General features: G+C 43.5%; 2 protein-coding genes and 1 long non-coding RNA gene across 7 annotated transcripts; all 3 read right to left on the bottom strand.

Annotated features, from left to right (window-relative positions):
- Nucleotides 1-8053: 8053 nt before the first annotated feature.
- On the bottom strand, nucleotides 8054-12384 carry LOC106508033 (uncharacterized). 4 transcript variants are annotated; one of them, XR_014823945.1, is made up of 4 exons: nucleotides 12305-12384; nucleotides 11787-11947; nucleotides 11373-11532; nucleotides 8054-10379 (listed from the first exon to the last, which is right to left on the bottom strand). It is a non-coding gene; the product is annotated as an uncharacterized LOC106508033 (long non-coding RNA). The 4 variants fall into 4 exon arrangements; XR_014823946.1 differs by lacking the exon at nucleotides 11373-11532; XR_014823947.1 differs by lacking the exon at nucleotides 11787-11947.
- Nucleotides 12385-46890: 34506 nt separating this feature from the next.
- MRPS6 (mitochondrial ribosomal protein S6) lies at nucleotides 46891-115000 on the bottom strand. Its single transcript, NM_001435374.1, is given in 3 exon segments — nucleotides 46891-47453; nucleotides 64112-64251; nucleotides 114842-115000. Coding segments are annotated over 3 exon segments (375 nt in total). The 5' UTR covers nucleotides 114887-115000; the 3' UTR covers nucleotides 46891-47263.
- Nucleotides 80321-115000, bottom strand: SLC5A3 (solute carrier family 5 member 3). 2 transcript variants are annotated; one of them, XM_005657149.4, is made up of 2 exons: nucleotides 114842-115000; nucleotides 80321-91965 (listed from the first exon to the last, which is right to left on the bottom strand). In XM_005657149.4, the coding sequence occupies exon 2, from the start codon at nucleotides 91623-91625 to the stop codon at nucleotides 89469-89471; it is 2157 nt and encodes a 718-aa protein (XP_005657206.1). In that variant the 5' UTR covers nucleotides 91626-91965; nucleotides 114842-115000; the 3' UTR covers nucleotides 80321-89468. The 2 variants fall into 2 exon arrangements, with proteins under 2 accessions (XP_005657206.1, XP_084845887.1); XM_084989761.1 differs by lacking the exon at nucleotides 114842-115000 and adding an exon at nucleotides 92104-97572.
- Nucleotides 115001-144179: the final 29179 nt, after the last annotated feature.

The following is a 144179-nucleotide window of genomic DNA, read 5'->3' as shown; positions in this document are numbered from 1 at the left end:
GCAACACTGCTTGCTCTCCATCTGCAAGGTCAATGTGAAGGAATAGATGTCTTTGCTTGGCTTCTTCTCTCAAAGCAAACGTTTCAATCACCTCCATTTCTCCCTTGATTCAGAGTACACTGTCCAGCATGTCTGAGTCACTCTAAAAACAAGCCTATGTGTGGGTATGATGGAAATTAAGCCATTTCCATGAGAAATGGTGTTTCTTATTCAACCCTCCTTACAAGAGCTTACTAAACAGGCAGAGAAAAGAGCAGTGGTTTTCAAAGTATGAAATACCACCCATTATGAAGCTGGTGGCAGTCAAACTTTGGGCTTCGGGCAGAACTAGAGAGTTTGAAGCTCATTTTTGAAATGGAAAATGCTCTTTTCTCCTTTGCTGCTCAAAGCAACCAGTTCATGATATGAAGCCCAAACCAGACCTTTTGAAAATGATATTGTTCTAGGACCAAGGGGTTGCAAGAGACAGAGAAGGTTTTCAATCAAAGGATAAGAGTGTTTTTCTGTCCTCTTGGCCAAACTGAATCCCATCCCTTTATCCGGTCTTTGGACCCCTTTTATGCATTCTCTGACCCCGGGGGCAGACTTGCTAGAGGACATTAATTAAATCCTAAGCACGCTGCTCACATGCACAAGGTCCCTCCTGCTGTCCCATCTTTGCAGTAGGAGTCCCCGCTCTTCCTTCCCAGGCATCCTTCTCTGTCACCAGCCTCTCCTGAAGAACCAGGTTGGCATGTGAGGGGGTGGCAGGAGGGTATGCCATTCTCCCATCCATTTTCTCCCTCTTTTTTTTTTTTAATATCATTGGAGTATAGTTGACTTAGCAATGTTGTGTTAGTTTCAAGTGTACAGTGAAGTGAATCAGTTATACATATGCACACCTCCATTCTTTCTCAGATTCTTTTCCCATATAGGCTATTACAGACTGCTGAGTAGAATTTCACCCCCAACTCCACCCCCCATCCATTTTCTGCAGAGATATCAACACAAACAGGTCTGGGGTGGGAGGCAGGAGAAAGAGGGAGAGTCCAAGGATTATGCAGGGATCTCGTGGCTGCTGAAGCCCAGAACAGAATTCCCCTCTTGCTACTTAGAAACAGCAGTAGAAGGTCACGGCCACCACCTCCTGAACTTCTGACCACTGGATAAGAGCAGGTGAGGACGTGTAAACATCCCTTCGCCAATCTTGCCTTCACTTTCCATCAATAGTCAGGGTACCTCTTCAGAGTTTAACAGCTCAACTGCCAGTGTGGACATCGTAAAGGCAAGAGAGGTTCAGGGAAGAACACGGTTCTTTCTTAACCCTGGGGCAGGTGTGGTTTTATAAAACAGAACACCTGGAGAGAGAACAGACTGAGTGCTTACAAAGTGCCAACCGTATCAGGACTACTGATACACCGAGTGGCCCCAGAGCTTACATCCACTCACACAATGAGATTTGCCCTCACTTACACAGAAATTCTGCTACTCAGATATCCACGGCCCGCTCTGGACTCTGTTTTTCTTTTTCTTTCTATGGGTGCACCTGCGGCATAGGGGTCCAATCAGAGCTATAGATCTGGCCTACACCACAGCCACAGCAACACGGGATCCAAGCCGCATCTGAGACCTACACCACAGCTCATGGCAACATCAGATCCTTAACCCACTGAGTGAGGCCAGGGATCCAACCTGCATCCTCATGGACACTCTGTTGGGTTCTTGACCCAGTTTTGGACCCACTGAGCCACAATGGGAAGTCCAAGGACTCGATTTTTTGGAGGGCAATTTTATTCTCAAGCATCCTTCCCCTGTATTCACTGTGTCCAGGTGGGAAGTCGGGAGGTTTGATTCCTTCCCTGTTGTGCTGTTTTCTGCAGCTAGAATTCACAACATGGAATTTGAAGAACAGACAGGTAGCACTGGCGCCTCCATAAACCCCGTTCTCAGAGGCAGATCTTTCTGCCTAAAGGAGGACATGCTATCACAGGTTTGGCGATGAATAACTCTGAGGATGACCCGGCATGGCCACCTGTGGCTGCTCTGTGGATGCCAGAGGGAAGGAGCCCTGAAAAAGCCTGAGTGGACCCAGATTCTGATCTGTGCCAAAGCGCATGTGAAGTGTGGCGTGTACGTGAGTGTGTATGTGTGCAGGTGTCTGTGCTCCTGCATGCGCTCATGTTCATTTTCCAGGTGATGGTACCTGACCCATCTTCCTCATAGGGCTGCCTGGTAGATCAAACAGGAAATGAGTAGATGAGGGTTCTCCAGGAAAATAGAACCAGTAGGATAGAGAGATGGAAATGGAGAGAAAGACACACAGACACACATACACACACAGAGAAAGAGAGAGGGAGAAGATATTATAAGGAATTGGCTCCTGGAGTTCTCATTGTGGCTCAGTGAGTTAAGAACCTGACTAGTATCCACGAGGACACAGGTTCAATCCCTGGCCTCGCTCAGTGGGTCAAGGACCTGGTGTTGCTACAAGCCACAGGGTAGGTTGCAGATTCGGTTCAGATCCAGCATTGCTGTGGCTGTGGCTGTGGTGTAGGCCGGCAGCTGTAGATCCAATTTGACCCCTACCTCGGGAAATTCCATATACCATGGGCGTGGCCCTGAGAAGGAAATAAATAAATATGAAATCAGTTCCTGTGATTATATAGCAGTTGACTAATCCCAGGACCTGCAGGGTGAGTTGTCAGGCTGGAAACCCAAGAGTGCCAACGGTGTAGTTCTAGTGCAAGGCCAAAGGCGTAAGAACCAGGAGTACCAATGGTGAAGTTCCAGCCTGAAGACCAGTAGGATCAAGACCCAGGAAGAGTTGATGTTGCAGTTCAAGACCAAAGGCAGGAAAGAGCTGATGTCCCAGCTCAAGCAGTCAGGCAGGAGGAGGTCTCTCTCACTCAGGGGAGGATCAGGCTCTTTGTTCTATTCAGGCCTTCAACTGATTGGACAAGGCCCACCCACATTAGGGAGGGCAATCTGCTTACTTAGTCCACCAATGTTTTTTTCTTATTATACCTGCACAGCAGCATGTGGAATTGGAGCTACAGCTGCCGGCCTACACCACAAGCACAGCAACACCAGATCCAAGCCGTGTCTGCAACCTACACCACAGCTCACGGCAACACCAGATCCTTAAACCACTGAGCAAGGCCAGGAATCAAACCCTCATTCTCAAGGATACTAGTCATTACCACTGAGCCGCAACAGGCACTCCCTCGATCCACCAATTTAAATGTTGATCTCATACAAAAACACCCTCTCAGAAACACTCAGAATAATGTTTGCCCAAGCATCTGGGCACCCCTTGGGCCTTGAATCAAGTTGACCTATAAAGTGAACCATCACCATGGACTAAAAGAACAGCATCAAGTACCAAAAGAACACCCATTTCTAGAGCCTAACAGCCCAAGGTCAAGCTCAAGCTTTCTTACTCGCTTGGTTGTATAATTTGTGGGTTACCCTCTCTGGAGCTGCCTTCAACTGCCTCTCTGGTAAGATGTGGATAATGAAAGAATCAGCATCTGTACGTCCATGACACAGAGTAGGCTTGAAGCATTGGTTGTCTTGGATGCAAAAAAAGTATTTTTTTAAGGTTCCATTTGTCTTTTGCATGTCATGCACATTATTATTTTAGGCAAAAGAGACTGCTGGACATAGAACATATAGGAGGAAAAAGGGAGGCATTACTATCAAGAAAGAAAAATAACAGACCACAGGGGTGACGCAGACCTTGTCTGCATATTTTTCACTGTTAAATTAGTAGACTGGGATCTGGGGGTTTGGGGGAGACATCAGGTCTACCAGACTGGAGGGCTCCTCTCCTCGAAGAGAAACTGCTCCTTGATCTTCCCAGGAGGTTTGTGGGCCCATATTTACCTTGGAACCTCACGGCAGGGTGGCTATGGTCTTTGAGCAGTATGTACATGTTTTATATTATATTCATGAATATTAGATGATAGTGAAACCTAATACATTTGGGACCTGATACCATCATCCTCCATAAAAGCTAAATATTTTCCCATTAGAAAATCAAGTGGGAAAACTACTCTCACAGTTGGTTTGGATTTTAAAGACACAGGAATGGCTGCAAAGATGGCCTATTTGTCCAGATAAGACCAGAGCCAACCTAACACCTCATTGCAGGATGGGTCCCCCTGCCAAAGTCCTATTGAACATGTGGGTGGTGTTAATAGCACCCTTCTGGCAGCTAAGATGGACCAAGAGAATGGCCTAATGGTTAGAGAAAACCTAGATGGTACAGCAAAAAAAAAAAAAAAAAAAAAAAAGGCAGTGGCTGGACTGGCCAGATGAGACTGCTGGGGGCCAGCAGGACGGCTCACACAGAGTGTGAGATATTTGGGGTTTGGCAAACCCTAAGAAGCTGGCTGCCAAGCTCCACTGCCCCTTGTCCCCCTAGTGTATTTCAAAGGAAATTAAATCCACATGTTTCTGATTTGCTGACACTTAAAGCTCATCCAAAGGTGGTTTTGCAAGAGTGGTTTGGACCCGAGAAGCCTAGAGAAACTTTAATTATCATTGCTTTTTTCATTTTGAAATGCAGACCTGTATGCTTACATAATAAATGCCAGGCCTACAAAATCCGAGCCCAGTTCTGCTTTACCAAAACTTTTTGTCCTGGGCCCACCAGAAACAATCAGTGGACTCAACTAGAGAAGACAAACAGTGACTTGAATACCCGATCTAGACATCCACCTGGAAAATGGCACTCTCCACGGCCCCTTTGGATTGGGCTGCAACAGAACTGCCAAAGCTAACGTTCAAAAATATGTGCACAGTGTGGCTTGCGCCTCTAGATTCCATTGTTTCCTTAGACTCTGACCAAGGAGACGAAATGCTCAATTCAAGGTGGTGTCCACATAGGTCCTGGGAGCCCGGGTCCAAGAATGTGAGGCATGAGGCCTCAAGGACAAGAGGCCATCACAAAGGTGTACTGTGGAATGTCCTGGAATGTCCTGAAATGTCCTGCCACGTCCCTGGATGAAAACTAGACAAGCAGGAACCCCAATTCTGCTGCAGGGCAACAGAATCACATTATAGAGTCAGAAAGAATTAGCGCTCTGGACATGACCTGTCCCCTCTAAAAGTCCAGTCACCTGGAACTAGTGGCCAGAGAGATCGGGGACCAAGAGGGCCCCCTCTTCTCAACCAGGGATTAACATTTTCCGCTTCTCCCATCCCTGCCTCTGGCCACCGCAAAGAGACTTTCCAGAAGGTTCGTCTCAGAGACGGCCCCCTTCACTGCTCTGAGTTGTCCTGACAGAGGTGGTGGCTTTGTTCTCTCTGGTTCCCACCTCCTTCCCCAGCCCGGGGCCATCAACTGCTCGGGTGGCAGTTTACCCTTTGGTCTCTGCCACTGCAACTCCCCAGCCCCCAGCTCTGGGGTCTGGGGCAGGTAAGTGTGCCTTAAATCTGTGACGGGTGAGGTGGGGCAGGCTGAGAGGAAAAACTGGAAGCAACTTAGCCCTCCCCTCACTGCCCCACCTCCCCACCCCCACCCCCACCCCGACCTCGACCTCGACCCCGACCCCCCTCCCTCTGCTCCTGCTAATCGGATTTCTCTGAGCATGCGCAGTACACTTCTCACCGGCTCTTGCCCTAGAACCTTCACGTATGCTCCCCTCATCCCTATATTGCTTTTAGCAGGTGACCCTTACTTCTCAGGTCAGCTTAGATGTCCCTTCCTCGGCCCAGCTTGGGGGACCTCCCTCCTGGATGGCCTTCCTCCCTCCTGTGCACAGTTGATACCTATTCATAGCTCACTAATTAAGCCTGAGGTCATCTGCGCTGCCTCCCTCCCGTCTGACTGCCTGCATGGTGGTCGAGAGCCGAGTCTGTCCCCCCCACCCTGTCCCCAGCGCCTGGCCCTGAGAGGTCGGTGCTGGTTCACTGACCAACTTCCCAGTCTACAGCCTTTGCCCCCAAGACTTCTGTAAACTGTCTGCACTAAGACCCATTTGAGGCTTTTCCAACACTTTTTCTCCCCTAGGGCTGCACCCAGAGCATATGGAAGTTCCCAGGCTAGGGGTTCAGTTGGAGCTACAGCTGCTGGCCTACACCATCACCACAGCAACATGGCATCTCAGCCGAGTCTGCAACCTACACCACAGCTCACGGCAACGCCAGATCCTTAACCCACTGAGCAAGGCCAGGGATTGAACCCATGTCCTCATGGATACTACTCGAGTTTGTCAGCGCTGAACCACAATAGGAACTCCCAGGCTTTCAGACAGTTTTGAAACCAGTCCCCACTTAGTTTGCAAGAGCTGCCACAACAAAATGCCGCAAGTGGATGGCTTAAAACAGCACAAATGTATTGGCTCACAGTTCTAAAGGTCAGAAGTCCAAGATCAAGGTGTCCACAGCGTTGGTTCCCTCTGAGAACTTGAGGAAGGGTCTGCTCCAGGCCTCTCCCTCAGCTTCTGGTGGTTTGCTGCTTGTCCCTGGCTCCCCTTGCTGGTAGATCACCCCAATCGCTGCCTCTATTGCCACATGGTGTCCTTTCCATGTGCATGTCTGTCTCTGTGTCCACCCCCCGCCTTTGCTTTTTAGGGCTGCCCATGCAGCATATGGAAGTTCCCAGACTAGGGGTCGAATCAGAGCTGCAGCTACAGGCCTGCGCCACAGCCACAGCAACGCAGGATCTGAGCCGCATCTGCAACCTACAAAAGTTTGTGGCAACACTAGATCCTTAACCCGCTGAGCAAGGCCAGGGTCGAACCCAAAACCTCACGGGCGCTATGTCAAGTTCTTAACTTGCTGAGCCAAAACAGGAACTCCCAAATTTCCCCTTTTTATAAGGACACCAGTCATATTGGATGAGGGGCCGCCTGGATGACTCCTCTTAAGCTGACCATCTACAAAGACCCTAAATTTTGGGGGTTTTTTTGTTCTTTTTTTAGGGCTGCGCCTGAAGCATATGGAAGCTCCCAGGCTAGGGATCAAATCAGAGCTACAGCTGCCGGCCTACACAACAGCTCATGGCAATGCTGGATCCTTAACCCACTGAGCAAGGCCAGGGATCGAACCTCATGGATACTAGTCAGGTTCATTACCACTGTGCCATCACAGGAACTCCAAAGACCCTAACTTCTAGATAGGTCACTTTCACAGGTACAAAGTTTAGCACTTCAGCACCTTTTGGGGGAACGCAATTCGACCTATAACACCACCATTCTGATAGAGGGGGAAAAGGGGGCAGCTGAAAACTGACACTGAAATGCAATAATTATTTAATTTACAGTCTAAACAGGAGTGTTTCTGAGAATGACAGGGGGCACGATGAATAATTTTGCAGAGACAACAGGCATAACCCAGGGCTGTCCCAGGAGTGCAGTCTGGGACACAGGACCACCGTCTGTGGTGAAGTTCATTGCCCAACACTTCCCATGCAAGGATGCGTCGTACCTTCACTTCAAATCCCTCTTTGTTTGTGTTCCCAGTGAGTCCAGTCTATTTTATACACAGACGAGGCGATACTGAGGGATTAGCTGTATTCCGGCTGTAGTTAATTCACTGTTTCCAGTTCCCAACTGCAAGACCAATCTCAGCAATTAATTTGGCCAGATCAAATCAGGCCCTCTTACACCTGTTCCCCTGTTTAATTAGGCTCTAATCTTCTGGGGGTTGGGGGGGAACTGGAGGCACCAGGGACCATTACCTAAGCCTGAGATAAGGAGGGTGGCGTCAGACACCCCGCCATCACCCTAATGTGCCACCCCTGAAACAACTCCAGCCCTTCAGTCTAGAAATTCACCTTGACAACTGTAATTCCCCCCAGTCATGCTGGGGGAATGATCCTTCTTTTTTTTTTTTTTGTTACAGACTTCCTTTCATCTCCTCCCAAGGGAAGGAAATATTCCCAGTGGTGCGTCTCTCTGAGGTAATTGTTGGACAGGAGTCAGCCAGTTAAAGCTGCCCATCTAATTAACAGAGTCTGTTGTGATTTATCAGGATAATGAGGTGGGGAACAAAGACATCGGTTTTTTTTTTCTTCCCTTCCTGAGATTTTGGCCTCTTTTTCTTCCTTTTGGAAGATGACCCAACGTTAATGAGAAACGAGTCATTTATTGTTGGGGTGCAAATAGAGAGATAAATGACATCGGTAATTAGGTCTCAATCCCTCTTTGGTATACAGAGCCATTTGTCAGGCAATATTATTCAATTAATTAATTCCATTAGGGCTACCACATTTCCCCAAATCCAGCCATGCAACCGTCAGCGAGGATCATTTTTATGGTACAAAAATAAAATCCTGAATAAATGCAGGGTGAACCCCTGAAGAAAGTATTTTAGCCACCAGAGGAAAGCAAGCTAGAAGCATTTGACTGGAAAACAAGTAACATGCTCACAGCCACGTACTTCTTCCCATCACAGATCGAACAACCATTCTGGGTATTTCCAAGTTCAAATGCCTAGAAGGAAAAGGGAGGACGCTGGATTGGTCCAGCTCATCTTCTTATGCCATATCAGTGGTCATTGTCAAGGCCTCTGGTCAGCTGCCCATCTGTGGCCAGAGAGGAGCAAGATGACATGAAAGGTGACTGTTGAGGGCCAATTCTCAGGACAATACGAGGGGCAGGAACGCTTCCAGAACAGCAGCTCCCGAGCGATGTGGTCGGCTTTTTTGTCTGCTTTCTTTCCTCTCTTTTGTCAGCGAAGAATGCTGACCCTCTCTTGGCCCAGCCATCTCTCACCGCTCACAACTCAAGTGAGTCCTGTCTCTGCTGATGCTCGTGTTCATGAAAAGCAAACCCACATTCTCTTTTAGTCCCTTACTCTTTCCATGCTCCTTTTCAACTCTTGCCAACTTGCCTCAGCATTCTTTACCTCCCTCCTAGTGAGAAATCTGACTTCAGAAGAAGATAAAGTAACAGGCCAGAACCACATTCAAGACAAATCTAACTAGAGAACTTAGTACCATGACATTCTAAAGGGAAAGGCCAGCCACTCCGTCATAATCTTGACAAATCCCCATTTACCTTTTCACCACCTCCAAATCAACCTTTCCTTCCACCACAGTACTGGCATAAATAAAATACTATTCCTGTGTTTTATTTATTGCTTTATTTTGTTCTGATTGGTTTCTAATACTACAGGAGCATCATGATCTGCTCCATTTCATTGTGACACAGCAATATTTTGGCTGGATTCAGGATTAACTATGATGCTATGGGAACCTAACCACCACTCCCAGGAAAATAGCTCACATTCCAAACAGCTGACTTCCAAAGTCCAGCAAATAGCTCTCTGTAATCCAGGTAGCTACCTACACAGTTCTAGCCCTTTATTTACCTCTTGGCTATCAAGAGGTAAAGAAAGACATCTTTTGTTTCTGAGCCCATTCTCTGGGCAGCGTATGGAATCAACGGTGAAGCCCACCTAAGCTTGAAAGCCAGGATGAGAGGGAAGAGACCCAGGGAAGTGGTTTGCAAACTTAAGCCAGCTTCAGAATCACCTGGAAGGCTCATCAGAACAGACTGCTGAAGATCTGGGGTGGAACCCAAGAATTGGCTTTCTTAACCTCCCTCCTGTGGAAATCTGCCTTCAGCAAAAGGTCGTCTCATCCACATTCTGAGAACCACTGGACTAGATCATACAGATGTACTCTCTACAGGTACAGAAAGATACAGGGAGGTAACTAGATTTTTCAGAATCCTGAGCATGCAGCCAACAACCGGGCTGATGGAAAGGCCACACTGGCTCACAATGGATCATGACAGAAGCAAAGAGGCGCTCCCTGCCCCCATCTTCCCCACCTTTACTTGTCGCCAGAGACCACATCTAGAGTGAGAGCAACAACTTCCTTGGAATAGGCCAGCATCATTTGCAGTTTTATAATTAGATCTAGAAAGAGGGCCAAAGTCTCCTGCGATTGGGATTCCTGAATGTTTGTCCACACGCTCTTTTGTTCTCTGCTTCTTCTCCGTGTCACATGTACTTTTACAGATGTTCAAAAGGCTTGACCAGGCTGGGGGAGCTTCTCCTCCTGTTCTTCGTGGAAGACTCAGATACTTGTTAGCGTATACTTGAACTTGTGAGAGCTGGATGGGGGCCTGTCCATTCTATTCTGTATGCTCTGATTCCAATGAGCCTCTGGTCTGGTGTTTCCCCAAGTTCTCTTTGAAGCCCATTCACAGACAGACAATTCGCCTTCATTCTAGTGTATCATCGTGCTGTCCTGCCCCAAGTTCCTTGCAGAAAGCAGAGCCTGTGACAAGGGTTTTGGAAAGGAAGATTATTTTGGAGAGTGCATCCAGAGGACAGGAGTCAAGGGCAGGAGGGAGCAAAGTGGGGAAGCAGGAAGAAAAGGTGGTCACGTGATCCATCATGTCTCCATTGAGGGCCCCCTAAGAGGCTGTGTAATTTTCAGTCTGCGGGAAGAAAAAGGGAAGCATTAACCTAGAGACTCCCATTTCCTTTTGGAGCGTTGCCTCATGAAGCGTTGATTCCCACACAACTTCCACACATGGCACACACATGTACTCCAAGATACCGTCCCAGAGAAGCCCCAGGGCTGACAGGGAGACACAGGGTGCAGCTGAAACACGGCCCGTCTGGTTACACCTGCGCAAAGCCGGTTGCCCAGCAATGACTGGCATCAAAGGTGGGCCAGAAGGTGAGAGAAATGCACAGATGTCCAAGATGGGGTATTACAAAAAAAGAAAAAGCTGAGAGTAAAAAAAAAAGATGTGTACGTTTTATCCCCACACACACTATAAATCTTGTGCTTAGTATAATCTTTAATATCCAACATATGCAAACATTTAATTAAATGTGAGGATTAACATCAAATTTTGGGAGGGCATATCTAAAACCCATAAACTTTATAACGTGCCTACAGGCCCTAGTTCGAGCAACTTCTACCATTTCTGGGCCCGGTGTCACCAGGAAATGTCCTAGTGACACAAAAATTTTGTGAAAATGATTTCAAGGCCACTGGATACAGAGAGGAAGTCAATGAAAGAGCTATTCTGTGTTAGCTGTTTGGCACTCACATTGAAATACAGGTTTTGAGCATCAACAATTGCTTTCATGACCTCGTGTCTGCAATTCTTACATTTTGTGCTTAAAAATCAACTAGCTGCTATTTGTAACCACTTCTGTACAATGGTTTGTTTTTAATTAGATGAAAACCAAATTTAGACATAATGTCACTGTCTTTTCTTTCTGTGACACTAAGTTTCTGAGGTCCAGGGGCCTCTTCAGAGGGACAGATTTTGATGAGAAAAAGACCATCCTCAGATAAAGTGAACAATATCGTCAGGCAATTTACTGAATTGTTAACATGAATTTCAGCATCTGGGTTGCTAAGGCTTCCAATCTTTAACAAATGATCCATTCAGAATATGATCCAAAGAACATACGGCGAAGAATAAAGGCCATTTGAAACCATCCATCAGTCACAAGCACAGAGGGTTCGGCTCCCTGTTAAGTGGGCAGAGGCCAGCTCCGGAGCATGCTCAGTTGAGCCGCCCTCCCTGCCAGGCGCATGCGTACATCATGTCCACGCAGGGGCTCTGGAATCTGAGATTAAAAAAATGCAAGTATTTAAATAACTTTCTAAAAACTTTCTGTCATTGAGATTTTCAAAAATATACGTCTTAAAAGGATGGGCCCTCAAATACTTCACCCGGCTTAATTATGGCCAATCTTAAATACGTGTGCTTTTTACAAATAATTTAAACAGGCATCATTTTCACTTCTGAAGACAGGAAACCCAGGACGAATGTCATGACCCCCTGAGGGTTTGTGACCTAAGGGTTCTTTGGTTCACTGACCTTGTTGAATCCCCTCTTTATGCAAGGGAATGCTCGGCCTCTCCCATTCTCTCTGGCTATCTCTCATGCTTGCAAGCCAATTAAGTAGACTCTATGATTTCAGCAATGGTGACATATAATCCCAGTGTTAAAGGATGGAATTTTCCAATGCAAGAAGCAGCCTAAAATGAACAGGGAAAACACTGCCATGAGCGAAGGCTTCTCAACACAGTATCTCCAACTGTGCTGCAAAGCAAGCAAAGCAACCCAGCGTTTGGATGAAAAGTGGGAAAAAAAAAAAAAAATCTGACAATGGAGTGATTGTTCTCTGTCCACAAGCAACCCTACTATGTCGAAGCCCTTCATGAGCTGTGCTGGCAACAGGCAGACATCGGCGCTTAGGTCCTCCTCAAGTGGCCGGCCACCCCAAAGGCAGAGGGGAAGGGACCCCTTGCTTCCTGGAGACCAAGATCCCCCAGCAGGATTGCCCCAGAGACCTTTCCTCGCCAAAGAGGGGGATGAGCAGGGCAGCCACTCACCTGTCTCATTTGTTCAAAGAATCCAAAGCCAGCAACATGGATCCGCTTCTTGCTTTTTGTCCAACCACTTGCCTACTACTAGAAAAACAACTGAGCTCTGCCAAGAATCTGCAATCTTCTGAATCTCAAAATAATGACTAGCCTATCCAGTGTTTCCATCCAAGGAATTGTTGGTTCTTATACAAGAAAACCCTTTGGGGTGAGAGTCAGGAGTCCAAGAAAGGCATGTGGTTATTTTTTGCTACACTTTGGAGAGAAAGGGAAATCTATTTTTGACATGGGCTATTCAGCTTTCAAATAACATTAACCCCCATGGAACATACTTAATTTAAAAGTCGATTCCAAATTTTACTTAACTTCAAGGCTTTTTGGTTTCCTTCTCATCTGTTGTTTCAAGCACACATAGACTATCACTCTTACATTGTCTCTCCTTGGCATTTATGAGCAAAAGTGTTAGAATAGGTTAAGGCATTAACGCCCCCATTTCCATCTCACTACTTTCATTTCCCCTAAAATGTGCCTTTTTTCACTTTTTAAAGTTTTATTGAGGCACAGTTGATTTGCAATGTTGTGCTCATTTCTGCTGTACAACCACGTGATTCAGTTATACATGTACACATATCCCTTCTTTTTCAGATTCTTTTTCCATATAGGTGATCACAGAATATTGGGTAGAGATCCCTGTGCTCTACAGCAGGTCCCCACTGGCCAGTCATTCCGTATACCTCAGTCACAACGTGCATCTTTTTAAAAAATAATAATAAGCAGGTGGTCCCAAGTGGAGCGTCTGATTGCTTCATTCAAATGACAATGCTTCGAGGTATGACGGGGAGATGAGATGCAAAGGGGTGAGGAGGGAGGGAAGGACTCAGAAGGTAGTTCTGGAATATTCCAGCAGAAGTGTGAGTCATTACCTGTCAACCCTGAACTGAAGGCAGAGATCAAACACGGAGTTCACTGAGGGCCTGTGAAAACTAATAAGGATTGTGATTCTGCTGACAATCTCATGACCCCATTTGCATACAGACACCAAAATGACTCCTCCACGTGGGGGCCCTTGCTGGAAAGCAAAGCAAGATTATATTTTTTATTGTTTTGTGTGGGAGTGGGGGGGGGGTTGGCCGTACCCACGGCAGGTGGAAGTTCCCAGGCCAGGGAGCAAACCCACCCAACAGCAGAGACCTGAGCCAATATAGTGGCAACGCGAGATCCTTAACCCACTGTGCGACCTGTGTTTCATTGTTTTAAAGAGAGAGAGAGAGAAAAAAAAAAAAGAGTCATTTCCAACAGTCCTAAAAGCATTTGCAATCCAGAATTCAGCTAGTCTTTTAGCTGAAAAACAGAATGCTACACCAAAGTGATTCTGAACGTGAAAGAATGAAGTTGTTTTTGCCCTTAGCTTGTTTCAAGGCAAAGGAAGTTACTCTTCCTCAGAGATGTTGGTTTGTATCATTTACACAAAGTAAAAGAAAATTACAAAATGAAACAGCCTTCCCTGTCCTTCTCGTTTCTGCTTTACCCACCTTCTCTGAACCTCTGGCGATTTTGCTGGATGCTCTCTCATCTTCCTTTGGCCATTGGTGGACCAGCCTTCTCAGCCCTGGCAGCTACCGAATGACTGAATGCATTTAGTAATCATAAGATTTAAGTCAGATCTATCAAATGAACCTCTTTTGATGAGAATAGGAGAGATGGGAATGAGAGAAAATGAAAGTCATGGTTGTAGGTTTAGTATCAAACCTCATTAGACTTGGGAATGGTCAAACAAATATTAAACAAAAAGGAAACAGAGTTAGAACCCCTATCGGGTGACCATGGTGGCCCGTGTGCCTGGGACTCCCTGTTCCAGGACTGAAATTCCCACATCCCAGGGGATCCCTCAGTCCTCAGTAAACCTTGAGAAAGCAGATCACCTGGCAGGCTATCAATGACTCTGAGGCCAAAATCCAAATGTTGACTTAGTTGGAACTCAGCAAGATCTGAGAGAGCACATCACAAACACACAATACACCCCACCCCCACTCCACTGTGAGTCTCCTTCTCAACTCCCTGTTTATTTCCTTTGTTGCCCTTTAAATGTGTGATTTTGTTTCCTGTTTGTTCATTTGCTATCCGTTCTCCCTACTCAGTGTGAGCTCCACGTGGCCAAGGAGTCACTGTAGCCCTAGAACATTCCCTGGCAAACAGGGGGCCGTTCAAGAAACATGTCTTAGGTGCAGAACTCTCCCAAATGGCAGAGTCTGACAGGACTGGTGTGGTCTACTCATTCTAAGATACACAGTTTTGCAAAATGTAGCATCTCTAATCTGGATGCATCTCCAGATCATGGTGCCTTTCAAAAGCCCTCAGCCAAGTGGCGGGTATGACGTGGCAGCCACGGCCTTTGCTCGTGCATCCACTTTGTTGTCGCTGTGGTCACACTGTCCTCGCTCCAGCTGAGGTATGTGCATCTGCTAGTTTCACCTGTGTGCTTAGCTGCCACTTAGAACATCCTCCCAAAAATTTCACTATGATTCAGCATTGAAATGACAAGCCATTTTGTACTCAGAAAGGGGCAAAAGCCAAGCAGTAGGATGTAAATGTGATTATTAGTGAAGAGTATTTGTCACAGAGGAATGATCGTAAGTCCACGTTCTCCTGCAAAGGAACAACCGAGTGCCTTAGAAACCTCAGGAAGGTGGAGTTCCCGTTGTGGTGCAGAGGAAAGGTATCCGACTAGGAACCATGAGGTTGCAGATTTGATCCCTGGCCTCACTCAGTGGGTTAAGGATCTGGCATTGCCGTGAGCTGTGGTGTAGGTTGCAGACGCAGCTGAGATCCCGAGTTGCTGTGGCTGTGGTATAAGCCCGCAGCTGTGGCTCTGAGTCGACCCCTTGCCTGGGAACCTCCATATGCCATGGGTGCAGCCCTAAAAAGAAAAAAAAAAGAAAACTTCAGGTTGGAAAATACGAAGTCAGGCAAGCTGTGTCACTTTCTATTACCAAAATGTTTGTTTCATTGCCAAATCCCTCAGAAGAGATGAAGATTAATTTCAAAGGAATCTGATGTGATTGATTCATATGTTGCTCAGGACTGTTGTTAAAGGCAACTGTCACAGTCTATTGGAAGCGTTTTTCCTTTCTTATTGGTGCATAAAGTCATGATTGTAATCAAGGGCATCTTAGTCTTGACTTGATGAAATAAGGTATTAGCCTTTCCCAGTCTTTTATTCAGGTCTATGGAGATTATTGGCACATGACAGGGTCAGTGAGGTGTAGCAAGGCATCCAGTGTGTGCAATTTTTCCAGAACCTTTTGGTGACTGGTTCTCCCCCAGCCCCTGCTACTGGCTGAGCATGAGAAGAGCTCTGCAGTTCCAATACCAATTCTAGTTTTCAGGTCTCCATAAATTTCCCACCAGTGCCCCCATGCAAAGTACCATGTTGTGCTGGCTTGGTTCTGCCCCTCGCTCTTTCTTTGAGGTTATTTAAACAGGTTTTAGTTTTCTATTTTAATCTACCTATTGCATTTTGACTGTATATCTCTTTGTGTAATTTTTGAGTTGTTCTAGGGATTAGCATACACATGCTTAACTTCTCACAGTCTGTAGAATCAATATTTACTACTTCAAGGGATTATTACCAGTATGTAGGTACTATTACCCTCCCTCCTTTATATTGCAATTGCTGTATCTGTTACATCAACATAACACTGAAAATCCTAATAGACAAGGTTAAAATTTTTGTTTCTAATCATCAAACACATTTAAAGAACTCAGGTGGAGGATGGTTGATTACATTTGCCAGGTAGTTAGCATCTTTGTTGTTCTTCCTTCATAATTTTTTTCCTTCTTGGGGCCACACCTGCAGCATATGAACGTTTCCAGGTTAGGGGTTGAATGGGAGCTGCAGCTGCCGGGCCTATGCCACAGCCACACAATGCCAGATCTGAGTAGCAGCTGCAACCTACACCACAGCTCTCAGCAAGGCCGGAGCCTTAACTCACTGAGCAAAGCTGGGGATTGAACCCACATCCTCGTGGATGCTACTTGGGATCTTAACTGGATGAGCATAACGGAAACTCCTTCCTTCATTTGTGATGTTCCCGCTTTCCTTCTGGTGTCATTTCCTTATCATTTCTCATCCCTAAGCAAGCGCTGGTGACAATGGTGTTTCTTATTTGATGGTAACTCCTGTGCTGATAATTTTTAAGTTCACTTAAGAATGTCTTTATTTCCTCTTCATTTTGAAAGAATATTTCTACTGGCTATAGAATAGTAGGTTGACAGTTCTTTTAAAATATTCTTTTAAAATGTTCTTTCCTTCTGGAGAAATCGTGGCTATGTGAATCATGGTCTCCTATAAGGAAAGTGTTATTTTTCTCTGGCTGATTCAAATGTTTTGTTTTCTCTTTAGTTTTTGGCAATTTGATAATGATGTCTCTGAGCATGGATTTCTTTGAGTTTATCTTATTTGGGATTTCTTAGACTTCTCGAGTCTGTAAGTTTATGCTTTTCTACAAATTGGGCACGTTTTCAGCTATTGTTTCTTCATACTTTTTCTATGCACCGCATCTTTTCTTTCTAGGGCTTCTATGACAAGACTGTTGGAATATTGGATAATGTCTCATCAGTTGATCAAATTCCATTCTTTTCTACTTTTAATCTTTTTTCTCTGTATTGTTCGGGTTTTATAGTTTCTATTGCTCTGCACTGAAGTTCACTGACTTTTTCCTCTGTCATCTCCATTCTGCTCTTGAGCCCCATCCAGAGAGGTTTTTATATTGGTTATAGTATTTTTCCTTTCCAAAGTTCCTTTTTCTTCTTATTTATATCTTTTATTTCTTTTCTGAGACTTTTAACCTTTTTATTCATTTTAAAGCTGTTTGCTCTTACATGTTGGAGTATTTTTATAATAGCTGCCTTAAATTCTGTGTCATCTAAACATTGGCTTCTATTGGCTGTCTTTCCCTATATAAATTGAGGTTTTCCCACTTGTTCATCTGTGCTGATAATTTTTTTTGTCTTTTTACAGCTGCACCTGTAGCATATGGAAGTTCCTGGGCTAGGGATCAAATCAGAGCTGCAGCTTCAGGCCTACACCACAGCCACAGCAACACCAGATCTGAGCCACATCTATGACTGCCACAGCAGCTTATGGCAACACCAGATCCTTAACCCAAGGATCTGGTGTTGGAGTGAGGCCAAGGATCAAACCCACATCCTCATGGACATTATGTTGGGTTCTTAATCTGCTGAGCCATGATGGTAACTCCTGTACTGATTATTTTTAATTGTCTCCTAGATATTTTGATGATTATGTTACAAGACTCTAGATTTTGTCTAAATCCTATGGATAATTTTTTTAAGAGCTGCACCCATGGCATAAGGAAATTCCCAGGCTAGGGGTCAAACTGGAGTTGCAGCTGCTGGCCTATGCCATAGCCACATGGGATCTGAGCCACATCTGCAACCTACACCACAACTCACAGAAACTCTGGATCCTTTAGCCATGGAGCGAGGCCAGGGAGCAAATCCACGACAAAATCATAGATACTAGTCAAGTTCATTACCACTGAGCCACAGTGGGAATTCCCCTATGGAGAATGTTAGTTTAAAAAAATCAGAATCTACCAGGTTGAGTTCCAACCAATCTTCCATGGGTTGTGGTTCTAATATAAGTCCTATTTTCCAAGATTTTGGATCTGTCCTTGTATACACTATCCAATAGCCAGTCTGAAACCTGGGCAATGGTCTATTTTTTAGTTCAGTTCTCAAAATTTTATAGTATGCTATTTGAGGTCAGGTCTATTCTTGTGCATCTCAGGGGTGGGCCTAGAAGTTCACAAACAACTTTGTGGGGTTGCTTTCCCCAGCTCTTCCTTCTCTCTGGTACTTTCCAGTTCCCAGGGGCCCTACTTTTTGGTCCCCTGGCCAAAAAACTGGGGCTTTACTTAGCCTGCTCGTCTATGCATTTCCCACAACTGCATCTGTGTCCATGGACAAGGAATGGGAGGACAGAGAGAAAAAAAAAAAATTGTTGGGAGTTTGGCCTACCCTCTTGAGACCACAGCTCCTCTGATCAGAGGGAAGAGTCTCCTCCCTCAGTTTCTCCGTCTTAGGATGCTGTGATCACTCATGCCCGTGACACCACAGGATGGCTTGGGGTCTGGGGCACAAGGGAATGGAGAAAAGGAAAATAAAACCAGGGATTTCTCCACCACTTCTAAATTTTAGGAGACTTCCTTCCTGCTCCCAAGGACAGGACCAGAGTGCAGCTCTCCCTATGGGCACCAATGCCCATTTCTGGGTTTAGGGCTGTGCCAAATCTACAACAGGGGGTTCCAGAGGGGGGGAAAATGGCAATTCACCACGAGTTCAGGGATACTTTAGATTCTGTCTTCTTCACTAGTCTGTCTGTCAATCACCATTTGCTTTCCAGACAGGGTAGAATGTACTCACTCCCTCTTGCTCTGAAACAGAACCCAGTGTGTTTTATCTCATGAACTTAAAAGCATAATTTTGAGCTAAAATCCATAGGCCACATTAGCTTCCAAAGAGCTGCATGCCCCAGAAAGGGTCTTTGGTCGAGAGAGTCAGCCATATTAACAACCACTTGCAAAGCAGCATTACACATCTTCAGGAGGAGAGCTGGAATCTTTAGGAGCCCTTGAAGAGCACCTAGGCTAGTTTCGGATCAGAAAAGTCTTCCCAGTGAGCAAGGAAGGAAGGGTGTTCTTGGCAGATGGAAAGTCATGCTCAGGGGCCAAAAATGGAGCAGAGCATGGAAAATGTGGGTCATAGAGAGCAGCTGAGCATGGCTAGGGTGTGAACTTCTCTTGGCTCCTGGAACCCTGTGCAGAAGAGAGTTACATTGTTTCATTGGTAGACTGTTAACTTGTGTGAAATTCTAAGTCCATTGGAATCTGTCACCCTGATGATCTCCATGGCAGAATCCAACTCCAGGTCTCCATTTCAGTTCTACACATAGACTCTGCTATGGAGGCATTTAACATTTCAATAAGGAATCCATTCATTTTGTATGCTTGGCAACAAACTCAGTTGTGGATACATAAACCATTGGGTAGCTATTTTAAATTGCTCTTTCAGAGATCAAAAATTCAGGGAGAAGACTGAAAGCAAAATACAAAAATTAAGAATGCAAAAGAAGACAATGCCTAAAGCAAAAAAATTTAAGCTCCATCTTTCTATTATTATAGACTAGAAGAACAATCACAAATAACTGACACCATCAGTATAGTACAATTCTCTGTGCTTTTGGAAAAATTCAAATTAGTCAGAGCTTGGGGTAGAGCATGATGAAACAGAGAATGGGTGCTAATAAATAAAAAAGGAACCAAATTCCCAAGGCAGGTAAATCCAGCATGCAATAACACAGATTGAAATCTTCGTAGACAAATATGGGCCTGTTGTGAGAAATTTAGTGGCTTGCCACAGAGACTTGGGCTGCATCTGACCTCTGGCATAGAGCTCATTTCATTACCAGGTAGCAGAAGGATATTTGAGGAGAGAGGGGAAGGACCATATATTCACACCACTATATACAGGGTTTTGTTTTGTTTTGTTTAACACGAAATATAACTGGCTAAGGATAAAATAGACAATAAAGAAAAAATTCATTTGATTTAGGAAAGCATTTGCCATCCCATGCATCACAACCGCTTGAAAATCAAAACAGGGAAAGAGAACAAATCGGAGACTTTCATTTAGGCACGCAGCAAACCTTTCCAGGTTTTCGCTAAGCTCCAGGGCTGTATTAAAGATTGAATTGTGTCCCCCAAACTCATATGTTGTAGCCTTAACGTCCAGTACCCCAGACTGTCACTGTATTTGGAGACATGGCCTTTAAAGAAGTAAATAGGTTAAATGAGGTCATTAGGGTGGGCCCTAATCCAATCTGACTGGTTGCTTAAAAGAAGAGGAAATGTGGACACACAAAGAAACACCAGGTGCAGATACACACTGAGAAAAGACCATGTGAGAACACAGCAAAAACGTGCTGTCTGCCAGCCAAGGAGAGAGGCCTCAAAAGAAAGCAACCCTGCCAACACCTTGATCTTGGACTTCTGGCCTCCAGAACTATGAGAAATACATTTCTGTTATTTAAGCCACCCAGTTAGTGGTACTTTGTCATAGCAGCTCGAGCTAACTAATGCAGGTGGGAGATGAATGGAGATCATAGGCCCGGGAGGAAGCTGACTCAAGGACAAAGGGTAACAATATCCAGAACACATGATAGGGTGATGAGCAAGCCTGTGGGCCCATAAACAGAGGACGAAGACATGTTTACAGAAAATAACCAGGAGAATCAAAGGATCAACTCAACTTCAAAACTGTCAACACCGCTACTTCCTCTAGAAACTGGATTCATCCTGGGTTTGGTCAGACTAAAATGCCATCTGAATCTGAAGATGCTCACTTGCCCACATGGTGTCCCCATCAAGGGGTTTGGGGGTCCTCTTGCCTTCAGGGTGTGAACCATCCCCAAGAAATTAGTGTTAAAAGTGCTAACAGTTTATATCCATCCTTCAGCCTTGAACTTTCTCATGATGGTGCCAGTAAACAAACTGATCTGAATGATCAGTGATCTGATGGACCCCAGAACACAGGGCAAAAGCTCAATACATTAAAAGCATGAATAAATATGAGAGCTAGGGAGTAACATATTCAAGAATATTGCATACTGAGAGATAGTGGCTATTGAATATTAAATATTGGGAGTTCTAGAAAAAGAGAGAAAAACAATATGGAGAGGCAAGTTTGAAAAACAAATAGAAGAAAAAGAAACTCTAAGTACCAAGGGGGAGAAATAATAATAATTTGAAAAGAAAAAAAAAAATCACACCTGGACAAAATCTGGTGAATTCCCAAACTTCAGCTACTAGAGAACAAAAACAAATTATTTACACAAGGAAGTAAATTTGGCACCAGATTCCTCACTAAAAATAGCTGGAACCCTGGAGCAGTGCAACTAGGCTTAAGGCTTTGAGAGATAAGGATCTGATCCAAGATTCTGCTGCCTGGCCACCATTATGCATATGGGAGGTCAGGGAAAGACTTTGACACTCTGTCAGGACTTCACTGAATATACTATCCATGGTCCATTCTTTTTTTTTTTTTTTCCATCCCCACCCTCGACCCCTGGGACAATGCTGGATACTTAACCCACTGCACCAAGCCAGGGATGGAACCAGTACCTCCACAGGGAACGTTGGATCATTAACCCACTGTGCCACCGTGGGAACTCCCCCATATCCATTTTTAAGAAAAGACGAGGAGTGCTCCGGACTAGGAAAAATCAAATCATAACCAAGGTACAAGGGTGGACGTCCAATTACCAGTGAAGAGGAGGACAAGATGGGTAGGAAGAATTAAAACACAAAAAGCCACAAAACCTTGACGAATGCAGGAAAACTAAGGAAGGTAAAAAATAAGACACGAGAAGAAACTTTAATAAATAGTTTTTTAAAAAGATAAGATGAAAAAGTAAGACCAAAAATATTCGACATCTTAATGAATGTGACTAGATTAAATTCCTCCACTGGAAAATATTTTGAAATAGAGCTTTAAAGCACTGTTTGTATATGCTATTTACAAGTAACAGCCAAACAAAATCACAAAGAAAGCTTGAAAGGAAAGAGATGGGAAAACATACCAGGCAAGAGTTTCAATGAAAGAATGGAGGCAGCACGAAGATCAGATGCAGTGGCGTTTAATAGGAATAGATTTTTTTTTTTTTTTTTTTTGGTCTTTTTGCTATTTCCTGGGCAGCTCCCTCGGCATAAGGAGGTTCCCAGGCTAGGGGTCTAATCGGAGCTGTAGCCACCGGCCTACGCTGGAGCCACAGCCACACAGGATCCGAGCCACATCTGCAACCTACACCACAGCTCACAGCAACGTCGGATCCTTAACCCACTGAGCAAGGCCAGGGATCTAACCTGCAACCTCATGGTTCCTAGTCAGATTCGTTAACCACTGCGCCACGACGGGAACTCCTAGATTTATTTATTTATTTTTTTGATCAAGAGCTTTAACTAGGACAAAAAAGGAGTATCTTATAATGATAATAGGCACAACTCCAGATAGAAAGAGTCGTGAACCAGCATATATTCCTTATGGCATTGTTTCTAAATATATGGAACAAAACTTTCCAAAATAAAAGAAACAGATGGATCCACAGTCACTAGGACACTTCACCAGCTCTCTTGGAAATGACCAGTTCAAGCTGTCCAAGAAGAAGTAAAAAATCTGGAGACCCTGCATAACCAATGTCATACTCTGTGTAGTCCTTCGGACTACATTTAGAAAGTAGATCCTCTTCAAGCACTTATAAGTGATTCTGTAAAAACAGACTGATGAGTGTCTTAGTTCAGGCTGCTGTAACAGAATACCACACCCTGGGTAGCTTAAACAACAAGCATTCATTTTTCACAGCTGAAGAGGCTGAAGTCCAAGAGCAGAGCGCCAGATGGTCAGGTTCTTGGTGAGGGCTGTCTTGTCTCCTGGGGTGGCGGGGGGGATGGAGAGAGACGGGGAGAAAGACAGAGTCGGGGGAGAGAGGGAGAGAGAGAGAGAAAAGGGGAGGGAAGGGGGAGAGAGTGAGGTAGGGAGTTGGTTCTTTTGTCTATCTCTCTCTCTTTTTTTTTTTTTTGGTATTTTTAGGGCCACACTTGTGACATATAGAATTTCCCAGGCTAGGGGTTGAGCCAGAGCTGCAGCTGCCGGCCACAGCCACAGCCACAGCCACACCGCAGCTCACTGGCAACACCAGATCCTTAACCCCTGGGAGGAGACTAAGGATCAAACTCACGTCTTCATGGATCCTAGTCACGTTCCTTACTGCTGAGCCACAACGGGAACTCCTCTTTTGTCTCTTCTGAGGGCACTAACCCTCTTCATGGGGGGCTCCATCCTCAAGACCTAAGCTCCTCCCAAAGGCCCCACCTGCTCAGACCATCACGATGGGGTTAGGGCTTCAACATATGAACTTTGGGGAGACAAATACACTCAGTCCCTAACAACGAGGCCACAGAGGAAAAGATGAAAATAAACATAGACATTCTGCTCAGTGTGGAAGACTGAGCTGATGAGAAAGGATGTCCGGCTCCACATGAATGGAAAAAACGACAACGGAATTTTGTAACGTAGCTGAACTCAAAACCACAAGGAGAGTCCAGGGAAAAAAAGGGGGTGACATAAAGCAGGGAGCAGTAGCTAAAGTATTGAAAACAGCCCAAGGCCTTCCAGAATCAAACACAGGTCTGGACTGCTGGGCTGGGAGTTGGGGTCCAGACTGGAAAAGGAACCCAGGCTGCTAGGTCAAGAGAGGCGAGGAGATGGAGGAGCCACCAGCATGAGACCAGGAGTTACCAAGAGTAACTCTGTTTCCAGAAACCAAACTAGAACTCTCTGCATGTAGCCTCAGAGCCAGGAAACTTGGATAGACCCAGACCAAGGCACGGATGGGAAAAGAATGATCCATGAGTGATTGGAATAAATGAATGAATGAATACTTTAAAAAGTTTCCTCCTGTCAGAATTCCCATCGCGGTGCAGTGGTTAACAAATCCGACTAGGAACCATCACGAGGTTGCAGGTTCGATCCCTGGCCTTGCTCAGTGGGTTAAGGATCCGGCGTTGCCATGAGCTGTGGTGTAGGTTGCAGACGGGGCTCAGATCCCACATTGCTGTGGCTCTGGCATAGGCCAGCAGCTGTAGCTCCAATCTGAACCCTCACCTGGGAACCTCCATATGCCGCAGGTGCGGCCATAGAAACAACAAAAAGACAAAAAAGAACAAGTTTCCTCCTGTCGAACAGATTTGTGGTTGCCAAGGGAGAGTGGGAAGGGGAGGGAGTGGGGTGGATTGGGAGCTTGGGGTTAATAGGTGCAAACTATAGCCTTTGGAATGGCTGTGTAGCACTGGGAACTATATCTAGTCACTTATGATGGCGCATGATAATGTGAGAAAAAAGAATGTATACATGTATGTGTAACTGGGTCACCCTACTGTACAGGAGGAAAAAAAATGTATTGGGGAAATAACAATTAAAAAAAAAAGTTTCCTCCTGTCCATGATTTCAGACATACTTCCACGTTCATTATTGGGGTGCAGGTGAAAACTACTTCTTGATGACTGAGTCTTTTACCTAATTACCGTCTGGAGCTGTACCCATCAGAATTACAGAACAGCACATTGGTCTCTGTGCCCTGCTTCTTCACCCAAATAAATACTTGTTGGAAAACATGGCACCACACTGTAACTGGTTCTTCTCACCATTACTCCTACCCTGCTCTGCCAGCCTGAGGTCAAGTGCATCCTGCAGGAGATGGCACACTTCTGAAAATGCCACCACTGATGCCAGTTCTGTGGCAGGCATCACACATTTCAGAAACTGTAAGGGCTGGGAGACAGACAATCTGGAGACTGCAGAAAGTTTCTTTGAACTTCCATTTCCTCGTCTGAAAAATGGGGAATGATAATAGCTATTTTTGAAGGTTATCATGAGAATCAAATGAGATATGTGGAATAGTAACTCTAATAAATAAAGGAGTACTATTACTGCTGTTGTTGTTATTATTAGGTGTTTAGTTCCCTTGAAGTATAAAAATTGCCCCCAATGATTTATTTTTACTTTTGGTTTACATATCTTGCTAAAATTCTTTTTTTTTTTTTTTTTTTACTGCCCAATATTATTCCATTGTATGGATAGATCACATGTTATTTGTTCATTCCTCAGCTGATGGACATTTGGGTTGTTTCTAATTTTTGGCTATTATGAATCATGCTGGTATGAACTTTTGTGTACAAGTGCCTGTATGGACATAAGTTTTTCAGTTTCCTGGATAGATGCCTATGGATAGCATGGCTGAGTTATATGGTGACTCTACTTCTGACTTTTTAGGAATGGCCAGACTGTCTTCCAAAGCAGCTGCACCATTTTACATTCTCCCCAGCAGTGTACAGGGTTCTGGTTTCTTCATATCAGTTGGATGCTTTTTTTTTTTTTTTTTTTTTTGTCTTTTTAGGGCCACACCCGTGGTATATGGATGTTCCCAGGTTAGGGGTCCAATTGGAGCTGAAGCTGCTGGCTTAAGCCACAGCCACAGCAACATGGGGTCCGAGCCAAGTCTGCAACCTACACCACAGCTCAGAGTAACACCAGATCCTTAACCCACTGAGCGAGGCCAGGGATTGAACCCATGTCCTCATGGATACTAGTCGGGTTCATTAACCGCTGAGCCATGATGGGAACTTCCAGCCAGATACTTTTTAAAGTAATCAAGGAGCAACTGAACTCATGGAATACTCAGCACCCTCACCTTTTTCCTGGAGAGCATCACGAGTTGGTAAAGATCTGCTTCCCTTTTATTTGTACCATTTGCCATGAAGACAGTAAAGTGCCATCAAAGTCTTTCTCCTCAACTTCGGGCATTTCCGGCAAGGCAAGCTCCCTCCCCTGTGATTCCCCCTTCTCTCCTAGAAACGAAGACAAGAGGCAGAAACATCTTGTTAAAGTGCCTGTTTAGTCCCACATAGTAGAAGACATGGTAAGAAAATGGTAGAAAGAGTAAGAAATGTGGATTCAAACCTAAGGTTTAGGAGTTCCCATCCTGGCTCAGCAGTAATGAACTCCACTAGGAACCATGAGGATGCGGGTTCAATCCCTGGCCTCACTCAGTGGGTTAAGGATCTGGCGTTGCTCTGAGCCGTGGTGTAGGTTGCAGACGTGGCTCGGATTCTGAGTTGCTGTGGCTCTGGCGTAGGCTGGCAGCTGCAGCTCCAATCCAAATCCTAGCCTGAGAACTTCCATATGCTGTGGTGCAGCCTTAAAAAGACAAAACAAACAAATAAACAACAAGAAAAAAAAAAAACCTAAGATTTAGAACATGTAACAAGGCTTCACGTGACATACAACCAGATGTTTGCAAGTACTTGTGCAGTGAAGGAACCTCCTTGGTTCTAAGGAGAGAGGGCTTTCTTATCCTCCTTCCAGGTCTAAGAAAGCAAAGACCAGGGTGATGGAGAAGTAAGCTGAAGAGCCAAGGTGGCTATAACCAAAGGGTGGTAACAGGACACCTCTTTAAGTAATACCTTCAGCCAGTTTGAATAGAAAGAAAAGCAAAAGGAAGCCTAGCCCCAGTGTCTGCTCAGGAGCCCAAACCTTCCTACTCTTTGGCATACTGCCTCCTTGGGTCATCGCCCATGGACGAAATGGACTTTGGGTGTGATGCATGGGGTTGACCATACTTTGAATCTTATGTCCACCTGGGTTGAACTGAAAGGGTTCATACAGAGAATTTTTTGAGTGTAAAATATAATTCGTGGGTCACAGGCAAAAAAAAAACCCCATCATGGTACAGAATGACTAATTGCATGCTACACTTTTTTTCCACAATCAACTACAAGAGGAAACACACACACACATACAATGGAGTATTCTTTGATGACTTTTTTCCCCCATGCCATTCAAAATACAAGGTGATGGAGGGAAAAAATGGACATATGTCATAATGGAAAAAATACTTCCTCTACAAATAAGCTTTATTTTTCCATCCAAAAAAGAAAACAGGGAGCTGGGGAATGTGTGTCTCTTTCCTTTCAAAGCCAATCCGTCATCAAAAGCAAACAGGTTCAAAAGCGCCACAGAGATAAAACTGGAATTTGCAGGGGAAGAGAGACGCCCATGGCGTGAAGCAGCCCCCACACAATGAGCGCACAGAAGGATGGTGTCTGTTTTATTCGAGAGATGCCCATGAGGGGCTCAGACCCTATGAGTGGGGATCCCAAGAACTGCACAGTTGGGATGTGGCATCTGAGGCTGGGCAGGGGCCAGATTTGCAGCCCCGGGGTGCAAGGGAGGGAACGGACCTTGGTAATGTGCAGACTGCCATCCCAGAGTGAAATCTAGCCCAGGTGCTGTGTGTGTTGCCTTCTAAGGCTGGAAAGGATGGGCCAGCACCTCCTCAGCTTTCCCCATCCCTGGACCCTTGTGAGAGGCGGAGGCTGTTTTCTGAGAAAGGCCTAGAATGAGATATCCACACTATACCACGTGATATCTGAGGTTTACCTGGGTCTCTGTGCCTTGGGGCAGGGCAGGCAGCCACCTCACTCAAACACTCTGCCTGGTTGTCACCCACATATTTTTCCTTTTGGCCATGCCCATGGCATGTGGAAGTTCCCAGGCCAGGAATGGAACCTGCACCACAGCAGCGACCCGAGCTACGGCAGTGACCATGCTAGCTCCTTAACCTACTAGGCCACCAGGGAACTCCTTGCCCACACACTTTTTATGATGGTTGGGCCTCTCATGGCCAACTTCCTCCACACCTGCCTCTCACCAGGACTGTTGGGTATGGCCAGAAATGTTGGCTTCTCTGGTCTCCAGCTCTCTCCTAGATCCTGGATCCCCCACAGCTCTGCAGCATTCCCGCCTCCATCCCTAGCCCCCATCCTGTTTCAAGGGGACTTCTTTGCCATCCTCAGCCCTCCCGAGTCCCTCCACCTTCTGGCCACAGCTGAGGCCTGGCTCTCCTCCACACCGCATCCACCTCCCTCCACCATCACAGAGCTGGTGCTCCTGTTGCCACCGCCAGGGGCTGTCACCATCGGGGGAGGAGGTCAACATCCCCACAGGTGATTCCTTGGGCTCCTGGCCACCCATTGCCTTAACTCCTCTGCTCCAGTGAGCTTCAGCCCCGACTTCAGCCAGCATCTCCCACCATCACCCCAAATCCCTCTGCCTCTGAAATCTTATTCTCCCGTTTGATGTTTGCATCCATCAGGGTTCTCGTTTGAGAATCCTAACAGTTCCATCACTCTGCTCCTTTTCATTCTGGCAGCTCTGGCTTCATCCACACCCAATCTTGTAGACCTCGCTCTCAGCTAGCTGCCAAGGTTGAAAACACCCAATTACCTCTTGCTCAGCAAGGGGACAGCTAATCAGGGATGACATGAGAACTGTCGAGTCCTTCTCCCAAGAATGACCCGTATAAACATCTATGCAGGTGGAAATCAATGCCATGCTCTTAAAGTTATTGTCCTCATGTTCCCTCTCTCCTCCTTCCTCTCCAAGTATTAATTTCCAAAAAGTTAAGCCCATGATGCCCATACAGACATAAAATAAACATGGGTCCAGGATTTATTTAATTCACAAAAGGGAGCAAATCAGTAGGATGGGAAAGGCAGTTCAAAGAGTGTTTTTAGGATTTACTGGCATGGAAAAACAAAACAGAATGTTGGAATGACGGCCGGATCATTTATCAAATACAAATCTGGTTAATGCCCTACATGGCAATAACACCAAAACCTTTGTGGGTATTTTTCCTAAGGGATAGGAATTGAGACATTAACATATAACTTTACTATGTCTGCGCTTATCAACTAGAAAATAGTCGAGTCATTGTGGCCTTGGAGAACAGACTTGTGGTTGCCAAGAGGGAGGGGGAGGGAGTGGAGGGGACGGGGAGTTTGGGGTTAGTGGATGCAATCTGCAGCCTTTGGAATGGATTAGCAATGGGATCCTGCTGTGTAGCACTGGAAACTATGTCTGGTCCCTTGTGATGGAGCATGAGCATGTGAGAAAAAAGAATGTCTACATGTATGTGTGACTGGGTCACCTCTCTATGCAGCAGAAAAACGGAGAGAACACTGTAAATCAGCGATAATGGAAAAATAAAAATCATTATTAAAAAAAGAAAATAGTCAAGTCAAACACAGATAATAATTTTGGAGAATTTTTCTTAACGATCCCTAAAAGAAGTGCTAAGCCATTTATCTCAAGACCTCCACATGCATTCCTTCTTGAACTTCAGAAAAAAAAAAAAAAAACTATAAGCACATCACTCACACTCTTTTGGGCTCTTGTGACCAAAGAATGATTGTCGCCTGGTAGAATTTTAGACAGCATGACTCGGCGGGAGGAACAGTTTTTTGGCAGCCCTTTCACCACACAGATGGCCACCAGCTCTCCCAAGACCAGTCCTGGCCAGGAACACAGACACTTCCAGTTCCAGGATAGGTTATTCAGGAATGGATTCAGAGAGATTACACCTTCATCGAGGCATCATAGGATGGAACTTCAAGGAACCTTCTGGAATGTCTCCCTGCATCTTCCAGGACAGATGGTGTCTCCTATATTTAGTCCTCCCAGGACTGAGCGAGCCTGCCATGAGCCATGCCAGGCTCTCAACAGCCTCCCTGGCAGGGATCTCTTCTTCAAACTCTCTCTTCATCAATGGAGGGCTATTTCTTCTGTTCTCTGTGAAAATTGATTCACAACCGATCAGTGTCTTCAACTAAAACCTCTTTATTGGAGTTCCCATTGCAGCTCAGCGGAAATGAACCCAACTAGTATCCATGAGGATTTGGGTTCGAGCCATGGCCCCACTCAGTGGGTTAAGGATCCAGTGCCATGAGCTCTGGTGTAGGTCACAGATGTGGCTCCGCTCCTGTGTTGCTGTGGCTGTGGTGTAGGCTGGCAGCTATAGCTCCAGTTAGACCCCTAGCCTGGGAACCTTCATATGCCTCGGGTGTGGCCCTAAAAAGACCACTTTTAAGCCATCATTTCTTTTAGGCTCAATAATCCAAACTGTTACCATCTTCTTACTTTGATAATTAGTTGTGCGAGGACATCACAAACCAGCGCTGCTATCCTCCATAGTAGCCATACGAGCTCTCTCCAAATCACACGTGTGCAGAGCAGGAAAGCTGCCATGATGACCTGGTAGGTTGTTTTTCAAGCTGTTTTGCTTGCTCACTCTTTCTTCATTGTTATTAGAAATATTTCTAATATGTCTTTAGCACATAACTATTGTTGTTGTTTTTTAAATCAGCGACTATAGTTAACAAAAAGAAGAAAATAAAAAATACCCAGCATTACACTACTCAGAGACAACTACTGTTGGTATGCTGAAACTCAGCATTCTGGTCTTTTATGCTGATTTTCTTCTTCTTCTTCTTCTTCTTTTAAAAGAAGAGATCAGCCTGACAACACCAAGAGTAACTGGAAACAATGGACTCTTGACTGATAGTGATGTGTCAGTGCAGGTTCATCAATTGTTACCAAGTGTACCACGCTGGTGGGGATGCTGACAATGAGGGTGTCTACGCAAGTGATGGAAAACTCTCTGTATCTTCCTCATAATTTTGCTTTGAACCTAAAACTTCTCTAAAAACACAGAGTCTTTTAAAAAAAAAAAGTGGTAAAGATAATGAGAACCTACTGTATAGCACAGGAAAACCTACTCAATAGTTTCTAATAATAGGGGAGGAAAGAATGGATATATTTATATACATACACTTTGCTCTATGCCTGAAACTAATACAACATTGTAAGTCAACTATACGCCAATAAAATTCAATCAAAAAAAGAGAGAGAGAGAGAGAGAGAAGAGATCAGACTGTACAGCACTACTCTTAAGCTACTTTTTCATCCAGTAATAGCCGGGGTCCCACACTCTCCACCTGCTCAGGGCCAACTCGCTCTTTCTAGGCCATTGGGTCACAGCCATTAGGCCACCATCATTGCCACCACCCAGTGAAACACCAAAGCAGCTCCTAGTCTAAGGATCGGTCCTAGCAGGAGTTCAGATTGGCTTAGGAGACAAACTGAAATGAATCTGCCAATATCGACTTATTTAACCTGAAGAGAAACCAGCCCTGTAAATGGGAGAAAAACACCTGCAAGCATTTTAAAGAAGTGGCCACAGAAGACTTGGGCTGAGATAGTTATTCAAACCCAAACCTCTCCTTTGTTCCACCTTCCGAGTCACCAGGAGCGTTACACCAGGAGCATTTTCCAGGGTGCTTTGGGTCCCAGTGGGGTCGATCGGGCTGCCAGGTAAGGGCTCTAACGTGGGGTGGGCTGTCGTCCTAGGCTAGGGTGCTGAATGCCTACCCAGTCCTTCCTTGTGGATGACCTCACGCTAATTGGTTTTCTTCCAAACTGGTGCCAATCTAATGATGTTTCTGTGCTCAAAATTATACCAAGACACTGCTTTTCTTAGTATATCCAGGAGCTCTCATTGACATTAGAGTGACCCATCTATGATATATATTTTTACTGTCTTTGTAAGGCTGGTTCTCTTTGTTGGTGCAAATCTGTTTTATTTTCATCATAAATATATGTGTCTAAGATACCATTAGCCATTGTTTGAATTTCATTTCACTCCCATGGATAGGTCATAAATAAGTTCTCATGCTGTTCCACGCTGCTTTTAACGGTGGCACAGTACGTTCACACACAATTTATTTCAAGAGCCTCCTACTATTGAACATTTAGGTGATTTTCAACTGTTTGATTCCTTTTTTTAAATTATTTATTTATTTATTTTCCTTTTTAGGGCCACACCCATGGCATATGGAAGCTCCCAGGCTAGGGGCAGAGTTGGAGCTACAGCTGATGGTCTACACCACAGCCACAGCAATGATGGATCCAAGCCACATCTGCAAACTACACCACAGCTCACCACAGTGCCAGATCCCCAACCCACTGAGCGAGGCCAGGGATCGAACCTGCATCCTCATGGATACCAGTCAGATGTGTTTCCACTGCACCACAAAGGGAACTCCCTCCACTTTTTGACTGTATTAAAGAATACTTTGGTGACCATCCTTGCACCTTAACTCTGCGTGCCAAGTGTGATTCCAGATAAATGCCCACAGTGGAATTGCTGGGCCACAGGTCATGCATTGTCTTCTGGTGGCTTTTGCTACCCACTGCCAAGTCACTCTTGGTAGTTTGCGATTTTACATCAACAGGTGTTTTGCTGTCCTCCTCCTTACTCATCTTCATCCAGTTTTTGACTAATCTATTCTCCCCCTGGGACATAAGGAAGATAGGGCTGTTGAAACTGGCTTTCTTGGGATGGGAGGTTTCAAAGCCCAGGACATTAACTTTAGATCTAGCATGTTCTCTTGGAAAATTCCTCTTCATTCATCCAACTGCAATGTGCCAGGCACCACTCCAGGCACCATTCATGCATCCATGAGCCAGTCAGATAAATCCATACCCCAGCAGAGCTTAAGTACACCTGGGGGGAGACAGTACAGATATAATAAAACATGTATCAGATGGCAGAATACATGCAGCGGTGGGAAAAGTGGGGGTATGGGCAGCATTTCAAAGCAGGGTGATCAGAAAAGGCCCCACTGGGAAGGTGATCTTTTTTTTTTTTTTTAGGGCAGCACCTGTGACATATGGAAGTTCCCAGGCTAGGGGTAAAATCAGAGCTACAGCTGCCAGTCTACACCACAACCACAGCAGTGCCAGATCCTCAACTTGCTGAGCAAGGCCAGGGATTGAACCCACATCCTCAGGGATATTAGTGGGTTCTTAACCCACGGAACCACAATGGGAACTCAGGGAAGGTGATTCTTGACTAAAGCCTGGAGGAGAGGTGGTGCTATGCTCCAGTTAGGACTGCACATTCAGTGCACAGGAGCTGTGTGGCCTTGAGAGAGTTGCTTAACTCCTCTGGACCTGGGTATCCTCCACCGTGAAATGAGGGCCATGAGCAGCCATGGCATAGGGATGTTAAAAGAACAAAAAAAGAAATAATAACCAAGTTAATGCTCTATGATGCTCAGAACTGAGCCGGATGTATAACTAATGTTATATGCGTGAGGAAAGGCTCAGGTAGGCACAGGGCACTGTGGGAACCCAGGGCATGGGAGCAGGTGTAGCTAAAGCAGAGTGGGGGAGGTGGGGAGATTCGGAGGGAGGTAACTGGATCACCCATTTTATAGGCCGTCAGAAGGATGGACTGGGAGTTTGGGATTAGGAGATGCAAACCATTACATTTAGAATGGATCATTGAGAATGGATAAGCAATGAGGTCCTATTGTGCAGCTCAGGGAACTCTATCCAGTCTCTTGGGATGGAACATGATGGAAGGTAGTATGAGAAAAAGAATGCACATATACATATGACTGGGTCACTTTGCTGTACAGCAGACATTGACACAACCCTGTAAATCGCCTATACTTTAATTTTTTTTAAAAAAAATTTAAAAGTGAAATAGGATATTGGCCTTTACTTTGGTAAAATAGGAGGCCTGGAGGGTTAAGCAGAAGAGTCATGTGCTCAGGGTTGAAGTCAGAGCAGGAGGTACCCCGAGAGGTGCAGTGGGTTGAATCTCTCCAAATTCCAGTCCACCTGCAACCTCAGAATGGGCCTCATTTGGACATCCTCTCCTCAGATGTCATTAGTCAAGGATCTTGTGTTGCGGGCACCCTGGAGTGAAGGTAGGCACTAAATCAAAACCTAACACCTGGAGTTCCCACTGTGGCACAGCAGAAACGAATCCGACTAGTATCCCTGAAGATGCAGGTTCAATCCCTGGCCTCACTAAGTGGGTCAGGGATCTGGCATAGGCCAGCGGCAGTAGCTCCGATTTGACCCCTAGCCTGGGAACTTCTGTATGCTGTGGGTGAGGCCCTAAAAAGTAAAACAAAACAAAAACTGATGCCATAAGTGGGGAGGAGACAGACACATTTGGGAAGGAGGCAGCTACAGGAAGACAGAGGCAGAGACTGCACTGACGTGGCTTCAGCCAAGGAACACTGGGAGCTGCTCGAAGCAGAAGAGTGGAGGAGTCCCCTTCTAGAGCCTTCAGAGGGAGTGGCAGCCCCACTGGCCCCTCGATCTCAGACGTCCAGCCTCCAGACTTCGATAGAACAGATTTCTGTAGTTTTAAGTCACCCAGTCTGTGGCACTCGGTTACAGGAAATGGATATAGGAGGTGCTTGTTGAGGTCTAAGAGGGACATAGACCCTGAAGGTGGCCGTGGAGGTGAGAAGGGGTTGGACTCAGAATCCGTCCTGAAGGTGAGAAAGAGGACTCGCAGTGGGGGCTGGATGGAGGAAGTGGACGAAAGCAAGGTGTCCAGGGTGATTCCAAGTTACATAGGTGAATGTATACTTAAAACCAGAAGAGTGGATGAGATCCAGCCGGGAGAATGAGGGGGTGGTGCGGACATTAGAAGAGGTCTGGGCAGAGCCTGGAGTAGCCCAACGCTCGAGTCAAGGAAGAGAGGAGAAACCAGTAAAGAGACCGGAGGAACCCAGAGTCAGGAGCAGAGTCTGTGATGCCCTGGAAACCAAAAGAGGAAGGCATTTCATCGGAGGGTGTGACAGCTGTGTCAGTACCTCTGATGGGAGAGTGAAGTGACAGCAGGGAGCAGCGAGTGGGGTGGGGACAAAAGCGGGTTCAAGGGGCAGGGGATGCACTTCAATACAAAACGCTGGGCTTGTTTTCCTTCCTTTCACCATTATCTTCATTAAAGAGACTGAGAAGAAAGGACGAGTGTGGATAACTCTTTTGAGAAGTTCTTTCAGGGAATGAACAGCATGTTTTTGCTGATGAGGATGATCAGAAGATGGGGTCTTTGATGATGCCGTGCGTGCGTGGGGGGTGATGTCCCAGCAGGTGGGAGGAGACAGAATCCTGGGCACAGGGGAGACACGAGCCCTCTGTAGCATCACAGGCAGTCCGCCCAGGATGGGGGTGGGAGGATCTGCTTACAGATGTGAGGAGGACAGTAGGTGTGGTTTGAGATTTGCAGAGCCTTTTCTTCTGATTGCCTTAATTGTTTCAGTAAAACAGGAAGTGAGATCAGCCGCTAAAGGTGAAGCGGGGGCCAAAAGATACTGGAAGTGTGACAAGGGAAGGATGGAAATATTTACCTGGGAGGCTGGAGAAAATGAACTAGGGAAGTGGTGCTGTGCCAGGGTGCCAACGGCCCATGGGAGGTCTCTCAGAGACCTGCCAGCTGAGATAGATGGGGTTTTTGCAGCCACGTTCAGTCGCACAGCACGGAATGGGTGAAGCATCCGACCGTAATCAGCAAGAGAGGACCTAGAGGGTTGAGGCATGACCATAGTGATGGAATTTAAGCTGTATTAAAGAGGAAGGTGATGGTGTGAGGGAGAGGAGACACAAAGGCAAGATGGTAAGTCCCGGGGTGGGGGGGTTGACAGAATGAACTGCGGGAGCTTGGGTACAAGAGGGAAGTGAACTGGAAAAGTGAGGGTGGATGCTTGAAACTGAGGATGTTGCCACGGGCAATGACAAAGTCTAAGGTACAAGCAGGGAGCAGGTGACAGGGTGGATGGCACAGCCTTTGGAGGAAAGCAGATCAGGTCCCAGAGAGGCCAGGGTGCTGAAGAGGATCAGCTATGATGGATGCTGGCATCACCCAGAATCCCATGAGATTGGGCGGAAAGAGTAACAGTGAGCCTGGAAGTCATCAAGGAATGAGAGGATGTGGCTTGAGGTCCTTAGAAGATATTCAAGTCTAGGGTTTAGGACAGGGAGGACAATGGTCTGGATGGGGCAGAGGGCCAAGCAGGATGGCTGCTCTGCCTCTAGGCCTAGTGGGAAAGGGGTGATGGGGGAGAAAAGAGCTGCAACCGAGAGGGCTTCAGGGGCCATCCCTGTTTCAGTTGGGGACACAAGAGGAAGGATTGTTTGGGGAAACAGATTGGGGAAATGAGATCTCACTGATGACCATGAATTCCACGGGCCCAGAGACCAGGTCTTGAGAGTGGACAGGGGGATGGGGTGAAAGTTGGTATGTTCTCAACTGATGAAGATGGGGTCACCAAGGGCGAAGGATGATCTCAAAATCCTGGCCTTCTCATAGCAATTCTCATAAACCAGAATAAAGGGCAGTGTAGTATTAGTCCCAAATTCTCAGAGCAGCCAGCAGAGCCAGGATGGGGGTGGGGGGTAAGGGGAGGCAAGAGTGAAAAGGGGTGTTGCCAGAAGCCTGTAGAATCTGGAGCCCCCTCATCACTCTCCTGAAGGAGGCAGGGTGAAGCCAGGGTGGGGTCTTAGGCCTTCTTTGAACAGCACTTGTACAGAAAGCACTGCCTTTGTTTTCTTAGGTTAAAAAAATGACAAACACTCCTGGAAGGAAATTAGCAAACTCTATGAAAAGGCAATTAACAGAGGAAACACAGAATAGGCATCACCATAAAAGTAAGCTCATGCTTGTCAACAATAGGGGAAAATGTAAGTTTAAAAAAGAGACAACTCTTGACACTTGATTGGCAAAGTTTTTTTTGTGTGTTAAAATGTGATTAATACCATGTATTGGGCAGTGTTTTGACCACAGGAACTCTCAAATATGGCTGTTGAGTGTATAAATGGGTTCCCTGACTTTGCAGAGAAATTTATCAAATTTATTCACTGATAAAGATGAAAATGAAATTAGCCAATGAGCCAGTAATTCAATGTCTAGTGAAACACTCACACATATGCCCCAGGAGATACCTGCCAGCAAGTTCACTACTGCTTTGCTTGAAACACTATAAACTTAGACGTGCCCACTAAGAGGCAAATGGCCAAAGTGTCTTGTAGCCACACATGGCATTTTATAGGACAGCAAAGATCAATGAACTAGATCTACATGACAGATCTCAAAATGATATGTTTTTTAAATTTTTTTTAAAGTATAGTTGATTGACAATGTTGTGTCAAATCAAGATGATATGTTGAATTTAAAAAAGCACATTTCTGATGCCTCCATATCCAGTTCCCTAAAAATTCACAAAGCAGCAGTATAAATTATGACCACACATAAATGCAGTCAAACATAAAGATGGAGAGAAATGACACAAACTGACTTGAAAATGATGGCTACCTCTTGGGAAGGAAGAAATACATGAAAACAGCTACAAAAAAAGGGGGGGGGACTTCAACCATATTTAACACTTCGTTTTTTAAAAAGACCTGAAAGAAATGACCCCCAAATATAATATTTATAGTGTATCAATCCATGTGCAAGTTTTAAGAAAGAAAGTGAAATAGGACCAGTGCTCTAGCACGAGGACAATCCGTGTTACAGCAACACATTTCACCGGAACAGATTCAACCCAGAACCACTTCGTCATGAGGAGGGGTGAGGGAATACTGAGCAAACAGAAACTTCTGCCACACAACGCTTAATCACAGTAGGTAACTTATTCCGCATTATTATATTTAGATCTGGTCAGAGATTTATGGAAGAGGAACAAGCTTTCAAAACACTGGTCATAACTGCTAACTTTATCAAATCAGCACCTTTAAAATTCCTGGTGATTTTGCTTTGTGGACAATTTTTGCTGTTGTTTGAAAGGGAATTAAAACACATGTGATTTTGCAGAGTGTCATGAAAGCCCCCGAGATACACAGGGTCCCGAGAAGGGGGTTGCTCTGCTGCTTTATCTAATTATCTCTTTCCACAGCCTTAACTAAACCCCACTGAGTTGCCTGCTCCCAAGGCTGGGAGACAAATGGACACTGTGTCCAGGATCTTTCTGGCCACATCACCAAACCCTTCTGCCAAGGTTCCTTCTAAGTGTTCCTTTCAGAGAGAAGGCCCCTGGCTCTTGCAGACAAATGGCTCTCGAGTGGACAAGAGCTGACAGAGAATGAGAGGGTGATGAGAAGAGGAGGCGGGACAATGGAATAAACCGGACAAGCAGAGTGAGAACAATGGTAGGGTGAAAATCTCTTTTGTTGCAGATAGAAGTTGGAGAATGATTAAAAGATGTCCAACAGGGGCTCAGCAGAAAAACAAAGTGCACGAGCCCGGGGTTCCCATCGTGGCTCAGTGGTTGAAGAATCCGACCAGGAACCATGAGGTTGTGGGTTCAATCCCTGGCCTTGCTCAGTGGGTTAAGGATCCAGCATTGCCGTGAGTTGTGGTGTAGGTTGCAGACGCAGCTTGGATCCCGCGTTGCTGTGGCTTTGGTGTAGGCCGGTGGCTACAGCTCCGATGGGACCCCTGGCCCGGGAACCTCCATATGCCACAGGTGCAGCACCAGAAAAAGACAAAAAAGACAAAAACAAAAACAAGGAGCACAAGCCCGAGTCAAATGCAGTCACTTCTCATCATGTGGGATTGTTCTGTCATATAAAGTTGCGGTGGCCACTGACTTTGAGAATGCTAAGCCACTGCTCCTAGGGGAAACAATAGGGTTAGGTTCCTGTGAGCCTCATGTATGACAAATCATCACACAGAAGCGTGCTTTTGTGTGATTCTTTTTAAAGACACCCTATTTAGTATGTACTGTGGATGCACTGCCAGTGAACAAGGCTAACAGCACCGTACTTTGCGCCCCAATAAAGCTAACCTAACACATGTATTTTCTCAGTAAGGGACATCCCAGCTTTTTTGTGCTTAGGGACATGATAGCATTTCAGCATTACACAGGGGATTGGGGAGGCGCATTTTAAGCAGCAAAATCACCACCAAAAAGCACACAAATGCAAAAAAATATGACACTAAAAGTTGACTGAAGAAAAGACACTTGTTTAGAATACAAGTGAAATGAAAAGTTGCCTTGTCCCTCCTTGGCTGGGAACAGACTCATCGTGTTAGGTAGGAACAGAACAGGGACTCTGACCTGGGTGATTTAAAACAGGTCATTCATCGTTACCAAAAACAGGAGGGTTGTGATCAAACAATGAAGACACATGCAGGTACCAGAGGCACGCTCTTCAGAGCATCTCCCTAGAACCTTTTTCCCATGCGAATAAGGCGGCCTCGCCCAGAACCAATCAGAGGATCCTAACTCGCCCCTTAAACACTCATGGCGCAGATGGGGTTGGGACAGGAAATTAGTGGGTGGTGGGGCAAGAGAGTAGGGATCCACAAACAGGCCCATGATATAGGAATATAATGAGAGACCCAGTTGCAGTCAGAACCAGTCCCTACCCGAGGCGGCCTGCTCCCTCTGAAGGCGTAAATAAACCTTGCTGTATACTGCCACCCCACACCTGACTGCGACTTCTGAGGCAATCAACCAGAATGGCTCATTAAGAGTCCAGGTCTGGAGTTCCCATCCTGGCTCAGTGGTTAACAAACCCCACTAGTGTCCATGAGGACATGAGGACTCAGATTGGATCCCTGGCCTTGGCCCAGTGGGTTAAGGATCGGGCGTTGCTGTGAGCTGTGGTATAGGTCACAGACATGGCTCAGAACCCAGTTTGCTGTGGCTGTGGTTTAGGCTGGCAGCTGCAGCTCAGATTCGACCCCTAGCCTGGGAACCTCCATCAGCAGTGGGTATGGGCCTTTTAAAAAAAAAAAAAAAAAAAAAAAAAGAGTCCAGGTCTGAACTGTCCCACTGCGGTGTCAGAAGTTCCCTTCGACCCAGAACTGCTCCCATCCTGAGCTGATCACTCCTGCCTGGAGAGAATGTCTGGCTCCATCCCTCGTGGTAAGACCACTAGGTCTACTCCAGCGCTGCTGCAGCATCTCCTGGCTGGAATGACCTCTCGCCAGACTGCCTACCTCCATCTTTGCATGATGAAGCCCCCTGGCTCTATCCCAATGTCGCTGGTTACCACACTTCTTGGCCTGCACCTCCAACTCTTTATGTGTAGGCAGGCAAGAACGGATGGAGAGAGAGCGCAGAGCAGACGAACCTGACAATGGGAGACTCAAATTTTTGCCACTCTGTGAATGGCTACAAAGATGCTGTACTGATTTAGGGCTGACAAATAAATTTTTGCAAGCAGGCAAATTCACAAAAGCAGAATCTTCAAATAATAAGAATTGGCTGTACCCATTAACAGTACTAGTTCATCTCTGTCCAAAAAGCAACATCTCATCTTCCACAAAGAGGCGCTTATATTTGGGGAATCCGTATGGACCCACAGTGCTACATCCAAGCCCCATCGTTTAGCTCAATACGAGTTTACGGCAGCAGTGCAGTCTCCCACTTACTTGGGATGGAGCGATCAAGGGCCCACTTGGCACAGTCCTGGCTTCTAGCATTATCCACTGAACAACGTGCCCTTGTCTTTTTCACTCCCAATGCCACCATCTCAGGGCAAATCTCTGGGAATTAAAACAAATTCACATTTCCTTCCCCAGAGGAGGCACAGCTTTGCCCCCAGGGTTCTGGAGAAAAGGTTCAGGTGCAATATGCAGGCTACAATGTTGCACCCTTGCAGTATTCAAAGGTCTTTGGAGAGAGGTCTGGCTTCTGGGGTATGACTTTTGCTCATCTCACCATGGGTCCAGGGGACCCCAGAGTGTGCAAGGTTATCTAGGTGTTGCTGCTGTTATTATAAACTTAGGGGCTGATCTGGGGGGCGGGGTCCTGATGCAGCTCCCCCAAACCCAGATCTGACCAGCACTCAGGGACTTCCTGGTCACCACACCATTTTCCTCCTGTGAATGAAGAGAAGGTCTCGTGCCTCTGTTTGGGTCTAAGGCCATGTCCCTTAAAGCTTCCTTCTCAAAGCAAAGGATGGCAATTCAAGGCCAGCAAATGGCCACACTGGCCTCTGGGGCTCCCTTGGCTGTTTTCTTGTGATCACGTACAGTGCCTATTCTGTTTAGCATTGGCGAGGGCCCCTCAGAACCCCCTCACAGGCGATGGAAATAACAGCTACTCTTACCAGAGGATGAAGAGTACGCAAAGCAGCAGCCTCTGAGAAATTCTTTCAACCCTTCCCTGTCTCCCAATCTGCCAACTCCCAGGTTCCCCAATCACTGACTCAATAACCTCCTCCGCAAACCAGGCAGTGGGACTCAGTCCAGGGCCTTAGAGACATACTTGGAAGGGCTCTTCAAGACCAGCTCACTCCCTGGAGCTGAGAGAAGGTAAGAAACTGTCCGGTAATCACACGGCCCATCAAGGAGGTAGATCTCTAACCCAAAGTTCTATGTTCATCCCACTATGTTTTTGTTTTTCTTGTTCTTTTAGGGCCGTCCCAGACTAGGGGTCAAATCAGAACTGTAGCTGTCAGCCTATACCACAGTCCCAGCAATGCCTGATCTGAGCCACATCTTCAACCTGCATCGCAGCTCATGGCAACACCGGATCCTTAACCCACTGAGCAAGGCCAGGGATCGAACCTAAGACCTCATGGATACTCACTGGGTTCACTACTGCTGAGTCAACAAGGGAACCTCCCCACCCCTTTTTTCCCCAAGGTGATCAAGAATCTGACAAATTGCCCTGGAAACGTCCACCATCAGCACCACACTGGCCTATTTCCAGGTGCAGAAGTCAGGGCAGGGATGGCAAGTGGCCTTCCAGGTGGCTCCCAGGTGCAGTCATCTCTTGCTGAGCCACCCCCACCCCCCGAATGCCAATGGCTACAGGCCAGACCACAAGAAGAGAATGGTGTGTACTTTTCAAATGCCTCCCCAGAGCATGCCAGAGCACGCCCAGGTCAGCTAGGCAAGCACCACACTGTCCAGGCCACTCTGTCTACTGCGGGTGGACTTCTGAAAACCTTGCCTCAGCCCTCTTTGTCCTTCTCCAGGATGAATTCAAATAACCATTTCTTTCTCATTGACATGGGGACAGCATGGATGGGTTGGCCAATTAGGAGGCACATTTTATTTATTAATTTATTATTTTATTTATTTATTTATTATTTATTTATATTTTTAGGGTCGCACCCATGGCATATGGAAGTTCCCAGGCTAGGGGTCAAGTCAGAGCTACAGCTGCTGGCCTACGCCAGAGGCACAGCAACATGGGATCCGAGCCGTGTCTGCAACCTACACCACAGCTCACAGCAACGCCGGATCCTTAACCCGCTGAGTGAGGCTAAGGGTCAAACCTGAGTCCTCACGGATCCTGGTGGGGTTTGTTACTGCTGAGCCACGACAGGAACTCCAGGAGGCACATTTTAGAATAAGTTTAATATGCACAGTTCTCATTCCCAACTCTTCAAAATGGTCCCTTTGGTTCAAGAAACCCTTAGCAGCCACGAGATGTCTCTTCACCAGTAGGTGGCAACTTGGATGCTCGCCAGGTTCCCTGGCTCTCCGGCCCGCTAGGCCCTTTGCTACCGTCAGACCACACTACCCGGTACGTTCCCAGAACACTTTGGCCACCTCCCATCTCCCACCACCCCAGGCTCCACGCTAATTGCTCCCATGCCAGTTTCAACTCCATCTCTGCTGGAAAATCTACCCCCCCCCAGCCCCCACTCCCTTCGTTCCAAGGGCTGATGGGTCCGGTCCTCTGTTCGCAGAGCACTTGGTCTGAATCTCAGTGACTGTCGTTATTACGGCCTGTTTTCAAACAGCGGACTCGTTCCATCTCCCCCTTTGGGGAGAGCACTGCGCTCAGGGGCACAGCCCACTCGTCTTCATATCCTGCCCAGGCCAGCACCTGCCATGCGTGTGCCCTATAAACACACCCCTGGGGTAATGCGGAGAGAGAAAAGCTGTGGGAAATTACGGCACAGTTTGGAAAAACATGACAAAAGGAGGCCTGGTCTCCAGGGCACACTATCGTTTCTTTCGCTATTCTCAGGACTTCCCTTCAAAGACGGAGACTAAACACTCCCAAGGAGTCGCTGGGCCACCCTCTCCCCTCTACAGCGATGACGCCTAGAGCCTTGGTCCAGGTGCCTGACAGGAAGGGCCCAGGGGAACAGGTCACTCGGACCATGACCGGCAGACGGGAAGCCTCCACCTCTAGGATGCAGGGAGCTACAAGTGGACTTTCTCTATTTTTTTGCTTTTTTGGACCACACCCACGGCATATGGCAGATCCCGGGCTAGGGGCTGAATAGGAGCTACACCACAGTCACGGCAACACTGGATCCTTAACCCACCAAACAAGGCCAGGGATCGAACCTGCATCCTCGTGGATCCTAGCTGGGTTCGTTAACCACTGAGCCATGAAGAGAACTCCCCGAAAGTGGACTTTCAAATCCCCAATCCCAACCCTTCACCTTGTAGCCTTGGAGTCACTTATTTTGTTAGCACTTGAGTGCATCTGGGAAATGGGTCTAAGAGTACCTCACGAGGTTGTGAGGAGTAACGCCCACACTGAACTTTTGCTGAAGGCGTGTGTCATACCCCTCTCAGTGTGTCCAGGAAGACAACTACTCTTGCAGACTCAACTGGAAGCACGGAAGTGACGGGCACGCTTTCAACAATCCTTTACATTTGAGTCAACACTTCACCTCAATCAGCACCAACGCGGTCTTTCAGCAAAGGTCTAAAGGCTCAGTTGGGCTTGGTGGTCCTCCCTCGGGGACATTCCATGGCACAGGACTTCATCGTTGCCATTCAGCTGCTTGCCGAACGCTTCCATGACTTTATTTACTTTTTTACTTAACTACGGCTGCACCCGTGGCATATGCAGGTTCCTGGGCCAGGGATTCAATCTGAGCCACAGCTGTGGCAACACCAGATCCTTGAATCCACTGCAGCACCAGACTGGGCCTCGAACCTGTGCCTTCACAGCCACCCCAAGCCGCTGCAATTGGGTTCTTAACCCACCGCATCCCAGCAGGAACTCCTCAACTAAATGTCTCCAGGAAGTAGCTCCCAAAGTACACCTGGGACTGGCTTCCTGGCCCACAGCCTCCATCTCATTCTCCACCTTCCTAAGCCCACCTCATGCCAAAAAAAAAGAAAAGAAAAGAAAAAAAAAAAAAAAAAAAAGGAGGACTTCTAGAAGCTCAAATCCTGTTCAGAGTGGCCCACCAGGGAAACAAATTCAAGGACGATGCCTCCACGGGGACTGCTCCAGAGTTGCTGCTTCACCCTAGACCAGGCCTCGTGTGCGTCTGGGTCTCATTTGACTTCAGCAGACTCCTACCCCTTCATGTTTGTCCTCAGGGGTTTCTGGTGAGTCTCCAGATCTGGCCCTGATTGCTTGTCATGCCCTCCATCCTCTGGTCCCCAGCTCAGGCACTCGAGGTGTCTGCACGCGCTGTGCCCTCTGCCGACATCATCACATCACGTGACGGGCTCTGTGTCCCTTGGGTCTCGGCTTCCCCGTCCCTCCCGACCACATCCTCTGCTCTTTCCCTCTGCAGCGCTCTCCCCCGACCCTGGCAGCACCGCCCCCTCTGCTTTCCCAGCTATCAGCCCACCAGGACCGTCTCTGTCCACTGCTCAACTCCCAGGGCGTGGCTCAGAGACGTCCATTGAAGGAGTGGTCCCCCCGCGCCTGTGACCAGCACTGACTCGGGCAAGAGGACCCAACACCCTCAGCTCTGATGGCCAATACGCAGCCTGGGGATGCCCTGCTCACACACCAGAGATCTGACAGCCTGCCACAGGGCAAGGGCCCCTCCTATGAATCAGCACCTCAGGAGAAAGGGACAGTGGCTTCATTTTGGCGCTTCCGTGGAACTGGCACACTGCACAGCTGTCCTACTTAAACAGCCTCCTTCCCAACACTCTCTAAACTGTGCCACACACGCGATGACCTGGAATGCCCAACCGTGTCGAGTGAAGTCACAGGGACCAGCAAGTGCAGGAAAAGAAGGGCTGGCACCACACTCAGGCCATGAGGACAGCTGTGACCACCTGAGTGGCTGTGACTCAGCCCAGATGCCCAGGTGCCTTGTGTAACCAGAGAGGACAAAGACAACCTCGACACTACCTGATGGAAGAGACCATGTGGCCTCACGGTCCCCAGTTCAGGATCCCAGCTGTCACTTGGTAGTTGTGGGTCAAGATCCAATCTCTTAAGCATCTGTTTCCTCACCTGCAAAACAGAGCTAACCACACTCCCTTGCAGAGAAAGGACGAGATGAGGTAACGGACTAACGTGCGCAGCACGGGATGCAGCACGCAGATGCTTAAAGGAAACTGGAAAAGCCCTCGGAGAGCACCTGAGTGAGAGCACGCTGAGATGCAAACCATCTGGTCAAGAGTTTTGTGCTCCCTTGAGCCCTGGCCGAGAGCCTGCGCTTTCAGGAAATTCCTAATGAAATAGGAAGCAGCATATTTTCCCAGATAATCTCCATTTTATCCCTTTTATTTCCAGTGTACAGTTCTTAATGACCGTCTTTACTGAACTGAGGCTCTTCAAACAGACTTTTTATAGCATTTCGCCTCTGGAGAAAGCTGAACCTGGACGCTATCCGGGCTCCTAAGAATAAGCCAAGTGAGGAAAGTGATCGCCCAGGGCAGAGATGGACAGCATCGCAGAAGAATGCCCTGGACTGGTTAGGAACTGGGCCCCTCCTGGCTCCTGGGGCAGCTCTCCTGTTCTCTGTCCGTGCTTCAGTCTCACCACTGTGAACAAGGGGCAGAAGCCAGCTCCCCAGGCCCGGCTCGTACTTCGACATGATCTGACTGTATACATTAGTGTAACCGGAGATCCGCCTTAATAACTGGCACTTCCCCCACCACTGAAGTGTAGAGGCTTTGTCGCTGGGGTTGCTGACAGGCCCCCAGTACCGGGCCCTGCTCTGGGAAGAGGGAAAGGCTGGTCAATTTCTTCCAGTTCACCATCTCAGAGGAGACTGGGGAGGAGATGCCAGTGACTGCTCCAGGAAAAAGCCTCATCCCTCACCCACCCCAGATGCCACCCTGCTACCCCAGCCCCTGAGTCCTCAGCTTCCCAGGCCCGAGGCAGAGATCACCCACGGAACTTCTTCAAGGAGAAGTCCAAGACTGCGGTGTAAATCCAGGCTCCCACAACAGAGTATCTGGAACGGACAAAAATGACATTTCACTTGGTTTCTAGATCAGTGTTCTGCTGGGTTGAGGGGATAAGGGTTTGGGGCAAATCAGAGCACGCTCGCTGGGCTCTCCTCTGGAAAACCTGATGCTCTTCAAACTCGCCTTGCTGCCAGTGTAGGCAGCTGAAAGGCTGGGATGCCAGATGCTGACTTCATCTTCTCAGCCCTGCTGTCTCTGCCCTGGTACCGCTGACTCCTTTAAAGTTAGTTATACTACGGTCACCACCTAAAATACAGGACACCCAAGTAAATCTGAACGTCAAATAAACAAGGCACCAGTTTTTTGCTAGAGTGTATCCCATGTAATATTTGGATCACACTTGTGTGAAAAACTGACTCATTACTTATCTGAAATTCAAATTTAATTGGCCGTCCTGCATTTTTATTTGCTAAATATGATAACCCTAATTATATCCATTTCGAGCAAACACTAGTTGCTGCTTAATCTCAAAGTGTAACAGTATCGCAAACCAAACTTCCTCCTGTCGAAACGAAAACCTCTCAAAACTTGTCTTTTTATTTCTAGGACACTTAAAAAAAAAAAAAAAAAAGATCTATGAGGACCAAATGAAAAAACAACAGGAAAAAAGGCAGATGTCTCTACTTACAGGTTCTCCTAAATTAGGAGCTCAGGCGCAGCAGCCAGCTTGCTGCTCAGGCGTCCCCAACAGCAAGTGCCTTCGGACTCATCAGGGTCCCGGGGAGGAAGGAGGAGGAGGAGGTGCAGATATCAAGTGTGGCCACTTCCCCAAAGATGTGTGCCAGGCCTGAGGGCCAGGCAGGAGGTGGGTGCTAACGGCAGAGGAACCACAGGAAGCGGGGCTGGACCAGCCGCTACGGAACACACACCTCTGCCCAGAGCAGCACCCACCCAGACATGTTAATCGTGAGATGCAGGAAAGTGACTGCCCAGGAGACAAGGGACAGACGCCTCCCACCCACCCTCACCCTGGCTGCTCTGCGTCTTGAACTTGGGCTGGTGACCGGGTAACCCCTCCCTCACACTGCCAGCATCCTGGGTGGACTGGAGCTGTGAGGCTTTGGACCGTGCACGGTGCTGGGAGACCTTAAGAGGCAAAACACCTCCCCAAGTTTTTTATAATCACGCTTTCACTTTGATCCAAAGTTACTCATATAAAGCAATGGTCTTAAAGTTTTATTTTACAGGGTGGTACACTGTCTGAATGACGCGCATGCGACCCAAGGCAGTCTTTATATGCTTCACTCTTCCAAAGGGCGTTAGTGTTGTTGCAGGGCAACAAGTCCCAATAAATTACATTCATGAGACGAAATCAAGGAGACGTGCTGGTACCACACACGATGACAAAGTGGCTCTAAGCAAGCCACTCCCCCACTTCTCACAGCAAAGAGGATCGAGAGCTAAAAATACCTTAGAAAAATCAAACGGCACTGACTGCACCTTGTTATATAAAGGTCAAGCTTGTAAATTATTAATCCATGGTACCCGCAAGGGAGAGATTTAAATGGAAGGCTAAAATCTGGTGAATCTTCTCACTTTCTCTTCTTGGTGGAATACAGCTTTTCTTCGAGGGGGACCGGGACGATCCCTTCACACTCTTTCACTTCCTGGGTCAAAGGATGTTTTACGATATTCGGTCTAATCACATCAATGTCTCGAGACAAATGCTCCATCATGCTTTCAACAGTTGTTGCTGGTGCATAAAAATCCACCAAGAAATACCTGCAATAAAATAAAAATTAGTGAATATCATGGGTTTTTTGTGTCTTGTCTTTTTAAGAGCTGTGCCCAAGGCATATAAAATTCCCAGGCTAGGGGTTGAACTGGCGCCGCAGCCGCTGGCCTACACCATAGCCACAGCAATGCCAGATCTGAGCTGAGTCTGTGACCTGCACCACAGCTCACAGCAATGCCAGATCCTTAACTCATTGAGCAAGGGCAGAGATTGAACCTGTGTCCTCATGGATACTAGTCAGATTCGTTTTCGCTGAACCATGACAGGAACCCCATTTGCGCGTATTCTTAAAAACAGCAATTCCGCTATTTTGGTCAATGTTTTCATTTTAATCTTCCCCATGTAAAGACCTCAACTACCCCCCTCCCCGACACATACACATCTTTGTTGAAAGAGGAACTGCCAGCTGACAGCTAAACTGAAGTGCAATAGATGCCCAACCCCCTTGTCCTGCGAACTTTCCCGTTAACATTTGCTGAGTTTTTCCAAACTGTTAGCTGCTGCTTTTTGTATGTGAAAACCTCTATTGGTCTTCTGATTTTCCAAAAGGTTTTTTTATAAGTGACTTAATGCACCTAAAAGAGACAGTAAGAACCATCAGCCACTCCGAACAAATAAGGGACAAGTTAAGAAAAGCCTGGGGCTTGGCCAAGACTATTCCTATTCCGCACGTTCAGTAACTGACAAGGAGCTTGAATCTTGGGTGAGAGGAAGAATTTAATGCTCATCGGCTCAGACCAGACCACCGCAGACAGGACAGGCATCTCCTACCGCTCACCGGTCTTAAAAGATGAATAACTTCGCCAGTAGTTGCCCGTATGATGATACAAAGGAGGATGTGTCTCTATCCCCTGCCCAACCCACCCCTCGGTTCTAAAAGTTTAAGCCCTTCCTTGTTCGGTTTGGTTAGGACCACAGTGTTGGTTAAAGGACAGTTTTCTGTGCAATGTTTTAAAATTCTCGAATGTTCCAGCTGGTTAAGATGACCTTTGCCATCTCCTACTTTGTTCCAGCCACACTCTTCCCATTCTATGGTCTTTGCACTCATGCCTCTGCTGGAAATGGGCTTCACCCAAGTTCCACATAGGTCACCCCTCACTTCCAGCACGTCTCTGTCCAAAAGTCACCTGGTCAGAGAGGCCCCCACCCGCTCAGCCTCATTGCTCTTACTGCCCTTACCTAATGCTTTATTTTTTTTTCCTAGAGCAGTTTAACACCACTGACACAGTATGTATTTGTTTACAGTCTGTCTCACTCCACTAAAACATAATTGCCCGAGGAAGAGGACTTCAGTGCTGTATCCCTAGCACCCTGAGCAGTAGCTACATCAGGTCCACAGTGAATACCTGACAGTGGCGTATCAGCATGAAAGGTGGAATTCTCATAGAAAGCAGCAAAGGCCAAAATGAAAACGGACAATTTCACGAAGGAAGACAGCGATTAAAGCAAGTATGGCATTTTCTCTAATTCTACACAAAGGCAGAGGTTTAAACCTCATGAGAAAACGTCTCAGCTTCCCAAGTGACCATTCACAAAGCCTAGTGGGAAAGTTACAGAAGCAGAAATAATTAAAAGCAAAAGGACAGAAAAATATGTATCATGCAAAAACACTAATCAAAAGGAAGCTCAAATGGCTACAGTAATATCAGACAAAGCAGACTTCTGAGCAAAGAAAATTATCAGGGGGAATAAAAAGAGACAATACATAATGATGGGTTCACCAGGAAGACACAACAATCCCAAATGCGTACGGACAGATAACAAGAGTTTGCACATACATGAAGTAAAAAGTAACAGACTGAAAAGATAAATAGACAAGTCCTCAACTACCGCTGGAAACTCTGAACATCCCTCTCAGTAATCCATTAGACTGAGTACACAGAAGGTCAGCCAGGATATGAAAAAGCGGACACCACCCTCAACCAACTGCCACCCGACATTTATAGACCCTCCACCCAACAACAGCCGGATATACATTTGTTCTCAAGGCACAAAGACATTTACCAAGGCTGAACATATTATGGGCCATAAAAGGTATCTCAATAAATCTAAAGAGATTTGTGGCATACACAAAAATCTTGGGAAAATCCTCAGTAAGTCAATGAAGAAATTGAAAGGGAAGAAATCAAAATACTTTGAATTGAATGAAAATGCAAACACATCAAAATTTGGAGAATGTCATTAAAACAGTACTTAGCAGTAAATTTACAGTACTGATCATCTATGTATGAAAAGAAGGCCTCAGCTCAATGATTTCAGCTTCCACATTAAGAAACCAGAAAAAGAAGAGCAAATTAAAGGCAAAGTAAGACTAAAAAAAAAAAAAAAGAAGAAAAAAAGAAAAGAATAGAAAAAAGGGGAAAATAATAAAAAATCAGATAAACAATAGAAAACATCAATGAAACCAAATACTAGTTTCACCGAGAAGAGCAATAAAACTGATAACTAGGATTTCTTTTGTAGCACAGTGGGTAAAGGATCCAGCTTTGTCACTGCAGCGGCTTCCAAGCAACAAAGTGATATAACTAAAATCAGACTAATCAATAGAAAGAGATAAGACTCAAACTACCAATATGTAGGAATGAGGGCAAACTCTAAAGGTTACAGACAAAAGGCTGGTAAGGCAGTATCAAAACTTTTTTGCAATAAATTTGACAACCTAGTTGAAACTCCTTAAAAAATACAAATGATCAAAACTCACTCAAGAAGACATAGATGACCTGCATAGCCCTATATTTACTGAAGAAATTAAATCTGTGGTTAAAACCTTCCCATAAAAAGGACTACAGGCCCAAGTGGCTTCACTGGTGACCTCTACCTAACGTTTAAGAAAAAAATTACCATTTCTGATACAAACTGGTCCAGAAAATAGGAAAACACTTTTAAACTGTCCTAAGAGGTCAGCATTTCCCTACTACCAAGACCAAAGACGCTACAAGAAAAGAAGAAAACAAAACACAGATCGACATCTCTGTCGAAATGAAAAAATTCCAAGCAAAATTTTAGCAAACTATAATATATATAAAAAAGGACCAATCCTGACCAAGTAGGATTTAGTCCAAGAATGCAAGATTGATTTAACATTTAAAAATCACATTAACAAACCAATTCCAAAAGATGCTAAAAGAAGCATTTAGCAAAGCTCTTTATCTATTCCTGATAAAAAAAAAACAAAAAAAAACCTCGCAGCAAATTAGGGAAAGAAAGACTCTTCCTCAATCTTATAAGGAACATCTTTGAAAAACCTACAACTAACATCATACTAAATGGTCAAAGTATGCATGTGTTCTCCCCAAGAGTGGTAACAAACAAGAATGTCTACCTACACCACTTCTATGAAGTATTTCACTGAAGTGTCTTGCCAGTGCAATAAGGTATGAAAAAAAGAAATAAAAGGCATCCAGATTAATAAGGAAAAAAGTAAAACTGTCTTTATTTTCACAGTCATGATTATGTACACAGAAAAATCTGACCTAGGTTATAAAAAAGATACCAGAGGAGTTCCTGTCATGGCTCAGTGGTAACGAACCCAACTAGTATACATGAGGATACAGGTTCGATCCCTGGCCTCACTCAGTGGGTTAAGGATCTGGCACTGATGTGGGCTGTGCTACAGGTCACAGACGCGGCTTGGATCCCATGTTGCTGTGGCTATGGCATAGGCTGGCAGCTGTAGCTCTGAATTCAATCCCTAGCCTGGGAACTTCCATATGCTGTGGGTATGGCCCTAGAAAAAACAACAACAACAAAAAAAACCAGAGCTCTAAGTGTAGGATTAGCAAGGTTGCAAGATACAAGATCAATAAACAAAAACCAACTGTATTTCTATAAACTAGCAACAATTAATCAGATCTTGAAATTAAATATGACATATTTAGGGATAACTTTGACAAAAGATGTGCAAGACTTGACATTAGAACTGCAAAAGACTGCTCAAAGAAGTTAAAGAAAACCTACATAAATGAAGATGTAAACCCCGTTCATGGGTTGAAAGATTCAATATATTTAGACATCAATTCTTCCCAACCGATCCATAGATTCAAAAGAATCCCAAAATCCCAAGAGAATTCTTTGTTAGAAACTGGCAACTGATTCTTAAGTCCATAAATTCAAAGGACCAAGAACAGCTAAAACAACTTTGATCAAGAATAAAAGTTGACCCTCGCACCTATTGCCAATTAATCTACAAAGGAGGCAAGAAAATACAATGAAGACAGCCCCTTCAGTGAGTGGTACTGGGAAAACTGGACAGCAACATGTAAAAGAATAAAATCAGAGGAGTTCCCATCGTGGCTCAGTGGTTAACAAATCCGACTAGGAACCATGAGGTTTCGGGTTCAAAGCCTGGCCTTGCTCAGAGTGGGTTGACGATCCGGCGTTGCCGTGAGCTGTGGTGTAGGTCGCAGACGCACCTCGGATCCCACGTTGCTGTGGCTCTGGCGTAGGCCAGTGGCTACAGCTTCAATTCAACCTCTAGCCTGGGAGCCTCCATATGCCGAGGGAGAGGCCCTAGAAAAGGCAAAAAGACAAAAAAAAAAAAAAAAAAAAAAAAAAAAAGAATTAAAGAATTAAATTAGAACACACTCTCACACCATGCACAAAAAGAAACTCGAAATGCATTAAAGACCTAAATGTAAGGCCAAAGACTATAAAATTCTTAGAGAAAAATATAGGCAGGATACTCTTTGACATAAATCACAACATCTTTTTGGATCCACCTCCCAGAGTAATGAAAACAGAAGCAAAAATAAACAAATGGGCCCTAATCAAACTTAAAAGCTTTTGCACAGCAAGGAAACCATTAAAAAAACGGAAGGACAACCTACAGAATAGGAGAAAATCTTTGCAAACGTAGAGACCAACAAGGGATTAATCTCCCAAATATACAAACATCTCATACAGCTTTATATCAAAAAAGCAAACACTACAATCAAAAAATGGTCAGAAGATTTAAACAGACATGTCTCCAATGAAGACATACAGATGGTCAGAAAACACATGAAAAGATACTTAACATCCTTAATTATTAGAGAAATGCAAATCAAAACTACAAAGAGTTATCACCTCACACCAGTCAGAATGGCCACCATCAAAAAATCTACAAACAATACATTCTGGAGAGGGTGTGGTGAAAAGGGAACCTTCCTGCACTGCTGGTGGGAATGTAGGTTGGTGCAACTACTATGGAGAGCAGTGTGGAGATTCCTTGAAAAACTAAATCTAGAACTATGATGTGATCCAGCAATCCCACTCCTGAGTATATAACCAGAGAAAACCACTAATTTGAAGGGATCCATGCACCCCAAAGTTCACTGCAGCATTATCTACAAGAGCCCAGACATGGAAGCAACCTAAACACCCATCAACAGAGGAGTGGGTAAAGATGTGGTACATGTGTACAACGGAACGTTGCTCAGCCAAAAAATGGGAAGGAATGAAATGGTGCCATTTGCAGCAACATGGATGGACCTAGAGATTATCACACTAAGTGAAGTCAGACAGAGAAAGACAAATATCATATAAGATCACTAATATGTGCAACTTAACAAAAACTGATACAAAAGAACTTATTCGCAAAACAGAAACAGACTCAAAGATTTTGAAACCAAATGTATGGTGATCAAAGGGAAAGCACCGAGGGGAGGGCCGGACCGGGAGTTGGGACTGGCACGTACACAATACTATACACGAAGTGGATCAGCTACAAGGACCCCCCCGAAGAGCTCGGGGAAATCTACTCAATCGTCTGTGAAGGCCTGTTTGGGGAAAGAATCTGAAAAAGAACGGATGTAGATGCAGACGCGCCTTACGACTGGGTCACTTTGCGATACACCTGAAACTAACGCAACACTGTCAGTCACCTCTATACTCCAACGAAATTTATTTAAAAAAAAAAAAGAATAAAGTTGAAGGACTAACATCACATGATTTCAAGACTTATTACAAAGCTGTGGTAATCAAGACAATATGGTATTTGTATAAAGGTATACAACGGATCAGGAGAACAGAGTTCAGAAACAGATCCATACACATGCAAAACTGACTTGAATAAGGGTGGAAAGGCAATTCGGTAAAGACATATCTGTAGGCCAAAACAATGAGCTTTAATCCATATTTGTACCATATACAAAAATTAACTAGCATAAAACATAAAGCTATAAAACTAGAAGAGAACACAGGAGACCTTGGGTTAAGCAAAGATTCCTTAGGCATGACACCAAAAGCACAACCCATAAAAGAAAAATTTGATAACTGAGATGACGTCAAAATTTAAAACTGCTCTTTGAAAGATTTTGCATAATAAAAGGACAAAACATGCACAGGGACTTGCAAATCTCATATTTGACAAAGAACTTACTTCTAGACTATAAAAAAACTCTCAACATTTTGTTAAAGAAACAATTTTTAAAAATGGGCATAAAATTTGAAAAGGCATTTCATGGAAGATATGTAATGGTGAAGAAGCATGTGAAAAGATGCTCACTACCACTAGTCCTTCGAGAAACGTGGTTAAAACCACAAAGAGTTCCCTACTAGGATGGCTAAAACATGACCATGCCCAGTGTCTGCAAGGATGTAGAGGAACTGACACTTTCATACACCGCTAGTGGGAATGCAAAATGACACAACCAACGTTGGAAATGGTTTGGCATTCTCTTAAAATGTTAAACATACAACTGCCATTATGATCAAGCCATTCCATCCCTAGATGTACCCAAGAAAACTAAAGTGTATGTCCATAAAACAACATGTACACTGAATTTCCTAAGAACCCCAAACTGGAAAAGACACAGATATCCATTCAAATGAAAACTGATAAGCAACCTGTGGTACATCCATAAAATGGCCTCCTATTCAGCAATAAAACAGAGTAAACAATTAATACTTACTACCGATGAATCTCATGATAATTTTGCTGGGTGGAAGAGTTTAAAAGATGAGCATATACTGTCCGATTCTACCTAAACACAACTGTAGAAAACATAAGCTACTCTATAGTGACAGACATTGGTGGTTACTAGGGATGGCAGATCAGAAGTTAAGGATCACGAGAAGCAAGAGGAAACAGCAGAGGCGAGACCAATTTGTCATCTTGACTGTAATGATTTCATGGGTTTACACATACATGCAGTTTACCGTGCGTCACTTGTATCTCCATAAAGCGCTGGATTTAAAGTGGTATGGAAGGAGCTAAATGGGCAGGGCTTGGTCAGTGACTTGATAGAAGGTGTCAGTGGTGAGGGAGCAGTTACAGCTGGTGAGGACTCCCAGGGCTTTTCAAGAAATGAAATAAAAACAATGCCAGTTCCTCTGCAACCCAGCAAACCTCCTGAGGCACTGACTCGCATGTGTGCTCACTGATGAGACCACCACTGGGCCTTCTCTGAAAATTACACACCAACCAGGCCAAATTTTCCAAGTTTAATTCTACTGGTTTATTTCTACTTCACCCAACTTAAGAAGAACTGCTCATGTGTTCAACAGCTAATTACTGATTACTAACCTTGAGTGAGGCTCTGAATTAGAGCCTAAAACGTGAGTGTACTCGGCCTCAATCACCTTTTCCTTGCCAACCCCCAGCCCTTCTTCACCCACCCCTGTAACCCCTCAACAATCATGGCTGCCTGGTGAGCAGGGCTGGGAACTCTCATGCCACACGGCTGCCAGCACCTCTCTTCCCTTTTTATCCATTTGTTCTTTCACCCAGTATTCACCAAAATGTCTTGCCTAGCTACCATGGACAAGTTATGACCTCGCCCACTCTGTCTGTCCACATCCTACCATACTAAATTCCAGAGCAGGTGGTTTTTCTTTAAATACACAAACGTCCTCCCTGAGCTCCTTCCTCTGCCCTTGCCTTGTGTCTAGTTTCCCTACAAGCCCTCCTCTTCTGCTTTACTCCACCTAAAGCCCCGATGCCTGAGGCAGTGCACTGTGAAGTGCCATCCATTACATAGGGAAAGCTGGAGGGAAGGGCTTAGTAAGGGCCTGACATGCCCTGGACACAGAGCAACCCACGCAGTCACCACCGTCAGCCCTGCCAGGGCGCCAAGCCCCTTCCCTCCACAAAGTGCACAGGTGTCTCCTGCTCTAGTGAGTTCAGCCTGCCCTTCCTTATGGTCAAGTATTCAAGGTATTCAAATACCATTTCTGGGTTCAGCAAGCATTGTTTTCTGCCATTTTCCATTCTACTAGACCACATTTTTGTGGGCCGGCCTCCAAGTCTGGGTTTCTAAGAGTGTTTACAGCAGCCAACAACCAAGTCGGCTGCCCACACGTCAGCTCTCGTGCAGTCCTCCTGGGCGCTACTCTCCATACGCTGGCGCTCACCAAAAATGCTGAGAAAGAACCCAAATCTTCTGGATACTGTTTTGTGATGGGGGTAAACAGGACCTCCAAGGCTGGAAACTAGAGGCCACATACACCAGACACCCCTTATTTCAGAAATGAAAAGCGAAGTGTCTGAGATAGAATGTTCTTTTAAACAGCTCCAGAGGGAAAGGAGGAGGATGTGGAAGTGGCAACTCAGGAAATGGAAGAAGAGGAAGTGGGGCTGGGAGCTGCTTTGGGTCCAGCAGCCCTCTTCCCAGTGCAACTACCACTCCATGAGCTGTCAATCAAGGCGGCTTCCCTACACAGCCCCTCCTTTGAATTTCATAATGATTAAGCCATTAGTTCAAGGTCAGTCAGCTACTAAGTGGCCACAGCCAGACTTCTAACAAGAGTATGTCTTTGATTCCAGGACAGAAGTAGCCACAAGGAGCTTTGGGATCAATGGGGGACAGAATCAGAGACTACACATGCTGAGGAAGACCAGGAAGATGAGGCCGCCCAGCCCTTTCACGCTGCTTTCACTGTTCTGCACTGGGTCACAAAGTCAGAGGCAGGCTCCAAACCCCACCGTTCCCACTTTGTCAGCTACACTTCTAGCTACCGAGCAGCCAGAATTCTGGAGGTTTCTCAAGGATGAGAGAAGCCCTGGTAACCCTAAGCCTGGCTTCAGGAGGCTGTCATGACCCAAACCCCTCTAGCCTTTACCGTCTTTCACCTACTCTGCCTTCTGTCTACCAGCCATGCCAAGCATCCAACAACCAAACCCAAACAAGAGCCTGGCCAAATGCAAATGGGTTTGTGCCCACAACCACAGCTGTGATGATCATTTCATGCTTATCACCTGCTGATCTATGCCTGGGGCGCACGTGGGCAGAGACTGCTTCTACTCCCATGCTCCTTATCACACCATGGAAATTTCCACAAAAAGGAAACCTCACCAAAACAGAGAAGGGGAGGAGTGGCTCAGAGATGGGCAGGTCTTACTGTATTCAACACCCTGGGTTGGAAGCTGAGCTTCCTACCTCTGCACCCTCTCTCCCAGGGAACCAAGCTGTCTCTCCCCAGCTGTCTTCTCTGGAGGGAACCAAGCCGGGGTCCAGGACAATCTCTGTCTGCCTTAGGGGCCCAAGTACGTGGACAGCAGACCTTCAGGGCCTTCCCGCACAGGAATGCCCTGACCAATTCTTGGCTGCTGCCAGTATATATTCTTTTCCTCACCTATTTTTTTTTTTTTTTTTTTTTGCTTTTTAGGGCCACACCCGTGGCATATGGAGGTTCCCAGGCTAGGGGTGGAAACAGAGCTGTAGCTACCAGCCTACACCACAGCCACATCTGCGACCTACACTACAGCTCACGGCAATGCCGGATCCTTAACCCGCTGAGCGAGGCCAGGGATTGATCCTGCAACCTCACGGTTCTTAGTCGGATTCGTTTCCACTGCACCATGACGGGAACTCCTTTTCTCACCTACTTAACCTGGTGCAAACTTAACCAGTCAATGAACATCTACTGTGGGTAAATCTCAAAAGGAGGCTAAAAAGATGAGGTTCTCGTGGCCATCTCGATCCCCTGGAACACTGAGTGCAGCTGGAGAGCGATGCCACAAGGGCTGCTGTGCTGGCAGAAACCCAGGCTTCTACAACCACGCACGGCTCCCAGTCATGCAGTCATGGACACCGACTCCTAGCTGCTGGGCTTTTCCAACCACAGGTGATCTGAAGAATGACAGGCAAACTATTTCCCATGAAGGAGTGAGGCCTAGGAACAGCCTAGTTACTGAGCTGCAGGTCTGGGCAGCTTCTGCAAGGACCCCTTTCCCAGGACAGCACAAGTCCATGGGGGTTAGGTGACAAAACAACCCTGGAACTCCCAATATCCCACTGAAGGCTGCCATGGAAAAGCCATTCTAAAATTCAGACAAACTGCTGTGCAAAGTAAGGGGGCAAAAGAGGGGCTCAGTGTCACCAGAGAGGCCTGCCCTATCTTCCTGCCGGCCCGAGAGAGGGGACGAGCAAGAGGATTCAAGAAGCGCCCCCAGGTATCAATGTCTGCTTCTCCCCCGAACCCGCCAGGCAGAATGGAGGCACAGGACCGAAGTCAGGACACACCAGACTCCTCATCCCCATCCTCACGATGAGCTCCTCACTCAAGGTGGAAGAGCTTCGAGTCACGACTACCACTGCAACTGCCTAGACGTGCCCCATAGCTGACATTCCCATAAGAAAAAAAAAAAAAAAAATCAAGTCCTCCAAATCGCTCGTTTCCCATTCTTCACTTTCACTCTGATCAATGACTAAATCAATCAACGGACCAATCATTTTGGAAAAAATCAGTTTACCAATCTGAAATCTAGGTATACTAGACATTCTCGGCATCCCCCAACCATGTGTTCAGTGGCACCAGTGAAATGGTTCTGCACCCCAGGGAGCCAAGGATGCTGTAAACATTGCCCTGGTCTTTGGCACAAAACCCAGTGGTGTGGACATTTCAAGGCATGTTTTCCCACATGTGGTTCTAATTATGGAATCACTTCATTCACAGGGGAGACACCCCCTTCACCCACGCACCTCTTTTCTATAGAAAAGCACTCGGGTTTTAGGCAGCCTCAACTCTGCCCAAGTAGAAGTAAGGAGGTGACTGATACCAGCCAGGCAAGGAAAGAAAGGACAAAAAAACCACAAAGGTTCAGTACACTAACACGTTTCTCATTAGAGTCTTGTGTTTCAAACTGGAGGAAGGGGGCGCCATCTCGTAGGCAGAACGGCCCAAGGGGTCTTGAAGGTGATAATGAACCCTCCTTTGTATGTCTGAAGATACTCAAGACAAAACTCTGTGACTGAAACCCCACAGAGATTTGAGAAAACCCACAGAAAGGGCTTCCCCCGGCCAGGCCAGGCCCAGTGTCACCGGGAACACTCCATCCCCAGCACGGCTGCAAAAGAGAGGCAGCCGTCCCCAACGCCCTTTCTGCTCCCCTCTGCAGGGAACAAGCCCCCGAACCACTCAGTCATCTGCTGACACCAGGCTAGGCAGCGGCCGGCCCCCACCCCACCCGCAGCGGTTACCAACGCGTCTGCCTGCAGTGCTCCTAAAGGCGAAGGTTGTGTTTGTTTTTTATTTCACTTTTGTCTTTACCCTGGATTTACAAGTCTTCCATAGCAAGTGCTCGCTTGAATCTGAGTTATAGTCTTTGTCTGTCTCTCGCGCAGCCACACACTCTCTCACAGCCTCCCCTTCCCCCTAGCAGACGAGTGGAAATTTCCACCGAAGCGCTCAGTGGCTCACAGTGAGTGGGGTGGGGGAGGGGGAGGAGAGGGATTTGCAGCCATGAAGCATCTTCAAGCCTTTTTGAAGATAGAAAACAGATTCGTTTGAATGCTGGTTCCTAGACTGCATTGGTTAAACCCTGCTGGATTCAGGCTTCACCGAGGCAATGAATTACTCTCCTTAAAACCAAGACACCCTCTGGATGGAAAAGCCCCATTTCTTTTTATATCTGTTGGGTCTCATACATTTTAAAAACCACTAAACCTGCTGCAGAATCCTTACAAATCTTGGGACACGGCCAGTAAAAAGAAACCTCCAAGGCCGCAGCAGCCCTGCCTTGAAACCCTGCCGTGAGGCACCTACACACAAGAATGGGGTCAGGATGCTGGCCTGGACTTAATGTTGGCAGGAAAGCACAAGAACATGGAAATGTTAGCTAACGGGAAAACTACAGAGGAGAATCAATCTCCTCTACAGAAGGTGCCAGTGCGCTTGGAGTAAGCTGCAGACACATTTGGGGAGAGAGTCAGTAAAATTCCAGTGATTCACCAACGAGCCGGTTATTTTTATCATTCTGCTTACCCGTAAATAGAAGAGAATCTTATATGTAGGCCAGTAGATCTTCGCTATAAGCACCTATTCACATTTTAAGGCAGATGAGAATAGAGAAAGAAGGGACAAAACAGGCAAGAAAAACCTCCCTCACTACTCAAGAGTTCTTAGACCCAAACGCATCTCGAGTCAGCTCAGGCGCACTGCAGTCGGATCAGCTGTGGTAAAAACTGTCAACGCCAATGTGGGGCATCCTTTTACAAGGACGCACAAGCCCAGCACTGCAATATGGACCATGGTTTCTTCTAAGCACATCACCCTGAGTCTCAGTCCAGCCCCATCTAGTGGAAAAAGAGCCTTAAACCAGTCTGTGCAGTCCTGCAGGAAGATGCCGAGGCCGTGCCGGCAGAGGGTGACCGATTCTGGGATTCAGTAAAACGCCTGCCCCTCCCGAGCAAGGGTCTAATATAATAGAGCACTTACACCCACGGCTCCCTTCTGGGTACATGACACTGTCCTCTTTCAGACCCCGAGGAATATTGTGAGGATTTCCCACAAGCCCGGTCTTGCCTTTCCCACAGAGGTGATGAGGGGACAAAGGTGAGCATGTGAAGCACAAAAGAAAGATCATCTGAGGGGCCCCCAAGAGACCAAGGCACATCCAGAGTTGAGAATGAATCCCAGACCTTGTATGACCTCCCACACCCCTGCTCCAGTGGTTTCCACACACTGCCTGGTGAAACAGGTGGTGCGTGAGGCCTGAAGCCTCACCTGGAAAGCTGGTCCAGAAGAGCCGAACTTCCCAGCCATCTCAGCTTGACCCAAAGAGCAGCAGAGGCATCTGGTCAACCCCTCCCTGCTCCTAAATTCACATCACCAGGGGCACAACTGACACTGAGGAACTGACTTCCCCAGAAAAAAGAGCCTTAAGAAATTACAGGTGTCTGAGACACCGTCCCTCTTTCTGATACATAAAGATGACACAGCCCAGGCGCCACTCTGCTGTCAAGAGGAACGGAGAGCAGCATGCTTAAAAGCAAGTTTTAAGATGGGACTTGGTTGTGCACAAACGACTCGCCCAATTCTACTGACCCTCAGAGATTAGGAGTTGTAAGTAACTTTCTTAAAACTTACCTGGGATCGGCCTAGGATCTTAACCAACAAGTTGTTCCAATGGGAAGATAGGTTCCCAGTTATAAACAATAAACTTATAAATTCCTGGAATGTAACCTGTTTCCAAAGTCAGGACTAAGTATTTGGAACACAATGATTGTATTTTTTGGCATAAGCTGGTAATGGACTTGATATAATAATAAATATCAGGCATCACATTCAAAGTACCACCTCCTCCTTTTGGAAAATTTCCCAAATAACCCTCAAGTTGCAGTACAGCACCTCTCCTGCCCAAGCACTTTTTACCCTCATTCTTCTTTCAGGCCTACTTGGCACGTGTGCACTGGGGGTGTGGATCTGGAGGATGGGAGGCCATCACTCAACACGATGAGGTAACTGCAATAAAGATGCTAGGGCCTGGTTGTCAGCCTGGGCCGGATGAACCCTTCTGTGCTGGGCTCCAGCCCTTGCAGCCCCTTGGCCGGTGCCCAGGTTAGATATGCTTGGCAAGTCCCCAGTTCAGGCGAAAACTCCTTGGGATCAGGAACCACAATCACAAGAACCATCCTGGAACCTAGGACTAGCACCATGATATACCACTTCTTCCCTCAGGACGTGAGAGCAACCAACACTGAAGACCAGCAGCCTAATGCACCCTGGATTCTGGAGGGCATCTGGGGCTCACTCATTAGCCAGCTCAGACACGGCTCTCATGTACTCATCTCAGGATTCAAATCAGTGTCCCACCAAAATCAGATATGGGTCATGGCCTCCAGGGCTGCTTGAAGAGTCAAAATCTTCTGACTGCTAATAAATGCATAACAAGTCCATTCTGTTTCTTCTCAACCACTTCATAAAAGTGAGCCTTCCCAGCACCCAACACACCCTGGCACATGCTCTGCCTAATACGTTTGTAACGCCTTCAGGAGCTATGTCAGAGCACAGAAAGCACTCGCCAAGTGAACAAAAGGCCCAGTACAAATGTCACTGGGGTTAGTGACTGTGGGAGGGCTGGCTGCAGCCAAGAGAGTGGCAGAGTAAGCTTAAGGTCCACACTGCAGATATGACACGCCACTCAATTCGTCATCTCCAACCCAGCTCACTCCAATAACCCCTCACCTCCTCACTTACCAAAAACACTGTGAAGACTACCAGTGAGTATTACACAAACAAAAGTAACACACTCAAATAAGATCGACAAATGAAGGCATCTTATGGCAGGGCTGCTCACCATCTACATGCTGAGGTGTGTCGTGAATCTCCAGAAGGATTAGATCATGAGAGGCTTCCCACATCTACCTGATCACACCCTCCCCCACCTTTCTGGTGGAGGCTGTCTGTATTACCCACGTTTCAGAGACCACACTTTGCAAAACACTACCTCAAACAAATAAATACCAGACACTGATTTATCCCTGGAAAAGCAAAGCTTAAAACATGAACCTCCCAGGTTGGGGCTGGGCTCCACCTTCCTGCATCAGTGTATAATACACACAGCACAATACACTGTAAGAATATTGCTTTTCCTTTGCTGAGGAGTCTGAAAGTAAACAAACGAACCAAAAAAAAAAAAAAAAAAAAGAACCCCAGAAGTAAAATCCTTAACTGGAAACAGACTAAGTGACTGCAACACAGCCTTTGGTGGGGCACGTGCACCTGGTCAGGAATCTGGAAGGTAGGGCTGGTGCTGTCAGCAGTTCTGGCCTTCTTCCAGGTGAGCTCCTCTGATCTGAGGTTATACTGCCCATAAAGGAGAAAGAGCAAGCACTGCGCTACGCAGCCCTGCACACAGAGGCCCCCAAAACTAGATGAGCCAATGCATCAGTTCTTAAAGTGTGGTCCCCAGCCAGCAGCAGCAGCAGCAGCACCACTGCCCACGCACTGTGAGAAGGGCAGATTCTAGAATGCTGGTCACACCAGCCCTCCACAAGGTCAAACCCTGTACTAGGCAAAGGGGACAGAAGAGAGCACTCCCACTGTACACCCCTGAAAGCACACAAGGAGGAAACCGACTTCTTTTCCTGTCCAGTGTCTTCCGTCCCCGAACCTGGCTCATCATCCTTAGCCAAATTTTACATGCTCCTTGTTAAAAACAAAAAGGCAAAAGGTCCACAGCCTTGCTGTTAAAACCAAGTCCCTTTGTGGTTCAGTTTTCTAAAAAATGCTATACACCCAATCTCCATTGCTCACTGCTGTTGTGATTGTGGAGAGGAACGAGCCACTGTGCATTTCATGTTGCCTAGCAACGCCTCAGGCACGCTCTTCCGAGGTGTTCTCGAGAAGCTGAACGCTGGGGCACAAAACAAGGTGAAGCAATCACAAGATGAAATGTGCGGTCTGTGCCCCACCTCAGCACAAGGTTCACAGGCAGTAAGAAAGCCCGGTGTGGCCCTGACTTCACTCGGGTCCATCATATGCATCAAACCTGCACAAGACCGCACTCCCCACATCCTTAAAAGCAGCATCATACCACGCCCAGCACGGGCCACAGAGCAGAGATAATCTCGTTTGAACCCTGTGACAACATGGATGGGAGAACGACCATTGGAGTTCAGGATCCAAGTAAGCCAGGATCAGAGAAGCGAAGCGACTTGGTCGAGGCCACACAGCTGGGAGCACCAGCGGCAGAATCAAGCCTTCTAGTCCTAGACGCTTCCCACTACGTTAAAAACTGATCCCCATCTTATCACCTACTTCTAGGAAACCCAACAATATAAAAATTATTTCTCCAAATCAGAAACCACGGGTATGGAAAAAAGATACCACTATAGAGCTTAGAGAAGCCTCAAACCAACCCAACGTACAAACCGGCCTCAAAGCATGTCTCAAAGAGATTTATTATTATTAAATCAAATCCTTGACATATGTTTGAGGAACTTGCTCTACACTACGTGAGAAAAAAAGAAAAACAAAACCATTACAAAAAATTGTGATGAAAATTGGCTGGAATAGGTCAAGCCGTTTTTGGCTCTGGTCACGCACATTAGTAAGAAGTATATCTTGCTATTATTAAGACCTACATACTTAGAAAGGATGCACAGAGTGGGTGGACAACACACTGCTCACTGAGGTGTGTGACAAGGCAAAAGTTAAAGAAATGCCAGGGCACAGCAGGGCTTAAGGTGACAAGAAGAGTTTCCCACAGTCAAAAGCTTATTAGGTGTTCCTGCTGGCGTGACCTGTTTCTGGACTCTGGTGAAAGTTTATTATGGGTCAGCATTAAACGAACCCTACCTGCAACACAGCCCTGCTGGGGTATGTACCTGGACACCACCTGGCAGAAGGGGGGCCTGACTGTGAAAGTATAATCACTTCCGAGGTGAACTGGACAGGGTTCCCCATCAAAGGCACTGGTCAGGGGGCGCACGAAGAGACTTACCCGCCCCTGGAGTGCCGCTGATTGTGGGCGGAGATCTTGTAGGGAAGCATGCGCTCGCCCAGGTTCTCCAAGTTCCTCACTACAGCCCCTCGGTCCATCAGGGCTTCCAGCGTACGCTTCAAAGCAGCAGCGGTCTCAGGCTGATTTTTTAAATTGTTTAGGGGAAAAAAAAAAAAAAAGGAGAGAAAAAAAACCCCATCAGAGTCTGCAAAAGAACTAGAGTGATTAAGTCTGGTCAGTTCCAATCCTAACAGCTCTATGATAGGTAGGGGATCTTTGGCTAAAAGCAACAACAACTTTTTTAAGCTCACTTTAAAAAAAAAAAAAAAAAAAAGAGAGGGCGAGAGAGAAACACATTTATTGTAAGGATATGAGATATAGCTCACAGATACGAAGGAAAATCTGAAGCAGCAGGCCTCGGGAGTTCAGGGACCGGGGCAGCTCCAGGGATCTGGGAGGCAGGAACTAATGAGTGGCTTCTTCCGAGCACCTTGGCCAGGGTGGATCAGCGCCAATCACTGCCAGTCCTTGCAGCCCATGACTCAAAGTTCAAGTTCCAGGGGAAGAGCATCCTCTTGGCAAGATACTCTGATTGACCATCTCCCCAAAACCACAGAGAGCCAATGGGAAAAGGGGTTGTCCCCCAAAGGAAAATTGGGAGATTGTGACCAAAAGGGAGAACGGATGGGGAAGACTCAATCTCTGCCCGCGTGGAGCTTACAATCTAAGAAAGACACGAGTACAAAAACCCACATACGAAGACCAGCAGGCAGAACACAGGAAGTGACGCAGGGACCAGAGAGCTGCTGAAGAGAGAAAGCATATTCAGTGGGAAGAAGAGTTTCATTAAGCAAAGCTGACGTGAGAGGAGCCCTGAAAAATGACAATGGGAGACGCAAAGAACAGAGAAACCGGGCACCGAGGGAAGAAGCAAAGACAAGAAAGTGCAGAGGAGACAGCTAGGAGTCCCGGCGGAGGAAGTTCGAGACAAGGGAGGACTGAGAAGTGAGGCTGCAGGCTGGGCACAAGTATACAAATAATAAATACCAACAGTATAAAACAAAATTCAACCAATATGAAACCCCGTCATCATCTAGAGAGGAAAGACTTAAAACATTTTGGTGAATTTCCTTCCAGGTATCCCCCTATGCATACATATACACCAAAAAGTTTTGGAAGAAAAGACACTTTACAAGGGTAAACTCGAGAAGACACAACTAATGGAATGTGAAAAATGAGGGAGAAGTGTGGCAAAAGAGGGGCTAAATACAGTGACTGCGGGAATAGGGTTATTACTAACAGCTAAAGGGAAATCTGGAGGTATTCCCGTCGTGGCTCAGTGGTTGATGAATCTGACTAGGAACCATGACGTTGAGGGTTCGATCCCTGGCCTCGTTCAGTGGGTTAAGGATGCGGCATTGCCGTGAGCTGTGGTGTAGGTCGCATACGCAGCTCAGATCCTACGTTGCTGTGGCGTAGGTCGGCAGCTACAGCTCTGATTAGACCCCTAGCCTGTGAACCTCCATATGCCACGGGAGCAGCCCTAGAAAAGACAAAAAAAAGGGGGGGGGAGAATCTGGAGAAGCTGGCTGGGGACAATAAAAGATGAATCTGGGGTAGAACGTGCTGCCTCTGAGATGCCCACAGCTCCTCCGCGGTGACCTTTCAAGATGTAAACCTTAAGCTCAAAAAGGTAAAGCAGGTGAGAACCACACATCTAACAGCCATCTGCAAAGAACAGCTATATGTGAAACCCTGGGAGCAGGTGAGCTCGCTGAGGGAGGGGTGGGGTAAGAAGAAAAAAGGTCAACAACAGAGCCTTGTGGAGGACTCAAGGTCAGAAAAGCAAACTTTTAGCAAAAGTAAAACCAGACCTGCCTTGTCACAGAACCTAAGGAAAGAGACAGCCCCCGGGACGACAGGACGGAGGATGGAAATGAAGAAAAAGCCACAGCAGAGTGACTGTGCACTCACTTAGCAAGACAGAGCTAGGCTGCAAAGGTAGAGGTGTGATGCAAAGACAAAGCTCCAGAGCCTGAGGGGCAAACCATTCTGAGCAGTGTTTGAGCAAAGAGAGAGAAAGCAAGGGCAAGTTAGTAGTTAAAGGGGAATGACCCAGTCAGGGGACAGAATGTAGGATGTTTTACTTAAACATCATCGACGCCCAATGTGATGTGCTGCGTAACTGTGATATGAGTACCACTGGTCTGGTGTTTTATTGTTACATATTTAAGCATCACCCCCCCCCCCAAAAAAGCAAAGAAGGATTGGGGAATTGGGCCTCTGAGAGATGCCATGACTTTGAGATTACAAGGCAGTTAACAAATGCGAGAGCCTCATGCAAAGAAAAGGAACACAGACAAAGTCAAGTTGGGGAGGAGGCCAGAGGACACCTGGGCAGGGAAAAGGGAACTCCTCAAAGACCTAAGTGAGGAAAGGCAAGCAGGGAAATCTTGAAGTGCAAGAGTGAACTTAAGGAAAGGCTACCTTCCAGTGATTCAGTTCCTGTCAAACAAAAGACAACTGCATTCCGGCAACTGAAGAAGATCCTCTAGACACCTGTATATCTTCTTTCTGACAAACACTGCTAAAAGGCTGTGAATGCACCAAAGTATGAGTTTAAGGTTTGGAAATAAAAATGTTCTACTCTGGGAGTTCCTGTTGTGGTGCAGTGGTTAACGAATCCGACTAGGAACCATGAGGTTGCGGGTTCGATCCCTGCCCTTGCTCAGTGGGTTAACGATCCGGCATTGCCGTGAGCTGTGGTGTAGGTCACAGACGCAGCTCGGATCCCGAGTTGCTGTGGCCCTGGCATAGGCTGGTGGTTACAGCTCCGATTTGACCCCTAGCCTGGGAACCTCCCATATGCCACAGGAGCGGCCCAAGAAACGGCAAAAAGACAAAAAACAAACAAACAAACAAAATAAATAAATTAATTAATTAATTTTAAAAAAATGTTCTACTCTTATTTCATATTGTAGCCTACTACGGATTTTTTAAATTCCCACTTCAAATTAAGTGTATTTATATATTTAAACTGACATTGTGAAGAACAGAGATTTCCTGAAAACAGAAATAGGGGCCAAAATCTCTTTGCGTTAATACTAACTAAATAAAAAGTCTGTGGCAATTTCTCCTTATGATTGTCAACAAGCATTTTTATGTAGTTCTAATCAAAGAGAGGCTAAATTCTTCTCACCTTTCATTAGTTCACTAACATTGCCGTTATTGTGCAAAAACCTCATTCCTAAAAGCAGGTTAATATTTCATTAAAAATGCTATTTCTTGACCTGGCATTGCATCAATTAACTTATGACAAGGTGGATAGTCTATCCAAATAAAAGATGGAGAAGGGAAAACACCCCCCCAACACACACACACACACACACACACACTTTGATTATAGTCTTCTGATTAGCTACTCAAATCATAAATTTTAATCTCAGTTTTGCCTAATTAAAAAGAAATATATCTCAACACCTCTTGTTTAAATTCCCACTAATGTGTATGAAAGCGTCCTCTTCTGAAGTAAGAGCTTGTAACATATTTTCATCTGTCCAAAAAAGGGGAAAGAGTATACCTAATAAGCACGTAACTTAAGAAAATACCAAAACACATTTGAACTTTCATATGTCAAGGTCAAACTGCAGACTGCTTGAATGGCCACACTGATTTCCCTGTAATTTCAGATTACCCAGAAGTTTAAAAAGATAAAGGAGGAGTTAAAAGATTCCTTTCTGTTTATTAAGGGAGCCGCTCAACTTGTCCCATCTAACCTCACCTCACGGCCCTCAATCAAGGGTCAGCACGCCAGGGTCGGAGGGCCAAATCTAGCTTGCTACCTGTTTTTGCAAATAAAGTTTTGCTGGATCATGGCCAGCTTGTGCATTTATATAGTGTCCATGGCTACTTAAAAGCTAAAAGCAGACCTGAAATTAGGGCAGAGATGGTGTGGCCACGAAGCCTACTTACTATCTGGCCTATCTCCACTCTACATTGTAATGGGTTGATGGAAGCTGGCAAGGCCCCAATCCACTCACCCTAAAGTGGACCACAAAGAATAGCATGTGCCTGGGCCACTGAGGTACAGATAGTGAAGGTCTCATGGGATGGGCCCTCAGGTAGACTCACAGGGTCCCAACCTAATAAGGAACATCTCAAATCACAAAAGGATTCTGCAGAATCCCCATCCTGTCCACCAAGCTCCTGATCTAATCAGCCCAGGCTTTCCACTTTCTTCATTTGGTAAAACCCATAAATCTATTAAAATAAACTTCAAGCTTCCAAAAAAAAGCTGCATTCAACACAGCACAATGTTCAATTTGTAAAAACATATGGCCTACAGGAAGCACATGATCTTGCTGCTGTAATTCTCGTTTACAAGGTCTCCAAACCCTTTCACTCCAGCTATTCTAAGAGAGACTGTGTGCACGTGCTTCTTACGGGCTTCTCTCACTCCGTCTGAAAGCAGCTCCCTGAGACTTTCCTCCAATCCACCATATGTCAAGGAAACACGATTTTGTTACGGCACAGATTGGAGAGCTGAACACATTCACTTGAAAAAAACAAGGAAAAGGAAGAGTGAATGAATGTGAATGGGAACTAGGAAACCTGGATTCTCGCCCCAGCTCCTTCGCGAACATTATGCAAGCCTGTATTAAAAATGTACCCATTTAAAATTGGTGCCTCAGTTTCTTCATGTGCTTAAGTAGCTGTTCTCAACAGATTTTGTCTTTACGAGCTGCACGTAAACAGCCTTTATGTCAAAATCGTCCACATACCCTAGGGGCACACGAGGTTGTTCAGCAGTCTCTCTCTTGTGTTCCTCATTCTGATACCCCCATCCCCCCAAAGTGCCCCTCCCACATCAGCGACTCTTTGTCATTCCCACTGACTTCTACACAGCCGTCAGTCCCTAACTAGTCCCTCACCACCAGGATGTGAGGGTGGGAGCTCGAGGACTTCAGTCCACCTTGTACAACAAACGCACTCCCCAAAGCGACAAGCCTATCCTGGAGCAGGCACTGGAAAGGGTGGTTAAACAAATTAACACCTCACTTGCGCCTCCCCAGGAGCATGTCTCTAGCTTACTACTCACTGCCATTTCCCCCCAGGAAACGCAAACAAGGAACCTGAAGTTTCCTTGTTTTGAAGTCACTTTGCACAGACAACACAGCTCACTATCAGGGTAGCAACTGTAATACTGAAGGAACACTGTAGCACTGGTGTGTTTCTGCTTATTTCATGTGGTGCCAAAAATGCTGTTATTCATACTAATATTACAGGTTTAAAGAATCCACAATTCATCTAACAGAAGTGAAACTAACTTTTTTTTTTTTAAGGGCCACACCCGTGGCATATGGAAGTTTCCAGGGTAGGGGCTGATTTGAAGCTGTAGCCGCTGGCCTACACCACAGCCACAGCAACAAAATATCCAAGCTGAGTCTTTAACCTACACCACAGCTCAGGGCAACACCGGATCCTTAACCCACTGAGCTGGATCCAGGGATCGAACATGCGTTCTCATGGATACTAGTCAGATTCATTTCCACTGAGCTGCGATGGGAACTCCAAAACTCAATATTTCAAGTTCTTTAAAATTCTAAAATTCAAATATACATAAACATAAATGTTAAACTTGGATTGTTCTAATTATCTACTAAGACATAATCCTATTCAAAGAATTTACATGAAATGATACTTGAAAAAAGAAAATCCATCCTAGACAAAATAAAAACCAAATTTTGATCTTATTATTAATAATTACCAAAACCACTGCTGTTTGGGCTACAAAAGATGACTCAGGGAAAACCCAACAGCTAACTACAAATATCTGCAGGGCTACCTAATGCAAAAGATAGGTATGTTTGGAGTTCCCGTCGTGGCACAGTGGAAACAAATCTGACTAGGAACGATTAGGTTGAGGGTTCGATCCCTGGCCTCACTCAGTGGGTTAAGGATCAGTGTTGCCGTGAGCTGTGGTGTGGGTCGCAGACGCGGCTCAGATCTGGCATTGCTGTGGCTGTGGTGTAGGCCAGCAGCTACAGCTCCAACTAGACCCCCTAACTTGGGAACCTCCATATGCTGCAGGTGCCATAAAAAGCAAAAAAAAAAAAAAAAAAAAAAAAAAAAAAAAAGATAGGAAGATAGGTATGTTTGATTTTGGCTGGACCCTGACAAGGCAGACAGGAATCAAGGGTAAAATTAGGGAGAAACAAAGCCTTGATGTAAAATAAGAACACATTTCTGAAAATTACAGCTATATGAAAGTAAAACAGCTGTCTTGGAGTTCCCATCGTGGCTCAGTGGAAACGAACCTGACTAGCATCCATGAGGACATAGGTTCGATTCCTGGCCTCGCCTCGTTCAGTGGGTTAAGGATCTGGTGTTGCTGTGAGCTGTGTGTGGTGTAGGCCACAGACGTGGCTCGGATCCTGAGTTGCTATGGCCGTGGTGTAAGCCGGCAGCTGCAGCTCCAGTTCGACCCCTAGAGCCTGGAAACCTCCATATGCCTCAGATGCGGCCCTAAAAAGACAAAGGCAAAAAAATAAACAAATAATAATAAAATAAAACAAAATAAAATAGCTGTCTTGTGAAGCACTGGCCTTCCCATCATTGAAATGCAAAGATACCGGGATGATCACCAGATCAATCTCTGCAGCGGGTGGGAGGTGAGACTGCCAACTTCTAAAGCCCTGCAGAAATTAAGTTCGAAGACTCTTCATTCAATGAAGGACATTCTGAAGTGAAACTGCCATTTTAATAACACTACTATTGCCAGGTGGTGAGGAATATACTTGACTCCTAGTCAAATTTGGGGCTCATGCCTAGATTTATACTAAGCGACCAGCTGTTTTATCCACTATTGCTTTTGCGATGATCCCCTGGAAAGCCCAGGGCTTCTTGGATCACATTGTGAAAACTGCAGTTCCAGGAATTTTAATGCGCCAAGTGTCTGTATAAAGATGAGAGCAAGAAGACAAACAAGGGAGATAAAAGGAAAGATACCTCTACTTGCCCCCAAACAAAATCCCCATCCAGTAAGGTTACTCAAGCTAAGATTCATGGAAGTACCATAAACACCACCATCAGTCAATGACCAGTGTGTTTAATCTAATTAAACTTATTTTCATCCCAGAAGAGAGGCTTGTCAACAAAATTATCCTGGACATCCGATTCTCTGGCAGAGAGAGTTGGAGCCACTGTCCCTCCCGTGTACCCAGCTATCACTGTAACACCCTCATGGCTCACTAAGAAATGAAAATCACACGAATCCACATGTAATGGCAAGTAGCAACTACTTACACCTCTGCTTTCTCACATTACAAAGAACGGTGCAACTCCCAGGAGCAAGGAGATCTTAGGGAAGGTGGAGCCAGGTCAGAAAACTGCCAAATCCTGCGAAAATATCCATGTAAAAGCTTTTCCCATTCTTGGCTGCATCTTAATTCCAAGGTTTATCTCCTTGGGAAAATTCCCTTGAAATCTCCAAATAAAGAGAATGTCCCTGGAAATTCTGCATTGAGATTCTCCCAGCAATTGGAGAAAAAAAATCTGCGAGCACCATTCACCAGCAGAACAGACTTCTGGGAAAGTTCCGCCACTAGCAGATCTTGGTTGGAAAACAGAACGGACACTGTGTTTGACGTGCCAGCCCTGCCTAACAATATCACAAAGCCCAACTCTGAGTCCATGGCAACTGTTTTACCAAATGACCTTGTGACTCCAAAGAACCCCTATGCCCCCTAATTTACTGAATCTACTGAATTAAGAGGTCTTCCTGGTAAGTAAGGATAAAAATTAATAAGCACAGACACTATTTTAAAAATAAGAACAAAATTCAGTCAAGGGCAAGCCCAGAACACTAAAAAAGAAAGTAAAGATACATAAACACCTGCTGGAACATGACTATACTTACCTATAGTGGACTGTTATACACTATATAACTTGCGGATAAGGGACTAGAAAAGCAATTCTTACAGACTGTTTAAAAGTCAAAGCTAGAAAGTACTTTTGAGATCTTAACTGCTCTACTACTTTGCCCATGAATCATATTTAATAGACCATTCATTAAAAATAGAGTAACTATAAACAAAGACGTAACAGACTTTAAAAATTGGGAAGAGGATGAGGGAAGAGAAGGGAATGAGGGAAGAAGAGACGGGAACCCATACGCATCAAGGGTACTAGGAAAGTAACAAATACTGTCAATGCAGTGAAAAACTGTTTCTCTTTATATGCCACCGTGGTGTGATTTGCAAAACCAAAAGTACCTCAAAACTTTAAAATTATGAGAAATACTGCAGACTTAATACTGTTCACACATATTAAGTAGTCATTTAACTGTTAAAGCAATAGACCCCTAAGAGTTGCTGAAGTATGTACTAACTGAAGAGCCCTTGTGACTATGATATGTGGATTACAGATCTCCTCTTTATGAGAATGAGGAGGAGGGGTATCTAGAAATCCCCATTGAGAAATGGCTTTAAAATAATCCCGATGGCATAAATCAGCTGTGAAAGGGAAGGGTTACCCATCCAGATCTGGAAACAGAGTGAGGGCAACCTGGATGATCTCTTGCAAACGAACCTTATGAAACTGCCACACAGGAAGGTCAAGAACAGTCCAAACATTGGCCATTTCTTAAGGCTCAACCTAATATTTATCCACAAACATTCCTCTTAAAGTGGCTCCCTCAAGGCAAGTATTTCCAAGTCGCTCACTGTGAAATCCATCTCCAAAAGGGGAGCCACGGGGATATGGGCCACAGGGGCAGCCCTCTGGAAGCCTGTAGTGGAAATCTGCAGCAAAGTCACTAACAGAAGAGGGCGAACCGCGGCCGAATGGTGGCTCAGAAACAGCAGATGTCAGTTGGATTCTCAAGGCCGAACACCTCCTCAGGAAGTGGTGGAAGGACAGCCAGTTAGGGTGCTCTCAGAGGAGAACAGGAAGAGGGTTCTGATGGAATCTACATTTGGGGTAAAATCAAAGTGCTGCTCGGTACAGGTAGAAGCCATTGCTTTTCTCCACTCAGGGCAATGCCTAGAACGTAACACACCAGTTTCCACAAACGTGAACTTTCTAAAGGGCAATGTGGCAACATACCCAAGTTTAAAACGTGTATAACTTCAATCCTATAACTACTTCTAGGAAATTACTCTAAGGAAACTGCCATATCCATGCACAAGGGTTTAGCTATGAAAATACCACAAAATTATTAGGCTAGTGAATAAATGGAAACGTTCGTTAAGAGGAGTCTATTCAATAAATTATTTTCACTGACTGAACAAGTACTATGCAACCATTAAAAGCCAAGATGTTGATGACCCCTATATGCTGACATGAAAATATTTTAATAAAAGAGAAAAAAATCAGCATGTAGGATCAATCTTCAAGTCTTTACATTTTAAAAAGGCTGGATGAATATACAGCTAAACGATATTAGTTCCTCCTAGGTAGTAAGATGAGGGGAGTACTCTAGTCTCTTCATTTTGTACTTTGCTTTATTATCTGTATTATCTGAGTTCTTTTTTTTTTTTTTTGTCTTTTTTGTCTTTTTTGCCATTTCTTGGACCACTCCCGAGGCATATGGAGGTTCCCAGGCCAGGAGTCGAATTGGAGCTGTAGCTGCCACACTATGCCAGAGCCACAGCAACGCCAGATCTGAGCCACGTCTGCAACCTACACCACGGATCACAGCCAACACCAGATCCTTAACCCACTGAGCAAGGCCAGGGATTGAACCCGCAACCCCATGGTTCCTAGTCAAATTTGTTAACCACTGAGCCACGAGGGGAACTCCTATCTGAGTTTTCTTACAATGAGCAATGAAAAGGTGTTTTAACAACCAACTTTTGAAGGGGGAGCAAATTCTGCTTTAAGAATTTCTTTCCCTAAGTCTACGCTAAATGCTCTTTTACTGGATGCCAAAACTTGTGAATTCTATGTCAAAGCCCTGAAACTATACCTCAACACTTAGAACTTCGTATTTGCTAGACAAATAATATAATAATCGGGGAGATACAGATAGAAAGCTTTTCAGTGGTTACTGACAAAAGCCTTGCAAGCTATACTTCCAGCATCATGAGCTATCACAACTGGCTGCTCTGTCTCTTGGGAATCAGGGCAAACACTAGAATCTAACGTCAGGAGCCCAGCGATCTCTGGTTCCAGAATCAGCAGATCAGAGATGCGACAGGACAAGGCCACGTTTGGCCTTGAGAAGGAAGAGCCAATAAAAGCAAGGTGATGAGAAAAATAGTCTTCTGCCCATTCTGTGCTCATGCAACCAGGATTTAGATTCTTGAGATCTGAGAAATCTAACACAAAAATGTATTCTTTCAATGATGTGATTAAAAAAACAAAAAAAAAACAAAAAAAAAACTTCAGCTACAAGGTAGCCAGAATGTCTTTAAACCATAAACTGGACTTACCTTAAAACACAGTGGACATTCAAGGAACCCCTGTGGCTAGTCCACGCTGAGACATCAATATTAGCATTGGTATCAAAAGGTTATAAATGAATAAATATTTTTTGTCTTTTTAGGGCTGCACCCACAACATATGGAGGTTCCCAGGCTAGGGGTCGAATCGGAGCTGTAGCTGCCAGTCTACGCCACAGCCACAGCTACTCTAGGTCTGAGCTGCGTCTTGCAGCCTACACCACAGCTCACGGCAATGCCCGATCCCTATCCCACTGAGCGAGGCCAGGGATCGAACCTTTGTCCTCATGGAGGCTAGTCAGATTCATTTCTGCTGAGCCACAATGGGAACACCTAAATAAATAAATTTAAACAACACACAGAGCAAGAAGGAAGTCATGACTACATGAGATCCAACTTCGTGTGAATTTACTAGCTGTCAATTACTTATGTGCCCAGGTAATGAGGAAATTTGTGTAGTTCAACCATAATGTAGTTTTGTTCTTTAATTAACCCACTTGTTTCCAAGGTCTGAAGTCAAAGAATGTTATTCAGAGGCCATTTAAGGCCAAATCTGGGGGCTTATTTGCATAGAGCCAACCATTCCCTTCATGATTCAGATAAGTTGATGGAAAAGGGCAGACTCACCAACCAGGCCGGACCTCTAGAGCCCGTGGAGAACCACCTGGAGAGCTTTTAAAATGGGATGCCTATGTCTCACCCTCAGATATTTTGATTCCATTGGCCCAGAGGTTCAAAAATCTTAGGCACTGGGATTTTTTTTTTTTAAGCTCTCCAGGTGTGGACAAAGGTGAGAACGACATTCTAGTAGGAAGCTGACTGGCTTCTCATCACCCCAAATATGAATGAGTCTGGCTCAACTGCAGTTTACAAAGGATTTTCAGCAATGATCTCCTCCAATGCTAATTTAAGGAACACAAAAGCTCCACTTATCTCACAATAATAATGGAGCCTTCCCTGGATGTGAAATGACAATCCCAACAGGTGACTACCTGTGGTTACCACTGCCTGAACAGCTGGAACAATACCAAAGATAAGGTACCCACGTTTGTCATTTGGAGAACATTCCAAAACCCACAATCCTTTTCCTGGGAGATTTCCATTTCTATCCTCCTCGTTTCCCCTCCAGATGCACTTACAGATGAATAAAAGATGGGAAACAGGAAGACTGGCAGGAATCCTGGTTACCATGGCAGCAAGTAAATGAAATGCTGCAGCTCATGAAACTGATAGTGAGAGCAGGCATCAGGTAGACATCCTGGAGCTGTACCTGCCTTGTCAACTGCTCTCCTTCATGCACAATTCAGCTCCCTGCCTTCGCCTTGTATTTCAGCCTGTTTGGACAGGAGGGAGGGAACGGCACCGGAATGACAGGGAGACCAGGAGACATTTAAGAATCATCAAAGGATTTTGAAAGTAGAGACAAAAGGGCTCGAAGTCTATTTAGATCCTATGAATCCTCTAAGAATCAGTGTATGGGTTTAGCAAAAACATCGATTAGTTGACTGGGTTAAGAGAAATTTTTTAAATATGCCTCCATAGTCAGAAACTTGGGGCTTTGGCAAGAGAGTCAGATTTGCACAACTTGCTATACAACAGCCTAGAAGCCTGTCCACCAACCAAGCCACTGCAGTTGTGTTTAGTTGGGGGGGGGGGGGCGGGTACTCAAGGGATTGTACTACTCTGAAGTGCAGGGAAGAGAAAGGGTTACATAAGCACAGAGGAATTAAGGGAATCAAAACATCCTTCGAGACTCAGCTACTTCCTAGGAAAGTGTACCTTTCTTCTGTAATCCCATGTGTATCTCTCTCATTCTACAAACATCTTGCAAGTGTAATTATTTAGAAGGACATCCCCGTCCCTAACCAAGCCTCTTTAAGGCTGCTTCCTACTCATCTTCATGGGATGCTGCAGATGCAAAGGACCCGGCCCACGGGAGGTGTTTGATAAATGTTTGATGAGTATATGTCAAAGAACAAATGGAAAGGGAGTTTCCTGGTGGTCTAGTGTTCAGGACTCAAGGCTTTCACTGCTGTGGCCCAGGTTCAATCCCATGTCTGGGAACTGAGATCCTGTATCAAGCCACTGCACACTGCAGCCAACCAAACAAAGGAAAATGGAAAGATAAAATGGAAGTTACTAACTATACTTAAACTAGAATGGAAGAAAGGATTAAACCAAACCATAAAACAAAATTCAAGGAGAGATAAGACCTTCACTCCAAAAGGAAAACAGCACCATTTTACATACGTATATGGCAGAGATGCCTAATAAAAGTTAAGCATATCCTGTTAGAAACAGATATACAGTCAAGGAACTAGAAACAAACAGGTGGAAGGTGGAAAGAAAGACACAATCGGAGACTCATAAAGGTGCCTCCAAACTTTTACAGATTCTTGGGACATAACATAAAAAAATCCAATGGACATTTTGACCCCTAGAGTGTACCAGAGAATATTACAACAAAACTCAGTCTCTGAAAACCAATGAAAAATGGAAACTGAGTTGACAAGCCCCATGTAGAGACAACAGTATTTTACAGAGAATCCGCCACAGGGCATGACAACAAAATCTCAAATTAGAACTGCAAGGAGAGTAAACGCCAAAGTAGCGGCAGCCCTCATTTCGTTGTTGTTATTTCTCCTTCCAGTCTAACAGCAGCGTCTACCCGGGATGCTATATTCAACTTGGCAGCCACATATAAAAGCTGTCTAACTCCTAAGGTCCTTTCGAAATCTGAATAATCAGTTATTAGCTTTGCCCATAAAGAGATAAGCAGAGTTGTTAAACTCGCACCGGACTTCTGGTTGGCAACGTGTTCTTTTAGGATAAGGCAAAAATGGGCAACAGAATCTGAAATTGCAAGCTTCAAGTGCTAGGTGAAGAGTGGATACCAGGATTCCCAGTTGGAGTATTCAAACACAAGCACCTTATGCTCCCTCCTGAAACCTACTAGAACTACTATAAAGGAATTCTTTTTTTTTAAAGGTACAACTCTCAAAGAATAAGAGAGAAAGGAAAGGAAAACATCAATACAATTTTGGAAAAAAGAAAGCAGACAGAGAAAAGCAGCAAAGGGGAAAACTAAAGAGTCAAGCGTATTTATTACACTACAGCATTTCCCAAAAGATCAGATCCAAGACTTGGCAACACTGGGTATGCCTCTGAAAGTAGGGGTGAAGTGGGGGCGGGGGGGCTAAAATAAAGTTGGTTCAAAGTTTATGGAGTAGCTGGATCCAGAGATGCATGTGTAGAGGCTTATACTCTGGAGTGGATAAAACATTAGTAACTGGACTGGAGGACAGAGGCACAGCCCAAAGTGGTGGTAATCTCAGTTCCCAGACCAGAGAGAGACCAAGAAGGGATTAAGAAAAAAGGCAAACTGAATGCTGAGATCCCTGTGCTATTTCTCCTGATGAGCTCCCAGAATGGTGGCCTGGGACATTTTATCCTTCAGTCAAACTCTCTAAGAACCTTTTTGGGGGAACGTGACCTGTTCTAAAGAGACCACAAGAGTCATCCAACCAAGAGCCAGGTCTTTGAAGGCCAATGAGGTCTACGAGCTCCACCTCCACACTCAGATGATTGTTTAATCCACCCTATTAAAAATAAGCAAACCACCAAAGACTGGCACACATCTGTGCAAAGTCTTTAACATGAGAGACCAACACAAACAAACAAACAAACAAAAATAACTGGAGTATATAAACACAGAAGGAGAAAACTTCAGCATCTTCAGAGATGAGAAAACACAGCACCCATGAAACAAGAACAAGAGACAAAAGGCTATAAAAAAGAAAGACTTGGGGAACAAAGGAGCTCTTAAAAATTAAAAACCTGATAGAAATTTAAAAGAAATTCAACAGAAGGGTTGGAAGATAAAGTTTACAGACACACCTCTAGGAAGATCGAAAAGACAAAGATGACTTGACAAAAGACCATATAAAACCAACTGGATGAGCCCAGAAGGTCCAAGAGCTGAACAAAAGAGAAGGAGCAAACACAGGAGAAAAGTCATCTCGAAACTGAAGGACACAGGGCTGCCAAAGTGAAAGAGGCCACTGAGGGCCAGCACAATGAATGAGAAGCTTTCATCAAGGCCCATAATCATGACTTTTCAGGACACAAAGATTAGAAACTAGGGGAAAATGGTCTTATGCTTTCTGAAGGAAAATACTCTACAATCCAGAACTGGGCTCAAAAGAAACCTCTGCTGCTGGTTTAGAACTGGCGACATCAGTTATGTGACTTTCCTAGTTCTGTAGATTGAAAAAGACCCAGAGGTAGCGACTGGGTTTACCTCTCTAAGAATGAGCCCACCTAGAACTTGGTGTCTAAATACCATTCCCTACTGAAACGCCTGATCCTGAATGGGGCAGAGATCAGTACAAGATGAGTCTGGAACACCTTGTGCTGGAAAATAAGGAAGTATTCAAAAAGGACACAAACTAGCCTGAAGGGAGACCTGTTATCTAAATCTGCAAACACCCAGGCAAAACAAAGAACTATAACCCACTACATGAGATGACACATCAGTTCAAACTGATAAATGGCAAAGAAGCAAACTCCTGAATTCAGTATAGTCCAAAAAAAGTTAGAAAAATCACTGTATTACAGTAAAACATGCTAAAACTAGTGGTTCAAGTTTGAGGACGAATAAGTTATTTACAGTCTGTCTCCCCACAAATAACTTATTACCAAAGGGGGAAATGCTAAGTAGACAGTGGGGAAACCTGGTAGATGTCACCTCAGTCAAGTATGAAAGTTAGTGTCAACAATAATGGGACAATACAACATCACACGCCTCCCAACGGGAAGCTCTGAGGATGTATTATTGCTCCCGTCTTAGTCCTGTCAAAAATCACAGTATGAATCTAACCATGAGGAGACAGATAAGCCTACACTGAAGAGTGGCACTCACAAAAAAGACTGGTCTCTAAACGTCAAAAACGTCAGTCCCACAAAAGACAGAGAAAAGGTGATTCAGACTAAAGGAGACACAGACATAAAAGCCAAAGGCACTGAACCGATTTCCAAACTTGCAACCGGTTGCTATAAAAAGAACATTATTGACATAGCAACATTTGAATAAAAACTTTAGATTAAAATATCGTACCACTGTTGCTCTCTAGATATTGATAATTACATTGTGATTATATGGGTGATTATCCAGTCTTAAGAAATACACTGCTCAATACTTAGAGGGTGAAGGGGAATGATGTCTGCAACTAAGTTTTTTAATGGTTCAGCAAAGTGTTGATGAGAGGAACTGTGGCAAAGTGTTAACTACTCTGAATATGGATGAAGATGATTCTTGGGCTCCACATACCATTCTTACAACTGTCCTATAATTTGAAATTACCTCAAAACGAGAGGTGAAAAACCTAAGAATATTTTTATTTTTTTAAAATGCAACCCAACACTTGTCTTTTATTCTTTATTTTTGGCCACACCTGCAGCATGTGGAAGTTCCCAGGCCAGGGATCAAACCCACGCCACAGGAGCATCCTGAGCCACTGCAGTGACAAAGCTGGGTCCTTAACCCACTATGCCATAAGGTAACTCCCAAGAATAATTTTATTTATTTAATACTTTATACACAATCCAATTCTCAGTCAATACCTGCAAGTCCATGTTTACCAAGGTAAAGAAAGGCAAAAACTGGTAGAGGAAACTCACTGGAACTATTCACAAGTCAAGAGAAAGGGAACTCATACAACCTCAAGGGTAGACATGTGTTCATGCTCAAAATACGTACTCAGAGAAATGTAAATTTTTCATTTTATTCAAAGTTGGTACAGAAGTGCTAACATTTCCATAAAATAATTACTATACTTCAGTTACAGGACAAAATACCACAGAAGGAATATACTTTGCAAGAAATGTAGTTCATCATAAGTTTCCAAATACTTTTAAAGGCTAATGCAGCAGCTGGCAAAATAACACACAGTACACAAAGAACAGTGTATTTTACAGAGTCAGTAATGAAAACTGACAGCTCTTTAGCAGATTTGCTTCATTTTTTTTTCATTTTTTAAACAGTAACACTTTTAAAAACACATTGAAACCGAGATTAAACATGTCTACAATTTAAAAAAATCAGATTGTATACAATAGGTTAGAATAGTCAAGTTAGAATTGTCATGTACGGTTAACAATCCTAAATCTACAATTTCAACTGCATTCCTTTCAATATGGAAATAACCTGGTTTACACCAAATTCTACTTGCTGCTCGCAACTAAAACATTGTACAATGAGATGGACCCAATCAGTTAAACAAAAACAAAAACAAACCAACAAACAAAAACTAAGACAATGAACGGTACACTGGAAATCAGTTTACAATTCAAAAAATTCACCAATAACTCAACAATTTCATTTAAAATCACATTTGGTCTACAATGTATAACTGACACAAGACACACCCCCAGTGCACAGACTGGTCTCTTCCAGAACATCTGAACAAAGCTTAAGAGGCAAGACACTGGTAAAAACATTTTTCAATGTAGACATATTTTTTAAATGCATTAATACTTACATATCAAAATTACTAGATAAAAGCAGCAGTACTCTGCTGACATTTGGCTTAAAAATAAAGGAATGAATGAAGCAATTTCACAGGATATTAGAAAAGGAATTGGTTTTCTTCTTGAAGAAGACTACTAACTTTTGCACAGCAACTATTTTTGATATCCACCTTATCAAAAAAAAAAAAAAAGAAGAAGGAAAAGCACTGAGAAGCATAACATAGTTCGTATGTGACTGCCAACACAGGTCTGGGCAACAGAAAAACGGATGTCCAAGCAAAAAATGGGTAAATCCCTGCTCTATTTCTGAACACTGTTGGCAATCTACACACTGAAGCAATATTGGTGGGGAGAGCAGGGCAACAGATTTCATACTGTCATCTTTCACCAATGTATTATGTCATTTAAAAAAAAAAAAAAAAGCTTTTGCGTTTTAACAACCCCACAGCAAAGTCTGTGAGCAAAAGACCTGTTGATCCGTTTGCCACTCAAAAGTTAGAGATCTCACAGTGAAATTAGATAATTCTAATTATACATATTTACACTGCTAGGACTACTTTCACCTAGACTAATTAAAGCAATTTTCCAAGGAATTAGAGATGAAAGATATTCTGCTAGAGGAATCTTTCTTTAAAAGCATCCTTTAAGTTCTTAGAAACTATTTGAAATTTAAACACAACCTTTAAAGGTATGGAGCACAACCTACATGGGACTAACAAGGTATTACTGCTCTGCCTTATCACATATTGCTAAGCCAAAGACGTTCCTCAAACCTCTGCTTTTTCCTGCATTTCTGGTACTCCTCTCCCTATGCCCTGCCAAAGCCTGAAGTTTTATATTCTAAAAAAAAAACGCTGTAGGTACACACCTGGCGAGTTTTTGCTGGAGAGAGGAATCCTCTCCCTCAGAGTGATCAGGTTAACTTTTCTAAAACATGTTCCATTTAGTCTATACCAGCTTCAATCTTCAATTAAAGTTGAGTATCCCTAAGAAGATCACTATACAAAAAAGAGAGTGGGAACAAAGGTAGTCACTTCTCTTTCATTCTAAGAGTTCTGTCTTTTGACAAATGGGCTAAGCGTTCTGTCTTGACGTGTGGGCAAAATCTAAGACAGAGATGTATTTATTCATTGCTGATAAAGAGGGACTCTTCAGGTGAAGAAAGTTGAGGAGTAAAGTAAGGGCAATGCCAAGTGCAAGCAAACACATCATTTTCTGCTTTTGCACACACACAGATTTTATCTAATCTAGCCTTGAAGCAGGTAATGAGACAGGCAAAAGAATCCTTCAGACTGTTGCAACCATTGTGAAAAGCAAAGTAGTTCATTTGGCAGATCTGCCTCAATTATTTTGATGCTCAGAACACTTGGATCAAATTCTGCTCTATTAAAATGAAGTGCAGTCAAGCATATAAAAAAAGTAACTTCATTAAATTTAGATTAAACTTACACAAAGATTAAAAATTAGTATTTACTCTGTAAAAATGTGAGATTTCTCCATGTCTTCAGGGTACTATTAACAACAGGTAAAATTTCATAAAGATTTAAGATGTAAAAAACAAAAAAACAAAAATCCGATGGCTTTACAGCTTAAAGCAGACCATTTGTCAAATTGTTCCGCCACTAAAAACCCAGAAGTCTGTCCCTGTTTTGAGTTCCAGATTGGAGGAAAGAGCCCACAGATCCCATTTTAGCTGGTAACCCCCCAAGGCAACTGCAGTTCATTCTTGACACTGCTATTCTCTCCTCCACCAACGTGGTACACACTACTCAGATCCCTACACTGACCTGCTTATGATTCAGGACTCCTATCTGAGGCACCTCGTTGTCCAGGGCTTTCAAAACTACGGTCCTCATCCTAGCAACTCCGAGACAAACACGTGGTGGGCTTTTTATGCCTGGCACTTGTGGGATACTGAGAATACTGTTCGTCTTGTGCTTTCTACATGTGGAGATACACACACATGAGGGAACATGGTTTTGTGCTTTCTATGGACCTTTAAGCATCTTATCACAGAATGTGAAACTGTTGTCACATATATGTTCTCAGATATGCCTATCAAACCTACAGTGGAAAAACGTTAAAATATACTCAGAGAATAAGTAACTTTACATTTTTAATTACAGATACAAAAGAAATACAGAGGATGAATAAATAAGTTAAGCTGCAACAAAGATTAGACCTACCTGGTTCCTCGAACCTAAATAAAGGCTGCATATAAAGTATGTAAATATAAATGTATTTCCTTCACTAGTTATAACAAAATTTTAAAAAGAGGAATTGTAACAAATAAGAGTTATCTGTCAAGAAAGGGAAAGGTGTAAACTAGCAGATTCAATTTTGGCAACCAGAAGGCACTAATCAAATCACCTAAGTTTCAGAAGCTGATTATATTATAGAACGGCCTTCGCCAATTTGGGATTTCAACAATATAGACAGCAATGAACTTCATTTCAGTTTCCAACTATTAGAACAACAACAACAAAAAATGAGTTCTTGAGGAACATTCCACTTACAGAGGTATAGGCTATGTTGGTATATTGAAAAATTATCCAGACGGGCTTGTCCAGAGGCAATAAAAAAAGTAAACACTCCTTTATCCAGCAGCACTAGGGTACAAGGTGAATTTGCCACGATAAATATATGTATGTCTCGAATAAAGGTGTAGTTATCGTCTATCAACTTTTGTGCTGTTGTTGAAATCTCTGAAAAATGTCATTTCCCTCATTGATAGAGTTCACCGACCGTTAAACGATCTTAAACTGGGGGTGGGGGGCTCCATCATCCTGGGCAACAAGGACAGTACAGAGCCTCTCTGAGGAAAGCAAAGCACTGCTCCTGCACTAACAAGAATCTGAGACCCTGTGCTTTGTCTTGACTTGCTCTTCAGCTGCTTTTGTATTCTAGCACCCCTCCCTTCCAACATGTCATAAATCCTGGTAACCGAACCGAACCTAACTATAAAAGTCATTGCATAAATTAAGGTTACTGGTTTAAGTCAAGTCTCAGATTATGGTCCTCCCCTGAAAAAGTAAAGTGCATGAGCTAAGTAATGACACAGAGACGTCAAACCCTCCTCATCTACTTCTGATTAAAAGACTATATATGCCCGTCATTAAGGCTGTTCGTTAACCAGATAAATGGGGTGCTTCACCCCAAACAAAAAGCTAACTCCTATCTTTATAAAGGATTTGAGATGGAAACCAAAACATAAATTATACCAATTCTCACAACATTCCTTTAAAGATCAATCAATAGTCTAAAGCCTTATTCCCACCACTGGAGAAGTTTAAATGAAAACATTTTTACGACAACATGACAAATGGTGTGGGACTCAGTGCTGGAAAAGCCTATTAGTTATTTTGAACTGTAGCTAAATTCTGTTCTGAAGTCAAAGTATGTGAACATCTACTTTTCCTAGGGGTGAGAGTTTGACGAGAAAAAAAAAGAACCAAGTTAAGAGAAGTTAGCTTAATGGAGAAAAAGGGATTTGCAGCCCTGAGTTGTCAACCAAGTCTAACCAAGTGTAGTGAACAAAAGATTACTTCTTATGTAATCCAGCTTCATATCTAACTAGTACAAAAGGGTTTCTCTATCTACCAACTAACTAGTTTCAACTTTTTACCTTTAATTACTATAAGAAGGCTTTTTGGCATCAAAACAAACGCCACGCCCCTCTGCAGTGAGATACCATCATTTCAAAGGGACTGGTGTAAAATTTTAAGTATTGTTGCCTCCCTAATTTTTTAAAAATGAGTTTTGATAATAAAATACTGATAAATTATTATTAGGGCTTTTATTATGAGTGAATACACTTTCTCTGACACTAATTTGAGAAAATAATTCTTGAGAATTAACAGTTTAAGCTAATAAAAATTTAGTTTATTTAAACCCAACTTTATTTAATGAATCATTCTTTGTATTCAAAGTCTTCAAATCTGGGACAAAGTAGCACTTTTGCACACCGTGGCAATAAGCCTGAAAGTGAATCAAGCTGACAAAAAAAAAAAAAAAAAAATCAAAACAGGAATCTGATACGTGCTGGAAAAAAAAAGGTAAATAACTAAAGCAATGTGAGGGAAGACAAAGGGGAAGACCAGTCTCTCTGAACGCTAGGTGGGTAGACACACTCACAGGACCATACCCTGTCTGTAAAGTCTGCTCAGGCTAATGCTAACACTGAAATGACTTAAGCAATTTAGCAGCTGGCTAATGAGAAATCTGATGAATACTGAAGCCTAAAAGCATTTTTCCCTACTAAAGTATCAATATCAAATGTCAGTCACTTTAACCTCAAATATGTTAATAAACTCACACTTTATAATATTTAACATCAAACCGGGGTTTGAGCTGGATCTTATTCACTGGTACCCTAATCTGTATGTGTAGTGGTTTAAAGCAGCTGAGAGCAAAGATGCTTCAATTTCTAGAGTTCAAGGAGTATGCTTATATATCTAACACATTTTATGCTAATTTTGTCTTTTACCAAGTTGTTGAGTCTGTATCACCCAGTATTTCTCAGCCTCTCACTTAACAGTGTCTCTGGCTTCTTCGGAAAGTCTCTGGAGTCATGTCATTTAACAAAAATGGTCTTTATACATCTCTCAACCCAAACTCAGGAAACAGGGACGTGTCACTACTAGACACCTACCCATGTAGTCATTTCCAGCCCTCATACCTCAGATAAAAATGACATAGGGGAGTGAAGTGTAAGAAAAAAAGCAAGTAGCCAGATACTGCCAAGTGGGAACACTAATGGGTCTAACCTCTTAATAGCCAATAAAAGAGCCAGTCTGCGGAGTGGTAAAGAATGAGGATAACCCACTGGCTACAATAAACGATAATCTAAAGACAGAAGGGAAGAACCACACACCCAATATAGGGAAGACAGCAATGGAATGAGAAACACAGAAACTTAAAAAAGATTCTGATCATCCTGGACAAGACTTTCAAGCCCCCACTTAGCCTCAGGGTCAGAGAAATGAAAAGCAACCTTCCCACTCAATTCTTAAAATGTGCAGTTTTGAGAAGCGATGGGTCCCTGTGAAGTACTTGAAGTGTCATCCCTAAGAGCAAGGGCTTTGCGGGCTCTGCAACCCTGGCCAGGCTCTTTGAGCGAAAAGAATGGATCCTTTGAGCCAAGTGAAATGGAAGCCTTGTGAAATCGGATCTGCTGGATTTAGGCCAAAGGATACAGCACCACTGCTACTACTCGATGCTTCTCTAACCTCAAGATGAGAGTGATAACCTCACCAAGAAAAGAATGGCTGGGGAAAAAACTGGCTTGGCTATTTCAAAAACCCCTTAGGGTGGGAGGACAAAATATTCTTAGATGAACAGGGAAATCAGAGGCCCCACAAAGGAACCAGTAATCATTCTGCCTATCAGGGGAATAAGCTATTCTCATCAGATCTTGAGACTAAGACTTCCTGAGAAGACAAAAGTCTAAGAACTGGGGATACCACTAGACTATTTTTCTCCATCTTTGAACACGAGTGTCCTTGCTTCATTTTGACTCTTAGCTAACTACTGTAGTCAATCACTCTTAGCCTTAAACTAATTCCGAAACCTAGCTTGAGCCAGTATGAAAATATATATATATGTTAAAAGTCTACAGATCAATGTCATCATTTAAGACCCACTTCATTAGTGTAAAGTATGACTATTTTGCTAGCTTTAAGACAGACCATACATCATCCCATGAACAATCATTCTAATGAAATACAGACTGAAGAATGGTCCCCTCAAATGAAGTTGCAATCGGGAATTTACACACTTATTCAAGCACATTATCTATTACTGGGAGGCAATAGGAAGGGCAAGCTTCAGGGACTTCAGTCTAAATAAAGTGATGTTTATACTGACAAGAATAAACAATCCTAACGGATATGCTAATAATTCATTCCTTATTTACAAACATTAGTATTCCAAACTTGGCCTACTGCTATATACACACAAGCAGACAAAAAATGATGTCCTTTATGTATCATCCTAAGACACCAACAGAGAAGGTAGGGGGACAGTAATATTCCTGACTGTTAGGAGTCAACATTAAATAAGGGGGGGGGGGAGAAATCCACTCAAACATCACCTACTCATTTACGCTTTTAAAAGAAAGGGTAAGAAGGCTGCCCAGCCAATCTGTCAATTCTCACTGCTGAGTTACACAGCAATGTGTTCAGAGTCAGAGAAAATTTTAATTCCAACTTCACATCACTTTGTAAAATCTAAGATCCCATTATTTCCCCAAATACCAAAAGTTGTCTCCAAAGAACAGTCCCTTTGAGAAAAGAGGACAAACCACGAGTCCACATTTGGACACCTGGTTTTCTGTTCTTCCCAACGGATTTTGTAACCTTGGACCTGTCACAGCCTTAGCCTCCACACTGGAGAAAAGGACAGTCCCTATTTATTTGGCCCCCAGCTTATTATAACCTTAAGAATGAAATTAAGAAAAAAGTTCTACAAGGCACTCTAAGCTCTCAGGAAATCATGCTCCTCATACATGAATTATTTTTTCATCTACAAACTCAGTCCATCCATCAGAAAGCCTCCTGGAGATGGGAAGACATTAAGCTACCTGATAACTTCTAAATCAACTTTGGACTGATCAAAGTCCATCATAATGAAACTAGTTTATACATACAAAAAATTTAAAGTTATTAGGACTGAGTTTTGATTCAAAATCTAAAAAAGTATCTAAAAAAGTAATAATTCTTCCTAAAGAATATAAGGTTAATAAAATCATGCAATTAAAAAAAAAATCAGAGATTACAGGAAAGTCAAAGAAAGTAGATACACAACTGGGTTCCTTCACGGAACCATGGAGGAAAAAGGACGGCATACACAAAGAACTACAAGAATCTGCAGAACTTGTCTCCAACATCTTTCGTACCCTGTCCTAATGAAGGGGAATCAACCTGTGAAAAATATATTCTCTTCCAGGAAGACTGCAACGGGGTACCAAGCCATGTCAAGACGGAGGGTCTTATAATCATACAGGTTCTGTAATCTCCTCCACGAGACACACTACTAAACCCAGAAATTCTCATTCATGGCACCTCATAAACATGCTATCCATTCTACAGAAAGGCTATACTGACAATCCACCAATGGCAAAGCATGCACTTTTGAGTTTTCTGTTACTGATGGCCAGTTTGCACTGAAATATCCTCATACTCTAGAGGCTGTGTACAGATGGCAAGTCTTTTGAAGAAAAAAAAAAAAAAAAAAGAAGAAGAAGAAAAAGAAAATCGGGGGGGAAATTTATAAAGGATACGGAGTAATCTTAGAATTAAATTTTCACTCTAAAACCTCAACCTCAATATATCACGATGTAATCAAGTAGGGCAGCCCAGCACAAAAGCAGCATTAATTTTCCTCCAAATTTCTGGACATATCTTCCAAATAGATGCACTTGGGAAGATCCCTGACTAAGAAAGAATGTTGCCCAACTACAAGAACAGAGCTAGAGAATTAATGGAATACGAGTAATCACATGATCAGCTTTAAGTGGATCAAACACTGCTTAGGGGCTGGTGTTATATCCGAACCATATAGACAGCCTTAATGTGGTCAGTAAATTCGGGGATGATCAGCAATGTTACTTCATTTTCCCCCCACAATCATTAGCAATACAATCGTGACACACAACTGTATAAAGACAGACTTGGTGGTCATTTAAGTATGATTCACTTAAACTTCAAAGAAAGAAAAAATAGAAGAAAAACCTCAGAAAAAAAACTTTTCCCCAATATTCCATATACTGGTGGCACAAGAATAGCTACAGAAAAACATTCCTCCTTTCTTTCAACATTCAGAATCCATAGGCTCATGCTAACAAAATGAACCTCGCAAACTGACTTGGCCTGAAACAAGTACCCCACAGCACATGTTAGAGTTTCAGTACATAACTGATTATACAATGTCTACAAATTCAGATTTTTTTAAATGAGGGTAGAGATTACAGAGACAGAAAAAACTTTAAAATGAGCAAGTCTTCTACTCAGGTAAGAAGGCCTACCAAGTTTTGGCAGTGCAGACAGTACATCTTATCCGTGATATCTTAGCATATATTCTGCTCTAAGTGCTCTATGAGAATAACGGGTCTCTCCTTACTTTGGTATGGAAAATTTTAAACCACATTTGCACAATTCAGTCTTAATGTTAAACAAGTTTTACTTCAATTAGGTTGAAAATTTGCTTTCATCCATCTCTGGGAAAATAAAGTCTTGCAAATAGATGATTTTCTGCTAAGTAAAATTTGGCTAAAACCTACAGCGTAAACAATGCCTGAGAGATGCAACAGTTACATAAGGTTTTTGTTTTGTTTTTTTCCCAAAGACTAGAATTTTCTTAAGTTAGTGTCTCATCATATCCTTAAAAGTTCATAAGGAGAAATAAACAAACATGAAAATTCCAAGTGAACACACAGCAAAAAGTCCAATATTTAGTATTATTTTAACTTGTGGAGGTTCTTCCAACATTTGTAAACAAACAGCCTCCTCCTCCATCAGGTCTCTGAGACTCCTCTTGCTGAGGCTCTTACTTTTAAAGCCACAGAACCAATCTATGAACTTCCAGTACCGGCTTCCATCTTCTGTTTCTTTCTTTCTCTCTTTCTCACCCATGAGAGCTGCCTGCCCGTTGGAATAAGCATCTACTGGTGTTTCTGCCTCTGAATGACCCAAGGAAGACACTGGGTTGCCCTCCTCTTTGCAGGTCACCAACAGATTAACATCTTCGGGCTGAATGCCCTTAATGCTATCTTCAGATTTCCCATTGGGAATGATCTGGTTGATGGCCTCACTATTCTCACTGCATCTCAGAATGCTCTTCTCTTGCATTTTGTACGGTTCATCTTTTGGGGAACAGCTCTCCTTTACCACCAGGCTCTTCTTAGACCAAAAGGTGGTGGTACGAATCTGTTCCTTCGTGGGAGGTGGCGTGAGAAGACTGACAATTACAGTGATGAGTCCTGTGACCCAAAACAGTGCTGTGGCCACGTACATGTAATGGATGTCTTTGATGAAGCCTGGCCTCTCATCAGGTTGGTCGCATTCCGGGGCACGGTAGGCAAAGGCCAGTGTCAAACGGACTGCTCCGAGAATAAAGCCAGCCATTCCACCATAGAAGGCCCCTTGCTCATTGCAGCGCTTCCAGAAAATCGCCAGAAGGAACAGGGCTGCAACCGGGGGGGTCAGGTAATCTGCTACCTCCTGAATGTAAAGGTACATCTGGCCTCCTTGCATCTCCACGATGATGGGCACCCAGGCGATGCTGATCACCACCATAAAAGCCACAAATATCCTCCCCACAATCATCAGTTCCCGGGAGCTTGCACTCTTGCGGATGAGTTTGTACACGTCGAGGGTGAATATGGTACTGGCGCTGTTAAAGATGGAGTCCAAGTCACTCATCAGCGCTGCGATCATCACCGCCATCATCAGGCCCCGGAGGCCCACGGGAACCAGCTTCATCACCAGGCGCGGGTAAGCAATATTAGAGCACCCAGCTCTGCTTCCACACACTTGCATGCAGTGCTCTGGGTTGATGCAAGCTATATCATCAGCAAACAGTATCCTGGAAATCATTCCTGGGACAACTATGATAAACATGGGCAGAAGCTTCAAGAAGCCAGCCATCAGAGTAGAGCCTTTGGCATGAGCAATGTTTTTAGCCGCTAGGACCCTCTGCACGATGACTTGGTCAGCACACCAGTACCACACTGAAGCTGGGGTCTGCCCAAGAATGAATCCAGGCCAAGGGACATCTTCATCTGTTGGATTCCGTAACATTTTCAGCGCATCTTTCTTAGGGTGGACATTACAAGAATTTGTGTTGGAAAGGTTGTATGTCAACAAGATGGAAGTGACATTGGGTGAGGCCAACATGTACCTTCTCTTAACTTCCTCAAACCCGCCAATCTCCATCATGCTAATAATCATGAGTGTGAGCGCCCCCACGATCATGAGTAGAGCCTGCAGGGTGTCTGTGTAGATCACTGCAACCAGGCCTCCGGTGACAGTCAGCAAAGCAGTCATGCCAATGAGCAGGATGACAGACACATAAAGGTTCCAACCCAAAGACTCCTGGATAAAGAGGGCACCCGAATACAGATCCACTGAGAGCTTGGTGAAGATATAGAGAATCAGAGACAAGGCTGCAAAATAGACCTGAATCCTATGGCCACCAAATCGCTTGGACAAGTATTCAGGCATGGTGTACACCCCTGACCGGATGTAAATTGGGATGAAAACCCATCCCAGAAGTTGCAAAAGCAGTAAGGCATTGAATTCCCATGCGCCCACTGCAAATCCACTTGCAGCTCCAGATCCTGCCAGCCCAATGAAGTGCTCACTCCCAATATTGCTCACAAACAGAGAGGCACCAATTGCCACCCAGGTCATAGAGCGCCCCGCCAGGAAGTATCCACTCACGGTGCTTCTATTAGATTTCCACATGGCAAAAAAACCAATGCACATGACCAGGATAAAATACAGGGCCACTATGGCAATGTCTGCTGTCTCCAGCACAGCCCTCATTTTGGTAACTTTGTGAATAAAAGTGTCCAATGACAGAAGTGTCCGCCTTTTTATTTACTCATTAGTAACCCCAGCCAAGTCACGTAAACCATACGTGAACTGGACTACACAGAGTAACACAGCAGGTCAAAGTCTTTGTCCTTTGGTTTGCTGTCTTGATGGTGGTGGTTGTGATATACTTTGAAGGAGACAGTTTAAATTTTCCTCCGCTTCTTAATTGGGATTGAGAACTTAGCTCGTACTCTTAATCCACTCTCCACAAGACCATCAGCATTTACTCAGGTGCTGGAGGAGAAATTCTGAGTTGCAGCTAAGTCTAGTGAAGCCTACTGTACCAACCCTGCAAGGCAGCAAAGACAAAAGACAAAGATTGAATTAGAGGAGGGGCTCACCAAGCGATGAGGAAACTTTCAGTCTAGTAAAACGGCGCAACAAGACATTATAAAAAGAAAAAAAAAAAACTTTTTCATATACATACTTTAGGTTCCACAGGAAGGAGCGATCTATTCTATCCCATCTGATACTTCAAAGTCAGTGAGAATATTTATCATTTTGAACTAAGAATAAAAATTCATCAACCTCGTAAAGCCATGGCCTAACTTCTCTAGCCAACTGAGAACTGCCCAGCATGACACTGTCCTTTCTTGTCTTACTGTGTGGCAGTCGTGGATGGGAAAGCACCTTAAAGGGAGAAGGAGGGGAGGGAGGGAGACACTAATTACTCGTAATAAGGGCACCAAAATGAATCTTCAAAGCTGTGACTCCTAAGAGTAATAATGTACTTTTTTAGCCAGTCAGGGTCCTGGATGGAACAGGCATTTATTAGGTGTTATCATCTACCCCTAAACACGGTACCAAGTATTTCTTACTACAAATGTACATCTGTGCTCATCATCATGATAATCTAGAAATCATGACCTGACTCCTGCCCTAAAGGGAAACAAGATGTTCCACACACACGCACAAACTAGGAACATACAACTTATAAACAACCCTAAAAGTTTATTCTGTTAACTAGAAAGAACACACTGAAAAAAATATTTTTTTTAATGTTAAAAAAAGTAATCGCTTCCCTTCCATTTCAACAGGCATTATTTCCAAGACAGTCTCTGAGAGGATAAAGGCACTGACACAAGGTTTTATTTTGTTGAATATTTTTTCCTTTAATGCTTTCTTGTTAAAAGGTATACAAAGCAAGAGGAGGGAAAAGAAGAAAAATTTTCTGGAAGACTTAAAAATAACGTCATTATTATATTTTCTAAACCTAAACGAAACAGACGTCTATAAACTATCAGATAATGAACTATCTTCAGTAAGTCCATAAGATTTTCAGTCCTGGATTAAGAAAATCACTGAAAAGTAGACATTTAAATTTACCTAAAATTGAGTTTATGAACACGACGGTTTTCTCCTGGAAAAAGACAAATTCTGAATCTTCAAAATTAATTACAATTCTAGCTGAAAGGTCAATACGAACAACATTTTGTCTTTCAACCCACTGCCTTCCACATGTTAACTCCTAAGGTTGACTTCTCCTTTAGAGATAAGACCATCTCAGTGAAATGTTTGACAAAGCTGATGCTTTTTGATGAACCCAGGTTATCTTCCTGTAAAAAATCAGCAGCAAACTTTATTAAGTCCTATAAATGACACTAAATATTACCTCTTTTCAAAACCATTCGAAACAGACCACAGCACTGAACACTTAAAACCAATCATACGAAAATCCTTCCTCTAAAAGCCAGTGTCAATAATGACCAGCTGGAGTAAAACTGCCACACACAAAAGCATAAAATATGCTAAAAATTGGGATACTTCATATTTGCCAAATCCTAAAGCTGGTCACATTTCTATGACTACCATCCCTGTCCCCAAAATGTTGAAGTTATTAAAGAAATACCTGCACATTACTTAGGAAGAATCACCCAAATTTTTAATAAACTCTAACCACATAACTAATAAACATTAATTATTTAAAAAGGGTAGCTTTAATGTTTCAGTATAAGGGTTAGGTCCTCAATTACAAAGAAAACCTGCTGGCAGTTATGAGATTGCCCGCCTGCGACGGCACTCCCACTGCTGTCCAACACCCAGGCCATACCCTTGGCGTTCTGTTCCAACCCGCGCCCAGAGAAGCTGAGCTCACAGGTCAGAAGGGCCGTTTCAGGTGTCTCAATGGCCGTAGTTGACTATGCCTCTCCCCAAGAAAGGACAAACACCCAGAGTGTTTCTGTTTTTGTTTGGAGGAAGGTGGGTGGGGTAAGGTGTGTGTTATAATGGCCACTCCAGCAGCCACTAATTTGTTCAAACAAAGTGCTCAGAAACAAAACAAGCCCTTCTCTGATCACTAAGAAGCACTGCTTCAATCAACGGCAGTTTTCCATTGTCACATGTGATGCAGCCAGACAGCTAAGCCAAACGCCGCTCCCTGATGAGGGCTTAGACAGTGTAACCTCCAACTTCTCCAGAACAAGCAGGTAAGCTAGAGAGAAAAGATGTTCTGCATACAGGAGAGGGAGCACCAAGGAGCCAGACACCAGCTCAAGGCTGAGTTCCCAACTCTCTGCCTCCTGGGACCCTTCCAAAGCCAGTGCCCTGGACAGTCCCCCCTCTCACTGGACACCATGCCAGTCTGTGGACAGGTTAAGGTTTTTCCAATTTAAACAAAAAACATCCAGAGACCAGCACCTGGTAAAGACTGGAAAGGGAAAAACAAAACAAAACCAAAAACAGGTCAAATTAGTTTATAAAAAGATATAAATACCATAATACAACACAGCCAAACTTCACATTCTAGTCATAAATGGAGACTGTCACTGCCCTGAACGGCAGCCTTTTAAGAGATAAACTGTGTAATTCCTTAAAATGGTTCCAAGTAAAATATACAAGTTTTGCATATTTTTTCTCATTCTTTTAAAGTAAACATTTCTACAACAAAAATACAACCAAATGCTATCCAGAGATCCTTTATTGTTAGAAAGAATATAGAGGGAAAATTTTTTTCTTCTGCTATAATGAAGCCTTTTATAATTTGTTTTTATATTTCTAGGACCAATCTGGTTCACAGTTGAGATAAATCCCTTTAGTGCAAAATGTGGGACAAGTAATAAAGTGGCTACAGTAATGCTAAGTATGTGGGCTGGTTCCTTGGTAGTACATCTTTAAGGAAACAAATTATTTCTATGACGACAATATCCATAGAATGTATGAGAAATGGTCCCCTAGCTGTGATGGCCATTGTAATAAATTTAGCCAACTGTGCAAGCACAGGGGCACTGTGAAACACACCCCACAACAGGAAGGGGCCATCTTCTCAGAAAGCAGCATTTTGTCGATAGCTCTGCGCAAAATTAGAATATAATCTTCGTACTATTTACTTGGATGAATTAACTTACAATGGAAGAATAATCCAAATAGAGAAATGTACATAAATATTGCTATGTTTGAACTAGGAGGAGTAAAATAGGTAAGTCCAAATTTAAATCAGCTATTAAATTCCTTTAGGTAATATAATCAAAACATAATTAGTTATAATGACCAAACCTAACATCTCCCTTCTACTATCTAGGGAAACCATATAATTTATCTCCCAAATTAGGAAGGAATTCTAGGACAATCTGTAAAATCCAGGATGTACAGTCACTCTAAAAAAAAGAGAAAGTCGGCTGCCATGAAAGACCAAACAAAGGACAAGAAAACTAATCACTCAAGCCCCAGAGCTCCAAGTCATAATAAACTCAGGGAGTCAGGTGGACTCACAAAGGGTGACACAGTGACCCTCAAAGTAACAAACCACAATCTTTTTGGCTTTGGGGTCAATTTAAAAACCATAGACTCAAAAGGACAATTTGAACAGGCAGAGGACAGTACTGTCAACAGGAAGCTTGCCAAGTCTTGTGCATATTCTGATCTGAAAGCAAATATTCCCTTTACCAACTAGTAATTTAAGGATTACAGATCACAGGGACATCTCTGAAAACGTACATGTGTAGGTGGCATGGTCAAGAACGTAAGCAAGCTTTGAAAGCCTGGAGTCCTAGCTCTGTCACTTCCTCACCACAGGATCTTAGGCAAATTAACAATCTCTATGAGCTTCAACTGCCTCCTTTGTAAAATGAAGAGCACCACTTAGCTCCTCATGGTCTAATAAGGAGTAAGGAACTGTGTATGTTTGCCCAGTGCAACAGACAGATGCTCAATAAATGTCACTTTACCTTCCACAGGTTGGAGAGACTGGAAGTGATGATACTGACTCCTTCCAAATTAAACTATACACGAGGCATTTTAGGACCCTCCTAAAAGTTATTTATAGATAAAAGAACTAAATAATGTATTAAAGATGCAGTTCTCTCACAAATATTTTAAACAGGCTCCCAACCACCTCATCAACTACTAGCTCCTACATGCATCTCCATTCAAGTAAAATACAAAAAATAATAACAATAACCCCACTACGTTCATGTAAAATTCTACTTACGGACTTTTTCATACCCATTTTCACTTTTATCATCTTGATTCAAAGTCCAGTAAAGCAAATTCCGCCAGTAGAATAGTTTACTGTGCTTGATATACACATACTCCGTTATGTATACATACTCCTTCCTCAGCCCTTGCTTACTTGAAAAAATGTAGAGCCTGGCTATGGTGGAGGTTTATTGGTGATACCCATGTAAGCAAACCGTTTCTTCAAATAAAATCTTATTCACCTAGAAAAGCTCATAAACCACCAGCATTATCATTTCATCCATATACACACATCCCCTAAGATGTATTCACTTTTCACTTGCTTCTACCAATGTAGAAGTGCGCTCACAAGGGGGTTTTTCTGTTTGTTTTGCTCATTTTTCTAAAGAAGTCTCAGGAAATGGAGACCTTTTGGGTACGCGGGCAACTCTAAATTCAGGAGGCTCAGCACTCTCCTCCACTTGTAAAAGACTGGTTATCATAAGTCAATTATAAATGGAGATAAAAAATAAAACCCTGACACTGACCAAGTCCTAACACCTCTCAGGTACAGTGCCTAGAGTGCTGTGTGCATTATTTTAATCCTCACAACAATTATGGGATAAGTACAATTATGAGGATCGTTTTACAAACAAGAAAACGGAAACCAATGAGACAGTGTAAGACCCCAGGATACAATCATTTGTGTTTATATCTGGATTTGCACTCCCATCTAGTTCTAAAATAGCTTCTTCCTTTAATCACAAGGCAATACTAATCTTTAATGAAAAACACATTATTGATAGAAATAATTAATATTAAAAGATCATTCAATATCATCCGTGTTTAAAAATTTGGGCTTGCACAGAAAACTCCTGAGACGTATATTTAACAAATATTAACAAAAGAGAATGCAAACAGTGCATAGGATAAAATCCAACTGAAGTATTTACATATGATCATACGTGACAGGTACACATATGAAGAAAATAAAGAGACTGAAAACAAAAAGAAGTCCCAAGCACAGACTTCTTAAATAGAACAAATATAGTAGAAAATTCAGGCAGAAGACCAGGGCTTAATCAGCTTCTCATTATCCAAGTCCAAGGCTTTTCTGCCTTCATCCTTTTTTTCCATGTCAATTAGCCATTCTATTAGAAAATTTTAAAAAATTACATCTCGGAGTTCCCGCTGTGGTGCAATGGGATCAGCAGCATCTTGGGAGCACTAGGATGCAGGTTCGATCCCCAGCAGCACAGCGAGTTTAGGATCTGGCACTGCTGCAACCTGCAGCTTGGATCTGATGCAGGGCCTGGGAACACCATATGCTGCAGGATGGTCAAAAATGAAAAAAAGAAAAAAAAATTAAGTCTCAAAGTCTATTCCACACCTGACCTTGCTACCATGGGCTATATGAACCTTAGTCAATCCTCTTTCATTGCTAACTCACATCTTTAAGATAAAGGTTCAAAGAATTGGGTGTATGATCTATAGGTATGAGTCCTCATAGCAAAATCTATGGATCACTATTCTGACTGAATGAAGTGTCTGTAATCACCCAGCCTTTTCTTTGGGAGTGTGAATACTGTGGCTCATCCCTTAAAGCTGTTCTACTCTCCATCTTCCTCATCTCAGAGAATGACAACTACATCCTTACTGTTACTCAAGCCAAAGTTTATCAGTCATCCTTGAAGGCTTACTCACTTTCTTTCTCCAACCCACACACAATCAATCCATTAGCAAAGCCTGTTGGCTTTACCTCAAAAATATATCCAGAATCAGATGACTTATAATCTCAATTGCTAGCACCCTGGTCCAAATAACCACCTCATTTCACCTGGTTAACGGCCCTAGCCCTTGGCCCACGACAGGGCATTAACAGAGCAAGCTGTCGCCTGGTCACTCACGAGGCACAATGTACCAAACATGCCTCTGGGCCTTGACATCGGCTGTTCCCTATGCAGGACACACACCGCACCCCCAGAATTTCACAAGACTTGTTCTCTTCCCATTGTCTGCTCAAGAGTAACTTCCCTAACCATCTCAGTCCCTCCTTCTCCTGCTTGACTGTTTTCCACAGCACACACACCCCCTTCTAACATACTATAAAATTTTCCTATGTTTATTGTTACCTCCCTAACAGAATGCAAATCCCATGAGAGCAGAGACTCTAGTCTCTGATGTTCACTCATGTGGTCTCCGTCTAGAACACTAACCTGCACATTACAAGTGCTCAAATGTTAAATAAATGAATTAAACATTGACTAAGTACCTGATAGAGAATGTTAAACTTCCAATATCCTATACAATCATCAACAGTGGGGTTTCTTAAAGCATTAAGAGAAGGCAGATTAAAAGGCCAAGGAGGAAGAAAGCATTTTTCTCCCCTGCCAAAGTGATTAGAAATCCTAAGAGACTAGGCAAGCATGCTGCCCTTTGTTCATATAAAAATCTCAATGGGCCATGACAGTAAGTACCTGTATTTGGAGCCACCATCTCATCCTACCTATAAACCTACTTCCCTCCATTGTACTAACTCCGTTTCAGAATGTGTTCCAGATTTTAGCTCTGCAATTGTCACCATCCATTTCAGCGTGCAGTTATATGTGATACGGTTGTTTCCACGCAGTCAAAAAGGACAGGCTGGTGTGGGCAAGCAGCACTTCCCTTGGCTCACTCTATACAGTTCAGGCGTCCTGCTGCTATCAAGGCATGAAGAACTCTCCCATCTCTGCCTCTCCATTACACTTGAAGAGTGAGATGTTCCCACAAAACTGAAAAGGTTACTTTAATAACTAGCACTTACCAACAGGAGTGCCAAGCACCAATTTTATAGCACATGATCACTCCAGCCTCACATAAACCTCCAGACAGCCACGTTAATATCCCCAATTTAGAGATGAAGAAAATCAAGGACATATCAGAGAATTACTAAGGGAGTCCAGAAACATCCTCTGTGAAGAAAAGATGAAGAATGTATCCTTTTACGACAGTACCCAGGAAAATCTACATAAAAAAGTAGAAATAAACGTAAATCATAAAGGAAATCTGCTGATGAATACAGAAGGAATGATGCAATCAGAGAATCACCTTTATATATTAATGTCCCTAGGGAATGATTACAATGGACGCTAGAACCTTAGGTGCAAGAAAGGTTGATGGGGGACTTTTAACATGAATGGATGAGTCTACCAATATCTACACACAGCGCATACATGTCACTCACCTCTAAAAGGCAGACATGTGCCTCCTGACGCCATGCTATACCCGGGAACACTTGCAAAACAAAACACAACCAGAATCTAATCAAATGTCTGCCCACCAGTTTACAGAAAATAACCAGAATAGAATACATAACACACAGGAAATGACCAACCAAATCCAGAAAGGGAGGAAGGGTAGCAAAGTTATCTCAGAGTTAAAGACCTAACGGGTCATCACATAAATATAAATTAGGGACTTTGCTTGGGTTCAGAATCAAGCAAATCAGCTACAGAGACAATTCTGGACATCTGAACATGGATATCAGATGTTAAAGAACTGCAGTTGGGTATCATAAAGACATTGTGGTTTGTTTAAGCCCTTACCTTTTAGATAGATCTAAATATTTACACGTGAAACTTTATATCTCCATTGGCTTTAGAGTACTTCAGCAACCGATTCAGAATCGTCAAGGGATGCTAAATCCAGAAGACTGCTGGAGAAAAGAATATTCAGCCTCAAGTTTGTCACTTCATAAATCACTTAATAATCACTAGAGGAAAAAAGGAACATTTATAATAGAGCAATCTGCTGGGCATCACCTAAACCAAATGACTGCCTGATATCCCTAACAGTGGGACACACTGACATGATACACTGACATCCCTAAGCAGCATTCCTGCCAACAATGTTTTTCTCTAATCATCTCACTAGACACGTTCAAATTGAGGGATTCTGCAGACCAAAAAGTCTGAACTCTTCCAAGTACCACTGTCCCTAGTAACAAAGACTTAAGAACTAACTGCTCTAGGAGATTAAACACAATCAAACACATGATCCTTCCCTGAATAGTAGGTAACAAGTATTATGATTTTTGGACTAACAAGGTAAATTTGAACACAACCTGAACATTCTATAATTATATCATATTGATGTCAAATTTGAATGTAATGGCCATGCTACAATTAGGAAGAAAGCCCGCATTCCTGAGAAAGGCCTGTCAATGATGCCTGCAACTCTCAAATAGCACAGATTGAAAAAAAGAGCAAATAAGGCAAATTCTAACAATTAGTGATCTAGCGGAAAAGCATACACATGATAACTGAACGGTTCTTGTAACTCTTCTAAAGATGTAAATTCTTAAGATAAAGTTAAGAAAATATAAAATACTCCCGTTAAAACAAAAAATAAAGGCAAGGGGTGGTGGAGATACAGAGTGGTAAATGTTGATAACTGTTGAAGTTGGGTGATGGGTACTATATGGAAAGTGCATTAAACGAGTTACTTCTATGTATGCTCGAGTCCACGTTCTCACTTGCATAAAATGGGAAGAACATGAACCTCAAGTCAACATCATCATGACAGATTACTAGACAGAAGTCCTGTGGGAAAAAAAGGAAGCATTAAATAACAGTCAATTCTTTCAGGAAAGGTTTGAAGACGACCTATAGATAAAAGCCTACCAAACTGAAGGTATGTTGATTTAACTCCGCCAAGACCTCTGCACTTGTTCCTCCTCTTCTGCCCAGTTAATGGCCATGGCTCATCCTGTCACTGGAGTCTCTGCCTAGCCTGAGCACTGTTATGAAAACGGGATTGTATCCCCTTATCTTGCAGTGTTTTTCTTCAGAGCACTTGCTAGTCTCCCTTATTAGAATGTAAGCCCCATGAAAGCTGCAACTCTATCCTACGGTTTACCACTATCTTCCCCAAACACACGACAGTGCGGGCAGCTAGGCACTCAAAAAAGACATGTAATGCTTCCTTCAGTCTAAAGGGACTTTAGCTCTACTACCAGCACAGTGTATACCCCCGATTTCTTTCTCTTTAAACAGATGGCTGTGATGGAAAAGCGCAGCTTCTAGTTTGAGACTGGCTTTAGGGCCCTGACTTGACCACTTACTGAGCTGTGTGGTACCTTGCTGCTTCAGCTTTTTCATGAATGAAAAAGGATCACACTATCCAACCCGTAATAGGGCTGAACACTCAAGGAGAGTAACACACACACACACACACACACACACACACACACACACAAACTCACACATGCACACAGCTTAAACCAGTCACTAAGGTATTACAAGCCATAAGATTTATGGAGGGAGGACACCCAACCAGGTCAACTTGGTGATTTCCTTCATGGTTTTTGTTCTCATCCTACTTGGTTCCAATTTTATGTTCCTAGAAAAACTATTCCTAGAAGAACAGAGGCCAAGAAGTTTTTCATTTTTCCATGAGACTGAGGCCAGAAAATGTAAACACAAGAGTCTTCCTGGTAGACCAGATTCTAATTCTCCCGAGAGGCCAAGTCATAAAACAGAAGACCCTGAATTTGGGATGTTTCCTCAGGCAGATACTTTTAGTCAGAATATTCTGAAAACCACCTAAGTTCTCCTCAAGGTTTAAAGAATATAGGATGCTCAAGAAGTAAAAAGTAGAACCATAAACTTGGAAGGACTGGCAGAAATTATGGCCTGAAGTGAATATAAAACTGAGGTATGGTGTTGGAGATTACAAATGCAGCTGGATTTTTCTCTTACACTTCAAAGACAGAACAAGTAGACTGGTGTAAAAACCCAGAGGAATTTCTTTTCTTCCCTTTAATCTTCTGAATTTGCAGACTCTTGGCCCTTGGTCCATACACAAGAACGGTATATCGGAGACCAATGCAGCTGGAAACTGAGGTAAACTTGGTGTCTAAGGTTTTCAAGAGAGTATACTTCAATAACTGCTAACAAAACAAAAGTGGTATACTGGCAGTGAAAGAAAGGCCAGACAACCTACTACAGGGCCGTATATTTATTCAATAACGGTCAAAGCAGTTTTTTAAATCGACACTTAAGTATACCTTTCCTGTAACATATGCCTGGCAAAGATCTTACCCCAAATTTAGCTTTTCATTCAGCAGCAGAAACTGCTCTTTAATCTGCATCAAACCCAGTACTCAACAGTACTTACATTCGTAATTTGCACATGGGATATCCAACATAAAGCTGGAAACGGAGCAGATATCTGGGACTTGCCCACACGAGGACCTTTCCAGCACCTGAAATCCCAACGCAGCTGAGGCCTGGCCACATCATCAAGGTGGTTCTCATACTGAACTATGGCCACGGCAACCCGGTTGCTGCAGCTCCACTTGGGTTTCTAAACCTGACAATATGAAGGCATTTTAATAGCCAATGTAGGTGTCAAGGAGATGCTTTCAACACCAAAGTCTAAACAAAGACAAAAACCAGGAGTTCTTGCTGTGGCTCAGCAAGTTAGGAACCCAACATAGTGTCTGTGAGGATGCAGGTTCGATCCCTGCCCTCACTCAGTGGGTTAAGGATCGGGCATTGCTACAAGTTATGGTGTAGGTCACAGAGTCACAGATGCGGCTTGGATCTGGTGTTGCCGTAGCTGCGACAGAGGCCGGCAGCTGCAGCTCTGATTCAACCTCTAGCCTGGGAACTTCCATGTGTCTCAAAAAAATAAACAAATAAAATAAACAGGACAAAACCAGGAGGTTTTTTTTGTTTTTGTTTGTTTGTTTTTTTGGCCAAGCCCCCAGCACGTGGAAGTTCCTGGAACACAGATTGAACCGGGCCACAGCAGTAACAACACCTCATCTCTAACCCACTGAGCCACCAGGGAACTCCAAAACCAGAAATTCTTGACCCTAGGGCAGAAGCAGACAAATGCCAGTTGATGAGCACTGAGAACACCAGGTGAAGGTGTTATTAACGCCCTGCTTCCGCTTGCAATTTCATTTTAAGTTCTCATCCACACCAACCTCTACTGACATATTCCCAAAATGGCAGGGATATCCTTAACTAGGGCATTGTAATCACAGTAAAAATTAGGGGGAGACAGATCAACTGCACCCTGGACTTGAAAACTAGAAAGGAACAAACTGGACCTGAGTTTATTTGCAACTTGCTATTATGTATCGGTAGTGGGAGTGAGGACATAACAAAGACAAAAAGGGAAAGTCAGTCAAGATAATAACTTGGCTTCCATTCTTTGGAAACATGAAGCCTGGCCAAAAGCAAAATAAAAATATTGTATCATGCCCTTGTTTTATACTCTGACGCCAAGAGCACCTAATTCTTTTCCACAGTAATATTATATTCCAAGATCATGTGTCATATAGGCTAATGTGAACTTCATAGATATACCCTGAGCAAAAAATGTCCTTCTCTAGATAAAGCAGTCTTTTCTAGGAAGCAGTATTTCATACCTTTAAGACTTTAGTCCAGTGGGTGTAAACCAAGCTGTAGTAAGGCCTGCTTAAAACAAGCAATCGCCCAGACATCCAAAGACAAAGTAGACTATGAATATCAATTTCTGACAGCTCACATCAAGTCATACCTCAGCCTTTAGCTAAACTCTCTGAAGCCTCTATATACACTTTAGCCTCACGTGGACAAACATAATCCACTAGTCCAAAACTAGAAACTGATACTACTTTTAAGAACTGAACTGAACATGTGTGCCATTTACTAAGTAATCATTAGTCCCACTGTAAATCCATGACCAATTAGCAAGGCGGGTTCTGTCAGTGTGTAAGCAGCAATTTTTGAAACTTAAAATGCTACTAAAAAAGGTCTAAAGGTAATTAAGGATGTCTTTAACAAATATCTCAATCAGAAATTGCAAGGTGGGAGAGCCATATATGACCAACAGATAACATTTCATTAGGTCCATGGTACTTATTAGTTGCAAACATCTTAAAAAACAGACTTCCCAGAGTTCCCACTGTGACTCAGTTAACAAACCTGACTAGTATCCATGAGGACATGGAATCCATCCCTGGGCTCAATCAGTGGGTTAAGGATGAACCGTTGCCATGAGTTGCCATGTAGGTCACAGACACAAGATTGGATCTGGCATGGCTGTGATGTGGTGTAGGCCGGCAGTTACATCTCCGATTTGACCCCTAGCCTGGGAACTTCCATATGCCATAGGTGCGGCAAAAGAAAGACAAGAAAACAAAAAACAAAACAGACTTCCTATAAAATCTGGATTTCTGGCCAGGGATGAGTTAGAAAAAGACAAACTAGCAAAACCAAGCCCACACTTGCCATGGCAATAACAGACTGCAGTCGTGAACACCAGCACTACAAGCAACAGTGCACACACATACACACGCACACACACACCCAGGAGCTCTTCCATTTTGTCACTGGCCCACCCAACCCCTTCGAGTCTTGAATTACAACACTCCAAACTATGACAAAATAATCTAAGGCTGATTCATACTTACCCAGTTTTTAAAACATCACAGTTAAAAGAATTCAACATATGACCTATTTCTTAGGCAACTTTGTTAAACAGCTTTTATGAACTTGTGAATACATTTACACTTCACACTGTCATCTCCAAACAAAATGAAAATGATTTATAAGTTACCAGCATTAGTATTCAATCTTCTTGGTCACGCTGTTTCCTCACCCACTATACACTCACACACTCTCTCACACACACACTCACACAATTTCTCAACTCTGCTTTATACAGTACACACAAAACCCTTTATCATTCAATATTTCATTATGCAGCTTCTGAATAAAATAATCAGGTACAAAAATAGTCACAAACTAAGTCAAACAAAGTTGAACTTAAAGACTGACAGTTACATACACATCAAAGAAAAAAGGTGCATTCTCTTATGAGCAGTAATATTTTAAACTTGGATCACAGGTACCCCTGGCTTACAAGACAATTACTAGAAAAAAAAAAAAAATCAAGCAAGCATGTTAATGAAATACATACATTTCAGCAACACAGGCTATAATGCAAAATAATGCTGTTTTAATTCCTTTAGAGAAATAAGCTTTGTACCACTAGGAATAGAAAAAAGTCTTAAGATCACCATCTGAAAAGAGAAAGACATGTAGCAGCAGAACTATGATCTATTTGCTCAATGTGTTGATTTTACTGAAAAGAGTCATCCTGTCAACTATACCCTAATAAAATTCTAAAAATAAAAAATAAATAATTGTATAATGTTCTTCTGTGATCAGGAAAAAAAAGCCCTTTGCTGTACAGCAGAAACTGTCACAACACTGTAAGTCAACTATACCTTAATGAAAAGTTATTTTAAAAAGTCATTCTGAAGTTTTAACAATTTGGCAGCCAGCAATCAAACATTTACTGACGATCAAAATACCAAGTCTTCCTCCTCTACCTGCCTCAAATCGCCTTGACACTTTATAGCCTACCTGAAGAAATTCTTCTCTTTAGATTTTCCCTATTCACTTTCCCCAACCTCCTCACTTGAAAAACACATTGTCTACCTAAGTACTAGTTATGGTGGGTCAGTTGAGAGTGATGAACGCGAAGCCCAGAAGCAAATAGTTTAGTTCTCAAAAAGGAATCCCAGTGGACTCAGCAGGGCAAAGGCTAGTAGCTGCTGGACAAAGGCTACATGTCTGCCTGACAGAGAGGCCATGCTAAGGGATGGGGTTCATTCATGGGACCCCTCAAACATACATTCTACAGCTCACAGGTGCAAAACCACGACCCTGCTTAATTAGCATGCAAGCTGTCATGCAGCATAGCATGGCTCATGTTTACTAATTCAAAATTTTTTGAGCAAAGACTATATTCCAGGTTTGACTCAGTCTTGGATTCTAGTAGCTGATATATATAATAAATGTAGCTTTTGGAGTCTCTTCATTAATAAAGTAGGGATAACAGAAACTAGACAATAAAGTCTGATAACTTTCCCGAGGTCCCAAAGCTACTTTAATGTCATACTGAACACCTACTACCTCCAAGGGCATGTCATCATTTTCTCAACAAAAACTCTCCAACTGAGGGATCAGTCCCATTTTACGGACAAAGAAATGAGGACCCAGAAGGGTAAGATTCCGAGGAGGTAGCTGCCAGCAACCAAAACCAGGTTCACCGACTCTCAAGTTCCTTCTGCTCTCCCAGGGCCAGTTGTTCATTCCAACATAACACAGCCAGGGTCTTCATTTCAGATCTTATGTTCTTCTATGATTCATTTAGAAAACAAAAATCAGAGCACATACTTAGGCAGAAGCCTTTGTATCCAAAACAATCACATCCAAAAGTAATAAGTAAAAAAGGAATTAAAGCTGAAACAGGAAATAAAAAAAAAAAATCATACATACATACCTTAAACATTTTATTTACATTTAACATTTAAATGTATTCATTTGGCAATCTAAATATGGGGGTCAAGGATCGACGTGGAGCTCCTTGCTGACAGAAGTTCCTTCTGCTTGATCTAAACATTATCTATAAATGCATCATCTACAACCTCCAGTTCAGTTTCATTAAAGTGGAAAGCTTTAAGAAATCCTTGTCCAAGTTGTGGCGCATTGGAAACGAATCCGACTAGGAACCATGAGGTTGCGGGTTCAATTCCAGCCTTGCTCAGTGGGTTAAGGATCTGGCATTGCCATGAGCTGTGCTGTAGGTCGAAGACATGGCTCAGATCTGGCGTTGCTGTGGCTCTGGCATAGGCCAGCAGCTATAGCTCTGATTAGACCTCTAGCCTGGGAACCTCCATTATGCTGTGGGAGCGGCCCTAAAAAGACAAAAGACAAAAAAAAAAAAAGAGAGAGAGAGAGAAATCCTTGTAAAGCAGTGTACATACAGAATCAGCCTGGACTGTTATTCTTCCTCCAAAACTTTTAGTTATTACAGCCATATCTAATTCCACAGCCATTATTTCAGTGACTCACCTTTATCAAATTTTTCCAAAGAATCCAACTTGATTTTCAGGGGGGAAAAAGAGCTTGCACTCATTTTGCCAGTTTACATATGTAAATTATTATACAAGCAAGATTACCTGTCATGAAATAGTCCTAGAAACCAACCCAACTTCTGAAAAGCATACAACTCGCCAAGTGCAGTGTACTGACTGGAAAGCAACTTACTAGCACAAGAGGTCAGTGTGCTATCTCACATTCAAGAACTTTTCTAGACAGATGAGGGCAGGAATCCCCACAAGGCAGCTAAGTGGGCATTGACCTTATGTGCAAAGCAGGGCAGGGGACAGACCTGACCCTCGGGAACATGTAACCTACCAAAGGAGAGATGAAACATTCACCAGTTAAAGGTACTATTAAATGCCAAGTCCAAAGGAAAGACTACACTCTTTAACAGTGCAGGTTCTCAACATTTGCTTCACTTACCAAATGAGTTAAAATGCATGGGAAGCATGTCTTCATGGAGATGACAGGGTAAAACAGGAGGGCATTTCAAGGAAAGCAATGGGACACAGGCACCGAAAAAAATAAAAGGGGGAGATCCCGTCGTGGCACAGTGGTTAACGAATCCAACTAGGAACCATGAGGTCGCGGGTTCGGTCCCTGCCCTTGATCAGTGGGTTAACGATCCGGCGTTGCCGTGAGCTGTGGTGTAGGTTACAGACGTGGCTCGGATCCCGCGTTGCTGTGGCTCTGGCGTAGGCTGGTGGCTACAGCTCCGATTCAACCCCTAGCCTGGGAACCTCCATATGCCGCGGAAGCGGCCCAAGAGATAGCAACAACAACAAAAGACAAAAAAAAAAAGTAATAATAATAAAAGGGAATGGTATTTATAGGGATCTACAGCAATTTTCTTTACTAAGTACTATGAAGAGATGAGGTTAAAATTCAAAGAAAAAAAAGTTGGATACACAGACTTCATTCTTCCTATCTTTGAAAAAGAGCACATTTCTGAATGTGCTGTAATTCGGCAATGGTGTTGACACAATCAACTGATATAGGAAGGTAATGAAGTAAACAAAAAGGCATCCCTATATGATGCTTGGTAACAATGCTTTGTGTTATTTCCTTGCTAAAAATGCATTCCTATTTCTTTCAAAGTATCTCGAGACCTTAAATTTTTGCACTCCAAAAAGCGTATCTGACAGGCATTAGTTGTCCTCCCCTCAACAGTATGTTAGAAAGACCATCTAAGAAACTGTAAGAATCCAAGCAAGAAACATAAGTGGTTCAATTAGGGTAGAGACTACATGGGATCGAGACTGCAGGAATAGAACAGTTGGATTTGTTCAGCCCCAGGTGACAGAACACAGAAGTCACAAAGAGAAATAAAGTAGACAAGTTGAGGGCTAGGCAACTCAGTTTGAACCACTCTGTTTGCAGTGCCAAGGGAATATCCAGGAGGCTACACAACCAGCACAAAAGAGTACAAAATGTCAGTTTTGGGCTTGTTACAAAAAAGGGCAAATCATGTGACAAACTCTATGAATGCAAAGGTTTAGTATATAAAAGGAGGGAAAGGAAGGAATCAAAGCAGAAATATCAGAAGATAGCACCATAAGAAGCTAAGATAAATGTTGAACCTAGGAATGTATGTATCTAAATCATGCTAAAATGTATGCTAAATCAGGGTCAGCACATTTCATCTGGAAAGGACCAGATAATAAACACAAACAAATGAACAGGGTTATGTTCCAACACACATGCACTTACGGACTCTGATATCTGAATTTCATGCAACTTTCATGTCATAAAGTATTCTTTTAATTTTTTCCCCAACTATTTAAAAATGTAAAATCTTGGAGTTCCCATCGTGGCTCAGTGGAAACCAATCTGACTAGGAACCATGAGGTTGAGGGTTCAGTCCCTGGCCTCACTCAGTGGGTTAAGGATCCAGCGTTGCCATGAGCTGTGGTGTCGCAGATGCGGCTCGGATCTGGTGTGGCTGTGGCTGTGGCGTAGGTTGGCAGCAACAGTTCCAATTAGACCCCTAGCCTGGGACTCTCCATATGCTGCAGATGCGGCCCTCAAAAAAAAAAAAAAAAGACCAAAAAAAAAAAAAAAAAAAAAAAAGTAAAATCTTTTCCTTAAACTCACAGGCTGTACAACTGCAGGTGACATGTTGGATTTGGCCTTTAAACCACATAGTTTGCCAACTCCTGCTCTAAGTTACAGCAACAACAGCAATAATAGGACTGGATTAACTGCCTTTCCCCAAACTTCTGAGGGTAGTATTTCCTTTAGATAAATTTGTAACTTGCAGATATCTCATTAAAGTTTAATGATTTGTTTAAATCTGACCAATTCCTTAAATTGGATTCCCCTAAGAGAGAAATTACACATATTGGTAACAATCCCTGTTGTTTAGAACTGCCTTCCACTAAAAAGATGTTAAGATCTATTTCTTAACTTGAACAGATAAAGTCTATCTGTGTTACAAATATAGCGAACATACCAGATGAGAAATATTACTTTAGAATTCCCTTACTGCTTTCAAACTCTTAATTTTCTTTAACGTGAATTTATAATCGAAAAGTGGGATGATTGAATATCAGTCTGCATATGAAACACCTGGATTTTAAAAACCAACCAACATCTGTATTGAATGTGTGCATAACAAATAACAAGAGCAAAAGATGTGGTGCAGAATCTCAAACTGCTGACAAACCGTCTTCATCCATACAAACCGTGTCTGGTGAGGAAGGACTCCTTACCCCCAAGCCACTCCTTGTACCTTAGTTGTAGCTCAGGGGCAGGAACAGGACTCCTTCTTCAATCACTTGCTGCGGCAATAAGCTGTAACCCAAGAAAACTTTAGTACCAAATCAAAGTACAACATTGCCCACAAGCCTCACGTCTTTCAATACTGGGTAACTTTTAGGGCTGCACCTGCAGCATATGGAAGTTTCTGGGCTACGGGTCAAATCAGAGGGGCAGCTGCAGCCTATGCCACAGTCACAGCAGATCTGAGCCACAACTGTGACCTACGCTGTAGCTCGCAGCCAACAGAGGATCCTTAACCCACTGAGCGAGGCCAGGGATGGAAGCCACACCCTCACAGTGACAAGGTGGGTCCTTAACCTGCTGAGCCACAATGGAACTCCTGGCTGGATAACTATTTTAAGCTGTCTGATTTCAAGTAGACAAAATGCAAAGGGTAATTATTAAAGATATAAGCTGAGCTGTTAAGGGAGGGTCCATGAGAGGGCAAAAAAGACTCCCAGCCATCTGACAGAACAAAAATGTTTCCATGGAAACTTCGGTCTGCCACCACCTGACAGCAGAAGTATCACTAGTTTCTAGTTATCAAATATTGCCAAGCAAGCCAAGCCACAAGGACCTCAGGGTGGTCAGTCCCATACTTGAGCTCATTAGCACCCTATGCCTCCAATAAGTTACCTAAAGTGCAAACATTTTGCAGGAATTACTTTCAGACGCTCCTAAATATGGATGCAACTCTAGGAGACACAACTTTTGTCACGATTTCTAATCACAAAGGCTTGCCTGAGAGAAATAGAAGAGACTCTTCACTGCATAATCAGAAAACCTACTGCTTTGGACATTTTAGGAACTAGAGTATCACTAGACTTCTAAATTTATAAAATCCAAGTCATAAAATAAACGCGGTACACCATAAAATTACTTACAAAGAACTCTTTCAATGAGTTACCTTGAAAATTTAAGATATCTGATTTTCAGTGAAATTAAAAAACGAGGGATATGGGACATCAAATAACTTCTAAAATCTGTTTTAATGAAAAGAATTTAAGAGTCCCAAAATAGCTATCTGCTTTTTTTTTTTTTTTGGCCTTTTTAGGGTCACACACTCAGCATATGGAGGTTCCCAGGCTAGGGGTCAAATCGGAGCTGTAGCCACCAGCCTACACCACAGCCACAGCAACTCGGGATCTGAGCCGCGTCTGCAACCTACGCCACAGCTCCCGGCCAACACCAGATGCTTAACCCACTGAGCGAGGCCAGGGATGGAACTAGCATCCTCATGTTTTGCTAGTCAGATTTGCTTCTGCTGAGCCACGACGGGAACACCCGCTATCTGCTCTTTCATTCCTTTTAGAAAACTATATACAAGAGAATATATATATAGTAATGCTATTTTACTGCACACACCTGCACTCATTTAGAATTGAACTAATTATTACCTAAACCATTAACCTTTAATTCACGTAAAAATTCCTGAGTAGCAGTGAGCAAATTTCAGGAAAATTTCAGGAAATGTTCCCAGGATGTTCACAACTCTAAATATGCCAACTGTGACCATCCTCTGGGCAAATGTGAGAAGACTTGATAATTAAAATGTTCCTAAGTCACCAAAAAGTATAAATCTCCTGCAGAGCATCTTTTTTTAACCTCAAAATTCCTCTTCCTGAGACCAACTCAAATGTAAAAATTTTCTACAAAGTTCACTTAAGCCTTTCCTGGGCTTCTCAACACAGTATGCGGCTTTAAAATTCACAACTTGGCAATTTAGCCTATCTATTACCTAGCTGAAATTAAACACTAATCTTTGAAGTTTAATTTCAAAGCAAAAATGAAAGGACATAAGCCATGTCTCAGATTCTCAAAGGAAGGGACCTCTGAAGTCAGTGTCAGACCTCTTCCACCAGGGGCACGACCCCTCCTCTATCTACCACTGTAAGAGGTCAGGGTGGAGGTGGAGAGAAAAGGCCAGCATCTCACAGGCAGTTCTTCCCCGTGCTGAACTGAGATGGCCCGGGGCCCTGCAGCTTGTGGTCATTCCTACGCAGCTATCAGCTATCTCCTTCCACACGACAACAAGTGTTTGCCGGAAGCAAATAAAACTCTTGGGATGCTATCTGATACAGGAATGACAAGACTTTTCAAAACCTTTTTATTCTGGAGACTCTTCTACAAATGGTCTAAAACTGGTCTAAGCAATCGCCTTTCCAAATGGCTTTAGTCATCACCTATACAGGCCTGGTTTCACAACGCCCATTACTACATCAACTTTCAGAACTTAATCACACTTTTACTTACTCTTCATGCCAAAAGAAAAGTCGTGGGAAATATAAAAATAATACTTTATACATACACGTAGTAAAATCCAAGCTAAATGGTACCCGCAAATAAATTTCTTCTTCAAAGATCAAGTTCATAAGTGCACTAACTTCAAAGTGCGACAAAAGCAGAGACTCATAATTGACTCCCAACTGCAAACTGAGAAAAAGCACTAAGGGACTAACATGCAGCTGTCGAGTTCAGTAAGTACTCATTCCACATACACCCTGAAATCTTTCGATGGGGACTCCCACAGACACTGTGCTGCAATGCAGTGGGTCTCCAACACAAGAGATGCTCTGAGAGCCTCAACATAGCATCTGCATCTTAAATTAAAAACCTCTTGTATGTTCAACTTTAAGGACTCTGCACTATAGGTCATAAGAAAAACAGTAGGGGGATAGAAAATATAATCTGAAGACTAGGAATGTTCCTCAGGCTTATAAGTGCCATGGAAAAGAAACAGAGACTCTGGGAATTAAGGAAAATGCTGCAAAAATCAGTCTCTCAACTTCCATGTTTGTAACAGTTCCTCAATTTCAAGACTTAAAATTGTGGAGTTACATACACTAGGCTATCTGCAGCAGAACCACAAACCATGCATATTAACAGGGAGGTCTCCCCAAAGCCTGTCAAAGATATACAAGCTCTAGGTGCAAGTGTTCATTCATCTTCCTCAAAGTATTGATCTTATTTTAGAATTCAATTTTCCCTAATTGAAAGCAAGCAAAACTGTTCAAAACCAGGAAGTCTGTTTGTTACACATTGATAACCTATTCAAAAACAAATTTGTGAACAATAACAAAAAAAGAGAAATTTTTTGTTGTTTCATCTCACTTTATTTAGGTCAAGGATCTCTTCAACACAACTTCACCACTGTTACAATGTCCTCTATCTGTAGCCATGGAGGCCTCGCCTCCAGGGAGGAGTTCACCTTGATTATCTGCAAAGGTTCCCCCCCCACCCGTCTGCCCTCTTGCCAGGATTTCAAGGAAGGTTAACTGAATTATTATTTTAACCAAACTACACTATGTGGCTTGTCTGAACTGGAATAAAAAAATACATGCTCCACACCAAAGATCATGAATACTGGTTGTTACAGGATACAAAAACAGTTAAGTAACACACGTAAAGGAAATACATTTAACTAATATACCTGACGCCCTGTTAACAAATGCACAGTGCTTGGCAACTATGCTAAGGACAAAAAAAAAGTTCAGAGTTTTCACATCAAGGGTTTATGAAATGAACAAATACTACATCTATGCACCGACTCTTTCCTGATACCTGTTTCCTCCCTAAAACAAGGTGAAACAAAAGAAATTTCAATGACTGCACTTGCCAGGTTCTGATAAACTCTAAAAAGAATAAAAGGATAAGGGAGAACTTTAAACAATTTCCACATAATTAAATATGCTTCTTTTACGTTAACATGCTTTTTTCCCCTTCATTGTTTCTGCTCCCTTTTAGTAGTATATGCTAATACAGAGAAAGGAGAGCCAAGAAAGAGGTAATATTCAAAAGGCTAAACAATGCAATCTTACCATCTCCCAAATTCAGGGGGAATAAGCCTGGGGACACAATAGCGTGCCTCACCAGACTCTAGACCTGCTCAAGAGGCCCCGACTGGTATCCTTCCCCACTTTACAGTGTGCAAAGAACGAAACGACTGTCTATGCTCTGTGATTGGTGGTTTTTCAATGGCGCTTGGACCAAGACCCCAGGCTTTAAGTTCAACCAAACTCCTCAACAGCTCTTCTTCAAAACTGACCCAAAACATAAAAATGTGCCCAAACCAAGCCTCTGGCAATGTAAGGAGGCTACGTTTCTAAAGTTCGAACATAGTGGTTATTTTTTTTTGCTGTTATTATACCTGGAAGGAAGAAGGAAAAAAAAAAAAGCATATGCCACACTCTACGTTACCGAATCCACGGAAGAATGGGGATTTGGGCGACGGCTTGAGAAGTACCTGACCCAGAACAGAGAACGAAGAGCTGCCTCCAGGCCGCGGGTCCCCTGTCCTCGGCCACACCATTACCTGAAGTGAGCGGGCTGCAGGATCGCTTAGCATCCCTCCAAACCTGAAATCCCCTACCTCAAGAGCAATCAAAAGCAGGGGGAGCAAAGTTTCTTCCAGAAGGCGCACAAAAAAAGGCCACAACTTGGATGAATGAAACTGTGCTAAGGGCACCCGGAGCAGGATTTTCGCTGAAGTCAGAAAAAGAGAAGTCAAAAGATTTCTTTTAACATGAGAGCTGGTTCTACGCGACCGTGGTCCAGACAACTGCACAAACACGCTTTGCAGAAGGTTTTATTGAGCGCGGACAGTTCCGGGGCTGCCGGCGGGCGCTAGAGTGGAGGCGGCGGCGGCGAGGCGGAGGCAGAGGCGGGTGGGCGGCGGAGCTGCGCCGGAGCAGGCGGCGGCGGGGCCGGCGACGAGGCTGCTTCCCGACGGCGGGCGCGGGGCCGGACGCTGGCGCGTGTCCTCCCGCGGACCTTCCACTGGACCCCCGTGGGCTGCCCCGCCCCCCAACCCCCGCCCGCCCGCCAGCCAGCCTGCCCGGCGGCCGCGTGCGAGGCACACCCTCCCGCGGCCGCGCTCCCGCGTCGGCACACCCCCGCCTCCCGCGCGCACGCGGCCTCGCCGAGCCGGCCGGCCGGCCCCACGCGTCCCCTCGGCGCGGGCGCCCGCCGCCCGCCCGCGGCCCCGACCCCCTCCCGGCCGCGCGGGGAGAGCGGGGGGCGGCGGCCTAGCGGCCACTGGGACACCCGCGCGAGAAGGCGGGCTCTGAGGGGAAGGTCACTTACCCGCTGCATGGCTTTCAGAATCAAAGCCAGCTCGTAGCGGGGCATGCCCGAATGCACAGCGCGCGGCTCCTCACGGAACCGTCTCCCGGGATGAAAGAGGGCGGGAACCGCGGGGACCTGGCGGACCGCTGGACCGGAAGGCTCCCAGGCGGCGAAAGCACGCTCCGGCCGCGCGAGCCCGGGCTTAAAGGCTCTGGCAGCTGCGCAGACGGGCCGCCACGCCCCCTCGCCTAACCACGCCCCCCCGCGCGCCACGCCACGCCCCCTCCTTAAGGCGGCCGCACCGCGCCCCCTCGACAGCCCCGCTCTCTGCGGTCGGCAGCCAGCGCGGGGACCAGCACCCTGGCCAGGCAGCCACTGCAGCAGGGCAGCACCGCGGGTCCCCTCTGCGAGCTGCCAGCGGGAGCTGCACACGCCCTCCGACCCTGCAGCTGCCGCTGCCGCCGCGCTTGCTACGTATGGTTCTCGAACCAGCTGGAACTTTCCATGCCTTCCGTCTCATCCTGGGCGATGAGCGAGCGAGCGTGCGCCCCCGTGTGCGCGTGCGCTGCGGTGCGGTCTGGTCTGTGCGCGCGCCCTTACCCCGCGACTCTTAAGCGTAAGGGGCCTGCCTTGTCGGTGACCACTGTTCTCTGCACGGGGTCTCTGCCGGACCCCAAGCTCTCGCCACCCACGGCCGCGCATCCGGGTTCCGGAACGTTCCCGCTTCGGTCTGCGCCCCCGCGCAGCGCCCGCGGGGTACACCCGGGGCGTACTGCCCCTCCCGCCTCTGCCCACAGCTCGGTGTTCTAGCGCAGCCGCTAGCGCGGCCTCCTGGGGCCCCTTCCCCAGCGTGGTGGGCGTCAGGCGCAGGCTGTGGGCCACCGGGCTCGGGTCGTATCCCATCCCTCGCCGGCTGCCTGACCTCGGGCAGGCTCTTAGGAAAAGGGGGATGTGAAGGACACCTCCTTCTCGTGATTGCGATGCCTCCGAGTAAGTTGATGCTCGTAAACCGCTGAGAAAGATGCCTGCACACACCAGCATTTGTTGTATGAGCACGGCCTGACCCACGTGTTGTTGTCAAGGGCAGGCTAATACTTGGGCTCGAACCAATATTCTTTAAATGTTTATTGGGCGTTCATTTAGGGAACAGGCTAAATGCTCGGTAAGTCATTTAGTAACCAACCATCTGGGATCGTGCGTGCCCTGGAAGGAGCAGTCTCTGGCCTTCCATCTTACTCCCACCCCCACCCTCCCCAAACACGCACACAGACCTCACCTCTCCCTCCAGCCTTTGGCTCTACTTTCCCTGGCCGGAGGTGTACTAAATGCATTGTTTTCCAGCTCCATTCCTTAAAGATTGATCTCCTTGCAACTGTCGTCCTCGCCCACGCTTGCCCCACAAAAGCGTCTATAGGCGAAGTATCTGTCAACTTTAGTGTTATAAGAAGTAAAACTTACTGAGCACTTATTACGCGTCAGGCAAGACACCACTTTAACGTGTGTCGCGTAAAATTCTCACAACAGCGCTATGAGGCAAGAACTATTATTAACCCCACCTAAGGGATTTAGAAATACAGGCTCGCAGAGGTTATGTAACTAGCCCCAGGTCAGATAGTAACAGACAAAATTTGGGTCCAGACTGTATGGAGGCTGGGCTTATACTCGCAGTCCAGCTTCCGGTTCTCCATTCGCACAAATTAATGTGCTGGTATTATTGGGTAGATTTACCATGTACTCTATGTAAACGAAGAATAGAGTCCCTTTGTACCTTATCCAGACAAATTATTATTTCTCATCCCCCACCTCCCATCCGCCGCCAAGATGAAGACGATTTGAACACAATCTCTTCTGTGATATATGGATTACATTTTCTTTTCCTGGACTTCACCACCACCCATATTTTTGCAAAAAGAAACAATACAGGTATCAATACAAATGACCTGGTGAGTGTAATTTAACTTTAGGTTAAAAAAAATAGAATATTGTAAATAAATAACAGAAGGAAGCAAGGAATTTCTGGGCCTTCAGAAGAGAGTTAGAGGTTTTGCAGGAAGGTCCCTTCTTCGGCTCCTCCCCTCGCCCCCCCCCCCCCATCAACAACATGTCCCCCTTTGAATGAGAAAATAAGAACCGCAAAGGAATATGCCAAGCCAAAGACCAGGGCAATACCATGAATTGACTTCAACTTTTAGCATTTGCCCTTGGAAGTGCCATAGTTCCCCCTAAGGTGTCCAGAGGTGAGAGAATCTGGCTTCTTCCTCTATACCGCCCTCTAACCTGACAAATAGTGTAAGGAAATTGGCGAGACTGCACATTACTGCGGCACAATCAGCACCTCCAGCTCCCGCAATCTGGTGGCTGCTCAAGGGCTCATCCCATTTCTCCTGAAAAGGAGAAAAAGGAAACCTATATTCCTTTGATTATTTGAAATGCTGGTTACAACATGCCTCCTGCAGGTGAAATTTGTAAACAAGGAAGTATCCCATATTCTGTAGCTGTTCCATCTTTTTTTTTTTTTTTTCCTTTTTGGTTGTTAATAAACTTTACACACCCTCAACTTTTTTTTTTTTTTTTTTAAGCACAGCAGCAAAATGCTTGGGGTGGGTTCAGTAAAAATTAATAACGAAATCTTAACGCTGCTGCAAACTTAGTGTCTTCCTACTGTAACTATAAACGTACGTTCACCAAAAAGATTTTTTAATTTTGTACTATATACAGTCATTATTTAGAATTATAAAACATTTCTTCAGTATTCATGTATTAATTTTCAAAATTACTCTGATACTTATGACTATGTTTAACCAAGAAGGTGAAATATTTATATATTGAAAACTACACAGCATTGATGAAAGAAATTAAAGCAAACTCAAATAAACGCAAAGATATCAAAAGAATTCTTTTTTTTTTTAGGGCTGCATGAACTCCCAGAAATTCTTTTTTTTTCCTTTGTTTTTTTATAGGGCCACATCTGAAGCATATGGAAGTTTCCAGATGAGGCAATGAATTGGAGCTGCACCTGTTGGCCTACACCACATCTACAGCAACATCCAATCTGACCACAGCTCACAGCCAAGCCAGATTCCTGACCCACTGATTGAGACTAGGGACCAGACCCACATCCTCATGGATATTAGGTTCTTAACTCGCTGGGCCACAACAGAACTCTTTAATATTGTTAAAATGCCAATACTACACAAAGCAATCTACAAATTCCATGCAACCCCTGTCAAAATATCAATGACAGGAGTTCCTGCTGTGGCGCAGTGGGTTAAAGATCTGGCATTGTCTCTGTAGCATCTTCGGTCACTGCTAGGACATGGGTTCCATCCTCGGCCCAGTGCAATGGGTTTAGGATCCAGCATTGCCACAGCTGGGGCATAGGTCAAGGAACCCTGGCCCAGGAACTTACACATGCCTTGGCTGCAGCCTTAAAAAAAAAAAAAAAAAAAAAAAAAAAAAAAAAATGACATTTTTTAGAGAATTTTTAAATCCCAAATCTCTGGAATTTCAAAAAACCCTGAATAGCCATAGCAATTTTGAGCAAGAACAAAGCTGGAGGCATCATACGTCCTGACTTTAAGTTATACTACAAAGTTACAGTAATCAAAAGAGCACTGGCATTAAAAAAAAAGAGACCAATGGAAAAGGTTAGTGAGTCCAGAAGTAAATCCACAGGTAGAAGTTCAAATGAAAGTCAGCTGATCTTCAACAAGGGTCCAAGAGCACACAGAGGAAAGGATAGTCTCTTCAATCTATGGTGCTGGGAAAACTGGATATCCACTTGCAAAATAATAAAATTGGACTCTTACACCACACACACAAATCTATTCAAAATAGGTTAAAGTCACATATATAAGACTTGAAACCGTAAAACTCCTAGAGGAAAACATAGGGAAGAAGCTTCTTGACATTGGTCTTGGTAATAATTTATTGGATATGCCACCAAGAGCAAACAGAGACACATGGGATTGCATCAAACTAAAAATCTTCTGCACAAGAAGGAAATAATTAACAAAATGAAAAAGAAACCTACAGAATAGGAACAAATATTTGCCAGCTATATATCTAATAAGGAGTTAATATCCAAATATATAAGAAACTCATACAACTCATAACAATAAATAAATAAACAACCTAATTTTTTAAATGGGCAAAGGAACTTAATAGACATTTCTCTGGAGAAGAAAATACAAATGACCCACAGGTACAGGAAGAGATGCTGGACGTCCCTAATGATCCGGGAATGCAAATCAAAGCCACAATGAGATAGAACCTCACACCTGTTAGGATGACTATTTCCAAAAGTCCAGAGTTGAGAGTTCCCTCTGTCGCTCCGTGGTAACAAACCCCACTAGTAACCATGGGGATGCAGGTTCCATCCCTGGCCTCACTCAGTGGGTTAAGGATCCAGCATTGCTGTGAGCTGTGGTGTATGTGGGTTGCAGATGTGGCGCAGACCCAGTGTTGCTGTTGGCTGTGGCTGTGGTGTAGGCTGGCAGCGAGAGCTCCAATTTAACCCCTAACCTGGGAACTTCCATATGCCACAGGTGCAGGTGTGGAGAAAAGGGAAACTTGTATGCTGTTGGTAAGAATGTAAATTGGTGCAGCTGCGATGTAGAACAGTATGGAGGCTCCTTAAAAAATTAAAACTAGAACTACCATCTGATCCAGCAATCCCTCTTATGGTTATATATCCAAAGGAATTGAAATCAAGATCTTGAAAAGAGATCTGCACTTCCATGGTCTTTGTAGCATTATGTACAACAGCTCAGAAAGGAAAGCAAACTACATCTCCATGAATGGATAAAGTGTGGTAAATGGGACATTATTCAGCCTTTAAATAGGAGGAAATGTTGCCATTTGTGACAACATAGGTGAACCTGGAAGACATTATGTTAGTGAAATAATCCAGATACAGAAAGAGAAGTGCTATGATACCATGTGTCATATAGTATTTGATATGAGGCATATGAGGCAGCTAAAATAGACAAACACATGGAAGCAGAGTAGAATGGCAATTGGGAAGAGCTGGGACAAGGAGGAAAAGAGACGGTATTAGTCAAAGAGCACAAAGTTTCAGCTCTATAAGAAAAAAAAATTACTGTCTCCAAATTTAAAGTCTCCAAAACATTTCATATGGTATATGTTTAAGATCCAATTAGCCAGACATTGTAATTCATTGTCAAGCAAGTTTTTTGTGGTGGTGGTTGTTTTTTAATGAGAGGGAATAGAAAAGAAAAAATGAGAAGTCAAAATTTTGCTCCTGTTTCTAAAAAGCAACCTCAATGCATGCCCTGGGTCAGTGTAATCACCTTTACTTTTATTTTTTTATTACTGTATCACGAGGCTTGACCGAGAGCTCACACACAATGTTAATTCTCAAAGTCATCTCAAAGATAGACCTGTGAATACAACTCTCAGAAAGTGAAAGGATGTAAATGTTTTCAATCCATGGAGAAATAATCCCACGGTTGAACTGAGTCGTATTTAAAGCTGTCAATCATCACTCACATCAGCCGATCATCTTCCTAATGAAAGTGAGCACGATTTCTGGCAAATGTGAGCTCCTGCTCCTGAATCCCGATTCACTAAGACCCAGGATAGCTCCATCACTAATATCTCCCAGAATGTGGACAGGTAAAATCTGGTTCCTCTGCCTGGCTGCTGCTCAGTACTTATCTTGGTCCCTCAACTGATGGCCCAAGCCCAAGCCGCAACAATTCAAACATATTTCATTTTTTAATATTTTACCAGTGAACCAGTGGTATATCCTAAACACCCTTGCCCACTCTTTTAGATCCTTGACTGTCAATTTGCTTGTGATTCTTTCTGTCTTGCTGAGAAATACCTAGGAAATACCTAAACTGGTCTTTACGTCTCTCACTCCATCAGCCTGCGTGAGGCTGTGTGCCCTGCTGGAGGAAATATTATGCGCAACGTATATTATTAGTCAGGCATTTGGAAAGCTGTTGAACATTTTTCTCTATTTTCATCCACCAATGTCCAAATGATTTTGTATTTATTTATTTATCTTTGTCTTTTTGTCTTTTCTAGGGGCGAACCTGAGGCATATGGAGGTTCCCAGGCTAGGGGTCAAATCGGAGCTGTAGCCACCGGCCTACGCCAGAGCTATAGCAACACCAGATCTGAGCTGCATCTGCAACCTACACCACAACTCACAGCAACACCAGATCCTTAACTCACTGAGCCAGGCCAGGGATCAAACCCACAACCTCATAGTTCCCAGTTGGATTCATTAACCACTGAGCCACGACGGGAACTCCAAATTATTTTTTAAATTTTGATCAAGTAAGGCCTTCTGGTGGGGAGTGGGGGCTTAAATTTGGGGTCCACTTTTAAGAAAAACAGAAAGATAGAGCATAGTTTGCCTAAATGGGATGTTCTCTTACATTCACCCCTGCCAACCCCCCCCCCCGCCGCCCCCGGAAATAATTTATGGGTTGTTTTTGGGAGATGTTCACCTTACCACAGTATCTTTTTTAGGAAAGAAATGCTTAATGTATTTGTATGTGTGTGTCTTTTTAGGACTGCACTCCCAGCATACGGAAGTTCCCAGGCTAGGGGTCAAATTGGAGCTGTAGCTGCCAGCCTACGCCACAGCCACAGCAGTGCCAGATCCCAGCCACATCTGTGACGTACACCACAGCTCATGGCAACACCGGATCCTTAACCCACTGAGCCGGGCCAGGGATCGAACCTGCGTCCTCATGGATACTAGTCAGATTTGTTTCTGCTGAGTCAAGGTGGGAACTCCTTAATGTATTTTTTAACTTTATGACTTTAAGAAGACAAAATGCTTCCTGCATTTCCACTTACAGAAGCAGTTTGTTTTTCTTCTAACATTCCTGGGAAGTATCCCCAACTGCCTAATAAGGCCCGCAAGTGTTCTTAATGTTAAATATCAATAATGTTGGAGGTATTAAACAGCTTTATGTTCCTTCTCCACAAGTGCAAAAATCCAGAAGAACACACGTGGGAGGATTTTAGATTTAGTGAAATGAGCAAAGGCTATGGGCTGGAGAAGGTTACAGGTGGATGAACTAGCACCTGAGGGGTCTTGGAGGGGTCTTAAGCAAAGACTGGCTGGAACACCTGGCAAAATAAACTAGGGGGGCCACCACTTGTGGAGACCTGAGAGGTGTGTGGGCCAGGCCTGGAGTTTTGCGGCCTGGGGGTGAAAAGGCACAATGTGATCAGGGCTGAATGGATTCAAAGGGGGCGTGTGTGCAAGAATGCACATGTGCACGCAGAGACCAGCTCAGAGAGTACCACGCAGGTCCAGGAAGGGAGGGGACTAGGAGAGGCTGAAGGAAAGAGGTAGAATCGGTAGGATTTGGAGACTGATCGGATATATGAGGGGCAGCTAGAGAGGCAAGTGTCAACAGTGGCAACAAACATTCGGAGCTGACTTTCCTTTGTTCTGGTCACACCCACGTGTGATATTTCTTCACCTCCTAATTCAGAAAGCTTATATTACAACTCCGTGAGTTGGTATGTTTTCTCCAGTTGTCTTATCTTCATACATCTTCATGGCACATTATAATCATCTGAAGAACCTAGGTGCTATCTTTTGTTGCTCTAAATCGTCTCCCTATTCAGGGCTTTAACTGAAAGAAGGAAGGTGTCGGTCCTGAAGCCTGCACAGGGAGCACCACCTAAACCATCAGGCCACTAAGGAATGTTGAAAGGTGGGTGTCATGACACCACCGGTCAACACTTCCTGGTAAGAAGGTCAACATCCAAGCCCCATATCAAAGTCCAGCCCTCTGTGGGGATCATTCCACCCCGTGTTGCTGGGGTTCTGTTGACACACGTAGGGGAAAATGTCCACCTTAGCCTCAGAGAGGGTGGAGGAGAGATTGAGTAAGAGGAGCAAAGCCCGTAGATGCTAAATTATGCCTCATAGCTATGCAGCCGCCATTGACACAAGGTCAAGTGTGCCTTGACAAAACAGAGCTGTACCCTTGATCTGAACTTCGTTGGCTTTCCTTTTCCTAAGATGACAAGTAGGTACGAGGGTGTAGGAGGCAGAGGGGATTCCAACAGAGGACAGATACAGGAGGTTAATGACCGTTTCACGGGAGAAGATAGGCAGCCAACTTCCTCAAAAATCGCTATGAGGAAGATTTTGTACTGGAGACTATATTCAACCTAGATATAATATTTTAGTATTGGAGTGTATCTATTTTTTAAAATTGCCCATAGTTAAAACAAACAAACAAACATAATGGAACAATAGCAGCCGCTATTGATCTGCCAAAGAGAAAACATTTTCTTTACATGCAATTAAAATTCTAAGATAATTGGGAGCCATCATGTGGTTCCTCCCTAATAAATCTTCTTGAATGTTCAGCCTAAGTTTACCCGGGTCTTTGGAGGACATACAGGAAATACCTTGGGAATTTAGTTCCTGACTTGAATAAGAAAGTTCACCACTGACCTTGGTATTAAATCCATAATCATTAGGAAAACCAATGTTAACCAAATGCTCATCTACAATATTATTGCAAATAGAACAAGTCATTTTAGTAATAAAGAATCATTACTTATTGTGCTATTACTAAATGATTCTTCCAACATGTTAACTCTTCAATGACCAGCTATTTACACATCCTTTTGTTTTGTTTTGTTTTGTTTTGTTTTGTTTCTTCTTTTCACCTCTGCACCAAAATGTTCAGCCTCTAAACGAGATGGTCTTTGGGATCTAGAATGACATTTTCGGGGAGTTCCTGTTGTGGCTCATCAGTAATGAATCTGACTAGTATCCATGAGGATGCAGGTTTGATCCCTGGCCTCGCACAGTGGGTTAAAGATCTGGCATTGCCATGAGCTGTGGTGTCGGTTGCAGATGTGGCTCAGACCTGATGTTGCTGTGGTAGGCCAGCAGCTGAAGCTCTGATTCTGATTCGACCCCTAGTCTGGAAACCTCCAAATACTGCGGGTTTGGCCCTAAAAAAGAAAACCAAAAACAAGACATTTTCACCTCAATCAGTACTATGTCCGGTTGACATTAGAGAGCAACCAGATAGGAGACTCTCTTCCTGTTATCAATGATTGTGATTAAATGACAAGTCTCTAGATGCAGCAGTTAGTCTGATGGCGAGAAAGACTGGCCCCTGGCACCTTCTAGGACCAGGAACCTAACTTTCCCCACTTCACTGCCCTCACCTGGGTACTGTGCCCCAATCCTCATGATGGAGCCAAAGGAGCTTTCTCAAAGGGCAGATCTGATTCAGTCTCTCCACGGCTTAAATACTTCAGTGGCTCCCTATTGCCCTCAGGGCAAAGTCCAAACTCCTCAACAGGGGTTTACGAGGCCCATCCCTCTGTCGGGGCCTTCCATTTGCCTCCGTCACCCCGGCCACTCCTCACCATGTCACTCCATTGTGTTTGCACACCCCTGAGTTCTGCACGCATTTCCCCTCCTGTCCTTTGCCCTCTGCCTGAAACACACTCCACTCCCTCCACCTAGCCTACTCCTATTCCCCCTCCTTTTAAAATTATGAGATCTACAGAGAGTGCATGCAACACATATGGAGAATTTGAAGATTACTTCTTGGAATTCCCATCGTGGCTCAGCAGGTTAAGAACCCAACTAGTAGCCATGAGGACACAGGTTCAATCTCTGGCCTTGCTCAGTGGGCCAGAAACCCACTGTTGCCATGTAGGTCACAGCTGTGGCTAGGATCCCATGCTGCTGTGGCTGTGGTGTAAGCCAGCAGTTACAGCTCCAGTGCAACCCCTAGCCTGGAAATTCCATACACTGCAGGTGCAGCCCTAAAAAGACAAAAAGTAAAAATAAAGAACAATTCTTTAACAAGCATCCCAGAAACCCACATCCCAGAATCCTCTTCTATGCCTTTCCAGAAATACAACCCCAACTCTCCCCTCTTTCCTTGCTTTTCTTTATGGTCTTACCACCTGTGTGTGCATTCTCTAAGCAGTAGCTTATTTCTGCCCATTTTTTAAATGGTGTATGAGTGTCTTGATTTATTTTTTCTCCCTCAACATTGTGTCTGTGAGAGTCATCCAATATTGAGTGTAGCTATAAATCTATTTATTATCATCAATGATAGTATTCCATTGCACCACAATTCATCTGTTCTGCTGATGGACATGGGTTGTTGCCTTTGTGGGTGGCTGCCGTGTGGGTGGCCGTTACGAGTAATACTGGTGGGAAGATTCTTGCACACACAGACTAGTGCATATGTGTGCACATGCAAAGTGTTCCTCAGAAAGTGATCCCTAGGGGTGGAATTTACCTCCCAGGGAATGAAAAACTTCCACTTTTCTACAGGATGCCAAATGGTTTTCTACAGTCGTGGTACCAGTTGCCCCTGTGTCAGCAGTATGTGGGAATTTGGTAATTCCTCTTCTCTGCTCAGGTCTTGGTTTTGACCACTGCATGGCAGAAAGCCTCCCCTCACCCTGAAAGTCTGGATGCAGGGTGCACCGCATCTGTATTCCTTTAGCACCTGTGCTTACCTCACCATCACACTCAAAGTACTTTGTTCCATGCCCATGACAGGCATGAAAAGATGCTGCTCAGATCCCCTAGATCCACTGCTCCATTAGTGCTGAGGCCACATGTCCCTCGGACTCTCCCAGTGCAGGACTGAGCACAGTGGGTGTACAAATCCATGCTCACTTCTATTATACACAGGACCCTTCTGATGGGTGTTCAGGCCCCAGGAGTTCCCAGTGACCTGGCACATCCCTTTCTTGGAATTGCATTGCAATGCAAGACTCTTCCCACCCATTGCTCCTTCCTTCCCCTGCCTTGCACAGATGTCAGACCTGTCATGCAGTCTGAAAGCTCTCCCCATCTTCTCTAGGTCCCTCCCTTTATCCTTCATAGGCGTTTTCTCTAAGAAAGTTCCTACATGTCTACTCCTATGTCTGTATATCCACTTCTTAGAGCACCTGAACAGACACAGTGGAATTTCCTCTTTTTTGTGGCCTTAAAAATCAGTACATAAAATATGAGAAAAGACACTCTTATGCCCCCAGTGCCTAACAGAGGGACTGGCATATGGTAGGTGCTGAGTAAATAGTGGTGAATGAATACATTATTTATTTAATAACTTTGCATGAACATGTTTCTAGTGTCATCTGAAAGACGGAAGAACACTGCTTGGCCCAACCCTGATAACTCCCTTCCTTACATGGGCCTAGCCTTAGAATGTACTTCCTACTTAAAACATGTGGCCAGTGTCGATGGAACATTGTAAACCAACTTCAATAGAAAAAAAAAAATCTTAAAAAAATAAATAAAGATGTGGCCAGTGTGAAATGGTGAATAGAGGAACCAAGATTCACTTTCTTACCATGAGGAAAAGGCAGAGTCCCCTAGCAGAGAGTATCCCCTGGGCTCAGGAATACTCTCATTGGCTTCTCATTCCATAGTCAGAAGTCTCTGAGGAGTTCCCATTGTGGCGCAGTGGTTAACGAATCCGACTAAGAACCATAAGGTTGTGAGTTCAATCCCTGGCCTTGCCCAGTGAGTTAAGGATCTGGCGTTGCCATGAGCTGTGGTGTAGGTCAAAGATGCTGCTTGGATCCCGAGTTGCTGTGGCTGTGGTGTAGGCCGGCGGCTACAGCTCCGATTAGACCCCTAGCCTGGGAACCTCCATATACCTCGGGTGGGGCCCTAGAAAAGGCAAAGAGACAAAAAAAAGAAAGAAAGGAAGGAAGAAAGGAAGGAAGCAAGCAAGCAAGCAAGCAAGCAAGCCTCTGACCACAACCCCACTTACCAGGCTTGTGAGACTCCTGGCAAAACGAAGGAGCCTGTCATAAGTACCCTCTCAGATGATCTCCTTTGTGCTCCACCTGCTGGCATTGTATTTTATGAAATTCCCTGTCCTCGAGTGTGAGCCAGATTTAAAGACTAGCTTCTAAGGAATTGAATACAGCAGAAGGAATAGATGATAAGTTCGGAGATTAAGTTATAAAAAGACCGAGGCTTCCATTATAGTCTCAGAGATGGAGAAGAGAAAACGCTGGGTTTAGAGTCAGAAGACCTAAGTGTAGTCTTTATCTGTGTGACACCGGCCAAGTCATTTCATCTCTTTTCATCTCTTTTCATCTTAAGTTCTTTGTCTATTAAAAGGGAATGGTAATACCTAACTACCTCCTATGATTGTCTTATGCAGGAAGTTATCTAACAGAAAGCTTCTCTTGAATGTCACTCTACATACCTTTTTTTTTGTACCAACACAATGTTCACAGCAGTCCTATGAATGGACACTGTCATCATTCCCATTTTATAGATGAGTAATGAGGCACAGAGGTATCAAAGAATTTGTCCAAAGTAATACAGCTAGTACGTGATGGAGCCAGGATATACACACAAGCAATCTGGCTCCAGAGCCCACATCATAAACACAACCTTATACCCATGGGTGAAAGCACCTTATCTAAAACATTATAGGAATATAGATCTTGCAGTGGGTGTAAAGATAGACACAGCAATCATCACAGCAGAATAAAGAGTCCATAAATAGACCCACATGTCAACTGATTTTCAACGAAGTTGTGAAGGTAATCCAGTGAAGAAAGGACAGTGTTTTCAGGAGATGATTCTGGAACAACTTAGTGCCTCTATGTTTAAAAAAAAAAAAAAAATCTTTTTTTTTTTTTTGTCTATTCTAGGGCCGCACCCATGGCATATGGAGGTTCCCAGGCTAGGGGTCTAATCAGAGCTGTAACCGCTGGCCTACACCACAGCCATAGCAATGTGGGATCCAAGCTGCATCTGTGACATACACCACAGCTCACAGCAACACCGGAACCTTAACCCACTGAGCAAGGCCAGGGATTGAACCCGCAACCTCATGGTTCCTAGTCAGATTCCATAACCACTGAGCCATGATGGGAACTCCCAAACAAGGAATCGATCAATACCTCACACCATATGCAAAAATTAATTCAAAATCTACCATAAACCTATTTAGGTAAAATGTAAAACTGTGAAAATTCTAGAAGAAAATCTTTGTGACCAACCCTAAGTTACAGATTTCTTAGTTGCAACACCAAAAGCACTGATAAATTAGACTTCATCAAAAATTTTAAACTTCTACCTTAAAAAGACGTAGTTAAGATATAGTCAGAGAGAAACACATATATGATAAAGAATTTGTGCCCAGAATATACAGAGAAATTTTAAACTCAACTCAACAGTAAGAAAACAACACAGTTTTAAAAATGGATGGAAGATGTGAACAAACACTTCATCAAAGAAGATGACAAATAAGCACATGAAAAGATGTTCATCATTAGTCATTAGGAAAACTCAAATTGAAACCACACTGAGATACCACTATGTTATAATAGCCAAAATTTTGAAAACCAGAGCAAATACTGGTAAAGAGACAAAGCAATGGCAACTTTCATATGCTGCTGGTGGGAATGAAATTTGTGTAATTATTTTAGTCATTTATTAAAATATTATGCATAGACATACCATATGGCCCTGCCATTCTACTCCTATGTATTTACCTAAAACAAATGAAAACATGTATCCATACAAAGATTTGTACACAAATGTTCATAGCAGCTTTATTTCTGGCAGTCAAAACTGGAAACAATTCAAATGACCGTTAGCAGATAAACAAATTGGGATATGCTCATGCAATGGAATACTATTCAGCAATAAAAAGGAATGAAGTATTGATATGTTCAATAATTTGGGTAAATCTCAAAATAATTATGCTGAGGGGGAGAAGCCCAAGAAGAAAAGACTACCAAGTGTTTCTATGTAGATGAAATTCTAGAAAATTCAAACTATAGTGACAGAAAACAAACCAGTGGTTGCTTGAGGTGGATGTGAATGAAAGAAATTACAAAGGGTTATGAAGAAACTTTTGAGGGATAGTAGATATATTTTTTATCTTGATTAGGACACTATTTTCATGGAAGTATACATATGTCAGAACTCATCAAATGTGTGCAATTTTGTGTATCAACTGTAACTCAAAAAATATAAAAAATATAAATTATTCATATCATTTTTATGCTCTGAGAAAAGTTGTCATTGCTTGATATACCTCTACCCTCATCCTCTGTTTCCCCTTCCCCAAATTCCTAGATAAGGAGTCAAGACCACACACACCTCTGGTATTCATATCAGTTAAGGGAAAAAAAGTCCAGGTAGAAAGAATTTTGTTAAATTCTACTGAAGATGCAATGTTGGATAAGAAATAGTCCATGTCTTCAAGAAATTATAATCCAGGTAGAGAGAGAATATGTAAGTATGTTTAGAGTTAAATTATCTAATAAGTATCAATTCTGAAAAAAGGACAATAAGATAGTGATTTACTGCCTAATGAAGAGTCCAGGCAAAAATTTCTAAAGAGAGTTACTTTGGGTTGGGATGGTTCAGGAATGTTTCATGTAGGATGTGGGATCTGAGCTGGAATGTGAAGAATGGATAACATTTAGATAGGAGAAGTAAAGAGAGTAAACACAAGATGTTTCAATGGGGCCAGAGGATGGTGACCTTGAGTGAACATGCTGGATGAGGAGAAAGTTTTCTATAGAAGAACCACAGGACTTAACTTTACAAAAGTGGGACCAGAGTTGGAAGGTCTTGACTGACAGGCAGAGACTCTAAATTCCTAGCCTTTGTTTGTCTTAATATGAAAAAAAAAATTGTAGGATAGTGACCCTTTCACAGTTGGAATAATTCACCAGAGTGAATGAGCACATATGAGGAGTATGGAAAGGACATAACTTCTCTGAATGGACAAGGCCTTCCCAACCCCAAGACATTGATCACAGATTCATGGGCTTTGCAAGAATCAAGAGAGCTAGCACTGAATATTCGTCTGATAGTATCTTGGCTCCTCTTGGAGGTGGTGCTTGACTCCAACATCAGAGTCAGCAGGGACATATTTTCCCTTGGTCCCCGCACCATGTTCAGCCAAGGAATGGAACCATCAGACTCTTTCCCAGGATTTTGACTTAGTGATGTGAAGACCAGCAAAAAGTCACTCATCATGCTGATCAGACTCTGTCTGCTCAATGGCTGTGGCCATGCTCCTTGCTATCCTGCCCTCCAGAGAATCTTGACTCCTGGATACTACTCTGGTATATGGTTGATTCTGTGATGCCCCCATACAACCTTCCAACAAATTTTGTTTTTCTTAAGACGTTAGAATGTTTCTATTGCTTAAAGCCAAGATCTGGGATTGAAAGAGAACTCTTTGGATTTTAGTGCATCCATTCCCTGTGTAGCCTTATTTCAGCCCCCTGGGACCACATGGTGCAAGGTTTTCCTCTCTTCCACTTGAGCTCTTCCTATGTCTGAGGACAGCTCTCTGGCTTATCCTGACCTCTTCCTTCACTGGGCTAAATGCCCCACTGTCCTTTGGGGACTCCTCATCTCACATGAACTGGATTTCTTCACCAGCCTGGACACTTTTTCCAAGGGTGCTCAGCTGATCACATTCCAAACTTTGTGACTCAATAAATATATATTGAATGAGTTTAAACTTACCGGTTTAAAGTTTTACTTTTGGCGACAATACCTTTTGTAGGAAACAGTCGTTCATTTCTGTCTCTCCATGCAAAGATTGTGTTATAGTTAGGGTACTGACTCAACTATTGACACAGAAGTGAAAATAACAGGACTTAAATAAGACGGCTTATTTTTTTCACATGGAAAGGTCTAAACGTAAATAGGGCTGGAGACCCAGGTTCTTTCCAGATTGTTGCTCTCCATTTACAGCACATGACTTCTATCTCGTGATCTGGCATGGCCGTTCTTGCTGCCAGCACCATGCTTGCATTCCAGGAGAAGGGAGGGAATAAGAAGTAAAGGCTTGGGGCATTCCTTCTAAGGAATGTTCCAGAGTTTGAGCCCATCACATCCACTCCTTTTCTATGGGTCAGAACTTAGTCTTAAGGCCTTGCCTTGCCTTCAAGAGGGGCTGGGAAATGCAGCTTTTTCAGGAAGAAAATGGGGAACTATCAATTTCAACCATAGACCATATAAAGCAATTTGGAAATCTTCTGACAAATTTAGTGAGATGCTACACAAGTCACAAGTGCTTGAGTAGCTGTAACTTTCTTATATTCAATGCTGGGTAGTTTGCAAGTGATAATCAGCCTAGAGTTACTCTAAGAGTTGAGTTTTAGGTAAATTCAATAGCATGGACTTACCAGGGGACATACCTTGGACCAGTTGTGTACCCAAAGATGAACCCAAAGATCAGAGCTACACCAAAATGTTCCTCTAATTGAGACAAACCAGCAGCTGTTTCTTTTTAACATAAAACCCATGATTTTGCTTCATACAGAGTTTCATATATTTTCAGGCATATTAGATAGTATTCTTTTGGTTACAAATAATAGAAACTGACTCTATTTTGTTCAGAAAGGAGAGATAGATTATTTGTATACCAGGTGTCTCCCAAGACTCAAGGCAATGTGCAGCTGACAGGGCTTCTGGAACAGACTAGAACACGGATGCTCTCCATCTTTTGTTTCCATTTCTCTGCCATCAGCTTAATTCTTCTCTCTCTAAAAGGACCCTTTTTCTCTGCTCTCCAGTCTCCAACAGTAGATGATAGCTATTGCCAATTCCTTGGCCTACATATGATCCTTCTAGCCACTAAGAGATGGTCTGAGGCTCTCTTTCACCTGGCAGTTTCATTAGCCTTGCTTGGGTTAGTTGTCACCTTGGGCCAATCAGTCAGGTCTAAATAGTAGGTCAAATCATATCATGATGGCCAAGATACCTCCGAACCCTGTAGATTTGGGGGTTTATGGGTGGGGAGAAATAATATGCAGCAACGAGGAGGTTGTCTAGGTATACTAATAAGCATCTTCTCCAACCCATGTGTGTGTGGAGGGTATCATAAGCAAAACACAATTTAGAAGTACAGCAGTGAGATCTATGACACTGAGACAGATGAGAAACTGAATCCTCTTTAAGACATATTTGGTTGTAAGTAACAGAACCTACCCAAAGTCTCATAAACATGGCACTTGAGATTTTTAATAAAAATCTTCTGAAGGAGGCTTTTATGTGCAGAGGATCACCTATAATTACTTGTTTTAATTAATACTCATTGAATATTCAAATATTACTATTAGGTAATATTCATTCATCATTTATCTTTTCCTATGCCTGTTGATCATTTACGTCTCTTTGGGAAAAAGTCCTTTCAGAGCATCTGCTCATTTTTAATCTGGTAGCTTGGTTTTTTGTTTTGTTTGGGGGTTTTTGTGGGTTTTTTTTTTTTTTCTCTTTTTAGGGCTGCACTGAACCTTACGGAAGTTCCCAGGCTAAGGGTCAAATTGGAGCTGTAGCTGCCAGCTTACCCCATAGCAATAACAATGCTAGATCTGAACTGCATCTGCAGCTCACGGCACCTCAGGATCTTTTAACCCACTGAGCAAGGCCAAGGATTGAACCCTAGTCCCCATGGATACTAGTTGGGTTCATTACCACTGAGCCACTCCGGGAACTCCTGGTAGCTTATTTTTTCATGTTAAGTTGTATGAGTTGTTTGTATACTTTGAATATTAACACTTTATTGGATGTGTCATTTGCAAATATCATCTCCCATTCAGTAGGCAGCCTTTTCATTTTGCTGATAGTTTCCTTCGATGTGCAAAAGCTTTTTCATTTGCTGTAGTCACATTTTTTTATTTTTGTTATTGTTTTCCTTGCCTGAGGAGACATCCAAAGAAGTGTTAATAAGGCCAGTGCCATAGAGTGTACTGCCTATGTTTTCTTCTAAAAGTTTGATGGTTTCAGGTTTTACATTTCAATCTTTAATAATTTTGAATTTATTCTTGTGCATGGTGTGTGAAAGTAGTCTAGTTTGGTTTTTTGAATGTAATTGTCTACTTTTCCCAGAACTATTTACTGAAGAGGCTATCTTTTCTGCATTGTATATTCTTGCTTCCTTTGTCTTATATTAACCACTCATATAAATGTGGTTTCATTTCTGGGATCTCTATTCTGTTATATTGATCTATTTGTCTGGGTTTTTTTTTTGCCAGTATGTACTGTTTTGATTACTGTAGTTTCATTGTATAGTTTGAAATCATGAAGCATGATACCTCCAGATTTGTTTTTTCTTTCTCAAGACTTCTTTGGCTGTTTGGGATCTACGTACAAATTTTTAAATTATTTTTTCTGGTTCTATGAAAAATGCCATTGTTATTTCAATAGGGATAGCGTTAAATCTGTAGATTGCCTTGGGTAGTATGGTCATTTTTAACAATATTTATTTTTTCTATCCATGAACTAATTTGTATACTATCTTTCCATCTGTTTGTGTGGTCTCTAATTTCTTTCTTCAGTATATTATAGTTTTCTGAATACAAGGCTTTTTCCTCCTTAATAAGATTTATTCCCAGGTATTTTACTCTTTTTGACGTGATTGTAACTGAGTTTTTCTTAATTTCTCTTTCTTACACTATTGGCATAAAAAAATGCAATAGATTTCTGGATATTAGTTTTGTATCCCACAACTTTATCATATTCATTGATGAGTTCTAGTAGTTTTTTGGTGGCATTTTTAGGATTTTCTATGCACAATGACATGTCATCTGTGAACAGTGAGAGTTTTACTTCTTCCTTTCCAATTTGGATTCTTTTCATTTCTTTTCTTGTCTGAATGCTGTGACTAGGACTTCCAATTCTGTGTTAAATAAAAATGGCAAGAGCGATCATCCTGATCTTAAAAGAAATGCTTTAAGCTTTTATCCATTGAATATGATGCTGGCTATGGGCTTGTCATATATGGCCTTTATTATGTCCAGAAATGTTCCCTCTAGACCTACTTTGTGGGGAGTTTATTTTTATCATTAATGAAAAAATATTGAATTTTGTCAAAAGCTTTTTCTGCATCTATTATAATGACCATATGATTTTATTCTTTAATTTGCTAATGTGATGTATCACATTGATTGGTTTGCAGGCATCCCACTTGATCATTGTGTGTGATCCTTTTAATGTATTGTTGAATTCAGTTTGCTAATATTTTGTTGAGGATTTTTGCTTCTATAATTATAAGCAATATTGGCGTGTAATTTCCTTTTTTGGTGCTATCTTTGTCTGGTATTGGTATCAGGGGGATGGTGGCCTCATAGAATGAGTTTGGGAGGGTTCCTCTACAATTTTTTGAAATAGTTTCAGAAGGATAGCTATTAATGCTTCTTTCTCTAAAGGTTTAGTAGAATGTAGGGTTGTTAAAATGCATTTGAAATTACAATTGTATAATATAATTATATATAATCATATATATGATTATTTAAAGATACATATACATATATATATATATACAATATAATTTGCTATATATAAGCCTTATGGTAACCACAAACCAAAAATCTATAATAGATACTCACACACCCAAAAGAGAAAGAAATACAAACACAACACTAAAGATAATCATAAGAGTTCCCATTGTGGCTCAGTGGTAACAAACCTGACTAGTATCCATGAGGACATGGATTTGATCCCAGGCCTTGCTCACTGGGTAAAGGATCCAGCATTGCCATGAGCTGTGGTATAGGTTGCAGACACAGCTTGGATCTGGCATTGCTGTGGCTGTGGCATAGGTCAGCAGCTGTAGCCCCAATTAGATCCCTAGCCAGGGAACTTCCATCTGCCATGGGTATGGCCCTAACAAGAAAAAAATAAATAAATAAAGATAATCACAAATCACAGAGGAAGAGTACAAAAGAAGAAGAAAGGAGCAAAAAGACCTACAAAACAACCACAGAATATTTAACAAAATGGCAAGAGATATATCCCTATCAATAATTAATTTGAATGTTAAATGCTCCAATCAAAAGACATAGAATGGCTGAGTGGATACACAGCTAAGGTCCAAATATATATTGCCTACAAGAGGCTCACTTCAGATCTAAAGACAGACAAAGGCTGCAGGTGAAAGGACGGAGGTATTCTATACAAATGGAAATTAAAAGAAATTCGAGGTAGAAATACTCATATCAAACAAATAGACTTTATTTATTTATTTATTTGCTTTTTTTTTAGGACCACACCCACAGCATATGGAGGTTCCCAGGCTAGGGATCTAATTGGAGCTACAGCTGCTGGCCTATGCCACAGCCACAGAAATGCAGAATCTGAGCCTCATCCGCAACCTACAGCACAGCTCACGGCAATGACAGATCCTTAACCCACTGAGCAAGGCCAGGGATCAAACCTTCAGCCTCATGGTTAACAGTCAAATTCGTTTCTGCTGCACCGCAATAGGAACTCCATCAAACAAATAGACTTTAAAACAAAGACTATAGCAAGAGACAAAGAAGGACATTAAATAGTGATCAAAGGATCAATCCAAGAAGAAGATATCTATTATAAATACATATGCATCCAATATATGACAGCAACATAGAAGAACCTAAATATGTAAAGCAAGTGTTAACAGATGTAAAGAGAGAAATTGATGGTAACACAATAATAGTAGGGAACTTTAACACCCCACTTACGTCAATGGACAGATCGTCTACACAGAAAATCAATAAGGAAACATTGGCTTTAAACAACACATTAGACCAAATGAACTTTATATTTACACATATACATAGAATGTTCCATCCAAACGCAGAAGAATACACATTCTTTTCAAATGCTCAGTAATTTTAAGAAAAATGAAATCATATCAAGCATATCTTCCAAGCAGAACACTGTGAGACCAGAAATCAAATATAAGAAAAAATTGCATGGAATCCCATTGTGACTTAGCGGGTTAAGAACCCAACTAATATCCATGAGGATATGGGTTTGATCCCTGGCCTCCCTCAGTGGGTTAAGAATCTGGCATTGCTGTGAGCTGTGGTGTAGGTCACAGATGCAGCTCGGATTCCTCATTGCTATGGCTGTAGCATATGCTGGCAGCTGCAGCTCCAGTTTGACCCCTAATCCAGGAACTCCCATATGCCATGGGTGTAGCCCTAAAATAATAAGAACAACAACAAAAAGAAAGAAAGAAGGAAGGAAGGAAGGAAAAGAAAAGAAGGAAAAAATGCAAAAAATCACAAACAACTGGAGGCTAAATAAAATGCTATTAGACAATCAATGGTTCACTGAAGAAATCAAAGAAGAAATACAAAAATACCTGAAGAGAAATTACAACAAAAACGCAATGATCTAAAATCTAGGAGGAGTTCCCATTGTGGTGCAATGGAATTGGCAGTGTCTCTACAGTACCAGGATACAAGTTCCATCCCCAGCACTGTGGGTTAAAGGATCCAGCATTGCTGCAGCTGCAGCATAGGTCACAACTGTGCGTCAGATCTGATTTCTGGGCCAGGAACTCCATATGCCACAGCAGAAGCCAAAAATAAAAAATAAATTAAATTAAATAAAGGAGACAGAGCAAAAGTAGTTCTAAGAGGGAATTTTGTACCAATACAAGCTTACCTCAGGAAACAATAAAAATCTCAAATAATTATTTTAACCTTATACCTAAAGGAGTTAAAAAATGAAGGACAAACAAAACCCAAATTTGTAGGAAAGAAATCTTAAACATTAGAGCAAAAATAAATGAAATAGAGACTAAAAATAATAGAAAAGACCAATGAAACTCAGAGCCAGTTCTTTGAAAAGATAAAATTGATAAACCTTTAGCTAGACTCAAAAAGCAAACAAAAAAGAATGCCCAAATCAATCAAATCAGAAATGAAAAAAGAGAAGTTACAACTGACACCACAAAAATACAAAGAATCTTAAGAGATTACTATAAACAATTACATGCCTATAAAACGGATATCCTAGAAGAAATGCACAAATTCCTGGAAATATACAACCTCCCAGGACTGAATCAAGAAGAAATAGAAACTATGAACAGATCAACTACCAGTAATGAAACTGAAGCGGTAATTTTAAAAACTCCCAACAAACGAGTGTTCATGACCAGAGGACTTCATGGGTAATATTTTTCAAAAGCAGTTTTAAAAAATAAGTAAAAATAAAATAAATTAAAAAAATAAATAAAGCGGTTCTTTAGGGCCGTTTTAAATTCACAAAAAAAATTGAACGGAATGTACCAAGAGTTCCCTGCCCCAATACATGCACAGCCTCCACCACAGTCAACATCCCCCACCAGAGTAGTACGTTTTTCACAAGTGATAAATCTGCATTGACACACCACCGAAAGTTCATAGTGTACATGGGAGTTCACTCCTGATGTTGGGTTTGGACAAATGTATATGATGACATGTCCACTGTTACAGTATCACACAGAACAATCTCTCTTCCCTAAAACCCTCTATGCTCTGCCCATTCATCCTTTCCTCCTCCCTAACCCTGGCAATCACTGATCTTTTTCCTGCCTCCATAATTTTATCTGTTCCAGACTGCTGTGTAATTGAAATAATACAGTATGTAGCCTCTTTAAATACAACACCAGGAGTTCCCTTCATGGGGCAGTGGTTAACGAATCTGACTAGGAATCATGAGGTTGTGGGTTCAATCCTTGGCCTTGCTCAGTGGGTTAAGGATCAGGCATTGTCATGAGCTGTGGTGTAGGTCACAGATGCGGCTTGGATCCCACATTGCTGTGGCTCTGGCGTAAGCCAGTGGCTACAGCTCCAACTGGACCCCTAGTCTGGGACCCTCCATATGCCACGGGAGCAGCCCTAGAAAAGGCAAAAAGACCAAAAAAAATTTTTTTTAATTAAAAAATAAATACAACACCAAAAGTACAGTCTTTGAAGGATAGAACAACTCAATTGTAAAACAGGCCAAAGATCTTCAAAGACACCTCATCAAAGAAGATATACACATACCAAAAAACCATGCTCCACATCATAGGTTATCAGGAAAATGCAAATTAAAGCAATAGTAAGATGGAGTTCCCATCATGGCACGGTAGAAACGAATCTGACTAGGAATCATGAGGTTGCAGGTTTGATCCCGGGCCTCGCTCAGTGGGTTAAGGATCTGTCATTGCCGTGAGCTGTGGTGTAGGTTGCGGATGAGGCTCAGATCTGACATTGCTGTGACTGTGAGGCAGAGTATAAACTCAGGCAGTCAGTGTAGGAAAATGGGCTCAGATACATTCATTGATATGGATATTGATTAACATTTGTGGCTTAAGGGCTCCAGGGGGTAACACCTCCACAGGCCTTGTTTTATTATAGAAAATTTGCATTCCCCACAGGGTTTGTTTACTATAGGAAATGCAACTCTCTAGCCTACTCCTCAACTGATAAAAAGAAATGAGAGGGGGAGTTCCCCCCGTGGTGGCGCAGTGGTTAACGAATCCGACTAGGAACCATGGGGTTGGGGGTTCGGTCCCTGCCCTTGCTCAGTGGGTTAACGATCCGGCGTTGCCGTGAGCTGTGGTGTAGGTTGCGGACGTGGCTCGGATCTCGCGTTGCTGTGGCTCTGGCGTAGGCCGGTGGCTGCAGCTCCGATTCGACCCCTAGCCTGGGAACCTCCATATGCTGCGGGAGCGGCCCAAGAAATAGCTAAAAAGACAAAAAAAAAAAAAAAAAAAAAAAAAAAAAAAAAGAAAAAGAAAGAAAGAAAGAAATGAGAGGAATGGTGACTTAATATAAGAAAAGAAAAGGACAAAAAAATCATAAAACTTACAGGACATTTCCAACCCTAAAACCCCTATTGGACAAGGACTGATACAGGTAATTGATCAAGGCCAATGGGAGAAAACAACATTTTAAGAGATGAAAATCCCCATAGGACTATTGAGAAGGGGACTTTTCTCCCCCCTCCCAGCAGCCCTAGGAGCTATTTGCTTTCTTTTATCAAAGACTGCTTGCTTGCTGCCTGTGTGTTCATTCTTCGACTGCCATGAACAAGAACCCAGATTCCAGTATTGTCTTTCCCATGTCAGCTGTGGTGTAGGCCGGCAGCTGTAGCTCCAATTGGACCCCTAGCCTGGGCACTTCTATATGCCATGGGCGTGCCCCTAAAAAGCAAAAAAAAAAAAAAAAAAAGCAATAGTAAGATATCACAACACACATTAGAATGGTTGAAATCCAGAACACTGACAATGCCAAATGCTGGTAAGGATATGGAGCAACAGGAAAGCAAAATGGTACAGCCACTATGGAAGACAGTCTGTAGATTTCTTGCAAAACCAAACAGCCTTTTACCATAAGATCCAGCAATCATAGCCCTTGGTATTTACCCAAATGAGTTAAACACTCATGTCCACGCCAGGAAAAAAAAAAAAAATGTGCACATGATTGTTTATAGCAAATTTATTCATAATTTCCAAACCCTAGAATAAACAACCAAGATGTCCTTCAGCAGGTGAAGGAATAAAAAACACTGAAATGTGAAATAAAATGGAATTGCTTATGTCAAGGGGTTTAAAAATGGAACAAAGAGGACAGTAAGGTGATCGAACTCATACACATTCTCCCCACGTGGAACTGTGAACTCTTGAACTGGGCCGACACACACACACAAATATTCCAGTGAACACCTGCAACTTGTCATGGTAATGAACTTTTTTCTCCTCTAGTCATAGGCTTAGCCATCAATCATATTTAGCAAAGACTAGCTTCTGCCTCCACCTCCAATTAAAATTCTTCATAATGCAAACCTCTCTTCTTTGCCTTTAAAAGCCCCTGACTTTTACTCCCTAGTGGGACATTGTTTGGGTTGCTACCTGAATCTATGGGTCCTGATTTGCAATTCTTCAATTCCAAAGAAATGCCTTTTGCTTGCTTGATTGCCTCCTTAGTTTATCTAGTTTGACAAAACAATGATAATTCAAACAACTGGATATTATTCAGCAATAAAAAAGAAGTGAGCTATCAAGCCATGAAAAGGTATGGAGGAAATGCAAACGGTTACTACTAAATAAGTATAAGAAGTCTACCTGAAAAGTTGTAACCTTTTACAAGGGTTTTAGGGTTTTTGTAACCTTTGTATTTAACTTACAGTCTTATTCTTGAATATGCATAGCAGTTTTTATATAAAAATAATATTAATTGCCTTCTTTTGTCCTCAGATTTATGTTGAATTGACTCTTAATTTAACATAATAAGTCCTCCTAAATAATTAACCCTATTTGTAAAGTTATTTAATTTCCTGAAACATTTTAAGTGTATTTAAAATTAAAATGTACGTTTCTCTAAATCACTTCAAACACCTGCCATGGCAAACTTATGAAACTGACAAGTGAAATCTTTCTCTGCCTCTAAGCAATTACTGAAATTTAATAAATCTAGTGAGTGGAGCTTCTTAAGACTCATATGGTGGATGACTGCCAAATATTTTCTAGTGTCCTTATTTCCCTTTTTCCCTTTAACTGAAACTCCTGAGGTTTAGCTGGACATATGTCCACCCAACAGTGGGCTACATCTTGCAGTTTGCTATAGCCACGTGACCAGGGTTGGGGCAACGGACAGGTACAATGTGTCCTGGACTCACCTCTTTCCCATGTCCCTTGGATGTGGTAGGTGCCAACATGATCCTTGCTGATGAAGATAACATCATGAGGCAGAATAATAACTCAGGTAGTCAGTGTAGGAGCAGGGGCTTCGATGCATTCTTGGATATGGCTATGATTAACATTTGCGGCTTCAGGGCTCCAGGGAGTAACATCCCCACAGGGGGTGTTTACCACAGGGAGTGGACCTATGCCCAGATGGACATTAATCTCTAACCCACTGTGACTCAGTTTACAGGAAGAGAGGGGCAAAGAAACCATGAGAATTACAGGACATTTCCACCCCTAAGACACCTATTGGACAAGGACTGATGTAGCTAACTGGGCAAGGCCAATGGGAGAAAACCACGTTTTTCTGGACCCCATGTTTGTAACCTCCATCTTTAAGGGATAAAACCCCCTATAAGATAATAGAGAGGGGTCGCTTCTTCCCCCTCTCAGCCTGTCCTGGGAGCTCTTTTTTTTCCTGTAACAAAGATTTTGCTTGCTTGTTGTCTGTGAGTTCTCAAAGTTCATTCTTCGGCTCTGTGAACAAGAACTCAGATTCCGGGGACATCTTTCAGCATCAATCTTAGGCCATGGCAGAGCCAAAGTGGGGAAGGAACCAATCCCCCAGAAGACCTCGCATAGCAAAGCTGCAGGGCCCACAGCTCTGGACCACTCACTTACCCTCTGATTGTTAGAGGAGCATGAGATAAACTTCTATCAACTTTGAGTTATTGCACTTTGGGGTTTAGATTGTACCTGGAAAATGCAATTTTCCAAGGCTATCTGCAGGCTTAATTAACTGTATTCTCTTAAACATTTCAAAATCAAATCACAAGTCTAATGTGCCAGGCTCTCTGATACGCTATATTTTCTTTAATGTTTCAAGGTTCTTTAATGCACAGATTATCATGATGATTAAAAACTTATCTCTAACCTTACCACAAATGGAATGCTATACATTGACCTTTGAACAATGCAGGGGTTAGGGGCCCTGATCCCTCTTGCAGTTGAAAAATCATGTATAACTTTTGACTCCCTAAAACTTAACTACTGATAGCCTACTGTTGACAGGAATCTTACTGATAACATAAACAGTTGATACACATATTTTGTATATTAGTACATACTGTATTATTATAATAAAGCTAGAGAAAAGAAAATTTAATTAAAATCGTAAGGAAGAGAAAATGCATTTATAGAATGATGCTGCATTTATTTATACTATAAGTGTATATTGTCTGTTTATGAAATGAATTTTTTATCTGTCAGTACCTACATCAATATTGTCTTCAGTGATACCAAACATTATAGACATTGTATGTATCATTAACACTAGATATCAAAAATGAAAAGATAATGTGAAACAAAAGTTCATTCTTATTTACAGGTAGAACAATTCAGGCATTGGTAACAAAGAAGCAGCAATATGACTGCCTTACTATAGCCTAGTGTCATCGATATCCTTGCTTCATGGTGGCCCAGCCTATATACTAATGAATGAATCATTATAAAATATTTGTGGCATACAGTATTATAGTCACATTCATCAAACAGTTTTAGAAACACTGTCACATTGTTTTTGGAAACCACTTACCTGTGATACAGTTTCTCCAAGTACAAGGGAGAAAGGCACCCTGCAAAGTAATGTAATCCTTTAAAAGCAAAGTTGTAAAACAGTAAGAAAACCAACACATAAAACTAATGCATTATTGATTTTATATTTACTATTGCTCCCCTTATGCCTCTGCGAGGATAAGCTATCCACTTCAATACAAGTCTTGCACATGATGTTCTGCATGAGAAACACTTAAGTGATGATGATACAAAAATATCTCACACTGTTCTTGCTGTACAGTTACTAAATTTTCACACAAAGGTACTCACATACACACATCAAAGATACGTGTATTAACTGTGGAGCATGATGATGCTTTACTATTAATTCAGAGGAAATGGATCATCGTAAAGTTCTTGAGGCTGAGGCGGAGGAGGAAGAGGAGGGGTTAGTCCTGCTGTCTGGGGGCAGCGGAGGCAGAGGAGGGGGAGGGGGAGACAGGGGCAAGAGGGGGAGGCACCCGCGGTGTAACTTTACAAAAATACATCATCGTTCTGATTGCTTCGCTTTTTCATTTCTCTGGAAGTGTTTCTACACAGTACCCATCCTTCCTCCACTGCTTGCTTTGGTTCCAGTGCCCATATCATAAAAGCGTTCATGATGTAAAAGTCAAAAGCAGCCTTGAATAATCAAAATCTGCTGCCAGATCATCTACTGTGAATCTACTTTCTGACACTGTTTTTTCTATGTCGTCTTCCTCATCCACTGGCCCTGGCTCAGAATCATTCATCTCCATCAACTCATCTTTTGTTAATTCCTCTGGGGTGGTGAATTTCTCTTTGAATTTCTCTAAGGCCCATATCTTGAAACCTTTCACCCCCCCACCTTTTTTTTTTTTCCATATCCACAATCTATATCATGATTTTCTTGATTGGTTCCATCACAAGTGCTGTGAGGTCATGCACAACATCTGGACACAGTTTTCCCCAACAAGAATGCATTGTTTCAGGCTTGATGACTTTCACAGACTTTTCTACAAAAACAGTGGCACCTTCAATGATGTAATCCTTCCAGACCTTCATGATATTCTCTCTACTGGTTCTCTTTCAGAGCATTGACAATCCTTTCCCTAGAGTACTGTGTGTAATGATCCTTAAAGGTCCTGTGATCTTTGGGCTGAATTAGAGATGTTGTGTTTGGGGGCTAGTAAACCAGTTCAGTCCCTTCAGTGCTGAACTCATGGGATCCTGGGTGGCCTTTAAAAGAACTTTAAAAGCCAGTCCCTTAGTGGCAAGGTACTTTCTGACCTCAGGGGCAATGCATTGATGGAACCCATCCAACAAAAGGCTTGCTGTCTAGGCTTTCTTGTTGTACAACCAGCAGTTCTGAACATAAACCCAGCTTCATCTTCATAAAAGAGTAGATGTAGCCTAACCTTTCCTGCCTTAAATCTTGGTGCACCCTTCTCTTCCTTACTGATAAATGTTCTTTGTGGCTTTTTTTTTTTTTTCCAGAATAGGGCACTTTCTGCATTAAAAACCTATTGCTGCTGTGGATGTGGAGAGACGGGAGCCCGTGTGCACTGTTGAATGGAATGTAAATTGTTGCAGCCTCTGTGGAAAATAGCGTGGAGCTTCCTCAAAAAAAAAAAAAACTCAAAATAGAACTACCATACGATCCAATAATTCCACTCCTAGGTATATATCCAAAGAAGATAAAAACAAAAACACCACATGCAGAGTTCCCTGGTGGCTCAGTAGGTTAAAGATCCAGCATTGTCACTGGTATGACTTAGGTCACTGCTGTGGCACAGGTTCGATCCCTGGCCTTGGAACTTCCACAAGCCAAAGGTGTAGCCAAAAATATATACATATGTACCTCAACGTTCATAGCAGCATTATTTATAATAGCCAAGATATGGAAGCAACCTAAGTGTCTATAAACTACAAACAGATGAATGGATAAAGAAGATGTGGCATATGCTACACATACATACACAAACACACACAGGCACACTGCATACTACTCAGCCATAAAAATAGAATGTAATTTTGCCATTTGCAACAACATGGATGGACCTGCAGGGTATTATGCTAAGTGAATTAAGTCAGAGAGAAAGACAAATAGTCTGTGTCATCACTTATGTATGGAATCTATAAAGTAAAACAAACTAACCAATGTAACAAAACAGAAACAGATATAGAGACATAGATACAGAGAAAAAACAAGTGGTTACCAGTGGGGAGAGGAAAGGCGGGAGGGGCAAAATAACAGTAGGGAATTAAGAGATACAAACTACTATATGTAAAATAAATAAGCCTCGGAGTTTCCCTCGTGGCTCAGCAGAAACGAATCCGATGAGGAACCATGACGTTGC

Source organism: Sus scrofa, chromosome 13 (assembly GCF_054392235.1).
Source record: "Sus scrofa isolate SSC_HxYL_T2T_F1_AM1 chromosome 13, Sscrofa_HxYL_maternal_Yorkshire_Landrace_v2.0, whole genome shotgun sequence".
In the NCBI taxonomy this organism is placed as follows: Eukaryota; Metazoa; Chordata; class Mammalia; order Artiodactyla; family Suidae; genus Sus; species Sus scrofa.
The sequence above is the reverse complement of the archived record's forward strand: the minus strand, read 5'-3'. Positions and strand labels throughout refer to the sequence as shown.

Bases quoted from the DNA above. Each gene is read 5' to 3' on its own strand.
- SLC5A3 (XM_005657149.4), bottom strand. From the start codon at position 91,625: ATGAGGGCTGTGCTGGAGACAGCAGACATTGCCATAGTGGCCCTGTAT.